Here is a 144,179-nt window from a genome sequence, read left to right as displayed (position 1 = left end):
ATATAAAAGGATTAAGAGTTGTGATTTTTGATACTAATTAAAATCCTCATGGGATCAGGGGACAAAAAAAGGCACATTGGCATCTTCCATTCGGTCACCTTCTCTGAGCTGCAGTACCACATCACAAGAGCACTTCCCAGGCTGGCTTTATGATATTTGAATTCTCCATCCTTGTCCTGAGGAGGTTTTATTTCACAGTCTTCATTATTTCACCAGCCTCATGTTGCTAAAATTCATGGGCTGAATAAAGATGTGAAATATGACAATCTCTCAGACCCCAAGCACCACTTTCTGGAGGTCCCTGGTGGTCACATCTCCAGATTTGATGTGTTGCTTTATGTTACCTTCTCAAAAGCAGGGGAAACTGCCCAAATGCAAACACCTTAAACCAGACAAGATAAAGTCCCCTCAAGGACAGCACTGAGCTAAAAAAAAAGGCTGGATTGTGGGTCTGATCCAACTCCCATGCAGCACATGGAAAGGTTCCCACTGATGTAATCAAAGCTGGATCAGGCCCAAAATGATAGGTGATTAATCATAACTATTTATTTGTTAGCACCAGCAATGGATTTGAAAATTAACAGGATATAAATACAAAACAGATCCTAATCCAAAGAGTTCAGCAGCTGAGTTCTCTGGTTTTACAAGGAGTGGCACTCTGGGAAGCCCACATCAGGTATTCATTTAGCATGATTTTAATCTATCATTCCACACTTCGTGTTGCTGGGACAGGGAAGGCATTTAATGGATGAAGGGTCAGCACTGCTGAGTCTTCTGGAGGAAGCTTAATGTGCAGAAGGGAGTTGGATTAGGTGGGAGGACCTGGAACATGGGGAGCGGGAGATCACTGCATGAACCGCAGAAGAGATGAGAAAAATTCCTGTTCCAAGTCTCCAGGCCAACAAGTCTCAGAGACAGGGAGGATGGTGGGGGTAGCCTTGGATGCGGTGGTGGGGGAGAACTCCATGCAAGGCTGGACCCAAATGTGGAAGAGCAATTATAAGAGAAGAGCAGAAGTGTAAGAAATGAGTTCATTTAAGGATGATGGCTGTTGAGTAGAAGAGTGGTTGAAGATGGTTCTCAGAGCAAAGCTAGGAGAGCACACACATGTTCATGCACATGTAGTCACAGACATAGCCCTCAGTCATTTTCTTGAGGACTCCAAGTCTACTCAGCTCTCTGGCTGACTCATCTTCTCTGCCCAGGACAGCAGCAATATCCCCCAGCAATAGCATACCTGCAATGTTGAAAGTTAATGAAGGTGCAGAAGGAGACAACAGGGAATGCTGGGTCACAAGATGCCCTCAGTACTTGACCTAGATCCAGCACAATGAGATCCAGATCTGAACGTCTGGGAATGGGGACAGCACTCAATCACCCAGAGGTGAAGAGACTTGGCTGCCATCAGATCTGGAGCTGCTGGTAATCAGCATGACTCTGGTGATCTGCTGATTTACACTGAACCTTCATCTGTTTCCATCAGCTGGAGGCTCCTTGGGGGCCCTTTCTTTGTGGGTTAGCAGATCATGTTCCTTTCATACCCAGAGGATCATCAGCTGAACTGTAAACCTACTACAAGGGTTTGCTTCACTAAAGAGGAAAACAATCCACGTGTCCCTAGTTAAAAGCAATTGGTGATTTAGGGTCTCAAGTTTCCCTGCAGTCTCTGACAAAGCTCCTGCTGTCCACAGCATTAGGGCTTCAAATCCACACCTGGGCAATATCAGAGGAATGGATGGATCTTTCAAAAACACAACAAAATAAAACAAAAACCAAAACAAAACATTCCCCTTTCACTCACTTCACAAATCTGCAGTCCCAGGCACTCAGGAGGAGCAGCAGCCAATGCCCACATGCTCTCAAGACTGACTCCTCTTTCATACACTCACTAAACTATGTAACATTTATACAATCCAGAAGGCTCCATCTCATAACTCCAGGCAATTCTGAAAGAAAAGGAGATAGCATCAGTATCATAAACCCAACCTCACATCATCTGCTTTCATGCTTTAGCTATCCTAATATTTATAGATCACATATCCCAACCACTTCAGTTCAGCTTGAGACTGGTTTTCAAGTCTACAGGCTCCAGGAAAAGACATAATGGGCTGTTCAACTGGAATTAAGAAAAATAAAACCCCTTTAGGTTCACTCACATGTATCCATTTTACTTCCCTGGTCATTCTATATTTGTTAAATCTTTTGAGGTTTATCTGAACTATTTTTACATGGAAGTTTTCTCAAAGTTTTACCTTTAATTCTTAAAAACTGCCCTCCAAGTGCACACTAGAAATGTCAAAGGGACATTTAATGTTGTTTGAGGACTGCTAAGGCAGTTTTATGTGATGTATCAGGGGAAAAATTACTGTAGTAATACAGAGCCCTGCAATAATTAAAAAAACAAACTTAAAAACCTCATCAAGTCCATTTGGCATTTTTAAACCCATGCATTTCAGGAGGCAGTCATAAACACACACACTGTGCACCTCTCCAAGGTCAATGCTGTCTCCTTTGGGGCTCGCAGCAATGAGTGAGGGTGTTATGTTTGTCTGGGATGCAGGAGCATGGAAGGACCCAGAGGTTATCCTATAAGCTGCATGCTGCTCCCTCATCTTCCAAGCCAGCACACCTGCTGCTGCAGCAGACTCACACCCCAGGGGCATTTGGATGGCAGAGCAGCACCTAAAGAGGTCAGCATGGTTCATTGAGCCCAACATGCTCCTACCATAAAAGATCTTTGGATTAGATATAAGGAATAATGTTTTTACTGTGAGGGTGGTAAAACACTGGCACAGGCTGCCCAGAGAAGCTGTGGCTGCCCCATCTCTGGGAGTGGCCAAGGCCAGGCTGGATGAGGCTTGGAGCAAGCTGGTCTAGTGGAAGGTGTCCCTGGCCATGGTAGGGGGTGGAATGAGATGACTTTTAAAGGTCCCTTCCAGCCCAAACCATTCTATGTTTCTGTGATGATTAAAATCAACTGCTGATACTGAAAACCATCTCACTTCTGACATTGAAAAGCAGTTCCTGAGATCTGGAACAGACAGGACTCTGCACAGCAGGCACATTCCTCATTGTCTACAGAAGACTTTGAGAGGAACTTGATTCAATGCTAAGTGCCTTAACAAAAGGGTCAAAATTCAATTTGTCTTGATTTACGTGTTGGAACAGAGGTGTGATTTTTTTGTAGAACCTTTTACAAAGAAATTAAAGATTGCCATTTAACACTAAACAAAACTCAGGTAGAGAGTCAAGTTTTTAGGAGTGGCCCTTCTTTTTATATATCTCCAGCTTTGTCCTGTACCTTTTATTTTGTGACAGTAAACTTGGGCAGGATTTGGAGCACTTCTGCAGAGCTTTACACTCTTTCTATTTTTTTTTTTTAACCAGAGATAAAATAAGCCTAGAGTTTTGAGGAATAACTGATTCTCAGTGGTCTCCAATCTGAGCATCTTATTTCCTGAGGGAAATATTTATTCAGGGATAGCTTGTGCTCTACTGCAAAATATCTGGTCTGGTCAATCAGAGCAAAAGTTGTGTTGGATTTCTTAACAATTTCAGTATGAAGCTAAATCTCCTCTCCTCTCCTCAGAAGTTCCCTAAAAAGTCAGTTTTATAGGTGGGAAAACTGAGGCTAGAAATTGAACAGCAAGACCCATGACAGCATCCCAGTTATAGATGAACTACTATCCCAGATGGGTGGGAGAGAGGGGTCAGTAATGAGTCATTCTCAAATCTGGAAGTTTTTTTATCTGTTACATTCCCACCTTGGACAGGAGGATTTCCAGCACACAGATCAGGATGTAAACCCCTTGCCTGCAAGGAACATCTTCTCAGCTCACACGTGGGTGGCTGCTGCCTCTTAGCACAGCAGTTCTGAAAAAAGTGCTGAAAAGGAAACTACCCACTCATTTTTGGTTCTGCTTATTGCATAATTTGCAATAGAATTAGAGAGAAAAATATCTAATTCCTGGTATTTGGCTCTCATTCAACCTCTTCATTTCCTCTGTGTTTCTGCCTTGGTTTGAAAAGACAGGTGTGTGCTAAGGAAGGCAGGAGCCCCCCTGAAAAGGAAAATGTAAACCCCCTCCCTCCGAATTGCTATAAATTTTAAATTAAGGGGGCTCTCAGGCTAAGATATGGGAGCAGGAATAACAATTCTTTATTAGTTAAAAAAAATAAAATAAAATATACAGTAATACAAAACAACACTGACAGAGTCAGAGCACAACCTGACACCCTGTGGGTCAGGGTGTTGGCAGCAGTCTGATTGGAACTGTGGCTGCAGTCCTCCTAGAGTGTCGGGTGTGGTTTTGTTGGAGCAGGGATCCTGTAGAAGGGTGCAGTCTTCGTCTGAAGATCCAGTGGAAGAGGCAGCTGTTCCTCTAGGAATCCAGTGGAAAGGCTGTTCTGGCTATCCCAAAATCTCAGATTATATCCAGTTAGGAATGCTTGGCTCCTCCCTCTGGGTGGAGCTTCTCACAATGGGGTGATGTAATTTTATCAGTCATGCAGTGACATTTGATAGCCCATTAACAGCAGATGTCTCCCTGGAGGGAGGATTGGTTTATGGAAGAGATAAAGAAAACTGCCCAATTAACAGAAGGTAACCCCCACACCTCTAACAGATGGCAAATAGAATACACATTACCTTGCACTCTAGGACGGTTTCCTTTTTATTTTTCTTCAGAGTCCAGAAGAAACAAATGAAAGAGTTTTTTAATATTAAATGCCAAGACCAATTTGCTTTGCAAGGACAGTCTTTTGTTTGGAGATACACCAGTCCATAGCTGAGCAAGCTCTTCAATGCAGGGGCTGTCCTCAGTTTCATTGTAGTGGCAGCCCAACCATTCAAGCAGTGTTTTTTAAAAAGCCAGTGGTAATGCATTAGGAATATCTCTTTTGCTGAATAGGAGCTGAAATGTAGTCAGAGTGTGAATGCCAATCTGTGTGTGCAATAGGGGGGATGGATAAGTGCCCGAATGGATGTTGCTCATTCATACAGAACACAGATCTCTAAATATGGAATGATATCTCACCTCTCTCATGAAGGTGAAAGTTGGTTCCTGTGCTCTGCTCCTGGAGCAGAAGTGAAAAACAGCAAGTGCAGAATGTAAAACAGAAGGTACTAAAGGCATTGTAAATGTGGTAGTTAAAGTATATGAGATATGAAAGGAAGCCTCCAACTTTGCCAAGGAATTTTGTCCTTTCATCACTGTGCAGATGAATGGTTTTTAAACCATTTGCATTGGTTTTGAATGTCTAGAATTCAGAGGTAATCTGAACAGAACCAAATTTCATAGTAGGCACCAGAGAAGGTTTGTTTTCCCATGGCTTTTCCAGGGACCTGTTGCTCTAGCCTGCACAGGATAAAGGGGAGAAAACTCTGGAAGCAGTTCTGTGACCCTCTTGGTCAAATGATGGTGCAGGAAGCTCACAGAGATTGAGTTACATCAAACAGGCAGAGACATGGCTACAAAATCACTGAAAAACAGAATACTTCACATCTTCATTCTGCATGAAATCTGAATAAATCAGGATAAATCCTCCTTGCTCAACAGCTCTGGAAGGATTCAAACCCACCTGGCTGGGGGAGATGAGGTAGGGCAGGATGCTACGACCAAGGCCCAGCTCAGATGGTCTGCAAAGGGAAGAGTGGCTTGAATGGCAGCTGTAAAGATTGGGCAGCTAGACATTGATTGAGATTTGGTGTTACAACAGCATCTTTGCTTCTGTTCAATTCATCTTCCATCCCCATGCTCCCTGAAAATGATTTATGACAACTTTTTACCCCTTCCAGACAGCACAGTGGACCAAACTTTATTGAAGAATTTGGATTTGCTGGCTGCAGTGCAAAGGGGGAGAAATCTCATAATAAAGCAACAGCCTGAGAGGAGAATAAACCACCTTTGGTGTCTTCACGAGAGAGTGAAATGCAGTGCCTCAGTGAGCAGTAGGGATCCCATCAGTGTCTGTGCAATTAAGGCATTTAAAGACTCTCCTGCAAAATTCATCTCAATATTCCTTAGAGAAAGTTGGATGGATTGTACCTGCATTTATACTGATGTCAGCATTTGTTACAGCTTTTGCCCAGGGAGTTTGAGGTTTTTTCTCTCTGATGATGGGAAAGTATCATCTGGGGTCTTTTCTGGTATTTCCCTCCTGAAGAAGGAGTGAGAATCTCATAGCAGAACACATTTTCATAGCCTTAATCTTCATTGTGTTTGCTGAAGACTTCCAAGGGAGGGGAGCAAGCTGGGTCACAGGATTAGGATATTCCTACTATGGTTACCACAAACACACTTTTGGCAACCCTTATCAGGCATGATAATGAGGGAGAGCACTTCAGCTGGTCAGCTTTGGAACCAGGTGATCTTTAAGGCCTCTTCCAATCTAAACCATTTTATGACATTCCTCCAAGAAGCTGGGAAGGTCATTTGGCTGTCCCTCCAATGGTAAGACATGTGCCCTGGGCCATGGTGAGAGGACAGCCTTCAGTCCATCTGAGGTGGCATCAAAATTATGTATATCAAAGACTTTTCTCAACATGCATTTAGAATCTCTTGAATTGTCATATACACATCAAGCAGGTATAAAGGGGGGATTACCTGGACAGTGAGCACACAGAGGAGATGGACTCATAACAAAACCTCACACTGGCTAGTCCCCAGCAAACTCTAGAGCATCCCCCTGCTCTTGGTGCTAATTCTGGAATAGGTCAGGACTCAGAGACATTTTTACTTGTGCCAGTGTTGCCACTAAACCCTTAACTTTGCAGGTCTAAATCACAAGGAACAAAAAAAATCAGTTGATCATATATGAATTTAGCAGTCCAAGGAGGTGATTCTCCTGGTCTTAGTCTCTTTCCCAGAAGATAGACTGCTCACCTGTTAGGCAGGCTGAGCAGGGATGAAAGAACGGGGAAGTTAGATCCACAAACCCTAGGGAAGGGCTGGAAGAGAGGCTTTGATCCACAAACCCTGGGGAAGGGCTGGAGGAGAGGCTTTGATCCACAAACCCTGGGGAAGGTATGGAAGAGAGGCCTCCTCTACAAACCCACAGGGGTTGCTGATGCCAGTGCCCAGCAGTTCTCTCGGAAGAAGCAAACTGAAACAGCAGGACTGAGCAAAAATCCCATGGCATCAGAAGCTCCACAGTTGTAGCTGGAACCACTGAAGGTCTCACCAGGCAGGGGGTGCAGTGAAGTGCAGTGACAGCTTGGAGCAGTGTCCAGGAAGTGAGGGGGGCAGGACAGCGGTGACCCTGCTCCAAGCAGGACAGGGAAAGGCAAGCTCAGGATCCCAGGGTTTTTCCCCTGAGGCACCCAAACATGTGAGAAACAACTGCTCACTTTGAAAATTTAAAAAGGTTTATTAAACCTTGACAAAAATACAACAAAGGACTACATAAGGAAAAGCTGCAGCGCTGGGAACTGCCCCTCGTGGATCCCACATGGCCAGTTCATCTTCAGGATGGATTCTCAATCTTTTATACCCCTGGGGGTTGCATCAGCCAGCCCAGCCCTCCCAGAGTCTGTCACTCAGCTCTTCTTTGCCATTTATCAGTGGAGATTGCTTTCTTGTGACTTGATTGGGGGTCAGGTGTTGCCGCGCTGCACCCCCTGAGCAACCCCCTGAGCTTTTCCATTCCCCACTGCCCCATGCCAGGGACACCTGTGCAGCCTTCTTTGTACCTGTCCTAGACAGCCCAGGCTGTCTGATGGCAGCAACACAGGGGGGAAAGGGAACTGTGGGGAGAACAGAGGACATCTAAACTACAATAACATAACTACAAATCACTAAAGCTTCTCTTAATATTCACACAATAATTGCAAGAGCCAATCATCTCATTATCCATCTATAACAAGCAGATGGTGAAAATGTCCCAGTGCAATGGCTGCTCTTAGAAGCAGAGCTCCACTCACAGTAGAAGAAAGACAACAGGAGATGGAACACCACAGTGGTGACAAATTCTCCCCACAATGACCGCAGCCTTTCCCCCCTCCAAATGCTGAGAGCACACAAGAGCTGGGGGCTGCACCCAACCCCTTTACCCAATCCCAATCTTGTGGTATCTCTGCCCTTCACAGGAAACCCCATGTAAAGAAGGAGAGTAGCCAGCTGCACCCCTCCCCTGAGCTGTGGCACCTTCTTTTCTCTTTCTTAATTATCCTTCTGTCTCCTGGCAACATGTTTATGGGAAAATTCCTAAAGAGGAAAAAACAAAAGGAGAATTCCTAAAACCCCAGCACAAGCTTTCAAGGAAGAGGCAACAAAGATTCCTGCCTGATGGAATATTTCTTCATCTGCAAATTGTCTTCTGGTGCCTTACAGTTGTACCTTGCTGCTATGATCCAAGCACTACCAATCCTCTGACTGAAAGATGGTTCTTATGGACTCTGTCTCCACTACACTCTCCCTAAAATCATGGGTGCACAGGGTGTGACCCTGCTGGCTCACCAAGCAGAGCATTCTGTTCTTGTAACTAAACCTATTTCTTATATGAGCAAGGTCTGTTTTCACAGCCCCTTGATGCCTGTTCCAGGACTTTGCTGATCCAATGCTTAGGAAATTTCTTCTAATTTCCAGACTAAGTTTACTTCAGGCCAATTAAAACCTACTTGTTCTTGTGCCAACTTTTTTTTTTCTTCATTCCAATGTTTCTTTTTGCTTCTGGCTGTTTTAACTTTAATGTGCAACAGTACTCATTTCCCCTCTCAACTGCTTTTGTGCTGAGCTAAAAAAGCCAAGTTCTTCAGCTTCCCCTTGGATGACATGTTCTCAATCTTCCATCCATGACCTGGCACTTCCCTTTACCTGCTTGGTCTGAATGACTCATTCACAGACATGACCCCCCAGGCCTGCAGGAGATAATCTTACAAAACCCTCTCATTTCCCTGAGCATAAATACAAAACCCACAAAATGCTGCTCCTGAAGGTGAATATGAGGTATCACTCCTATATTTCCTCTAGTGCTTCTCTTGACCCAGGAGATTTCTTTCATCCATGCTGGAATCCCCTATGTGCCAGAAAATACAAAAAGCATTTCATGGGCAGTGTTAGCTGTAGATGGTGATTTGTGGCCTCAGGGTACAGCTGGTAAATTGCAGCTATCCATCCCATGCCACAACACATTTCCTTCTGCAAATGTCTCCTGGATTCAGGGCAGGAGGCAAAAGCACACTGGAATTACACTTTGAAGGTCATTATGAATTTTGAAAAGCCAGAAAAGAAAGAAACAAACTCCACAAGATAACAGTTCTAATATGAGAGTACAAGTAACTAGATCCTAAATTACTGCAATTTAGTAATCTCTCCTCTGCCCCCTTCTCCCCTTCCCTCCCCTCTTCTCCTTTCCCCTTCTCTTCCCTTCTTTTCCTTGCTACTCCTTCCCTTTTCCTTGCTTTTCTCCCTTGGAAGTCCATAAGTTCATAAAACCTTCAGACTTTCATAAAGAAGATGATGGATTTGGAAAGTAAAAGTCATGATTGAAATGAAGACACTAGAAGCACAAGTGAGTTATTTTTCATAAAATTAGTAGCTTAATGTCACCATGACATGCCAGTGAGGAATTGCCATCAGCATTCAGAGCTACCCCTCGTTATACTTCTGTTCACTCTGTTTCTTGATGGCAAATAAAAATCCAACCCCACTTTGTGCATATCTCATCTATGGGATGAATTTCACCCACCAATGAAGTAAATAATATATTTTGTTTGTATGACAGTGCCACAGATGGTGAGTCACTGGTCAAGGAATATAAGGCCAGTATTTTTAATTTGGGCCGTGTCATGGTTTGATACTGGGCAAACACCAGATACCCACAAAAGTTGTTTGCTCACCTCTTCTGTTACAGCTGGGCAGAGGAGAGGGAAAGAAAAGGTTAATGAAGGGCTCGTGAGCTAAGGACGAAAAAAAATGCTCTAAGGGCAAAACAGGTTCAAATTTAAAGATATAAAGTAAAATTATTATTAAGAGAGTCAGAGGAGGATAGTGAGAAGTAAAATAAAATAAGCCTTTAAAACACCTTTTTTCCCCCCCAGCCCCTCCCTCCTTCCCACCAACAGTGCAGAGAGACAAGGCATGGGGATTTTGGTCAGTTCACCACTCAAGATCTTCTTCTGTTCACTCAGGGAGAGGAGTCTTTTTTTCCTGTGCTGTGGGGCCCATCCCATGGGCAAACTACTGTGCCAAAACTGTTGTGGCGTGGGTCATTTGTCTGTGGGGTGTTTTAAGGATAGGCTCCTCTAGTTTGGCAGCAAGGGCTCTCTCTCTCTGTTTGGGTCTCCCACTGGATCACAGCTTTCCTCGGCATCCACCTGCTCCAGCATGAGCACTTTTCCCATGGGCTCCAAGTGAATCTCTGCACCCCCTGTGGACTTCATGCATTACAGGGGGACAGTTTGTTTCACCATAATCCTCACAACGGCCTGCAGAGGAATTTGGGCTCTGATGCTTGGAGCACCTCCTCCCCCCCTTTCTTTTCCACTGACCTTGGTGCCACCATACTGTTTTCTCTTACACGTCCTCGCTTCCTCCTCTTACTAGAAGAAAAACTGCAGCTTGTAGGTACCATTGTCAACAAGTTCCACTAATTTAAATATTCTTGCAAGATTCCACAGCGCTGACAAGTTTATCTCACTTAGGTTTTGTGTTGGGGAATTGCTCACCATGTTTTCACCGCTGGCCGTGCGGCCCCGCCACCATCGTGTGGGCAGTGGTGGTTGCCGTGGTGCTGGCGCTATTTAACGCCTCTCCTCATGTGGGGTGCTGGGAAGGGGACACTGCCACTGCCATCCCTGTCCTTCTGCCCACAGTGGCTGGCCTGGGGTGGCCAGGCAGGCAAGGCTCGCTGCAGATCGTGCTGGCACCGCGGTGCCTCCCCACCCCTGGGGAAATCTGCACACGCACTGTTACTGTATTTGCGTTGCCCCCAGACGAGGGAAGGAATGATGGATCTGACTCCATGTTCTCAGAAGGATAATTTATTATTTTATGATGCTATATTATATTAAAGAATGCTATACTAAACTATACTAAAGAATACAGAAAGGATACTTCCAGAAGGCTAAAAAGATAAGAATGGAAACTCGTGACTCTCCAGAGTCCCAACAGCAGCTTGGCATTGACTGGCCAATGAGACAAAACAACTCACACCAGAAACCCAATGAAACGATCACCTGTAGTAAACAATCTCCAAACACATTCCACACAAGCAAAACAGAGATAATTATTGTTTTCAGAAGCAAATTAGATAATTATTGTTTTCATTTTTATCTGAGGCTTCTCAGCCTCCCAGGGGAAAAATCTGGGTGAAGAGGTTTTTCAGAAAATGTGAATGTGACATGCTGTTTTGATTTTCTTCTTAAATATGTCATCACAGAGGCGTTATCAAACTCTCTAATTGGGCCAGCACCATGTCCACCTTCAGAGCCATCAGAGATCATCTCTGTTGGACACAGTGGAAGCTTCTAGCACCTTCTCACAGAACCCATCCCTATGCTGTGGGGTGGCCCTCCCCCACTACTAAAAATCAGACTGTGCCAAATCCACACAGCCTGAATTTAAACTGCTTGGGTTTTCACAGGTGACAAGTGTCAGCACCGTCTCCTAGATACACCACTGCAAGCTTGAAAATCATCTTTTCTATGGCTGTAAATGCTCAAATAATAAATACTTTCTCTGGATTTCATCCTTCAAAATAATGATGAAATAATTATTTTCATCTATTAAAAAAATACGATAATATGTTATTAGGTCCTGCCAGGGAACACAGTCAGAGAAATGCAATACTAAAGTGCTTCCAATTCTTATCATTTTAACTGGACCTTTATCACGTTCTAAAATCCCCAGACTTCAGATCAGGGGATTAGATATGTATTACAGGTTCCTCATCTTTGCTTTCCCTTATAATACAGGAAAGAAAGTCTAAAAAGTTTTTTAAGTCTATTCTATTGATTCAAAAACAAATGAAAAACTGGTTAGCAAAGAAAAGGAATTTTAAAATTTAAATGAAAATTGGAAACTGGTAAAGAATACTTTACTATAAGTATTTAAAGAAACAAAGGCCCACAGCTGAAAGAGAAGAGTAAACTAGTTTTTTTTTTTAAAAACTCCTCTACAAGGTGTCCTAGTTTGGAAAGATAAGTGTGTGCTAAGGAAGGCAGGAGCCTCCCCTGAAATGAAAAATGTAAACTCCCTCCCTCCATATTGATATAATTTTTTAATTAAGGGGACTCTCAAGCAAAGAGATGGGAGCAGGAATAACAGTTCTTTATTAGGCAAGTAAAATAAAATTTGAAAAATAAATAAAATTAAAAATAAAATTAAAAAATCAAAAATAAAATAAATAAAATAAAAAATAAAATAAAATTAAAATAAAATTACATTAAAATTAAAATTAAACCAAAATAAAATAAATAAAATAAATAAATAAAATACAATAAAATAAATAAAATACAATAAAATATGCAGTAATACAAAGCAACACTGACAGAGTCAGAATACGACCGGACAGACTGTGGGTCAGGGTGTTGGTAGCAGTCTGATTCAATGGTGGCTGCAGTGCTCCTGCAGTGTCAGGTGTGGTTCTGTTGGAGCAGGGATCCTGTAGAAGGGTGCAGTCTTCCTCTGAAGGTCCAGGGGTGGTGTAGATGGGCCTGGTCTTCCTCTGGGAATCCAGTGGAGAAATCAGCTGCTCCTCTGGGAATCCAGTGAAAAATGCTGGCTGTAGTCTACTAGGTCTCTAATTATATCCAGGTAGGAATGCTTGGCTCCTCCCCTGGGTGGAGCATCTCACAATGGGATGCTGTAATTTTATCAGCCATGCAGTGACACTCAATGGCCCATTAACAGCAGATGTCTCACCAGAGGGAGGAATGGTTGTGAAAAAGATAAAGAAAAACTGCCCAATTAACAGAAGATAATAGCCCCATCAGGTAGGAATAGAATACACACATCCATTTCCAATCTGAGACACAAGGGCAGTGAATGCACCTATGAAAAAATCATAAAACTCCAGTATGCAATACCCAAGGGAGTTTAAAAGCAAAAATTAAAATCTACAAATTGTAGCTATTTTTGGGTGGAGAAAGGGAGAAAGGAAAGCTGGCACAATAAGTAGGACATCTTAATAAATCAAAATCAGAATGAATCCTAAGTGTAATATTGGCTCATGGACAGACAGATGAATATAGAAAGAACAGACTTAATAACATCATTCAGAAGCAATGACTGTCTTCAGAAAACAATTTTATTCCAGTTTGGAGGGAAATATATTTATATTACATCGTGATGATTAAATACTTTACATTAGAAGAGGAAAACACATGAAAAAATAGCTAATGATATCAGATACACAGATATTAGCTATCTGTGTAACTGGCAGCCCAGATTTACAGAAAAACTAACCAAGGACCAACATGTGCTGTTGAGTTTGAGGAGTAACTTGCATCCTGAGAATGGAAAGAGTCCTTCTGGGACAGAGAAACAAAATAACCTCAGTAAATTTGGGCTATCAGCCTAACTCCAGTCATGGAAAAAATTAATGGAGTTAATTACATCACTGAGAAAAATAACACTGATCCACACAGAAAACAAATCACATCAAGCCAATCTCACAAAAGTTTTGACAGGCAAAAATGACAGTATAGATGTAGCATATTTACACAGGAATACTCTAAATTACACCAGAACATTTCTCCTATGAAGTTGGAACCACCAGATAATGTACATTTGAAGGGATAAAAGTGTCAGATATGTCTGAAATGAGGGTTTAAATGCTTATGCACATCTTTGTCCTAATACATTTCATAGCTGTACTTCAGGTGGATTTGTCTGTAGACTTTTATTATATAAAATTTTTGTCAAAGGCTAAGAAGAAGCACAAAAATTGTAATGGATAAATAATGCAGCAGATGACTCTGGGAATGGCAAGAGCAATAAAAACCAAGACAGGTTGCTAACAGGAGGCAATTCACTGTAGCTGATATGCAAGCTCTAATAAACTAGTGGTACTTTCACATGACCAAATGTAAAACAGCATGCTTAAAAATTATACACAGGGTCATGATTTACAGGGCTGGGGTAAGGGACACAATCTGACACTCTGGAAGTCAGCAATTCCAGCAGGGATGTGCAGGTCCTGGAAGGTAATGGTTGAACCTGAGCAGTCCTGTGAACCTCAAGTTACAAACGGGGGAAGTAGACACAAAGAGTTGTGGGAGTCAAAGCTGAGAGGCTGCAAATTTGGCAAGGGTTAATAGCAGGGGGGGAGAAGGAATTACTGTAGAAAAGGGAAAATGCAGTCTCTGCATCAAGGACAATTCACAGCAGTTTTATTTTGAACACAGATGTGAATTAGAGTCAGTCTTGTTGTTCTGGCCCAGGGAAAAGGCTCACCACCTTAGTGATGGCTCCTGGAATCCAGAAATGGGGGTGCTTAAGTTTCACATGAGCCAGCTCCAAATACCTGAAGTGTCCGAAAAGGCCTGGTCCCCAAGAAGTTTGGGGTGATCCTAAGGGAGGACTGGGTCCCTCACTGCCCAGTCCATAGCACCCTGTCTCAACCAGCTGCTGAGATGGTGATGGGGTGGTTTCCTTCAGCAGACAACTCTCAGGGAGGATTATTTCTCTACCACCCCTACTACATGCTCATGTAGCTTTATATATGCTTTTCTTGCAGTCCTGATGTCAATATATAGACTTCTTCTTTCACACAGACTTTTCCTAGAAGGAATACAAATTTCAGGTAGTAAACCACCCCCTCTCCCAGGGGACTTGGTTTCTAGAGAGAGCACCTGCCTGGACTCCCTGTGGCAGCTTCAGAAGAATCTTCTGAGGCTCTTGTTTCACCTGAAGTTATGTTGTCCTTTTCCCTTTTCATGGTCCAGGTCCTGACTAGCATCTGACACCTTTGGAAGGTTAGAAAAATAAATACTTGAAAGGATCTGAGCAGAGCTGAAAATCTGAACCAGGTCTGGCTTCAATTAGTCTGTGGAAGAGTGAAGTCAGGGTAGGGCTAGAGAGTGGGAAATTCAGGGAGTGCTGGAAAGAGGATGCTGAACCCTTGGGTGTCTTATGGGCTGGTGACATCCATCCTGTGCAGCCTGGGTGCTCTGAGACAGCACAGTGAGGACCAGAGGATAACAGCCAGAGGACAGAACGGGCAAAAGAGGTAAAAAGAAAAGGGTCATGGTTGCAAACAGAATTACAGAACAATTTAGGCTGGAATAGCCTGGATTGGGTCCCTCCAAACAGGTGCTAAGTGTTTATTGATCGTTTTTCCTTTCTACTAGTCCCAGTCACTGTTCCTGTGCATCCCTGTGTAGTTCTTAAACCAGCCCTCCAGGAGATGCCTGTGTACCAACATGCCACCAGAGATAGAGCAATAGTGGGAAGGAGCAGAGGAAAGAACTGGACATGAACAGAAACCCCTGAAAACATCAGCAAGTGCTGCAAGGTGGGGGAGGAAAGAGTAGGCAAGAGGCCAAGTCAATGGCTTTCAAGTGCTATTCCTTTCTCCTACCTTTCACTTGACTATCCTGGTATAAGTCCTTGTGGGAAGGATTTGTCTTTGGTCCAATGATACCACTCTTCACACTCCTTTGTGCCCCAGCTGAAAGTGTAATAGACCTCCTTAGTGATAAAAATTAGGTCGGGGGATTTGTAAAATACACGGCACTGGGGATTTGAAACTGCAGAATACCTGCCTCTCAGCTTGGCAGCCCTTCTGCACCTCTGTTTTCCATCTGCATGGAAAATAAAGGCTCCAGGGAAAATAAAAGCTCTGCTCACACACTAAAGCAGCACGGCTTACTGGAGTGAAAGGACTCACAGGAAGAAGTGGCGAAATTCTCATTGCCTTCAGAGAGGCCAGGACTTTGTCTGACACTTTTCTTTGAAGTTTTCTGTATGGTTCCCACTGCTTTCCAAGTGGGACCTAGATCTTTTGGGGTGAAAGAGCTTGTCAGTGATCCTGCAGCAAAAAGAGAAGGAATGAAATTCAGTACAGGGAGTGTGATGGAGCTTGCTCAAATTCCTCTGAGGGAAGGAAAAGGTTTTATCCTGTTCCTGGTCATATGGCAGCAGAGCAGAGCCCTTTCTGCTTGCTGTATCACACGGCTAATAAAACTCCTGTGCTCCACACACAGCAGATGGTTTTGTGGCTGATGAATGAACCAGAATGGGATCCTGTTCCCTTTCCTGCAGCTTTCCTGCAGTGCTAGAAAGAGCAAAGGTCACCTGTGAGTTGCTGTATGTGTCGATAATGTAGCAGAGCAGGGCTGTTAAACCCTGACAGCTTGAAGGAGGGATCATCAAGGAGGCGGGGAAGAGAAGAGAGATGAGTGAGATTTCAAATGCTGTGTTTAGAGACACTGCAGAATCTTTCATCAGAAAGGAGAAGGTATTTTAAAAGCTGCCTCTGCTGAGTGAGCTTTTGCAGGACTGCAGTGACATAGCAGACTCCAAGGCCAACCTTCCTCAAATGGCCTTATCCCTGCACCAAAAATATTCCCAGATTGAGCAGGGGTTTGAACAGATTGAACAGATTCCCCATGCAGAAAATTACATCTCTCATAAAGAGTGATTCACAACTGAATTTTCTCACTTTCCTTGCAGTGGCCTTGTGGCACCAAAAGAGATCCTCCACTGGATGGGCTGAAATTCCTGGAGTCTTACTGGCTTTGCCAACCACTTTTACTCCCTATAGTTTGATCAAAAGCCATAATCAGCCCCATAAATGTGTCTGGAGAACTTTACATGGAGTTATATATGGGGCAAAAGAAAGGTTTTTATGGCAGCTTGAACCAGGACTGTGTGTGCAGAAATACACTAGAAATTGTTGTCTCTTGGGGCATAAATCTGCTCTGTCTCCATTTGCCATACAGGAGAGAGGTCAGGACGATGTAATGTCTGAAGGAACAAACTGGAGCCTTTATTTATAATAAAAGATAAACATGAAAACACAAAGGGTATAAACAGTGTAGTGATGATTTCTGAGTCTGCAGTTTGAGGGTTGAGCAGTACCAGCTCACACAGTGCTGGCTTCATGGGGTGCTCTTCAGGACTTTACTCTTCAGCTGTGACATCTGTGTGGGGCAGGAAATTATAAATATTCAATAAAGCCCTGCAGAAAACCTGTGGAAAAGGAGAAGGAAGAACTCTCCACATTGCTGAAGCCCTTCCTGCTGCTTCCCTCCTCACTACTCCTCTGTGGACTCCAATAAATAGCAAACAGCTGCTGGGGCTCATTCCTTGCTGTTATATAACAGCAAGAAGTGCCCAAATTGAGCTTAAAAAAATCTTCTAATAACAGCATACCTCCCTTAAACTGCTTCCAGCACAACCATTCCACAGAAATCATCCCATAAACACTTCTGAAGATCCCAGTAAAGCATGAATGGCCTCCACCAGAATTATTAGAGGACTCCTTGGAGTAAACTGAGAGCAGGCAGCCACTGCTGGTGCCAGCATCTCGCTTGCTCCATCCTCTCTTTTTCTCCTACTCCCCCAGGGTTTTTCATGGTCTCAGTTAGTAAAATGTGTCCTGTGATGCTGAGACTATCATTGTGTTCATCTGCTGTCCTGCTCTGCCTGTGAAACACTCCAGCCTCCCTGCCAGGCTGGGACAGCCCTTGCAAGCCCCCAGCCCTGGCTCTGCCGGATAATTCTTCCCTGTGTTTCAGCAGGCATCACTCTGCTGGCCTGGGGCAGCTGTGGGGGCAAGAGAAGACCCCACAGACAGATGCAGGTAAATGCTGCCCTCCCTCTTCCACTGGAACTTACAAAGACAGCCCTGTGGAGTCCCCCCACTGCTGACCCTTGTAAATGAGAGACTGAACTGCCATGGACTGCCATGAGCGCAGGTGAGATACTACTGGGAGGGGTGCCTGGGCATGAAATTAAAGAGCAAGTGTCTCCAAAAAAGAGAAGAAAGACCAGCTTTCAAACCCAGCAGCTGCCTTGAAGCAGCTGAGCAGGGAGGACAGGGGCAAGGCAGCTCCCCTGAACTGGGAAGCATTGGTTTGAGGGAGGCTGAAGGGCAGCAGGGAGGGAAGACAGGACTGGCAGCACGTGCAACCTGGTGCTGCAAATCATCCCCATCACCAAGAACCTGGCCTGGCTCACATCCACTCTTAGGCAACTGCAGATGGACATGATGAAACACATTCCTTGAAACTGCTGCCCTGACAAAAGGAGCTGCTGCCTGAGCTGCAGAACCCATGCTTGGAAGCTGGGGCTATTGCATGTGTCATAAATCTCAAGCTCTGGCTGAGAGTTTTCCCATCATCAGTGTATCCAAAATAACTTTTTAAATGGGGATTATCTGCTGCTTAGTGACACAGTAACTTTGCTGCAGGAAATGGTGGATTCTCTCCCTTCCATCAGATTTTGCAGAATTTTCAAACTTCCTCTCTCTGACTCCTTTTTTGCTCTGCCAGAGTTGGAACAAATTGGATTTCAGGATTTCAAAGCCCTGCAGAGGGATACAAGTACACTCACACATTATATGATCAATAAACATAGTTTCCTTTGGAAATGCTGACCATACACATTACTGCTGCACTCCATTTTCCTTCTTTTGCAGCACATTTCTGAAAATACCACTTTCTAATAAAGTCTGTCTATCTAATCTGGTTAAAATAGTCCATGAGGAAGCTGAGCCTGAAGCTGAATTATTTTTATATCAGTGTAAGCTTCATCATGAGAAATAAAATTATAAAAGAAGGATTTTTTTTATACTGGCATTTCCCAGGTCTTCATTTTACATCTGTACAGTTCTTGGATGTAGTGTTACTTGCAACAAACACTGATGAGAATAAGAATGCAGGAATGACCTTTCTGGGACAGATCGAAGGGGCCATCTGTCCTGGTAACTCACTTCTGACATTGGCCCCTGTTGAGGAAAAGGGTATTAGAAATCAGGGACCCTCCCCCCAGCTTTCCTTCAGACTTTCTCAGCTTGAGATTGTACCTAGACCCATGGACCAGCTCTCCATGTGGTCTTCTGTCCCCTTTGCACAGGCACAGTCAAAACCTGGGCCTTATTTGAAATCCCAAACTCAGATGCAGTTGGTTCAAAATGCATTAAATCACTGAAATTAGACAGCTAGTGTTGAGATTACAAATTATCCAAGTCAAGCTTGTAAGGTTTTACCTCTTTCTCTGCTTTCAGGTTTCAAAAGGATGTTTTCCTTCATCCTACAACAGAGACGTAAACTCAGAGTTTTATTGGAAAAGGCTTGGAGTAAATCTCTTTATTATTAAGGAGAGAGTGGCATTCAGGGTTTTGGATAGGGGAGATTTAATTCAGTTCCCCCTACCTCTGGGACACACCTGCAGTTGCAGCAGGAGATAGAGCAGTTTTGTCTCCCATTTCTTTCTGACAAATGGCAAATTGCTCCAAGAGATGTTCATAGCCCAGGCAAAGGTCAGCAATGCCATCCTGACCCAACATGGGTGTCACAGCCAGGAGCCTGCCTTTGAGTAGGTCCAGCACAAGCATTTTCATGGGAAGAGGCAAGAAAACATGGAATAACCTGCCCAGAATGTCTTTATAAACATTAGTTTATTTCTAGCTTTTAATATCAAAATATTAGTGAAAGAGGAAAAAAATACTATTTCTAGCCACACATCTGGGGATCAGCTATGACTATTAAATGCTTCCAGAAAAAATGGCCCAGGCTGCAAAGCCAGCCCTAAAAAATGAGGAAATGTCATCTCTGTCCAGTTTCTCTCTCCTGGAACATCAACAGCAGGAAGTTCCAAGCACCAAGGGAGTGCTGGCCCAGCAAACCACCATGGTCCCTTCTCAGAAACCTTTTCACAGCCGTCTGTTTGCCCTTCATACCTCAAAGGTACCCACCAGCCAGCTGATCCAGCCTTGGGTTTTCGGGCAGAAGCAAGTCCTACAGCTCCAGCTCTGCCACAGATTTCGTACATGAGCTTTAGCAAGACATTGAACTCAGGAGACACAAACTGTATTTGTTTGTACAGTAGTAAATGGGTTATATCTGCTCTTCCTGAGGCTTAATGTCGTACAAATAATATAAATAATTCCACTTTTTTCAATGGTTTATAACATGAAGAGTGATGCACTGATGAATTATTTAAAAACTAGGCACATTTTTTTGTTTTTTTCCTTTTCAAAAGTCTAACAGGCCTTGGTAGACATGAAATCCCAGCACATAAAGGGGAGCCCATTTGCCTAAACATTGGGTCTGCTTTACATTCATCATAAACAGACACTGAGCAAGTGCAGTAAGAAGATATGTACATTAAACTGGTTCAATTCTATATGTACATTAAACTGGTTCAATTCTATCACACACCTATGACTTGTCCCTGGAAAAAACATTTTGAAAATCTTTGATTCAGATCTACAAAGTGAGCCCTTGATCTGCATGAATCCTTACTGCATGACTGCATTTTCCTCGCTCTGAGGTGAGATGTAAAGTCACTTGGGAACAACCCAATTTTCAGAGAGTCTAAATAAAAGTCAGAGACTTAATTTGCAGAGTCCTCCATCAGCCTGAAAGGTTTATACAAATAGAGCAACAGTTTGGACAAGTCTCAATCCCAGCCATAAATCATCAAGACATTAAAGCTCCACAGAGGCTTTTAGATCTTGCAGCAGGTTGAATGACATCTGAGAGCTGGCAGACTCCTTCAGGGAAGAGCAGCTGATCAAATAGGAGATACTGAACATTGCCAAAGGATGCTGTCATTCAACTCAACCAGTTCTTAGAAAATAAGACTGGCTAGGCTCCCAAGAAGCCTTCAGAACTCAAGAGATTTAACATAGAGAAATGTAAAGTTTCATGTTGGCTGGGGTCAGCTGAATAAACCCAAGGGTCCCAGTGGACTCTGAGGCGCCCACATGCCAGCACTGTGCCTATGCAGCACAGGATGATCACATCCACTGAGCAACCAGCAGGCTGATGAATCTAACTCTTCCTTCTACTGAGGAGATCTATTCTGGGTACAGCACACAGTTATGAAAGACAAAGGAATGGGTATTTTGAAAAAGAGGTGTCAAAGAAAGCTTGTCGTCCTTTGGTGGTCTCAGCCTGACGAAAAGTTGAGACCACCAAACAGGATACAGGTGGTCTCTTGTCTAAACAGCACCAAAAGGGAGGATATTTATTTAACAGATAGGTGTGCTGGGTTGTTTTTGTTTTTGTTTTTGTTTTTGTGGGGGTTTTTGTTGTTGTTGTTGTTTTTGGAGGTTTTTGTATTAGAGGGCTTTATGGCAGTGACAGTTGTAGACAGGCAATGACTCGTGTCATTAAATTACAGGCAATGACTTGTGTAATTAAATTAAATTACAAAGGGGTCAAGTAAAATCCTACACCTGAAGCTGCAAGTGCCTCCAGCCCTGGTTCAACAGAAGCACTCCTTGCCTCCCACCTACAGCTGGCATCTTTCAGCAGAACCCATCTCCTGCACATACAGACAGGGACAACATTGCCCAACTCCACTGATGGCTCCTAGGTCCAGCAAATGTCTGAAGCTGCTGTGTTCTGGACAAGATGACCAGAGTTACCTCCTTGGCTTTGTCCTGTGACTTTCCTAGTGTTCATGAAAAAATTAAATGCTACCCTAGATGAGAAACACAGAATATATTCCAGCATAAAGGAAAAGATCAGAACCACACAGAGATAGTAACTCTTCCTATATGAAAGAAATTAGTAACTCCAGAAATTATATACAGCTTCTTAATGCAACAGATCTTTTCTTTGGATAAATGTAGGTTTGGGAATGGTTTTGACCCTTAAAAACTGTTTTTCCTTTAATCACTAATCCCTGCTCTCTCCTCCACCTCTACTCTCACTTTCTTTTCTTGACTTGTCAGGACATGGACCATTTATACTTTTTAAGTATTTTGCTGTAGTTTTGTATCACATTTTGAGTCATACCAGAGATGAGATTTCCAAACTGAAAGAAACTCACATATTTTAGTACATTTTTCATATCAGCTGCCTGATACAAAGAGCTTCTTACCTGGTGATTCCTGGGACAGTATTTCCAAACAAGGCAGGTAAAACCCCTTTCCCAAAGCTGAATTTTGTTTCTCTAAGAGCAGCTGTCCCCCCCAGGCAGCTCTAAGGTGACATCAGAGCCCAGCATTCAGCTCCCACTGAACAGCAGTGCTTGCTGAAGCCAGGTGAGTAGCGGAAGAAAAAAAAAAAGGGACATGGAGCAAATCCGGGAGGCCACAAAGATGTTCCAAGAACTGGAGCCCCTCTGCTCTGCAGACAGGCTGGGGGAGATGGGGGTGTTCATTCTGGAGAAGAGAAGGCTCCAGGCAGACCTTAGAGCCCCTGCCAGGGCCTAACAGAGAGGGCTGGAGAGGGACTCTGGACAATGGCCAGGAGTGACAGGACAAGGGGGAATGGCTTCACACTGCCAGAAGCAGGGTTAGATGGGATATTGGGAAGAAATTCTTGGCTGCAAGAGGGATGATGCCCTGGCACAGGTTGTCCAGAGAAGCTGTGGCTGTCCCATCCTTGGAAGTGTTCAAGGCCAGGCTGGACAGAGCTTGGAGCAACCTGGTGTAGCAGAAGATGTTCCTGCCATGGCAGAGGGGCTGGAATGAGATGCTCTTGTCAATCACTCCCACACAAGCCATTCTGTGACTCTATTCCAGGATTCCATTAGTCATCCTTGGCTGCTGCCATGCTCCCATCACAAGCACTGGCAAGGCTCCAGCCAGCACCCAGCCCCTTGAAAACCAGCTCCATGTTGAGCCACTGCAGTCAGCCTCTGATCTGCTCCAACTTACTCAACCACCCCCCTATCTAACAGACATGCTTGTATTCTGTTGTCCATCTAGCTGCCAATCTCCAGCCTGATCCAAAGCCCTCAAGTCAACAGAAGTCTCTCCTTGACAAAATCTCTTTTAATCCCCCAGTGCTGCTTAAAGAGTTTTCTTTCTCTCAAAAAAAATCCTGAAATTTATTATTTTATTTTCATTATTGCAAAAATGAATTATGATTTCCAATACATTTTGGAGAAACTCTGTAATACATATGAAGTCACCAACTGAGATATAAATTATGTGTCCTTTGTTGCTGCTTTCAAAGATTTTATCTGTGCACATTTTAGCTCCTTCCAGGCTAAACTGTTTTTGCTGTGCTTACTCATGTGAGTGATTGTAGAGCAGTCCAGCTTTTTTTGGAGCAGCTCTTTTCAGTGTAAACCAGCAATTTCCAATTTGGCCTTAATTAGTAAAGCATTTCCTCCAGGAATTTATTATTTATTTAACCTGTTAACCAGAGAAGTAAAATGTGCTCTTCCAAACCCTGTCTTTTTCTTCAAGACCTGCTCTGAAAAGCAAAATGTAGAGGCATGAGGGTCATTTATGTCTGGTTTTCAACCAGCTTGGACAGTGTCATGTTGGTTAGATGTAGCCTCCCCTTTTCCAGCACTGCTCTGCTGCTCCACAGATAGCAATCCAGAGCAAGGATCTGCTCAGACACTGCTGGGCTGTGCCTTCCAAGCACCCATAACCTCCACTGCTTTTTCCTTTCTCCCCCCAGCCATAAGTGAGGAGAGGATTTGCCTAGCATCTGTCCTACAAGCAACAGGCTAAGACCACCAATCAGCAAAGAGATTTGACTGCTAGTTAAGAAATCTCAACATCTGTTACAGGCAGAATGGCTCTGACCTGTTCTTGTTTGTTTTCAAGACAACTGCACATGAAATTAATTTGACACAGTCACCTGCACTTATTTATTTTTTTAAATCAGTTTTGCTTCTGTGTTTCCACTGCAGTCATGGCTCTGACATTGCCTCCAAGCCTCTGATGCAAGGGAAAGTCCATATTTTCTCCTGAATTTTACAAACCTGCTCACAAAGAGCAGTTTCTACGTTCCTAGTGAGATGTGAAAAATGATAAGGTTTATCTCCAGCCTCACATATGTATGAACACATATGCATGTCTGGAGATTATCCATTTCCTCAAACTTCTGTTACTTCATGTCAGACCCACATCTGCACATCATGGTGCACTCAACCCATTTCAATGTTGGTTATAATAAATATATAATATATAATATATTAAATATAGGTGCATACGTGCCTACCTACACAATCCAAACCTGTGACTGCAAGGAGATCTTGTGGCATAAGAATCAAGTGCTTAAGTTCCAGCCCCTTTGCTAAAAATAATGGTGACCTCTGTGGCCATCCTCAGAGTTATAAAGATAATTCTCATTATTTGCCACTCAATTAAGCCTTTTTCAAGTGTTGAGTATTGATGGATTAACATTTAGAAAGGTCTTATGTAAGTGTTGAGAATCTGGTTTATAAATGCACACCTATTATATAGTTCCTTAAATATTAAGCTGTACCGAGGCTACAGGAAATTGCTAAGGCAACTGTTACAGATAAGGTAATTATTATTATTTCCTCTGGGGGTGATGCCTGGAGGCAGTCAGCATTTGCATTAGATACAGATCATAAAGAACTGTGAACAGTAACTTATATTGTTTAGTATTGCAACTCAGGTATTCCCTGAGCTTTGTCTTGCACAGAATGCACCACTGTCCCATCAAGGTGCCTGATGAACTGCAGCACCACAGAGCCAATGCTGATGGAAAGGATGTCACTGCTTGCCAGGCTCCCTGGACCAGAAACTCCTCCCTGGACCAGCTCAGATTGATTCCACAACCATTTATACCCAGTGTCCTCTCTCTCACACACTGATTCAGGCTGTACTTGAGGGGGGATGCAAGACAGGGGCACATCTTGTCTGGCCATTTAAGAAATCAGCTTTTCCCCTCTGTGATGCTGCCTGCTCGTGCTTCGCTTTCTTGAAGGGAAGGATAAACCTGGGGCTTAAACAGCTGCTTATTACTGACCTGGGAAGGTGGAGGTAGGCAAAAGAGATTTTAATTATCTTTCCAGCTGTTGCTAAACCCAGAGGTAGTGTAAAGTTAGGGGGAAAGCAGGTGCTGTTGCAGAGGTTGCCAGAAGAAGCAGGGAAACAGCAGAAGTTGCTGCAGACTGAACAAAGGCATCAGCAAAGAGCAGAAGACCCCTCCTGCCTGCCTTGCACGGGGAGATGGGATTTGCTGTAGCATGGGTGAGGGGACAGAATGCAGCCTACTGCTTAGAATTCCAGACCCATTGCTGGCAGGTGAAGCCAGCAAGTCAAGCTTTGTCTTTGGTATCATTCTCAATGTGGATTCATTTCCATGTGGGTAAGCTGTCATTTTTCTACCCTAAAAGCATTTCATCAGCATGGTCATTATACTACACAACCCCAGCCATGGGACAGACTCTTCCAGGAGGTGTGATGGTGGAAGAATGTGCTCTTCCAGATCAAACACAGCTGGTCTTCCTGCAGCCATCTGGGTCTCTCAGTAAACCAGCTTATCTGGATGACGACTGACTTTTTTCCTACTCAATGCCTGCAGGTTTGCCACCCAAACACCTAGCACAGACACAGTCTCTGGAATGGAGGTCTTTGTGAATCTCTTACCTGCAGATTTTGGTGCTCAGGTCCAACACCCAGGGCCTGGGACAGAGAAAAGCAATTCACCTTTCATTCTGCAGGATGTGGGAACTCCTGCACTCCTCCTCCTCTCATGACACACCAGTCATACATTGAAGATCACATTCAAAGCATGAACAGTGGAATTAATCTAGGGAAGTCTCCCCAGATATGAGGTTGTTTCGTCACCCCAAGACCACCAGGAAAGGAAGACCCAGGGAGCTCAGCGATAGCAGAGGGAAGCAGCTTTCCCCATAACCATTAACTGATTTGCCCTTTGGAAAGGATAACTGGTAATGTATTAAACCTTGACAAAAATACAACAAAGGACTACATAAGGAAAAAGCTGCAGTGCTGGGAACTGCCCCTCGTGGATACCACATGGCCAGTTCATCTTCAGGTTGGATGCTCAGTCTTTTATACCCCTGGAGGTTGCATCAACCAGCCCAGTCCTCCCAGAGTCTCTCACTCAGCTCTTCTTTGCCATTTATCAGTGGAGATTGCTCTCTTGTGACTTGATTGGGGGTCAGGTGTTGCCGCGCTGCACCCCCTGAGCAACCCCCTGAGCTTTTCCATTCCCCACTGCCCCATGCCAGGGACACATGTGCAGCCTTCTTTGTACCTGTCCTAGACAGCCCAGGCTGTCTGATGGCAGCAATACAGGGGGGAAAGGGAACTGTGGGGAGAACAGAGGACATCTAAACTACAATAACATAAATATACTTCACTAAAGCTTCTCTTAATATTCACACAATAGTTATCTTTTAATTGTGAGAGTCAATCATCTCAATATCCATCTATAACACCTGGAGAGTGAGGCTTTGAGAAAAGCCCATGGCTCTCCATCCCCCCCACCCCCCTGAAAGATACAGCACTAATTTTTGGGCATAAAGCAGGCAATCAGTGAAGAGACTTATCATCATTAATCACCCCAAGACAATTTTCAATTCAGAACCCTCATCTCATGGTAGGATTTATCTTTTCCAGCCTGCCCCTCAGCACAATACATTTTGGTATTTGGCTGGCACCACATCAAATACTTCCAGCACCTGATCTGAAGTAAAACTTTACAAAGATGGCCAGGCTTGAAACACCACCAGCATTATTATAGCAGAAACACTCTCTGATGACATTAACAAGCTCTTTCAAGGAGGCTACCAGTAGGATAATCCACCCATCCCCTGCAGACAGTGAGCCAGGTGAAGGAAGAAGATGCTTCAGCTTTTCCTAAGGAACTACTGCAAAGTGAGGGTCTATCTGCTGACTAAATGTGACAATGGCCAAGGGGGATGGTGTGCCTGGGAGCGGGGGGAGCCCTCATGTGATGTTTCACATTTCCTCAGGCAACAGTAACTACACAGCACATTCTTGTTCTTGCTGGCATTCAAGAGCCTCCAGAAGAGGGGATTACCCCGCTGGAATAAGGCTTGCCTGCTTGTCTGATAAAGCCTAGCTGGAGATAAGGGCTCCTTTTATGCCTGGCCCTTTTAAAACTGACCCTATCATCCTTTGCTTCTCTTGGTTCAGAGCCAACCGGTGATACCTAGGTGTTAAAAACGGGACCAGACTCCTGGTACTAAAGTGATTTCAGCATTTATTATAATAAAAGAAAGGCCTAAAGCAAGGGGGCCCACGGGCCGAGCAGGAGCGTTCCCGTCGAGGATGCTGCAGCGCCGATGCTGGATCTTCAGCAGCGATGTCCCCGATGTCCCAGGTGGAGCAGCACAGATTCAGTGGGTCAGATGCCTCTTTTTATCCTGTTTTCTGTCCCTCTGGATGGGTTTCTTTTTGGATCCTTCATTTACATGAAGGTTTAAGGTGCTTTATTGGCCCATTACAGTTCTGTCCAGGCTGGCTCGTTTCACCTGGGGGATGGTTTACTTAGGTGTAATATGGTACATTGAGTACTGTATTTCTTATAACAACCCTTTTAACCCCTTTTACAATATAATAACCAAACTAACAGTACATGCTTAACAATCATCAACTATTTTACAACAGTTTCTATTTTTAACAATTAGGTAAGCAAAAAAATAATGGGTAAGAGCTAAGAAATTTGCTGGTAGGGGTTGAGAATTCACCTCAGCCTTTCTACTCCAGCCATGAAATGAGTCCCCAAGGCTTGAAGTATATTGAGATGCCATGCTTTTCCACTTGAACAGCCATCAGAGTCAGAAAATTGTCTTCCCAGCACAGATGCCAGGCACTTGGGACTCTAGACCTACCTCTTCCACACACAACGCCAATTTTTTGGAAAGATAAAGAAGCCTTGCAGAATACGCACAAAAGAGTTGGATGGATGGGATCCTACCCAGCCAGCTGCTCATCTGCCCCAGAATCTGGTTATCTGTGCTTCAAGACTTCCCTACATTATTACATTATTTAGTTTTATTTAGATTATGATTAAGCATCCCTTGCCAGGGCTTGTGCTATGATATGTGAAAGGATATGTCCAGCCCTGGAGCACTTAGAGGCTTCTTCCAATGAGGCATTATTTCCATTCAGAGGTAGAGATTAAACTGAGCTTCTCTGTCCATGCCTCAAGAATTGCCATTGATTTATTCACCCTTGCCTCAAGTGCCATGAAAGGAACCCTAATGTATCCTTCCCAGAAAAAGTCATCTCACCGTCCTGGCCAGCTTCAGAGACAGAAAGGTTCATCCCACCATCTCAGTCCTCACTCTTGTAATACTCAGAGATATTGCACCACTCCTGAGCACTATTGCATTGAAACAGGGAAGATGGTGAGCTGCTGCAAACCTGTACAGCCCTAGTGACAGAAAACCCCGATTTACACCTAGGTGACACCTGTCACCTGCTTTAATGTGTGGCTTTGAGAACAGAGCTCTGTCTCCTCTTCATGGCTTGCTTTTACCTTGCATTTTTTGCCACCAGTGGGTAGGGGAGAGGGAGAAGGGAGAAGAGGGAAGAAAAGAGGGAGAAGGAAAGGGAAAGGGAGAGAGGGAAGAAGGAGAAAGGAGAAAGGAGAAAGGAGAGAGGAGAAGGAGAAGGAGAAGGAGAAGGAGAAGGAGAAGGAGAAGGAGAAGGAGAAGGAGAAGGAGAAGGAGAAGGAGAAGGAGAAAGGAGAAAGGAGAAAGGAAAAACAAGCACTCAAGGTTAGTAAAGGTATAATAAAGCTGAGAGGTAGTAATACCTTATTTGGCTCAGTTTGGAGAAGTCAGCAAGGACCCTGCTGTATATAAATCCCACCATGCCTGCCTCCTCATTCTTTGATCATCATGTATGATTGCTAAAACATGCAAGCCACAAACACCTACTCCTGGCTATTTCATATACCCCATTAACCAGGCCCCAAAACTCAGATAATCCCTCAGTTGGAAGCAAAATAAATGGAGGAAAACATTTAAATATCAGAAGGTGCCAGGAAAGCCCCACAGGACACACCACCCCAGGCTCACCATGTGGTGGTGTCTCCCCAGCACAGAATTGGAGAGGTGATGGAGCACAGAGCAGGTGGGGCAGCAAAGAGGATCTGGGTGACCCAGACTGTGAAAGGTGATGGGGTAGAAATTTTGAAATTTCTACAGAAATCACTAATATGCAAGAGACCCTGATCAGGCTGATGTGTCACCCCAACCAGCTGTTATGCGCCACTGGTGGGGCACCAACCACATATTTGAACAGTCTGACACATTCATGGTGCAGGGGGTCATTTGGTACATCCTGTGCATGTACCTGCACACTGGGGCTTAGAAAGCCATGGCTGCTCCAGTGGGATGCACTCCTGGCTCCATCAGCTCGGGCCCAGGCTCAGCTGGATCTACAGGAGCAAAATTTTGTGGCTTCCAAAATTTTCATTGCCCTGTTTTTGATTTCATCAGGACCCTGCTGTGGCCCCTGGGAGCAGCCAAGGCTTCAGCTTTGAATCACATCAACAGGGCAGCAGTTAGTGATGGAGTGGAGATCCCAAAACTGAGTGTACCCATGTGCTATGCATTCAATCACCAGCATAACTGTTTGCTGTTCCTGCAGGAAGGGCTTTATCCCCAGGTCTTCTGCCCCCAAAATATCTTTTCAGACGCACTCACGAAATTTCAGCAGAAACTGGATCTGAAGAAACATAAAAAAGCAGTCATATATCCACATGAGTAGAGGACACACAAAGTAATACATTCACAAGAGCAGCAGAAACTCATTGATCTGGAATTACACTTTCGTTTATAACTTTCCCATGCAAGCCTTTGAAAGAAAACCAGATTGCAAAGAATTGTGTCATGCCTTTCAAGAGCTGACAAGTACCTAAAAATACGTCTGCCTCTCCAAATGATCCATCCAACTTAGTTGAAAAAGAAAATTAAAAATCAGGATATTTTAGGAACAGTTATGCCACAATTTTCCACCACTATTTTGGCACAAACTCAAAGCTTGTCTTCTGATGGTTTCAAAACTTTCATTTTAACCTTTGAAAAGCAGCTCCAATGCAGACTGCCAGCTCACGTGGCCCTTAGAAAAGTCAGCCTCAGACTGGTCCTTCAGAGTATTTCCAGGGGGAGAAACATTTAGCTTCTTCCCATTCTTGCTGTCCATTTCTTTATTTCTTATTTTGGTCTCCTCTCTAGATCTGCTTTGCTGTGCTGTGTACAACAGAAAGTTGCCTTTGACTGATGACCAAAGTGACATTTGTGCATGAGAGGAAACCCCTTTGGGTTGTTTTGCAGTCAAGGAGGCTACAGGAGGCCAAAGCTAGCTATTGATTAATATGATGGAGCCAAACCCAGAGTCCTTTCAAATCCCCCTGGTTTTCCATTGCATTCCTTAATGAACCCACATGATGGTCATTTTTTCCCTGTCCTGTTTTCATTTGCAGACCTCCTACAACAATTTGGGAAGTGGGGGGAGGAGGAGGGAAGTTGTTTGTTTGGGAGTGTTTTTGTTTGTTTAGGGTTTGGGGTTTTTTGATTGGCATCCCCATATGTTTTTTTTCAGTCAATGTGAACCACCACAAATCTCAGTCCTCCACCCCAACACAACCTGCATCCAACTTCTGGAGTCTAATGCAGCAATTACAACAAGGACTGAAGGCTGAAATCCCTACTGCCCAAAGTCAACACAGCCTGGCATAGATTTTGCCATGAATGCCATAGATCTGCAGTGCAAATTTTCATGCAGAGAAGAAAAGAAGGCTTCTTTGCTCACTGACTGCAGAGCCTTTCCATGGTCACCACTGCATCCACTCAGAAAGGTTAGCAGTGCTGAGTGGAACCATGTTCATGGCCACATTTGTCTTTATAATGCTTAAAAACCAATAAAGTCTGTCTTTCCTTCTGCAGCCTGGACCTTGGAGCACTCAATGCCAAGCTGTAACAGGAAGAAACAGGAGACATGGGACAGTTGGACCATGCACAAAAACAATTAAAGAAAATTACTAGTTTCAAACCCAGCACGGATATGGGGAGGCAATGGGATTTGGTCTCTGAAAGGATCATTCATGGTGGGTCCAATTTCATGTTTCCATACATAAGGAGCTTGATTGGTTTCCCAGTCATTGCCTTTACCTGTGTTCATCTGTTTCAAAAGCTTTGACAAGACAAGCTGTAAAGAATCCCCCAAAAGCACCTTGGGGAACAACCCCTTGGTTTTAAAATAAGACCAACAGAAAATACACTGTGAGTAGAAATTCTGCCTCAGCAAGACAAATGGATCAAAATTCTCCCAGGTCTTTTCCAGCTCTCACTCCTGAGGGATTTGAGCCTAGACCCAGATGCTTTATAGCTCCCAATGCCTCCCATGCCATGGAGTCACAGACATTTACCCTGGCTGAAGGTTTGGACCTTGTGTTGAAGTTGACTGAGAAGAATGTCCTTTAAAGCACTTCACAACTCACTGGTGTCACCACAGGTGAGTGGGTCACAGCAATCCCTTGCTTTTTTGGGATGGTGAGGTCTCCCCCATTTTATAGTCCTCATTAAAATCTTTCTGCATCTTTCTCAGTCTTATTTTTTTCCTGGGGTAAGTGTTGGTGGTGCATATATGAGGCCCACAACAGCAGCAGGAAGGGTACACACCTCATGCATTGACTTGTAGTGGGAATTTCCTTAGCTATGCCCAAAGCTGAAGAGACAGGAAAGCCAAATGTGAAAAACAATATGTGGGGAGACAATATTGACAATCAGATCACCCCTAATTCTACAATGTGAGTTGCAAAAATCTATTGCATAAATAAATGCTTCAATCCTCTTTTTTATAAGGAAATTGAACAAAGTGAAGCTTTTGAGACACCAACTAAAAACCCTGCCTGACGTGCAGCAAATATGGCGTGGGTTTCTTTCTCTTCCTGCCTGTGCTCCTGATTCATTCTGTGCCAGACATTGCCCCACTAAGCATTTCCTCAATCCTCTGAGTGTGACTCTGCTGTAGAACCAGGTGTGCACTGCCAGCCCATCACATCCCAGTGTCAGTCATCCCATGTGCAAACCCTAAATGTAATCCCCAGGAGCAGCCATTGAAGCCAGACGTGCTTTAAGACAATGAAGGAGGTTCCATGTTGCCCTGATTTTTTAAGATTTTCTAAGCCTTCTGATGTTGACATTCTTGTAGGGAACTTTCTCACACACTTTCTGTAAATAACTCATTGTTTTGCATTCCTTTATGGCGGAGGAGAAAGTTGATAGACTGTTGGTCTGTCCAGTGTCATTGGAGAGGTGGCACTGTCACCCTCCAATCCACTGTCACTTTTGGAAATCTATAAATGTTGGAGTCAGAAATTAAAAAACTCTCTTTTCACCTTGAAAGAGCAGCGTGTCTGCTTTGTGTTATTTTGTGTCCTATAGTGACAGTTCCAGATAATTTACCAAATTGGACATACTCCAAAGGTGCAACTTTTCTTAACACACATCTTTGTTTATACTTCCCCTAATTTCTGTCTCAGCCCAGTACCTTTGCCAATAGGGCTTATCCTCCTTCTTTGAAATCTCAAAGAGGACAAGTCTTGCTTTACATGGGTTATGCTGAGAGACACCATAAAGATCATTTGATTATTCTGAAATATTGCAGAGCCTCACAGCCTAAATCAGTCAAAGATTTACAGTGGTTGTACCAAAGAGGGCACCTGGCTGGATTTGGATGACACTGAGTTGTACTGAATGCAGCCAGGGAGAGAAGAGCGACTCATCATGTGCTTACACTGATATATGCTCCCAACTTGAGGAGCTCCCTGATTTCTGTGCTACACTCACCTGCCTCTACTCATGCCAGATCAAGCTGTTTTGTACCAAGATCCCCAAATCTCTAGGTCACCAGGTTAAACTGTGTATTTCACTACCACAGGGCATGGGGATGCTTGAAGATAAAGAGGAAATAAAGGTGTTTTAATGTGTGTCAATCCATATTCACACATTTCTTGCAAACACAGGAAGGAGCTGCATCCCACACCTAAGCACGGTCCAATGAGCTCACAAACTCTGGTATGTAAACTGGTCATACATGTAAGACATATTATTTCCTCACAGATAAATTAATTTTGACTTTCTGTGAACTGCTGAATGCTTGTTTTATGAGAAAGAGTTAGGACTTTATTTTATCCAGATGAAGAGTATTAAACAAAGGCATAGGTGGTGGATATTTTCCTCAAAAGACTTTCTAGGCAGATGTCTCAAGCCTGTCCTCTGCACAGGGATCAGCAAAATTCTTCTTTCCAACTCTTATAGTTGTACTTGTGTTTGTGTTCTGGAGTCTCTAAGCACCAACAGGATGGAAGAGAATGACGCCAAAAGATGTGGAAGTTTAAAGAAATAATCCATGGATGAAGGTGTTAAAAATGTTGAACTCCCTCCTGGCAAGTGTTTATAAATTATTGCCTTGCCATGAGGTTTGTGGGCCTGGGAGGATGCAGATGGGCCATTCAGTGCCCAGTCCAGCCTTCAGGTCCAGCCAGGTGCTTTGAAGTGGGTGCAACACTTTACCCTCCACCCAAGAGCTGTGTGGGCTGAGCTCTGCTCTCAGCTGGGCACATCCAGAGCCCTCCTCCACATTTTAATCCTTCCCCAGAGCAGGACCCTGCTTTGACCTCCTGACTGTGCCATGGAAACTGAGCTGAAGTGAGAGGGGCTGCCAGGAATGGATCAGAGCCTTCAGCAATCCCATGTCCTGTCTCAGACGCTGACAAAGAACAAATGTGTTGGGAAAACTGCAAAAAACCCAGAATAATCAAATGTGGATCAATAGCAGGAATCTCTTTCTAACTTCCACCAAATATTGACTTAAACTCCCAGAGCAGACATGGACAAATATTGTCTCATCAGACCTTTTGGAGGGATTAAAATGTCTTTTCAATGGAAAAATCTACTCTTCTTTATTTGTTTCTATTCAACTGTTCTGAGTTTTTCACTTCTGAAAGAAAAGCTCAAGTATTTTAATTTTTGGTCTCTCTGTTCAGAAATCCTTCCACCTCCCTCAGAGAAAAAACATGACACATTAAAAAGAAAAAAGTAAAAAAGGCAATTGGAGTTTTACATCATATTTGTACCGGAGACTGAAGATTTACCTCCTTTCAGAACCTCTGTTTTTCTTTGTTTTGTAAAAGATAATTATTTTATTTCCTGATGCTCTTGTTATCTGCATAAACATGCACTGCCATGGTGAGAACGTGCCAGGGTCATGGCATATTATTACACTGTGCTGATTTTTTTCCTGAGGCTGAAAATCTCCTGAATAGTCAGTCTTGACATTTGAACAGGGACATATTTGTGACAAGAAACAGAGAAAACGTATCCGTAACTGAAGCTGGCTGAATAAACAGAGCAAGGCAAAATAAATTCTTGAAGTACAACAAAAAAAGGCTGAAATAGAGAGGGGAGTTTAGTGGGATTAACCAATAACTTTTACATCTGTGACAACCACATATATCACCAGAATGTTCAACTGCAGAAGAGTTAACAGTACAAACCTGTGGCTGGCAAAGCCATCCTCTTATGGATATTCAGTTCTCCTATCCCTCAGCTACTGCTAGGAAATGAGTTTTGCCTCTTGTTTACCTTCCCTGCACCCACCCTTGCCTGAGAATGCCAGGCAGCTGTCATCTTCTGCCCCATCCCTTGCTCCACATCACACTTCAAATAAATTGCCATCTGCAGGATGCTGTGATGTGTGTTTCACTCCTATGGCTCAAACTAAAGATTATCAACCTGTATATCTGTATCCAAAAATGGCCACGGGATCACAGTGTTGTTTGGTGGGAAATGAATCTCCAATCCACTTTCTGGTAGGTGAGAAAATCACTGTCACCAGCAGCCTTCCCTTACCCCTGTAGAGACACTGGGATGACACTAAAACACTGGGAGAGCTGGGGCTGCTCTGCCTGAAGAAGAGAAGGCTCCAGGCAGACTTTAGAGCTCCTGTCAGTGTCCAAAGGGGCTCCATGACAACTGGAGAGGGACTTTGGACAAATGTCTGGAGTGACAGAAGGAGGGAGAATGGCTTCCCATTGACAGAGGGCAAGATTAGGTGGGATATTGGGAAGAAATTCCTGGCTGTGAGGGTGGTGAGGCTCTGGCACAGGTTTCCCAGAGAAGCTGTGACTGCCCCATGCATGGAAGTGTTCAAGGCCAGGTTGGATGTGGCTTGGAGAAACCTAGGAGACTGAAAGGTGTCCCTGCCCATGGCAGGGGAGTTAGAACAAGAGCAAAGATGCTCTTGAAGATCTCTTTGTAGCCAAAGCATTTGCTGATTCCATGGAAACAGCATTGCTACTTTTCCCTGCAGCACATCCCTGGTGGTTGTCCCCAGGACCAGTCAGGGGATTACTGATGGGTGGATGGAGGTACTGGTGAATGATGATCCTGGGTGAATGCACAGAAGAAGGCACATGTCTTCTTTCAAACCATGCAGTTCTCCTGGAGAGGATGTGTTGGAACCCAGGACATTGCTCTGGCTGCCCTGGAGGACACAAGACCCTGGCAAAGGGCTCAGAGATCCTGGCATGGAGTCAAAAACAGCTGTGCCTTTGATTTAACCTATGGAAACAATTACCAGCCTTGTGCAAAGAGTTACAAACCACAAGGGTTTGAGTAGAATGATAGTGAATTTATCACAGGGTGAAAAAGTAGAATTTTGGGGATTTAGAATGGGGATTCAAGAGGCAAGATGGAGGAATCTGGGCGTGTCCTATCCTTCTTCTTGTCCTCCATCTTCTGCTGTGATGGTGACACTTTTAGATTGGTTTAGAGTAGAGACAGACTGTCTAACATAGGTGATAGGTATTGGGAAGTAATTGTAAATAAAGTACATGTAGTTTTTAGTATAAAAAGACAACACCGCCCCAAGGGTGGTCAGTGTGCCACAAACCAACCTGCCAGACAGACCTCAGCAGGTCAGAGAAAGAATGTCATAGATAAGAGAAAATAAACAACCTTGAAAAGCAGAACCAAAGAATTTCGACTTCTTCTTTGGTCAAGGGGCTGGGAAAATACCTTGGGAGCCATTTCAGCAACAAAAAACCCGAGTAGGATGGACAGGGTGATGGAGCAGAGACCATACACATGACACCCAGACATGAGTCAAATAACCTTGCAGGTGCATCTCTGTGGTGATGAGCCACAGAGGTTCTCCACATGTGCTGCCATTTGAGGCACAAAGCAGGACAGAAATCTTCACACCCAGCCCTGCTGTAAGGGCAGCTCCCGACAGGCTAGGTTTGTGGAGGGGATAACTTTCCTTACACACTAATCTACTACTGATTAGCAGGTAAGATTTCCATCACACCAGGTCTTCTGCATGTTTGGAACAGGAGCAACAAAATTATCTGGTGGTTATACCCTGCTAGGAAATACTCAGATTTGAATGAAGTGTTGATTATCTCAAAGAAAAAAAAGAGTTAATTGCAAATACAGTGTTAAAATAGTTACCAGACCTTTATGGGGGGGATTAAAAACATATTTTCAAAGGAAAAAGAAAATCTACTCTTTTTTGTTTGCTTCTATTCAACCATTCTTTCTCTTCTAATTTCCTAAGGGGAAAAAAAAAGAGAGTTTATCACTGGTGGGAAATGGAAAGCATGATAGCTTTCTGGAGAAGGAAAGAGGTGTTGTTCCTCTGGCTCTTTTATTTCTTAATGAAAAAAACATTGTGAAGAAGAGAGAGCAGAAAGAGAAACTCATCATATGCCTTCTGACCTCCCGGACTTGAGTCATACTCTGGGTTTCCCCTATGGAATAAGCCTGCCAACCAATCCCAAACTGTCACAGAACAAAACAACCAAAACACAGAAACTCTAATGCATTTAAATTGTGGTTTAGATTACCTTTGAGCATTGCTATCTTGATTGTGTGTCTTCTGACATTTTCCAGGCTAGTTACTTATTTAAATTATTGTAGTTATATGGAGGATTTTTTCCAACACTATTTGAAGACCCTCTCACAAGATTCCCAAGTAGCTGCCAAGGGTCTGGGGGAGAAATGACACCCACCTGCTGCCTCTCTATGTCTTTATTTATGGTACACTTTGAGGAGCTGGGCTGAAACCAAGCACCAGGCTGATACCTGACACCATCACTGTGGAGACTCTGGCTGATTTACACTGGGGAACAAAGCCAAAAATACAACTGTATGAGAAGAAGGAGTTGGCACTGCAGAAGATGGATGTATGCAATCAGCCAGTACGTGAATGGAGGCAGTCCACTTCAGAACAATAATTTCACTCCTCCTGTACCTTTTTTATTTTCCATGTTAACGGAAAAATCTCCACTAGCTGCTACCTGCTGTTAAAAACTTCACATTTCTCAAGATCATTGACACACAGAATGTGAAAGATGTGCCCCTAAGCTTGGATCTTGATTACCCTACTGCAAACCTTAGGTGATGACATGTGCCTTGCAGCTGATAATGCAGTACTTTATCAGAACTTAGCACAGTTCTGAAAGAGTCTTCAAATGTTGTTGGCACAAGGGACTTGCTTTGGTTTGTGTTGCAGGGTGGTGGAGGTGGGGAGTTGGTTTCAGGCAGCTGATGTTCCTGCCATGGAAGCATCTTAGCCTGGGACAAGAAAGGCCAAAACGCTGCTTTTGTTGCATCCAAAATTCCCCATGAATCCCCCAGCAAGGGATGGAGCTTGATCTTTTATGAAAAGCCCCAAAGATGAGCAGAAGGAGAACTGAAGTGGCTTTACTGTAGCTTTTTCCTTTCACAAGCTCCAGGATAAGAAATAACAAGTCACCGGCTTTGGTGTCACCAAGACACCAGCTGGGTCATCTACATGCATCCATTCCTTTGAAGGAACCATGCAAAAAGAAAGAACAGATTTGCTACTGGTGTTGGCCAAGTGTCGTATCTGATCTTAAGAGTTTAATATCTGATATGCCCTTGATGAGAGGATTTTATATTAAACAGACTTTGGGGCATGGGAGCTGGACCTGGAGCTTGGTGTCTCTGCTTCATGCATTGCCCCAGCATTGCAGTGACTCTGGGAATGGTGCACTGATAGGTCTGAGCTGCACCATGAGAGAGGTGGGTCACAAGGTCAAAGATGGTGAATCTTTCTCTTTGCTCTGCCCTCATGAGACTCTACCTGGAGTTCTGCATCCAGCTCTGGGCTCTCCAACATAAGAATGACATGGACATGTTAGAGCAGATCCAGAGTAGGGACACAGGGAAGCTACAAGAGCTGGAGCCCCTCTGCTCTGGAGATAGGCTGGGAGAGCTGGGGGTGTTCAGCCTGAGAAGAGAAGGCTCCAGGGAGAGCTTAGAGATTCCAGTGACCAAAGGGGGCTTTCAATAGAGGGAGAACAGCTTTCTTGTATGAGCATATAGTCATAGAAAAAGGGGAAATGGTTTTAAACTAAAAAAGAGTAAATTTGGATTAAATGTTAGGAAGAATTTCTTCCCTGGTGGTGAGAACCTGGCACAGGTTGCCCAGGGAAGCTGTGGCTGCCCCATCCCTGTAAGTGTTGAAGGCCAGGTTGGACAGGGCTTGGAGAAGCCTGGTTCTAGTGGAACACATCCCTGCCTATGGAAGGGGGGTTGGAATCATGTGGACTCTAAAGTCCCTTCCAACCCACAGCATTCTGTGACCCCAAGGAATGCACATGCATGGCAAATACAGAAAACACCTTTAGCTGCTCCCTGACAAGCTGGTGCTGGATTCTTTGCGCTTGGGCAGCAGCTAAAGCCAACCAGACAACAGGAAGAAAGCTGGCAGGAACTGCAGACCTCACTTACAAAAGGCTTTCTGAGGTTCCACAAGGAGTTGTCCTGGTCACAGCAGGCTGTACTGGGTCCTGCATTATCCATCAGCACTGCAGGAGGTCTGGGTTCTTGGTGTGTTGGCATGAAAGGTCAGGCTGCATTCAGAATGAGATGGCCCAAAGCATGGCACTGCAGCATTGTCAGGATCATGAGGTGTATTAATTGGATCTCCAGATTAATTAATGTGCTGTGAAATGCCTGGTGGCAGTGCTGAATGCTGATCCTCCGCAGAGGCAATTCGATATTCAGTAGTTGAGAACACAGATTTCAGCCTGGCTGAGATTTGCCATGCACAGTCCCAAATTTGTCCTTCACAATACAAAAGCAAATAGCAAGGAGAAAAAACCCAGACCACTTGCCCAGCACTCCTGCAGCCCCCTCTGCAGTCACTTTTGCTCATCTCAGAGGGAGGTCATTCAAGCCTGTCTTACATTATAAAAAGTATTAATCTCCATCCTTGTGAAGAACAAAGGGACCTACAGTGGGCTTTGTATCAGGGAAGGAAAACCGAGAAAAGAAAAAAGAGTAAAATTTCATTTTATACATCGTCAGTCACGGGCTACTAGTTTTTGGTAGAAGAGCTGACAGTAGCTGTGCCAGACCCAGAAGGGACTTGCTGTGGACACAGCTTGTTAGAAATGACCAGGGAGCTGTGAAAACTCACCTCCTTTGAAATCAGTATGAAACAGTTTGATTTTTTTGCACCATTTAATATGGGCTCAGCAGGAGCTGGAGATGGGTGCCAAAGTGAAGCCAAGCAAAAACCACTCAGACCAGCCTTCCCAATGCCTCTGCTGCTCACTAGTGCATTTGGTCACAGAAGCATGAATTCCTTGTTCTTGTGCCAAACATAGTGCTGTGGGATGAGTAATTGTGCCAGGCATCACTGGAGTTAGGCAGATACTAACACAGTTCTCCCAGTCCTTCCCACTCTGGTATCTCTGTAGTGGTCTTGTTAATAATATTGCTCAAAGCAATTTAATTTTAAACACTGCCCAGAATTTAAAAAGAAAATAAAATTCCCAAAATAATATTTTCGGAGCTGGGGAGGTGATCTTTCCTAAGACAAGCTCTTTGCTCTGATGCAGATAAATGTATTTTTGCAGATTTAAAAACTGGTGCTTGAAGAAAATTGATTGAAGTGCTCAAGTTTCCCATGAAGAGAAACTGGTTGAATAAAAACAGGTTCATTTTCTGGAACTTGAAAAATTAGTAAAATAAGTAGGAGGGTTTTTTTCCTGTGATATTAAAGCCACGTATAATAATAAGCAGCATGACTGAAGAACAATTCTGTCAGCATCTCTGTTGTATCATATCAGATCTTTTTTAATATTTATCATTTCCATCTTACTTTACATCTCAGGAAGAAAAAAGATGCCAAGTCCTAATTTCCACTTTTAAATCTGTTCTGCTTAAATCAAATTAGGCTGATTCATAACAACTCAGTACCACACATTTCTTTTGTCGATGCAGAAATCCAAATCCCTTTCTGCTTGCCTTTCTAAAAAGAGCTCATATTATTTTCTGAGGAAAATCAATCCAGAAATACACTTTTGTAATGGAGGAGATTGTATCCCTTCCTTTTCATTTGAGCAAATATGAACAAAAAATTATAAATAAAATATTAATATTGTAAGTGGCTTCAATGATCAAAGAACTGGGGAAAGAAGAAGGACAAGTGAAGATTTCAATCATAGCTTTGTGGGAACATCACCCACTGCTTTTCCCCTGCACAAGGATTTTCATTAGAATATGTCTTTGTACTAATTGTCTGTAATAGGACTTTTCTCTCATCTATCTCATGAAAATATTATTGAGAGGAGTGGCAGATTTGTCTTTACAAACAAGCTGTGGGTCTGCTGGTAGATAAAACTAGCACTGGGAGATAAAAGAAACAATGGGAAGGATTCCACTGACTGATGAATGGAAAAAGATATTTGCTTTTACAAATAAACTTTAGGTTTACTGATAAATGAAATTAGACATTGAGAGATGAAAGAAACAATGGGGAAAATCCCTAAATTCTGTAAGAATTAAAAATTAAAAGGGAGGGTTATACATTAGAGGGAAATCTTCAGGATCAAGCATATTGGGAAGTCTGTACCTCTCCAGTACCTCAGCCAATGGGGAAAGACAGAAGGGAAATGTGCCCAGGAAATTAGGATACAAAGGAGGCTGTGTCCTCCAAAAATTTGGGACACTCCAGGGGCAAGCGCCCTGGCCTCCCCCTTTATTCAAATAAAGTTACAGGACTCCTCTGTCTCCTTTTGGGACATAAACCTCTGGTGTTTGTGGAGTAATTTTCCTAACATTATGATTGCCATTTCAAAGGCAGACAGCATTTTGGCAAAAAACAACTTGGCAACAGGGGGAGACTAAAGACCACTTGCTGTTATATAATAGTGATGTGAATTTGAATGCAACAGGATGCCACAGAGATGGAACTGTCCATATATTGCCCTCCATATACATAAAGGACACAATTTTCTCCTAAGAAAGAAATTCAGGTAATATACTAGAATTTGCCACATCTAACTATGTGCCTTTTTTGTAGCTAATATCACATCTGAAAGAAAGATGACTGTGTGCCACTGCTGGGAAAAGCTCTAAGAACAACCAGACAAAACAGGCTACAGCAAATGGGTCCCCATGCATTTGGACCAAACTGCAGAGAAATGTAACAGGTTGTAAGGCAAAAAAAAAAAACAAAAAAAAACAAGCCAAACCAAACCAAACAAAAAAAAAAAAACCAACCAAAAAACAAACACATTTGGGTTATATAAAGAATGAATTGTCCCCAAAGATTTGTGTTCATTTCTTTAGCAAGATGCTTACTCTGATCAACCCAGAGATCTATGTCTCAATGGAATGTCCATCTGTTCCCTGATGATTCAGGACTTCACGCTGCTCCCAGTGGTAAAGCATTCCTCACTCTGTCTATATTCCAAGTTAAATCTTAAATGCTGTCATTTTTGGATACAGCACATTTCCGGCTAAGACTCATTTCCACTATAATTTGTAGTGCCATTTCTACAGCAGATTGAAGGTTTTTTGGATTGCAATTGAAAAAATGCTGTTTATCTTGCTCATTTGGAAGTCCAGTGGTCATCTGCCTGAGACATGGTGAGCTCACCTATCCAGGAGAATGCCCTCATTAGCATAGGAGTTGTACACAAACCACTTGTGATACTCCTTGCTGATGGATGGTAATTTTCACACAAGAGACATCATACCTCCTACCTGGAGGCTGCTCCACCAGAAGTCAGGGGAAAAGGTGCTGAGATCAGATTTCACAGGGATATCTGGGAGATGTCTGCAGCCTTCACATGTCTCACTCTGTCTGCAACAGAATTTGATTTATTTTCTAGCCCAAGCCTGAAAAAACATCACAAAGCACTTGAATGAAGTACCGTGCTGGCTCTGATACTGCTGTGTGTTAGGCTTCTTGGGGAATTTCTTCATTGTCTCCCATTGTCATCAGGGAGACAGTGGAAAGGGGGAAGGGAGTGGCTTTCTAGATTAATATACAGTGCATGAAACAAAAGCTGCCGCCATGGTCATAATTAGACCAAGGGGAAACACTGTTTAGCGAGTGGGAAACTTTCTGTTTGTGTTTTGTTGTTTGCTCTGTTCAGATATCTATATGTTTTATATTAAAGATCTGTTACTCCTTTTGCTACATTTTTGCCTGAAAGCCCTATAATTTTTGGAGTTATAATAATTTGGAAGAAGGAGTCTTCCATTCCAGGAAGGCTCCTGCCTTCCTTGGCAGACATCTGTCTTTTGAACCAAGACAATAATTGGCACCCAATGTAAGGCTTTGAGAGGAAAGGATGAAAAAAGAATAACAGTTCTTTGGTGACCCATTTGTGTATTGGATATAGAAACCCTATTAGACATCACCATGTGGTCCAGCTTACCTAGGTTCAGGTTTTTTTCCATTTGCAGGTCATTATCTAAACATAGGCCCTACAGCTAAGGCCATTGAGACTGTTACCAAGTTTCTAGAATGAGTCAGTTAGGTGAGGAATTAAGTTCTTGTAAACCTCTTTTCGAATGTGTGCACATGGCTGTCCAACTACCACAGCCTAAGCTGGGGTTTCACTAATGACGGTACCTATTGTGGGGGAGGAATGCAGAGGGGTGTTTTCTGCCAGCACTTCTTCAGGCCTACCACAACAGCTTTTGAAGGGTTTAAATTCCCTCTACATGCTAAAGATACCATATTCTTGCTGATGTTTTGCTAAGTTTATTCAATATAGTCCGTTCAGCATTTAAAGACAGCGTGAGGCTGCTTCAAAATCTGCCTCAGGGACTAGGAATGCTGCCCAGAAACCTGCTACAGAGGCTGTAGGCACTGCCCAGCAGTACCACTTTTCCCACTGAGGGACAGGTGGATAGCACAGCCACAGAACCAACAGATATTACAACCATCCAGGTTCCAGCTACACCACAAGGGCAGCCACAGCCAGCAGCAGTCGCCCCTGGGCAGAGGAGGAAGCATGAAACCCATCAGGTACAAGGGCCCTCACGAGCAGCAGAGGAGCCCAAGATCATCACTGAGTCCCTGTCATTTGACAGCCTCTGCAGTGTCTGAAAAGATGTGACACCACGGGTGGGCAAGGCTGCCCTCACCTGATTGACTCAGGTTTGGGACCTCATGGGTGCAGGTGTACAACTCGATGGTACCAAAGCAAGGTTTTTGGGGTCCTTGCCCTGGAGGTGGGTATCAAGCAGGCATTTGTGAGAGAGCCAGGACCCTTTCTCTCCAGCAGTGGCTTCTAACAAATGTAAGAGAGAGGTTTAGACAGATACACATTTGAACTTACATGGAAAAGTCTAAATTTTAATTTTATTTATGCCTGTAATAACATTTATGTTTATACTAATAAATGCAACACATAAATGGTAATCCCATACAGTGTGGTTATCCACTCTGAGCTGAAAATAGCCCAGCTAACCCCAGATAAAAACCTGGGCACAGAGACTGACAGCAGCATCTTCTGTTATTTGTTTTCATCCAAAACACTAACAAAAGTGTCCAAGGAAAGGAAAAAGAGGTCTCTTGTACAAGACCTTTTAGAGTACATTGAATAGAGCAACAAACACCCTTTGAGACTGGATTTCCCTCCGAATGCCCACGAGATCTGTGTGTCCACCACTGCTTATGTATCTGTCACCTCAGATTAGCAAAACTTCTGTATTATTCTTTAAAATTTTTTGTGTAATTTATCATTTTACCCTAGGACATGGTCTTCTAGTGCTGCAGTCCGTGTGTGCAGATGAAACGCAGCCCTGATTGCTAACACATCCCACTGCTAGTCCAAGTGCTGTATCCTCAGCAAGGGACTCACTAGTGCTCCTGTTCCTCCACGGCATCATCACTGAGGCAAATTCAGGTGTAAGAAAAACTGCAAGAGGGCATATCCGAGAAACCTGGAGAGGGGAGGACTCTAGTCACATCTCTATGGGGTTTCCCTTCTTTCCTCTAAAGAAAAATAGATTTCACAAAAAATCCTGTCATTTTCCCAAAAGGGCTTTCAGAAATTGAAATCTATTTTTTGATGCTTTTTCCATTTAATCAGTGGCTCAGAGCTAGTAGTCAGGAAATGTGGTTTTAATTCCCAATCCCATTAGAGGCTCCCAGTATAGCTGGGAACACACAAAATGGCATGGCAATACCAGGTGTGTGGATGTGTCTTGAGCTGAAGTGGGCTGGATGCTGCATAAATGTCTTTCTGTGTGGTTCTTCTGGGTGAAGTGCCCAAATATTTCTCATTTCCACATGACCCTTATTTTTCAAAATTTTTCAAAATGTGGCAAATCAAGCTCCCACAGTGGGGTTACCAAGATATTCATGCTGCTTAAATGCAAAAAGACACTTCATGGAACTATCAAAAGTACCAAGACACCTAAATCCCACCAGTTTAAGAGATTGGAGCGTACTCTATTTGGAAGATTTTATAAATCCCAGCAATGCCACTCTGAATTTCTAAGCTTGCACTGCTTTTTCCTGGTTTCTGCTACATTTTCTGATGGTTTGGGCTTACTTACCATTGCCGGAAGATTACCCTGGTAGTTAGACTTTCCTTTCTAGGCTAAGGAGGAGATTGTTTTACACAATGCCTTTCATGTCCTCTAATATGTGCCATATTATCCTCTTGATTTCTTCCATCTGGGCAAATCTTTTGTTGACCTCACCTGAAATCTAAAACCTTTCAAAATAATCTCTTCCACTTTTGCTCTCTGATCTAGGAATGGTGGATGTGACTGGAAGGTCAGAAGTCTGCGATTAGCCCTGACCTCACTCTTGGGCTTCACACTGGCAGTAGGTTAGGAGCTTTGAACTTGGCATCCTGAGAAGTTGTTATTGCTACCTAACAAAAATCAGCTCACCCTCGTGTCTGGGGAGGGTGGGGGGCAAAAGATACGGGAGATCGATTCCTTCAAAGAGTGAAGCTTTTCCACACAGCATGACACGGAGACAGGAAGGGTTTAAAGCAAGGTAAAATCCTGACAGACACTAACTCCTAAAATACAGCCCAGAAATGCTCTTAATTGAATCCTAACTGGGTTACATGAGGTGGACAATGAATTCCACTTTAGCTTTTATTTCAAGGGGGTGAGCTGCCAACCTCTCATGAAAACTGAGTAGAGACCAGATTTCTGCACTGATTGGCTCTCGTATTTTACAAAGCCAAGAATAAATAAAGTCATGCTAACATGAATATTTAGTATATAACCCTAACAGACAAGATCTTCAGGGTCATCTGATTGCTATCAGAGGCAACTGCTTTGACAAAGAATGTATTCAAACATATCAGCCTCCATCTGAAGAGAAAGTGTTAACTTTTACCATTCTCTGGTTTAAGACTGGAGGAAGGAAGCCACTGCAAACTTCTCTCTGTCAGACTGTGAGAATGTGTGTGCTCATGTCTGTCCACTCCCACTCTAACAACATCTGACTCTGTTGGCCAAGTTCAACCACTCTTGCAGGAGATCAGAGGCCAAAAAGATTTTTTGTCTGGTATCCTCCTGAGAGCAAAGGCTTTCTAGTCAGTCAAGCAGAGAGGCAGACCCATAACCACATTTGAAGCCAGACAAACACAACCCGAAAATAGAGTCTGCTTTTTTAAAAGCACAGCTATAAAATGAGAAAGCCTTCAGTCGGATTTTGTGTCTTCTTAGGCAGCAGAGTTAGCCAGCCTCAAAATACAAATCCAGAGGAAACCTGGCTCCTTTTGATCCAGAACTACCTATTTCTTAGATTTTAAAGTCATAGTGGGCCATAAGATCATCTAGTCTGAGCTCCATATAATATGGACTATAAAATTGCATACTCCAATAAGGAACGCAATAACTTGTGCTTGGCTGAAACCTGTGTTCCAGCAGGCATCTGCTCACAATTTGAAAGTATCTGAGGAGGAACACTCTACTACTTTCATTGGTATTTTGTTTCAACACCTAATCATTCCCACTGTTAACGCTCTTTTTGAAATGAAATGTGTCTGCTTTTGGGCTCCAGCCTTGGACCTCTGATAGACTACAAGGCTCTGTTGCCTCTGGCTCTTTTTCTCCTGAGGACAAACTTCCCTTTCTGAGCCTCCTCTTGCCCTTTCCTTGGTAAGTGAAGCAGGTGAGGATCTACCATGAGATTTGTTTTTTTCCAAGCTTTTGAAACTTTTTGTGACTTTTTACCTTTTTGAAGGGCCTTTCAGAATATGTTGACGTAATAATAGCTTGGACAAATTACAAAGTAGACTTTTATTGATGCAGACAATGCACATGAGGGAAAAGGGTGAGGGGTGAAGAGACAAGAATGGAAACAACCTAGGAGTTTAATTCCTCTGTCTGGTGGGGACATTTGACAGTGTTAAAGTGTTCATGTGTTTTGATAAGCATATCTCCTCTCCTAAAATTATTAAGTCAGAAATTTGTTTTCAAAGGGAGACAGAGGAAGAAGCTCATTCAAGGCTCACAAGAGGCTTCCAATAACGATGGAGAAGGGTTGAGGGCACAGACATGATTATGTGATATTCTCATGGCTTGCTGAGCATGTCCCAGCAATGGTGGCTCACACTGGAAGTTTCACTTCTGGAGCTCTTCTGGCACAGCCTGGCCAGATCTCCTGCTCTAAAGGATGTCCAAATTCAGCTGCAGTAGAAAAGAGTGCACAGAGGCTATGCACAATCAATCTGATGGAGTTCATGGAAGGTGAAAAACAGAAGTGGATTATTTGTGGAGACTAAATTCATCTCTTCAGGCCCTCACTTCCTGGCCCAGTGTTAATACAGACTGTAAATCACTCCTTGCATAGTTTTAATTTTTAAGTTCTGCTTTAAAACAGAAAACCTACATCTGGTGGAAGAATAAGCCAAATATAACAATGGCTCTTAGGGTGTGGTGGTAAAGCAGCAAAATGTCTCATTGTGGATGAGGAACCACGTATTGGAGCCTTCCTCTAGATCAGGACACTGACCACCCACAACAGCTTCCTCCATCACAGTCACCAGCAGATGGATCATGGGACACACAGATCAGTACTGGTGCCTTTTGCCCAGCTCTGGCTCTCAGTATCTGACCCATCCACAGCCCAGCCCTGTGGATGGGAATACAGCAGCTAATGTCAGAGAGACCATTCCCAGGAGCTTCTTCATCACAATCACCACCAGAAAACAAGCTGAGCCCTAAAAGGGAAAACTATTAGTCAGAGAGGGAAATCAGCTCAAATAGGTCAGGGGAAGTCTAGACTGCAAAGATGCAGCATATCCTTCACTTAACAGTAGTTTTGTCTCCATGGTTTGGGAGGTTTTTTGGAGCACTGGAGGGGAGCAAACAATGTTGCTGACCTGCAACAGGTCAGCCACAAACAAATGCATGTGTTGTGATTCTTGGGTGTCTTGTTCAGGGCCTCAATGACTCAGTGATCCTTGTGGGGTCCTTCCAACTGAGGATAGTCTATGATTGTATGATTTTATATCTATCTTCCCAAGTATTCTGTTGAGTGAGCAACATATCTTTGCATGGGCAAAGAAAACAGGGACCTATCCAGCATGTTGTGACAGCCTGATGGTATTGTCTCTCTGGAATACACCAGAGAAGTGTCCTTATGCTGTCCTGCAGGTTCTTTTTCTTTTACTCCTTCTCCACTTTCTGTTTTTGGGTCTGCTGAGATGAGATTGCCACACATTTCCCTGATTTAAAGCATGGCAGATCCAAAATGAAGAGAAATTTGGATTTTATGGGACTATGGCCAAGAAACTCTTCCAAGTGCTGTGGCACTGATCTATCTGAAGTGTGTGAAACAGCACTAATAAGGAGAGGAAGAGGCTCTAACCTTTGTTACAGAATCCATAAATCATCACTGAGAGAGTGAAAATTGAGTAACAATTCTATGGCTGTAAAATCCACACACTGCGCTAGGCTGACAAAACAGCAACATTGGAAATAGTAGATTTTCAGAGCCCAAAAGAAACTCAATGGCTTTCTAAAGGTTTTAAAGTGTCTGCAAGGCATCCTTGGCAACTTTAGTGAGCTTCCTTTCACACCTCAGGGAAAGAAAGAGGCAAGTTTTCCCCATTGTGTCCCCCCATTCCTGTCAGCTCAGAGGAAGGCAGAGGCTTCTGCCCAGCTCCTCCTCATGAAGTAAAGGTGACAGTTCATGAGGACATAAATTTGCTGCCAATGTCCAGGCCACCATTATCAGTGCAAATAAATTTCTCTCCTGAGCTCTTAGTCAGAGTCACACTATCATCTTGGGCATCCCTAGCTCTGCTGCATTTATTGTTGTTGTTGGAGGTTAGGGTTTTTCCTTTTGTTTTTCTTTTCTCTTAGGAGATTTACCCCCATTTTTGTTGCTAAGGAACAATAACTCCCGGGTACCCAAGGGAAAGAAAAGGTGTTGCCAACGGTCTCTGGGTTTCAGTGGTCAAGATGACCCCGAGGTGTTAGAGAGTCTCTTTCTCCCAGCCCTGAGATTGAAGGAGGAGTCAGGATTCTTCAGCTGTGGTTTTCAAGGTTGTTTATTCTCTGTTATCTATAACATGTCTTTTCTGACCTGCTGAGGTCTGTCTAGCAAGTTGGTCCGGGGCACACTGACTGCCCCCAGGGTTATGTTATCTTTTTATATTAAAAACTACATGCACATTATTTAGAATAATTTTTCAATACCTATCACCTGTGTTAGACAGTGTGTTTCTACTCTAAACCAATCCAAAAGTGCCACCATCACCCAGAAGAAGAAAGAAGGACAAGGCACGCCCAAATCCCTACATCTTGGCTTCTGAACCCCCATTCTAAAAACCCTAAAATTCTATTTTTCTACCTTGTGACAAACTATCGTTCTACTTAAAATCTCATGGTTTATTAATCCTCATATAGAGTTGGTAATTTTTTCCATGGGTTAAAATCAAAGGCACAGGTGTCTTTGGCCACGTGCCAAGGTCTCTGAGCCCCCAGCCCAGGGCTCGAGCCATCCAGGGCAGCCAGAGGGATGTCCTGGCTTCCGACAGGACGGGACAGGATTCTCAAACATTTCAGGAACAGTGTGACTGGATGACAAGAAAGACTTCATGAATCCTCAGAAGCTTGTGAGGACCATGCTGGAGCAGAAAAGGCAAGGAAGGAAGGGCTGCCAGTGAGATAGGGAGGGCGAACAGGTATAAAAACCTATAAAAATGCATCCCATACTGGGGCACAGGCTTCATGGCTTTCTCTGTCTATGGCAGGTCGCTGTTTAGTTGACTGGTGTTATTAGGGTTGTTCCCTGAGATGTGGATATGGTAATGCAATGGTTTATAAATCTTTCACTTCTGAGTCACTGTGTTATGGAGCTTTCAAAAGACACAAAGGCCTTCAGCTGTTCCTAGATGTATGCTGAAACATCCAAACTGAGTGAAAAAGAAGCACAGTGTTACTGGGAGACAAAAGTATTTAACCATTTATGATTTACGCCAAAATATAATGGCATAAAGTGGGACCATCCCATTTTAAGCTGCTGCACTTAGCAAGCCATTTCCCTGCCAGCAGATGACATTGAACCGTGGCTCTCTCCCATGCAAGCTGTTTTGTGAGCCTGCCCACTGTGACACCAAAGTCTGTCTCAGTTTCAAGCTCTGGTGTGAACATTGTGTCAAACACCAGCTCCAGCCCAGCTCATGTTCGTGTGTTTCCAGCAAAGCATGCTGGCACTTCACCACATATTTCATGGTTTGCTTTTATTAGTCCGGGTACGTGCATACCTTCTGCTTTGGTTTTTTGGGGTTTTTTTTTAACTGCATGTCATACATGCATTTGAACATGAAAGGCAGGGATTTCTTAGCTTTACAGGTTTGGATTTCATCCTCTGGTTTTAGGGTTGTATCTCTTAATAAAAACAAAATGCTGGAATCCAATCTGTCAAATTAAAGCAAAGACTTACCACAGGGAAATATGCTTACAAAGTAAATATAGATTAATTTAATTGGTTCCTATTATCACTTCTTTTTGAGCCTGCAACTATAATCTGGTGCTGATGTAATTAATTATGTGTGAGGCAGCTACTGTGCCAAAACTGACTTGTAGGAAGTGAAACTCCCAGACTTCTTGGCCTGACTGTTACCCTGTTACCTGAAGCATCTTGGCTTTGTTATTTTGTAGAAGGGAATGAACTGAGTGCCAAGCTCTGCAATCAAATGCTCAGACAAATACCTCATTTTGTGTTTTTGTGACAGGGTGGTTACAACTACAGGCGTTTTCCCACCCAGGTGGGGTCAAGATTGCTTTTGGATGGGAAGTCAGCAGATGGGTTTAGCACTGCTGGGATTGCAGGCACTGATTTTTGTGTTTTTCTCTGCCTTAATATAGTCTCAGCTTTAATTGCTCTGTTTTTCCCCCTGCCTGCTCTGGCTCTGCAATAAAGGAGCTTTGTGTGGTTGTTTGTGGAGGGGATGGAGAGCAGTGGTGGGGGGAGGATGCAGTGTTGGTACAGGTCTCAGCAGCAGCAGCATGGAGAGAGCCACCACTCATGGTCTTTCACTTAATTTTGCCAGAACAGTCACTCCTGGAAGCTGGGAATTAGCTCAGGCAGCCCATATGGATTAAACTAACCCCAGAAGTGCTGCATGGCCATCGCAGGGGCCAGGATGTACTTAAGGTGCAGGAGCTAAAATCAGCTCCAAGCACATGTTCTGCCCCCTCCCCTGCACCTCGTGTTTGTAGGGTCTCATGTGCAGCTTGTGGCCCCGTGGCTTTTGGGGACTGCTTCAAGACACACACAAAAATTTTAGAGCAATGAGATGACACCAAAAATACAAGGACTTTGGGATGATTGCTGCCCATGCAAATTCCTGATCAAGATTAGAAACAGACTTTGATAGGTACAAGCCTTTACAGGCCAGGACACCAGCTCTGTTTCCTGGAGTCTGCAGCAAAATCAACCAAGACAAAAGAAGTGCTGTATTTCAGCAAGGGCCAGCATCTTCTGTATGAGTCTGCTTTTTTTTTCTCTATTCCTAGCTCTGCCAAGGCCTCCTCTGTACATCCTTGAGACTCTCCACAATTTCCTTATACCTACATATTTGGCAATCTCACATCACTGGCGGGACAGAGAATTAAAGTCATTATTGTTCACAAGCCACGTTAATTCTCCTGAATGCTCAGCACCAAGGCAGTCCCGTGGGATTACAGCATCCCAGATCACAGAATAAATTGAGTTGGATGGGAGTGACAAGGATCATCAAGTCCAACTCCCAGCCCTGCATAGCACCGTCCCAAAGAGTCACACCATGTGCCCGGGAGCATTGTCCAAATGCAAACCCGTGACCACAGTGCCCTGTTGTATTTTAGGGAGAAAGTCCCAGGTCACTCAGGATGGTGTAGATGCACCCCAATGCAAAGGCACCCCAGAAACATGGGTTTGGTCCCCATCCAAACTGCCCAGACCTTCCAAAGTGACGGTGAGTATTTTCCAAGGGCAGCACCTCCTTCCAAAGCCCTGATGGACAGCAAAGGAGGAAACCACACAGACAGTTCCAGGTAATGTCACCATGAGACCAGGAATGATTGCAACTCATGGGCCAGCCCAGGCTGGAGAACCACATAAATCATGTGGAAATGCAGAGTTATGAGTTTCCTCAGACAGAGACCACCTATTGCAGTCTGCTCTCGTTGCTGGTGGGAGGCCATGCAATCCCTGGCAAGCCTGGAGGGGAGAGGAGGTCCTGGATGGGCTGATGCAGTTTCTGAGGAGTGCAGATGGACTAACACCCCTCCTGAGGTGCAGGGCTGGAGCACAGCTCAGATGAACATCATTCCCTGCCAGTGCTGTCCCAGAGTGAGCAACCTCAGCATGCAAAGCCTTAGCTCTGAAAATTGTCTGAATGTGCCCGATTTTACTCCTGTGAAGACTGGCACTTCTGAGCAAAGAAAAAAGCAGCTTAAACTGGTAGGAAAGGCAGGGTGTGAGAGCAGCATCAATGGGAGCTCTGTCTGCAAAGAGTCATTACTTGGTGGTGCAAATGCTCCAGGGCTGGGACTGTGCAGTAAAGCAATCCTTGTAATCACTCCACTCAGCCTGAGCTGAGTGACTCAGAGAAAAAATAATTAAATATGTTAATAATTATCAGGGCTCCCTTTGATTAAAACAAATAAAGCTTATGATGTGTAAGCAAGGAGGAATGTGTAAGTTTGCAGGGCTCATCTCACAACCAGGAGCTGACAGCAAAAGCAGACGTGGTGCCTGAGTCAGGCACCAAGGGTGCTGGGGGCAGGCTGAGTGCACCCCAGCAGTGACACCCAGTGTCAAGGGTGGTCAGGTTCCTGCTGTAGCAGCTGCCCCCATCCTTGATCCCAAGGCACTGTCTCAAGGCCAGAGATGAAGCAGGGGAGTGGAGGTGTGATATCTCCACATCTCAGCACACCCAAGTGGGAGACTTGCTAGGTTTTGGCTAACTGGTCCTGGAACCAGCATCATATGAATTGCTGAGGGAAGGTGGGAAGCAATTTTGGAAGGGGAAGAAAACGTTAAATATTAAATGTTAAAACAATTAACTGCACCTTGAAGCATGTTCTTTCAGGAGCTCTGGGCACCTGATCAGTAGAGGAAGGCACCTCTGAAGGGAGATTTAGGTCTCACATGGATTTAGTTGGACTTCTGAGATGCCCAGAGGAATGCTAGGTTCATAGCTTAGATGGTGGCTTCAGTGCAGTGATTGTCAGGTGAAGCAGCGTCATGAAAGGACCCTTCTGGTTTAACCCTTGCCAAAAATCTGGTGCTGCTTGAGATGACCATCATCATTGCTGCTTGAGATGACCATCATCATTGTCATGATGACCATTGTACTGATCTTGGAAGGCAACTGCAAAGAACTTCAACAGAGACAGATCTGGCCAGACAAACAGTCCCTGTGGTCCTTGCTCCACATGGGGCACTTGGAGCCAAAGGCAGCATCTGCACCCATTGGTTGTTATGGACAGCAGAGGTCTGTGTCACATTCTGGAGATCTGTACCCGTGGCCAAGAGAGGAGATGGTGTTGGTGTGGTGCTTTCAGAGAGTGTGGAGCTCCTCTCCTGTGCTGGAATGTGGCCAGACCAGGCAGGCTGCAGGGCAGAGTCTGGAGGTGCTTTTCAAGGCTGTTTTGATCTCTCAAGTGTACAGGGTGATAAGAATCAGCATCCCACAATACTGGAAGGGCCTTTATAGACAAAGCAAAACATGCCTGTGAGGTAGGAGCGTGAGTTCAAGTCATATCACACCTGAGATCTGTGATGCTCTTGGGAAGGAATACCACAGCTTCCTGGTAGGGTGTGTTTTGCACATAGAGCTTGCATGGCACCACAGAGCACCTGTGCATGTAACACCATGGCCATGCTGACTGCCAGCAGCAGGAGAGGATCCATCTGCCTCAGCTTCACCACAGGAAGGCAAACTCTAGGTTGAGTGGAGCTGCAGCCACTGCATGAGCAAATATGGCATCCCAGGGTAAAATGCTTTTTGTATCCCAAAGTATTTTTAATCTCAGGATAGAGCTCATGTGAAACACAAGACCCAAGCTGTCCTCTCTGCATGGGCAGTGTCCCTGCTCGTGAGCAGATGCAGATTTTCCACTGGAATGCACCCCCTCTGTGGCAGTCAGTGAGAACACAGCAAAGCGCTGCAATCACTGAGGAGAAGAAGCAATAAAAAAACAAAACCAGCTCCACTTCAAACCAAGGAGGAACCTGAGGATATTCAGTGCATTCCACCTCCCTGGAAGTCAGCCAGGGTCCTGGACCTATCACACCTTTGCAAGCCCAAAAGAGACCCAAAGACAGAGAGCAAAGAATGCTATTCACAAACAGCAGACAGCTCTCCAACCTTTTCTTCCCACTAGTGGAGATGGGGCATGCAGGGGGAGGCCAGCCACCACCACCATCTTCTGCCACATGGTCTGTATCTGTTAGCTTGCATCCTGCTGCCTCACTAATAAAACAACCAATATCCTTGAAGTGCTTTCCTGGGGGATGAGGCATAAAATGCATTTGGAGTTAGTTTATTTTTTTAAGTCCTGTTTAAGAAAAGGAGAGGAAAGGGATCCCTGCAAGAGGCATGGTTGCTAATATGAGAGCACAACATGCTTGACTGCATTTTCTTCTCCCATGGTATCCCACTGACCCCCTGGAAGGCAAAACATAAAGGTGATGCAGCTAAATCGTGTATGAAGCATCAGCTCCTTAACATGTGGTTGTAGTTATGCAGCTGGGGAGTGGACACATATTTTGGGAGGATATGTAGCCAGTGTGTAGCTAGCTGTGAGCTGACATCCAGGGTAACTGCGCCACCCCATGGATCCCACAGTCAGTCCAAAGCTGGGTGTTCATGGTGTGACTCATGTTTGCTGAGAAGCATCTTCACAGCCACCTCTGTGTAGCAGCTTTATTCACTGTAGTGAATAAACACTCATTTCAGACTGGTTTTCTCCTAAATTTGTCTTTGAACAAGACACCAACCTGGCCTTGAACACTTCCAGGGTTGGGACAGCCACAGCTTCTGTGGAAAACTTATGCCAGAGCCTCACCACCTTTTCAGTCAGGGATTTCTTCACAATATCCCACCTAATCTTCACAAAATCCCACCTAATGGCTCCCTCTGGCAGTGGGAAGCCATTCCCTCTCATCCTGTCCCTGCAGGTCCTTGTCCAAAGTCCCTCTCCAGCTCTTCTGGAGCCCCTTTAGGCTCTGGTGGGGGCTCTGAGGTCTCCCTGGAGCCTTCTCTACTCCAGGCTGAACACCCCCAGCTCTCCCAGCCTGTCTCCAGCCCCTGGAGCATCTTCATAGCTTCCTCTGCACTTGCTCCTGCAGCTCCCCATCTGTCTGATGTTGGGGGCTCTCTTTTTCTCCTGGTACTTACCAGGCTCAACAAGCACTACTGTTCAGTGGGAGCTGAATGCTGAGCTCTGATGTCATGTTAGAGCTGCCTGAGGGGGACAGCTGCTCTTACAGAAGCAAAATTCAGCTTTGGGAGAGAGATTTTACCTGCTTTATTTGGAAATCCTGTCCCAGGAATCACCAGGTAAGTTCTTCGGATCAAGTCAATTTATCAAAAGAGTGGGTTACTTGCAGTTTGGAAATCTCATCTCTGGTTTGACCCAAATACAATACAGAAAATGTGAACAGAACACTTCCAAAGCATAAATGTAGCTGTCCCTGTGTACAAACTCTTCAGAAGGCAAAGGAGGAACTGGTTGGTGAAATACCACCAAAGGAACCTATTTCAGGATATTTGAGAAGCCATTTGTAAACTTTACTCAAAATCTTTTCTGCATCCTTGCCTTTACCATCCACCATGGATACAATCTCCCACTTTGAATTCCGTGGTTCCTCCTAGAATGATGAACTAGGGACAGTTGTAAAGCAGAGAGGAGTGACTGACTGCTCACCTGCTGCCAAACTCCTTGACTTCATGCTTTGAGCAAAGTCATGATATGCAAGGTGTCCTTGGAAAGTTGGGAACATCAAGTAAAAGTGATCCAATAAATACTGTTCTGCTTTTTCTTCACTCCTCCCTTGGCAGCTTTAGGATTAAGTTCCTAAACACACTTAATATGCATGAAGCGAGAGAACTGAACTGTCCTGGATTGTCAAGCAAATTGTATTCTATTTGCCATCATTATGGCAGTTGTCTTCTGTTCATTGGGCAGTTTTCCTTAACTCTCCCACACCCAATCCTTCTTCTGGAGACACACCTGCTGATAACAGGCTATTGAATGTCACTGCATGACTGATAAGAACTATAGCATCCCATTGTGAGATGCTCTGCCCAGAAGGAGGAGGCAAGCATTCCTACCCAGATATAATCTGAGATTCTGGAACACCAGCAAGGCTTCTCCACTGGATTTCCTAGAGGAACAGCTGCCTCTTCCACTGGATCTTCAGAGGAAGAATACACCCTTCTACAGGATCCCTGCTCCAGCAGAACCACACCTGACACTCCAGGAGGGCTGCAGCCACAATCCCAGCTGGACTGCTACCAACACCCTGACCAACAGGCTGTCAGGTTGGGTTCTGACTCTGTCAGTGTTGTTTTAACTTACTGCATTATTTATTTTATTCTTTTTGTTTTCTTCCCTAGTAAAGAACTGTTATTCCTGCTTCCATATTTTTACCTGAGAGCCCCCCTTAATTTCAATTTTATAACAATTTGGAGGGAGGGGGTTTACATTTTCCATTTCAGGGGAGGCTCCTGCCTTCCTTAGCAGACACCTGTCTTTCCAAATTAAGACATGAACACATAAAAACTGTGACCTCTGCAGCTCATCTTAGCAGAACATCTTCTAAGGCAGGCATTTAAGCATCACAATTGTCCAGCAAAAATAGACATTGCTAAGGTCTGCCCCCTAGTCTGATGGTCAGATGAAATGCACGGTTCTATACCTTTATTATTAATCTCTGTTTCTTTACAGAACAGGTTGGTCATGTCCATTCTCATCACCAGGAAGGCTGTTTGGCCTGTGCAACTACAGGACTGTTTGGGACTGTCCAAAGCTGCTCCAGAGACCTTGCATAAAATGTAACTGTACAGTCAGCTGCAACCTGTGCTGGTTATTAGTATGGATGTAGCCAGGGAGTTTTATTTACTTGAAAGAACAATGGTGCCACAGCCTCATCAGTGAACACTTGTCAGATCTTACTACAGGAATGAGGGTCAAGGGGTCAGACTGAGCTCAAGATATTGCCTAGAAGCAAAGAGAGACAAAGAGAGAAATGAAAACCTAATTGGTATTATTATTTATGAGGAGAAGAATGAAGATGTTTTTTAAAAAATCCTCAGTTTTGTGTCTTTTTATATTGTGCTTATGGCCTTCTCTGTCAATATAGCAGGCATTCAAATATCCTGCACAATGCCTATCAGCATCTGTCTGGAATCAGCTTCAGAATGGATGAGCTGACAGGGACTAGAAAAGTATGTCACATTCCCATTTGAGTTCCAGCTCTTTGCTCTAATTTAATGAAGCAATGAGCCAATTCAGTGTCTTCATGCCTATGGCTGTAACATCCTGCCTCTATCCATGATCAAAGGAGTCCAGGCACCACAGGCTTTGGAGCATGTTGTAAGAACCACTAAATGAAAGTCAATGAGCTGGACAATGAATTAGATCAAATTAGATAATTAAGCTAGACTCAACCAGACTTCAAATAAAGGAAAAATCCCCATGTAACTCCTCTTAAGTGCTAAGGGCATTATCAGTTTTCTAGGAAAAAGCACAGATAAAGCCATTTAATTCTGCGGATAAAATCAGAGGTTTAAGGGTTTTATGTGGTGTTTGACTATTTGATTCCTGAAAATACTCTCAATGCTGCAGCATGATTTGCACATAAAACCTTACTAGTTTTTTACTTGGTGTGCCACAGGAGCTCATGCTTCGCAGTGTCATCTCTGTCCCCTGGGACTTGTCAAGCGTTTCAATGCCACAAACTCTTTGGGTCACTATTGCTATTCTCTGCTTTAAGACGGTGAAACTGAGGAGTGGAAATGTTCAGTTTATGTTTCAATTACTTTACCTGCAGAGTGGGAATGTTTTCAATGTTTTTGTTTCAATTACCTCACCTGCAGAGTGGGAAAGTATTCCTTTGCAATTCAGAACAGTACCCAGTCCTATGTCAAGTTTTGCCACTGACCCAAGTCATAATAAAGAAGGCAAGGAGAATAACTGTGAAAGGCAGAAAAAGGATTTGCACTCAAATACACATCAGTTTTAGGCACAGCTTTTCCCTTAGTGGGAGCACGTAAAGAGAGGAGACATCCACACATCCTCCCATTCTCAGCTCTGTTATTTGGGATGCCATATCAGGCTTGGGGAGCAGCCCAAGCTCTGGATCCCATCTTCTAGTCCAGCAGCTACTGGTATTACCCTTAGGCTGAGTGTGCTGTCATATTTGTTCAGAAGATATGTTGACCATTTTTGTCAGTCCTAGAATTTATATCACACAGTTGTTTGTCAAAGCCCCACCTATCCTGCACAGCACTTCCTTTCTGATAATTGCTACTGAGATACAGAGCTGTTTAATGGAAAGGGGAGAAAACTCTCACCATTGTCTTGAGGAAAGTCTGTTACAACATGAACTCTGGTATTTTCTCCCAAGCTCCTCCCTTGCAATAGGCTACTGAGCATCCCTGGAATTTCCTTGCATTTGGACACTGTCCCGAACTGTAGTGGGAAACATACTGAGATTGGGAAGGTGCCATTTGGTGTTGAAAGATTCTCAGTTTTGTTGAGAATGAATGGAAACAAAGAGTGGTGAGCTGCTCTTAGTCTTCATCACCCATGCATATGAGATACAAGGAAAACAAATTCCCTGGAAACGAGCAAAGAGACCACCAGGGAGGTGGGCTATGGAAGATAATTAAAATATTAAAGTAGAAAACAAGTGCTCCAAAATAGGATCAGTGATGGATGACAGCAAGACTCTTATTCCCACTGTGACACTGGAAAAAAAAGGAGGCAGATGAGAAGGTTCTCAGTGACTCTTTGTGTTAAGACGTATTATTAAGCAAAAACAATCCCTAAGGAGTTAAAAGTTACAAGCAGGTTTTGTCACAGCTTGATTTCTACCTTGGTCTCTGCTGTTCACCAGGGAAAGCAGCTCATCCCCTACTCTGTGAGGTCAGCAGGACATCTAGTGGCAGAATAACATTGAAATACACAGGAGAAAATACTGGACTCTGAAGGTTTGCTTCATTTTCTGGACAGCTCAATTATCACCTTCTATCTACCACAAATAACAAGGACTGGTTGAGAGCTCAATTATATATTTTGAACTGATCAGTTGAAAAAATGTGTTGAAATTATGCTTTCCTGTATCTACCAAACTCCAGCTTTACGGAGATGAAACACCACTATAACTACTGTGCTTCCTGCCTTCCTCAGCCTACCAAGCCACTGTTCACCCTGACTCTCCTTTTTGAGGAGCTGGACATATCACTATTGTGCCTGGTTCTGCTTATGTTTTTTGCCCACCTGTGAAGGCTTCTAGATGCCATTGCTGCCGGGCTGATTGATGTGATCCTGTTATACAACTCATAAGATTTTTTTTCCATCTGTTCTTTCCAAAAAAAAATTTTAAGAGCTTTTTGTATATTGGCTTTGATGGCACTGGATTTTGCTTAAAGACTCACATTACCTATTATGTTGAACATCTTTTTGCAGCTGTTCCATTTGGTCCAAGTTTGTTCTTCACTGGACACAAACCAGTCACTATTCAGCTCTGGCAGCTGCTTTAAAAAAAAAAAAAAAAAAAAAAAAAACCACGAAACCAAAACCCCCCAGTCTTTGCAATGGCAAAATTAAATTTCTTAGTGGAGCAGGAAATACTGCCATTTTACCTGTGGTGAATCATAGAAAGGTTTGGAAGAGACCTTAAAGCTCATCTTTTTCTCCCCCCTACCACAAATAGGGACACCTTTCACCAGACTAGTTTTCTCCAAGCCCTGGCCAGGCACACTTCCAGGGATGGGGCAGCCACAGCTTCTCTGGGCAACCTGTGCCAGGGCCTCACCACCCTCACAGCCAAGCATTTCTTCCTAATCTCAATCTACCCTCCTCCAGTTTAAAGTAATTTCCTCTTGTCCTATCAGGTTTATAATTTAACTTACCTTCATTAAAATCTGTAGTGCTTAGTCTGCATTTATTCTACAGTCACAGACAGTGGTAAATCCATTGAATGCTGCAAATGAAAGATGTGAACACTGCCTAGGACTAGGTAGTCTAACTCTAGGTAGGAATTCTCACTTTTATGACTTTGCATGGTTCCCAAAAGACCTTTAGGGCAATAATGGGAGATTGTTGCTGCAATAGCAGGACAGTTGCTCAAACAAGAGTGAGATGTGGCCCAAATTATAATGAGTATTTAACAATGCTCAGTACTGCTATGCCTAAAGTAAGCGAATCTCTACTCATCACCTCTGGGTCTGTGGTACCCAACTACATCCATGGTCCCCCCCAACTCATTTGCAACTGAAAACCAGTAAACTGCTGGCTCAGTTTGGAAAAATCAAATTTAAGCTTTGAAGTCAATTAGGCATCACAAAGTAAAACACTGAAACACTTAATCACCTGCTGGTTGGGCTAAAGAGACAGCCAGGGATCTTCAAAACATTTGGAATCAGATATTTAATGTGATTCCATGTCAGTTGGGGAGCATTAAAAAGTTTAGAGGAACCAATAGAAAAAGAAATATGAAGGGGCTTTTAAATTACCCTTTCAACTTAAGTAATGACTTTTTAGCAATGATTTTTTGTGGTAGTCATGTTTTCTGGAGGAGTAATTCCAACATTTTAAGTTGCAAAGAGAAAGACCACTTTTACTAGTAGTGTCCACATCAAATCCATTAAGCAAACCAACGAAGACCACTTTTAAATTGTCTGCAACCTTTCAGCTGTGCACATAGATACTCTGCTGAATACCTTGGTCCTCTCACTATCATTCCTCTTCCTCTCATTTTGACTTGTCACATCCAGTAGAGAAAGTCTCCTCCACCTCCAACCACAACTGCAGACAAGGAGACACAGAGAGTCTGCCAAACATCAGCTGTGCTAGCAAAAGAGAACCACCTCTCACAGGGAAAAGGGGGTATCACCTAGAAGAATCTGGGGAGGATATTCACCTTAGAAGGGGCTGCTGTTGTTCCCTCTCCTGATCTCCTGTGCAAGACAGACTGCAAATCCTGCAGAGAGCAGCAAACAGCACCCACTCTCCCCAGGCCTGCAGGGACCTCAAGGCAGGACACTGCTGGAGTGAGCTCCAGCCTCCCATCCCCATCCACTAATGCCTCTGCACCCAGATGGAGTACTACTGTGCTATAGAAAAATATCTAATTTCACTCTGGAGCCTTCACATGATAAAGAATCCATCTTACTTCTAATGACCTGCTCTAGTGCTAATTAATCACCCTGTTGACAGCAACCATCTTCCACCCTGAACATTCCTGCCTTCCCTGTCAAATCCTTGTCTCCAAGCCTGTTAACTCCTGGAGTCCTTCTGTCAGAGCCTGAAATGTTATGATTTATGGCTGTGATAGATGAGTAATGCAATGATTGACTCTCACAATTAACAGACAAATATCATGTATATAGGTTAAGAAAAGTTTTATAGATTTATAGTTATGTTGTACCCCCTAGCGTGGTTATCAAGGGACAGCTGGGGTTGGGACATCCGGGAGGGCTGGCTTGTCACTATGGTGACATCTGACCTCCAGTCAGGGTCTGAGGAAGAGATCTCCACCACTGGACAGTGAAGAAGAGGTCGATGGACAGAACCTTGGGAGGGGTTAAAGGGTTAAAAGGGAAAACCGCCATTGTGTGGGCGAGCACATGGCGGGGAAAGTCTTTTGCTCCCAGTGTCATAACCTTTTTTCTTTATTCAGTCTTCTGTTGTATTTTTGATAAGGTTTAATAAACCTTCCTAAACTATGAAAAGTGAGTAGCTATTTCTCACATGGCTTAAACATTTTTATGAAAGACTTTTGACTATTATAGCAAAGCTGTATAACAAAAGCTGCATGGAAGACCACCACACTCTGAGTCTGCCTTCTGACTGAGGCTCTGGACTGCAAGTTTGATGGAGATAAGATAAAATTACTCAGGTCTGGGCTGTGGGAGATCACAGGAAGACCAAGCCTAGCATTTTGGGGTGGAGATGACAGCCACAGGCTTATCTGCTGCCCAGTTTGCACAGACCCTCACCAAAGGTTTTGCACAGACCAAAGCGGGGAGGAAGAGAGGTTTTAGGTGTGTGGGGAAAAAGCATCTTGTCCAAGGTAGTGAATCCCCATCCTCCACTGTGCAGAGCAGCTCAGCTGTGGGGGCCACCACTCTGGGAAAGCCTCATCCACAGGAGAGCAGAGGGGTGTCATGGCCCATCAAACCCATCAAAGCCACATCTACAGGAGAGCAGAGGGGGTGTCATGGCCCATCAAACCCATCAAAGCCACATCTACAGGAGAGCAGAGGGGGTGTCATGGCCCATCAAAGCCCCCCAAACAAAGGGGTTCCCAGACCCTGCACCAGAGCACTGCATGTAATGCAAAATGATGCAACAGATCCAGACTCTTGCAAGGGACAGTTTCAGGCCTAGCCCCCTCAGGGGAGGCACCTGGATGTTCCCACCTGCCCAAACATGTATGAATCCATGGGATTCTATACTCTTTGGTGTGGGGGACCCTCACCACCAAGAAGACCAGATGGAGGGAAGTGACAATGCTGGAAATTATACAAAGTTGAAAAAATTTTATGTAACTTTATTCACTTTTATTCCCTTTTGCCCTGGGAGAAGGGAATTGAAGTTTCTTTTCAGGAGACTATTCTGCTGGGTGAAATCTAATGAGCTTAACATCCCAACAGACTGGGAGTAGTACGGAAGATACACAAAAGATAACAACCATTATTGACCACTAACATCAACTCCAAACATCTCCCCTGGCATGGTTGGAGACACCTAGTCTGGGAAAATAAAGATAGGAATGAGAACCTAATTGGCATCAGAGGTGAAGAAATCCATATCAAATAGGAAACCAAATACTAAGAACTGCACAACTTGGGACCAATGACCAATGAACCAATGAATTTCTACAGGATTTGACTGTGTGAAATATGTGAAAAATCTGATAAAATCCATGTGTGATGAAATGATTTTCTCTGCACTACCCGAGCACTGTGTAGATTAAATTATTTCTGTTGCACATCCTGGCCAGAATGAAGTAATGCCTTGATTCTCTAACACTGAAAATGTTTTTGGAGAGTTGCTTGGTTTTCCCACAGTTTCCTTGACAATGAGACATCGCTGGGACATTCGGATTAACACAAAGAAGGTGGCTGTTATTTAAATGCAGGTGGCTCTCTGCAGATAACTCCACAGGGCCATCCTGAAGGCTGCCAAGCAGCAATTTTGTGTTGTCTCTGTTTGCACAGAAGGACCTCAGTGACCTGGAAAGCACAGAAGGAGGAAATGTTTTCTCCCTGACATACTATGGGCTGTGTACATTCAGCATCCTTCCTCAGCAGCTGCTCTTGATAAATGTCATCAGCAGCCTGAGGGTCCTTTAGGGCTGCCAGTGTCAAGAATGACTCTAAAGTAATCATGCAGGGACAAAACCCCTGCACCAGAATCACACTGGTCACACTCCAATGAGTCCTTACATGACTGGGCTGCAAGACTGAATTCTTCAGAATAAAATCAATTTCAGCTGCTTATTGGGAATCAGCAAGTCTAGTGATCTAGCCTTCAGTAAGGTATTTAGTCCTAGCATATGCAACATATTTAAAAGCCAAAATAATCCTAATAGGAAACAAAAGTAAATTAATTACACTGCTTGTCTGCTAGAATATTAAATTTCCAGAGAGAAATGAATAGAATACAAAATTTCCAGACAGAAATGGTGACAACAGTGCATGCTCTTACATATACTGTTCTCCAACTTTATATTTTCAGCCCAGCTTCTAAAAGGAAAACAATTTTTTAAACCCTGTAAATGTCTTGGGCTATTTGTGTGAACTTATCAAGCTTCCACTAGAATCTTTGAACCAACTGGCCAGCTTCATACAAAAATGGGGAGGAAAGATGGGTCCTGCAGAGCCACCAGAGACAGAGACTCTGAAGTTCACCTTGCTAGAGCACACAGCTGGATATGGGCTTACCCTTTATCAGACAGAGACACAACACAGGTGAGCTCCCCTTGGAAACACAAATAAAGATGAAATGAAGCTGCTTTGGCTCTGCTAATCCCAAAGCAACATAATTCTTCTGTCACACCAGCAGTCCCCACCTCTTCTACCACTTCCTACCTCAATCCTGTGCGATCACAGTGACAAAGGGGCATTTTGCAAAAAAATTATGAGAACCACCAGTAATTTTTCATCCATAATGGGATACAGGCACAGTTTATTCCTAAAAGTAAAAGTAAATAAACTCAGGAAATAGCCAGAGGTGACTTTATGATGCTGAATTGTATCCCCACTTGTCAGAAGCAATGACTGATCAACATGTGAACTGAAACTGAGAAGCAAAGGTTACTTTGTAGACAAATAAAATGGAGAACTGTTGGCCTGAATTTGGGAAGGGGAAATGAAAAGGTGTAAAGTAGGAAAAAATATAGCACATGTAATATCTAATAGCTGAAATGTAGTACAGTCTGATTTTTCTATTCTCCAGTCCACCATTAAAATGAGTGGATTATCAAAAAGGCAAATTTTGAAATTGTTTGGAAAGATTAAAGTTTCCCAGTATCTACAGAAAGCCACCAGGGGAATGAAATTAAACACCAAGGTAGCTAAACAAGGATAGCCCCAGTGCTCTATTCAGATGCTGAAGTTTGTTCCTGAGATGGAGATTTTCATCCTCCTGTGCTTTTTCCTGCCTTTGACTGTACATTGCAGTCAAGCTCCTTTTTTCCAGCTTGCACTTTTCAAGCTCCTTTCAAGCTCCAGAGAGTGGTAGTGCTAAACAATTTCCAAAACCCACAGCCTTTCAATAGGTCTCCAAAATGGGAAATGTAAAACACAGGCAGCTGAGAACACTGACATTCAAAACACATGACCTCAGAGGGCAGCAAGTTGGGCACAAAACTATGGGGCATGCAGGCACAGAAAACTAGCACCTAGATGTGAAAAAGACCTGTCCTCCTTGCAGCTCTCTGCTTATCAGTCAGCTGTGGAAGAAAAGATCAGTGAGACTTGAAGGACCACACCAGCAAGGTGTTCAGGAGCTTAGGCATACCTTGGAGAAGCAAATAAGAGAGAAAATGGCTGTGTCTGCATTTTCAGCACTTTTTTTTTTCCTTAAAGTTTCTCAAGAGGAATGTTGCACTCTCAGATGGAAAACTGCATCCACGTTCTACTGTCTTGTCCTGCCTGAAGGGTGCAAAGCATCAGGACTGACACCATGGCAGGTGGAGATGGAGAAGAGCAGGACTCCATTTTTGTTCTGGTACAGAATTTACACCAGTTTCCAGCATCACACTACCAATGAAATGGTGCCCTTGACCTCTCTCACGTATCTCCCCATCCCTCTCCCAATTCCTTAATGACCCAAACCCATTTTCAGCAGTTCTCCACTATCTTTCCTTCACCAAGATAGCAAGTGCTTACTGTACAGAAGTGTCTCTGTACAGTAGGAGCTTCCAGGAAATGCTTAACTAGGAACAGCTATGAAGACTGAAGTGGTGTTCCAGGAGTAAGACAGAACAAAAAAAATCCAAGGTCCTGGTGAGTTCTTTTCCTCAATCTCTGTGTCCTGGTGAGAACAGATTCTGCAGACTCCTGGCTGCCAGAATCTGCTTGCTAAGAAATCACCCTGAGGTTTGAGGGTCATGTAAAAGGTATTCTCTTGCTGATCTGTAGGTTCTTCCAGGGGCAAAGAAAGACCCTCCTTTGCCAAGATCCTCAGACGTTTGCTGGCTGAAGAGGTGACAAGCTGAATTTCACTCTTAACAGTGGTGTGTGTGGTCCCAGCAGTCTACAGCTCCAAATGTAGCCTGCCACAGATGATGAGAGACTCACTGAGGTGGTCCCCTCTCAGTGAAAAAGATGCCATGAGACACCTGAAACTATTGGCAGATGTGCTGAGCTGCCTCCAGCACGGGCTTTCACAGGGATCTCCATTTTTAAATGTAAATCAGTGTTTCTTAGCACCTTTTAATAAAGCTGAAGCTGCCACAGGCCCCTCTCTTGGGTGCTCTAAGGGAAGCCTGGGCTCCAGCTGGGACTCCATGTGCCAGGCTCAGAGCATGGTATCATAGCAAGAACCCAAGTAGGCACCTATATAAAAAAACTATCTTAAAAAACATCCTTTTATTATAGTGTTGCTCTTTGGAGCCTGTGGCCATGAGGGTTTGAGGAAGGTCTGTAGCTTGCTTGGGTGGCCTTGGGGGACAGTAACAACCATCATCTACTCTGCACCTCAAATTCTACAACTAGAAAACAAATTTCTTCCTAGGATATTTATGTCAACTAACATGCATGGGAGGGCAGGGGGCATTGGGAGCAACACAAGAGTATTCTTTACTCTTAAGAACACATGAGCAGTCACATGGCCAGTTTACTCACTGATATATTTAACTTTGGGACACCACAAAACAGAGGAATAGGGCATTACAGGGACATCTGCTCTGTCACTGCTGCTTCTCAATCTCCCTGAACAAACTGCACTAGTACTCACATTGACTGCAAGGACACTTTCAGGGATAACTCTTGCCAGCTTAAACAGAAGACCCACAGGCATGGTTTTTAGAAAAAAAGCAAGTTTGCTGCAGGAAAATAAATAATTAGAAACACTGCACAATGTCAAATGAACAATTACTGTGTCGCAGAACATGCACATTGAATTCTATTTGATTAACAGTGTTATTTTTCAAAGTAAAGAAAGATTATAAAGAGCATGCACATGTTTTGAAACTGCTGCAGATGCAGATGTGTTTAAAACTTCTAAAACTTCCAACCCCCTTTTTTTTTTTCTTTTTTTTTTTTTGGCTGATGTCTCAGTAATCACATTTAGGCAAAATGTTGGGGAGATTCCTATTCCTTGTTGGAACTGTTTTCCATAGGGAAAGGAGAGAGCACTACAGGTCTGGAGATGACGGAATGCTAAGCTTCTTTGTGATAACAACTATTTTTATTCTAGGTTAGTGGCTGTTTCTTGAAACATACATTAAAGAGATTTATTTTCCTCTGCTTAAGAGTAATTGGGATGTTTCTGGCCACTCTGAGATGTTGCAGTGTTGCACAGAAAGTGACTGTGGAAGACAGAATAGTTGCATCTAGAATCCTTAAGTGGTTCTGCTCCTCCACTTCTTTACAGCACAACCTTGGCACCTGAACAAGTGGATATAGGATTTCTGAAGACAATGACAGAAATAACACTACAGGAGACAAAATGATACATGCTCTTTTTCCAAGTATCAATACTAGTTTCTAGCAGGAATTCTGTGCATGGGAAAAGGAAATACATTTTGTGTACTAAAACAAGCATTGCTTTTGCAGACTGCGATAGGCTGAGCAGCTATGGAAGTCTACTTTCACTAAAAATTATATCTGAGCAGCAATACTTACACTAATTGTAAGAGACCAATCACTTCATTACATAGAATGTGCCAAAATACCAGGTCAAACTAAGGTAAATACCTCACATACACCTTGGAAATATATGCTGCCCTGAATTGACAGACTATTTAAAAACTGTAATTCCCTTTCTCCAGAATCTGTTCAACAAAACAGAATCCAAGTTTATCTTCAGTGATTGTCTGTCTCAGACCTGCTGTAGCAAAACTGTGTAACTGGATTACACTGCAGTTGCATTCTTTCTGTGCACCCCTAAAATCAGATGGGAAACACTGCAGTTTCAGTAAATTGTTTTCCTCCACAGAAACCTCTCCTTTGAAGAGGCACCTATCATTGCAACCTGCTATGCCTTTGCTCCTCCACATCACAGACCAATCATAGAATCCCAGAATTACCTGGGTAGGAAAGGACCTTACAGACCATCTCAATCCACCCCCCTGCCATGGGCAGGGACACTTTCCATTAGACCAGGTTGGTCCAAGCCATGTCCAACCTGGCCTTGAACACTTCCAGGGATGGGGCAGCCACAGCTTCTCTGGGCAACCTGTGCCAGTGCCTCACCACCCTCAGAGACAAGAATTTTCCCCAACATGTAATCTTAATCACCCTTCTTTTAACTTTCAGCATCCTACCAAATCATCACCATTCAGATTAACTCCTATAGGTATCAAAAAATCAAGAGATTCCTCACCAACAGGACAAATCAAATTGTAATAAATCAGGAGCTCCCAATTTATAACAGACAAGCTAAATATCTCTGTGAAAGGCAGTTCAAAATCAAAAGATTGAGCCAGTTAATTTGCAACACTTATCACAAGCATGTACCTTCAGCTGAGCTCCAGTAGACACTTAGTAACTTAAGCAGAGTTTTACTGCACTTCCCCTCTTCAATTCGTCTCAGTGCACTGGTTAGAAAGGCCTCATTTACCCAGTCAGAAAGCAGTCTTCAGCTCTTTTGGCCAATTCTATGGTACTGGATTTCAATTTTCCTTCTCTGATTGCACCTGTAAGCCCAGGCTCATTCAACCTGACTTTACTGACACAAGGCTCATGACTTCTGATGTCATGAACACCATGTTGCTCTGTTTAGCAGGGGAACTCACAACTCCAAGATGGGAAATATTTTTAAATTTATTTTATTTAAATTGTAATTGAGATCATTGTTAAAAAAGAGCCAATTTTCCATATGACTTTTAATTTTAAAATGTTTTTTAATAGCATTAACCAAGATTTGGGAGCTATTTTCACATACGAGAGGAACAGAGAAAGCTATTAGCTAAAACACTTACTATTAAGACAAGAACTGTAATAACATGAAAGTATGTCAGAAAGCATATACAAATACTACTGGAAAGAAGAGATAATGTTTAGAAAAGGTGGGGTTTTTCCAAATTTGATCTTATTGTTTTTACTACACCAGAGCTGTATGAGCTCACATTCTTTGGAATCGTTCAATTTGCTGTTGCTGGGGGTCTTTCTCACTGCAACTGCAAGGTGCATAAAAGTACTGCAATTTCCCACCTACCCCCAACATAAGAAGGACATGAACTTGGTAATGGGACTGGAGCATCTCCCATATGGAGATAGGACAAGAAAGTCAGGGCTGTTCAGCCTGGAGAAGAGAAGGTTGTGTGGAGACCTCACAGAGCCTTCCAGTATTTGATGGGGCTACAGGGAAGCTGGAGAAGGACTCTGCATCCAGAACTGTAGTGACAGGACAAGGGGGAATGGCTTTCAGCTAAAAGAGAGGAAATTTACATTAGATAGCAGAGGAAATCCTTGACTGGGAGGGCAGTGAGGCCCTGGCACAGGTTGCCCACTTCCACTGCCCCATGCCTGGAAGTGTGGCTTAATTGGAGGGAGCTTGGAGCAACCTGGTCTAGTGAAAGGTGTCCCTGCCCATGGCAGGGGTTTGGAAATGGATGAGCTTTAAAGTTCCTTTCAACCTAAGCCATTTGATTTTTAATGTTTGATTCAATAAATAAGTTATAAACCCGTCATGCATCAGGATAGCTCCAAAACTTTACTTTTGAACCATTTCAAATTTCATGTCTTTCTGCCTGATTGTCAGAACTTCTATCAGTAAAAGCACTGTAGTTAGTGCTATCTCAAAATACTTTAAAAAACCTTGCAGAACATGCAGATCAGTGGTACTATCACACAGTTTCCTCTGTCTTCAGAAAATGCCACTCATTAGAATTGCAAAAACAATGAAGAAAAAATTGCTAAAATAAAAAGGCACCTTTACAGAACATATTTCCAGAGGCACAGCTTTACTAGGAAATCCAATGCTATGTAAAAAGCAATTCACATTTTATTTTAAATTTCCATAAACTGTACAAAAAAGTTTCATTCTCACCAAAAATAACAGCAATATTTCCAATCTTACTTCTAGACAAACAACAAACTCTTATTTTAATCTTTCCAGAGTGAGTTTACAAATAAACGTACTGTAAGATGGATGGTGTTTGCATCAGAGATGGGGCAGAGCAAACAGATTTAAACTTTTGTGAAATAAAAGTTAAGTTTTTAGTGTCTTTTAAGAACTTAAATACTCCTGCCATGCCTGTTAAGCCTAAAGAAAAAAGTTTTGTGTCTGACACAAAGGAATGTAAACAGTCATCAAGAGATTAAAGAGGTTGACTCTTCCAACAAAACCGTAAGTGTATCCCTATATCACTGACATTCACTTTACACCGAGACCTGTCCACAGCATGGGGATCGTGCAATAGCTGAATCCATTCTCCAAAATGCCACTTAAATATACATCAAAGACTTTCTTGAAAGTTTGGGTTTTTAAAAAAAATCCTAAGTAACAGAACTGAAATAGATTATACTCTTTTTAATAGTTTGAATTTCTTTCTTATCCTAATTACTCAGTGAATATGTAACAGCCCCATCAGATCTACAATCATAATGTACTTTTTCCACGATGCAATAAAGAGCACCTAGTTAAGCCAATCAGATGTAGAAAGCACCTCCGCCAAGAGCATGGGCTTGTGTCAGGCTTGATTTTGTTTGCCAAACACATTTAGTATGGACTAACACCACATAATTTAGGTCTTTGACCACAGCTTGTTCAGCCCAGGGCTTAAAATGAAAACACAATTGCAGTGATTTTTAAAGATTTCACCGGTTTTTCTCCCCAGCTTTGAAACTTAATTAAGAAGAAGCTGTTTACAGATTGGTTAGATCTTAAAAAGTTAGGCATTATCTGTTACTTCAGAATTGTTTGAAGGAATACAGTCTTGAAATTCCACTTTATCTGGGTAGAGTTTAATGTAAGTGTCCACCATCAAATCTAAGTCATATTTTATGTCAATGTTTATGTTGAGCAAAGCAAGGTTGCTTGACCTTTGCCCTGTCAAGGTGTTTTTCAGGTATGCCTTTAAGCGCTTTCGTCCTAGTCCGTATTTTTCATTCTCCACCTTCATCACTGGAAGTAAGCACAAGACTTTAAGCAATGCATAAACATTAGGGAAAAACTTTATATCAGGCAAGTGAAGTGCTTCATAAATAGTAGCTGGAAGTTCAATATCTTTTCCTCTGTGCTTCCACTTGATTCTCCAACAGTGAAGCTCAGCAGAAAGTGTGTCTGGATTGGGCAAGTCATTTTTGAACATGTCAGCGTGATGCTCCTCAGATGTATTGAATTTGAGCTGTCCCATGACTGAGGGCACTAATGATAAACATTTAAGAGCTTTTAAATGTTGTTCTGAGAAAATATCTTTTAGTTCTTGAATAATATGCTCTACTGTTGGGACACTTAGGATTTCTTTGTAGTAATTCTCTGATGTCATATCAGGGTCAAAGTTCCCCTGTTGTGCCCTGAGAAATTTTCCTGGGAGTTTAATTTGTACATCCAGTTTTGTAGCCAAGTTTGTGGCTTCCTCAAACCAAAATTCATGGTAAACTTCAATATTCTCCATCACTTCATTCAGAGAGTGCAATACTGCTGTTAAGCTGCCAGCTGCAAAGAACACATCTGATGTTTGTCCCTGGAGATTTTTTCCAAATGCTCTTGTAAAAGACAGAACATTTTTCATAATTACAATAGTGACAATGAAATCAAAATCTGTTAATGCACTTGAAAGTACAAATGCTCGACCGACAATGAAGTTGTTCCACCTGACAGAAAAGTCACTGCTCACAGCATCCAGGCACAGCACCAGTGCTTGCAGGAGGTCCACTAATACCTCAAAAGTATCATGCCTGCCTGTCCACTGAGAACGGCAGATCTTCTTCAACTCATTACCTTTTTCATTATTGTCCTGAAAAAGAGCAGAAATTGTGTTGTCCAGTTCTACTAGTAATTGTGGAGACTGATTAAAAAGACAGCAAACTTCTTCAATTGTTCCTAATGCAATGGAAACACCCACAACAGGAACAGATTTTGCCAGCCAAACATTTAAGGCACATGAGGAACACAGCGTATACACAGCTTGTGGATACTTTTCCAAGAGTCTTGTAGCCACAACTTTCATTTTAGAAGCAAATCCACTGGAGACAATGTAGGCTTGACCCCGACAGTACTCCATGTTTAGACCCCACTTTTCAGTAATAGTTGCGTGGAACTTAACAGCTAAAATTTCAGGATCAGCCTCATATGGTAAAAACCCTATGAATTCTTCTCTTAGATTGTGAGACTCATCAACGAACCTCACCAGTACCGGCAAATGTTCCTCTCCTGCTATGTCCACTACTTCATCGGTGACAATAGAAAAGAAGTGAGAGTCTCTTACTTCCCTCAGTGTCTCCTCTCTAACACAGTTTTCACAGATCTCAAGCATTTGTTTCTGCTGAGTTTTTGAACAATACTCGAGGTTCACTGCAGTCATCTCAAATCGCTTCCTCAGAACTTCATCGCCACCATTTATTCTGTATTCCAGTAGAGCCTGAAAGTTGTCTGAAGTAAAAATGCCTTCTGGAAGTTCATCAATATTATGGCCATCCAATGGAATATTTTGTTTACCCATTAAGATCAAAATTTCAAATAATGATTTAAGGTAATCTTTGTTTTCTCTTTCTTCCAGTGTTAAGGGGACGGTTTTTTCCTCTTGTTCTTCCCCTCCTTCCTCTGAGACAGTGTTTTGCTCATTGTTTTCATTTGATTCTTGAGTTGCCTGTTTCCGTTCAAAAGCATCATCAACTACAAAATGAAAATACTGTAAGTGTCAAGAATAAAATATAACATTTACTTGCCCATTACCTTTAAGTTACCAGTCCAGAGAAGAATGTTTCCAGTTTAAAAGTGAATGAGTATTTTGGAAACAATTTAGACTGGCTGGCTGAATCAAGAAGGAACTCAATTATCCTCCTTTTAAACTAATATAAACTAATAGTTATATATAAACTAATAGTTATGAGTCCTGCATTACCTCATCAGCCTTAGGAAATAAAGTTATTACCTCAATTATTTTTATCACTTACTCTTTTGCTGCTTCAATGTTCTTATTTCATCTTCACTCTTAAAAAAACAAACAAAAAGAACTTATATTGATGACAATGTCTAACATGTGACCTTAAAATATGAACATATCAAGATGAGATACAAATACTGTAGATGAGACCAGTTAACATTTGCCAAAAAGTGCTAGCAATTCTAACACCAGGAGGTTTCTTGAGGTAGTTTATTACAGCCATGACATGTAGCCACCAACTACTATGAACAGTTGTATTAGGAGGTTCTTCAACATGTATAATTATTAGTAAATAGATTCTATTGCAATTTGATAATGTGCTGCCAGTAGACAGAACTATCTTTAACTCCATTTTCAGTCAACAGATGCAACCAAACTCACAAAGAAATTGTCTGAAATTTCAAGTATAAACAGAGATTAGGAGTGGAGTTCCTCTTAATTGTCAGTATACTTATAACCATGGGGACACTTTCTCTCCTAAATGACACACAAGACACAATCCCACAAAAAAAATTCTCAATCTCGGTTTTATCCATGGATCCTTTTTTCACAACAACAAGCTAAAACAAGCACGTCTAAATTGATTCAGATTTCAGAAGTTAAATGGGTGAACCAAAGATCACAATCAACATGCAGCAAGAATTTTGGGATATCAAGCTTCAGTTGTGTTCAGTTGGCACTAGAGTAACAAGGAAAACTATACATTTGATTTGGATGAAAGAATCAGCTCTGGACCAACACATTTAATTTTCCAGATCATTTCTTCAAGATTTCCTTAGATAAAATTTTTATCATGCATTTAACTCATAATCAACAAAAAAGATACAGGAATAGGCAGCATAGAAAATACAAACACTCAAGTGGCTAAATATTTTTATAATTTTAAACATTTTTGTGTAAAAGTTTCACATTAACTTACTTGTCATGTTTTCTTTTAGTAATAAACCAATAATTTTACATTAAAAACTTACCAGCTCTTTTATCCTTTTCCTATGTCTGCTGTGGGGATTGTTCAGGTGACTTGTAAGGTCAAATATAGTTGGCACAGCATTATCCCGTAAAACCGTTCTGTATGGGCTCTGTAAGAAAACAGACATCTCCACTAAGGAATTCTTTGAGAAATTTCACACATTGTGCCCTTTTTTTTCCCCTCCTTCTTTTCTTGTTTATGTTATTATTCTAAAGTACTTTGACTTTTTGATGTTACCAAAGAGAAAGCTAAGCTATGCAATTTACATTTCAGGGATTATCAAGAGATATCACTGAAAATAGGAAGACATACTACAGAAAACTCCAATCCAAACTAGAAATCCTTTTTTTTTTTGGTCCCCATTATCTTTATATCAAAGACCCAGGATGCAATAATTTTAATTTACTGCAATATTATGATTTTTTTTTTAATAAACATTTTGGATAAAAAGACATTTATGCATCAGAAAGGAAACATTTTGTTACTATTGTGTTTTGGTTTTAATCACTTATTTCACAATTCTAGAAACATTTCATTGCAAAAATGTTCAATTGCTTCTTTTTGTAGAACTATGAAGTCCACCAAGCACTACTGTGAAAGATCATATTGAGGGAAAATTTATCTGTGAATAAAAAAAAAGAAGAAAGAAAAGACTTCTAGATGATCATGTAAGTGCTCCCAGTAAAAAAAAAAAACATTTAAAGTAAAATGCTATATTTGGATATACTGTGTTGCCTATACTGGCTAATTTCTACTGAGTACAAAATTGTAACTGATGTCATCTTGTCATTAGATTGAAATACATTTCAAACAAACCCAGTTTCATAGTGTTTCCTTTCAGAGTCATAATTACTTCCAATTTTCACCTGTTTCAGGGATGCTGGCTAATTGGAGACCTCATCACATGTAATACCACTAGGACTTCAGAGTTTGACGTGCATATTTTAAATATCCTTCATAACTAAAAGATCTGTTTTGCTTATGTACCAGAGTGAAATTCAGCCTAGAAATGAAAACTTCATACAAATTCCCACCCTTTCCTACTCTTAGGCAAGCTGTTAAAATCATATTGTTGACAAAAAGAACTGAAAGCTATTACTTCATTAACAGAAAACAGTGCCTTGACTTTAGCTGGATGAAAATGTAACAGGAAATTATAGCTTGACAGATGTAAAGAGTGTTTAAATCTTGTGGTCACAACAGAGTGTAATTTAACTAAATCACACCATGTACACACTTCAGGAACAGAACATTAATAAGTTTAAATAATTAGAGATATGCAAAATTACACCAAATAAACTTATGTAACACTGTAATCTCTAGTGAAACAAGGAAAGCACTGCAGTGAGGGACAGTGTTCAACAAACACATTAAACTGCCAGGAGCAGCACTTTTCTCTCTCCTCTGACTGCTCATCTTCGTTACCATTCTCAATGGCTGAGAGCCTGTGTGGAGCCCCAGACAATGGCAGTGATCCCAATTAAGACTGAGAAATTAATTTTCCTAGGGACGAATTACCCAGGAGCTGAAAGATTAAAAGGCAGCATTCTGGTGAAAAATGTCAGTCACATTTTGCAAGAGGCAGTAAAAAAATGCTGGCTTTTACTTACACTTCTGCATATCATAGAAGTCTCAAAATGTTTAGCACACAATCTGTAATGCTTGTTGAGTTGATCTGGAGTTTTATCTTCTAAATCTGCCCTTCGGCAGTTCTCTACCCATCTCTGACATCTGCATGTAAGGAGAAGAATTAGATAATCTTAGGATAAAACAAAATCCCTTACAATTTCAAACCATACTCAAAACTGGCACACAAGTGAGTGCAAGTGGCCTTGATACGAGGCTCGGGAAAGTTCTTTATAACTTCCTTTGGAACATCCCATCAAATTTTTGCAAAATCACTTTTTCTGCTTTTGCTCACCACTCAACATCACCCCATCAAATTCAGGAGTCTTTTCCCTTAATTTATATATTCTTGCCTTTGTCATGCACACACACACACACAGAGAGAAGACTGTAGCACAGTTGCTCATGAAACTTAACTATTTAATTCTAAAGAATTTGCTCTTAAAAAAGAAAAATTAAAAACCAAAGAGATGTGCTTGTAGTCTGAAGTCATTACGTTTTCTAGGCAGTTTTTAAGATAGCTGTCTTTTCCACCTCCCTCCAAAATACAGTATTCTGCTTATTTACTGTGCTCACTGGGGGAGTTTAGAGTAGATTTATGAAAGTGAAATAATAACAATAGAAAAGCAACCATTCCACAGACAGTGCTTCCATGCCCAAAGAAAGTTCTCCTTAGATTTCTATTTTTACATGTATTTACTTTTCCTTTGGATTAGTTCTCCAAGATATACCACAAGAATAAAGAAATATTTCCTTTACTGACAGAACTCCATTTAGGTATGCAAGAGACAGTCTCTTCTGGTGAGTAAACCACTTGCAGTAATTGATGCAAATGCAGTAGTCAGCTTCAATTTCCCCTAATGGGGTACACACCATCACTCTCTGAGCAACAAAGTAACTTCTTCTGTTGCTAGAAGTTAGAATAAAGCAATTTTACTTTTGACTGCAAACATGAAATCATGGTTTGTAGCTGTAAGGAGGAAGAAAAACAACTAGTGATTACTCAACAATATAAGAATAAAGGCTGTCTTGTCAGATGTTTTGGTGGGCAGCCCAGATGAGGAAATCACAGGTCTGAGTGGATTCACCTCTACTTTAGCTCAGTAAAGGGCAATTGTGCAGATGAAAGAGGGGAATCTTTGATTCTGATCTCTGCTGGCTGAACCATTTGCAAATCTCAATTTTTTGCTCATGCAAAATATTAAAATAACAGTGATGGCAAATGCCATAAATCAAAATAATTTCTAATATCGCTCTTGGAGATCCATACAGAGTATGCTTAGTAACAACTTAAAATAAGGAAAGAAAACAATGTATTAAAAAATCTGATTTTTTAGCACAACAGATCTTGCACTTTTGCTTTGGCAGTGCAATCACCCCAAAAAGAGAACAGGGGAGCTTTCTTCACTTAATCAAATGATATAAACACTCTTTTAAAGTGGGAGACCTGTAGCATGTAAATTATATTGACTCTGGCTTTCAGACTTTCTCAGTGGGTGTTGACTACTAAACAACTCATTAAAGGTGATCACAGAGGCTGATCAGCCTCCTCTATAGTTAGTGGGGTGGGTTTCAGTCCACAGAAAGGGCCTGACCCCATGGTCTTACCTGCTTCTCTCAGTGATTCAGGGAAGCTGACAAACACTGAGAGAGAGCAAAGCCAGAGTTCCTCACATCATGTTAACTCCCCTGAATCACCTCCTGGCAATCACAGGGACACAAACTGGTGGTAAGAATGGTGCATTCAGAACTGGCACACAGTTGTCAAGAGCAAGCAAACATCAGCCTGAATTCTTTGGCCAACCAAAGAACCTCAGTAGGTACTTAGTAAGTACTACTTAGTAATAGTCAAGGATCAGATCAGTAAGTGACAGCAAGAGATACCACCAGCTCTTCAGAGGGGGCCTACTCAAAAATTATCTCACGCAGATTTCATTAACCACCCAATACTCCTTTCCTGATGCTGTAAGTTTTAGCTTTCATATTATGCAGATTCTGTACTGCATTAGTATATACTGAACTTCATATAAAGTGTTAGCAAGTTCTCCTCACAGTTTAGTTAGACAAAACAATCCTTTTCCAGCCGAGAACCAAGGACACCATTGCAGCTTCAGGCCCAAAAAGTATAAACAACAGCAAAATGAGGAGAGCAATCTGGGAGGATGGGACTTCATAACCCGAAGCTGTAATGCGACAATTAACACTAATATGTAAATGGGCCAAAACTTACAAAAGTGTGAAAACATGTGACCTCTTGTCCAACACGGGTGTAGCCTCAGCCAGGCTCTTGTACTGCCCAAGGTGTATCCTTTGAAGGCCTTTTTAATAAATACCTACTTTATTCCTTTAACACTGTCTAACCTCTGTTCTAGGTAGCCTCTCAAGGCATCATTTCCTTACAAAGTTCTTCAACAGTTGCACAAAAACTGTCTGTGGCTGCTGCCTTTTGTGCTGAAGTAAACACTACCTGTGATGCCAAATTATTTTTGCCTGTTATCTTTTATATAATCTCTGTATTCTTACACATATATTTGTAACTTTGTAGCCTATTGTTCTATTTGCAGCTAGTTTTCCCAGTACTTTACACTACCTTTTCCCTAGGCAGAAAAAGCCCCACATTCCAAGGCCTCCTATCCTATCTTGGCTCTGTCTGGGAACCAAGGCAAAAAACAGCTCTTCAAGACACATTTTCACAAACAACGTTTAGTTCCCATCTAAGGAAGATGGGGGGAGGGCATGGGCAGGATTCAGAGAGGGTTTTACTGAGGGAAATGGCATCACCTCTTAAATCTCTAGTTGGTGATTTTTTTCAATTATACTGATTTGCTAAACTTTTAAGACTGTATTCACCCCATGGGGGGAAGGCACTTTGTGGACATTTTTCCACATCTGCCCCTGGAGGCCTCCAATGAAGACCGGCCTTTGTGTTACCTCCTATACTAATTTTATCTCAGGGTTATGTTGTTTTATTTCTGGGTTCTTTGAGACATCACCTGAGCATATGATAAAAAGAAGCCCTTGCTATTCAGAGCCCTCGTCTGAGGATCATAACTACACAATCCTAGAGGTTTGGGTTGGAAAGGACCTTACAGCCCATCTTGTTCCAGGCTCTGCCATAGGCAGGGACACCTTCCACTAGAGCTGGCTGCTCCAAGCCCCATCCAGCCTGGCCTTGAACACTCCCAGGGATGGGACAGCCACAGCTTCTCTGGGCAACCTGTGCCAGGACCTCACCACCCTCACAGGGAGGAATTTCTTCCTAATACCTAATCTAAACTTCCCCTCTTTCATAACATGGATCAGACATGGGCACCAAGCTTCTCAACCCACTGGAGCAGTATATCAGCAACCAGAGTTCTAGAAATTTAGGAAGCTCTAATGGCAAAGGCTGAAAGGTTGACATTCTCTCAGGTAGCTACAGGACTAAAAGGAGATGACAGGTTATATGACTGAACTCAAACATGAAAACTCCATCTGAGTCTGAATTCAGCCCTTCAGTCTCACTGTGAGTTTGGTTCCAAATACAACACACTCTCTGAGGAATGGAATAACAAAGCAAAAGGAAGTCAGACCCCTGAGATCACCCACTATAGCTCTGCATGGTATTATCCAAGAAGCAACTAGAAAGATCTTAGAATAAAATTATGTATTAACTTTTATAAAATCTTTCAGTATTCAACTATTTCTGCATGAGAAAACAGGCTTATGGAGCTTGTCAAGTCCTTATGCAAAACCTACATCCACAAGACTGCCCTGAGTCAACGGGATGCTGTAGCAGCAGGGAATAATTCCTATGTTAAAAGCAATAGCAGCAACAGCAATTACCACGAAAAGGAGCAAACTTGGGTCCAAGTCACTCAACAACCATGTATACATGAAATGAACCTGATTCTTAAGCATGCTTCACAAGCATCATCCCCTCAAAGAGCATATAGTTGTGAATAAATTGTTTTAAATACACATATTAGTTTGAGATTTTTTTTAATCCATTACTTTATTTCCCATTCCCTTCAACAGTGAGCTGCATCATGATGTGCTCAGGTAGTGTTTCACTTCAGCCACCAACGGGGAAATATGCATGATCAGTCTCTAGAGAACTTGGACCTAATCCCATTCTCCAATGGATCCTCATACATGAATGGCAAATGACACACAGGCTACACAGGAATGAGAAACTTGCAGTGCATAAAGCAGAACCTCTACAACCCTTCGTGAATGCCCAAGAGGCTGAATTAACTTGCATTAGGAAGAGAGATGTAATTGGTGGAGATGTAATTAATGAGTGACTATACTAATTCTAAATAAGCTTTTGGAGAGTATAATACATCTACACTACTGAAGGAACCACAGTTCTTTACTACAGCAGAAAAGAATGTATCTAATGGAATTGAAATACAAGTGCTGCTGGAAGCTACAAGAGAAATCACTTTAGTATACTGTCCAGCTCATACCAAAGGCTCCTGTGAAACAAAGAAATAATAAAACTGCTCAAACTTGTAGTCAGGTAGATTTGAAAAGGCCTGGAGTTTAGGAGCAGTATTATGGGATAGCAAGATATTGGAAATAACTCTCACCAACCTCTAGAGTGGTCATCAACAGGAATAGTCTTTGGCAGAGAATTATATCCAGGACCAGCCTCTTAGAAAATAAATGGTTGGAGACAACTTCACACAAAACAATAAAAAATAAATAAAACAAAATACAGCTACATGACATACAATCTGGAGAAGAAGGATTAACTAAGGTATTTTCAGTAAAATCCAAATTGGAAGTTAAATAAGAAGGACCATATACTGCCATTTACTATTTGCTGTAAGTTTTAGGTAAGGAAACTGGATACACCATACTCACATCAAACAAGTAGTGGATGATCAACCAGTTGATTGTGATTTATTGGTAATCATTTAAGTATTTGTGCACAGGAATCTCTAATGTTATACTCTACCTTATGGTAATCCTGTTAGTTTTGTTACATTTGTACTTGGAATAATGCTGTACATAAGGGCAGCACTCACAGACTGGGTGCAGAGTCTGTAGGGATATGAAAGCCCAGGGATTTCTTGGTTCAGGGTCAATCCCCAGAGTCATCAGCTCAAGCTGTTACCACGTTATGATTAAAGTGCTGAAAGGAACCAGACATCTGAGACTGCTCCAGAAAACCCAGAACCCAGGGTGGAGGCTGAAAGGGAAACTTGTCTGCCACCATGAGACATGTCCAGGGCACTCTGTTTCACCGGAGCCACCTGCCCTGGAGGGGCTTTGCTCATAGCAATTAAAGTGCAAAGGGACTCCCAGTGTGGCTCCTGAATGGTCAGGCAGGAAAGTTTCCTTCATACCTCTTAGGCATTGCTCATTAGCTTTTAAGAAGGTTTTCTTCAGTCACAAACTTGACATTTTTAGAGATCTGCTGACATCTCATGGAAGCTGAAATGGCATTTTACTGAGTTGCTGCTAGAGTATACATTACCTCACTACTGGTCAACTGCAGCAGAACAGCATCTCTTTGCTTAAGAAGTATTTTGTTCTAAACAAACACTCATACCTCAACTGAAACTTGAGCCACCATGATGAGCAGAGCCACAATCACAGATGAGAGTTAAACAAACATATCTTACTGTGAGGATCACTGCCTAGACTGCATAAAACTGTAAACCTTATGGAGGTAGCAGAGGCTACTTACACTAGTTTGATATGAAAAGACAATATACCACCCATTAAATACTGGTGGTTCTTCTCCAAAGGCTAATCTCTGAACCCTTTATCTTCTCAAGAAGCCAAAATGAAAGAAGGTAGTCTTAACAGGTTAGCTCTCACTGACTTCCTAACACCTGAAAGATCAGACTTGGAATGTCTAACTGGAACTGCTTAGCACTGAACTGAGAAAACATTAAAGGAAATCACCCAGCTATTATGGAAACACTGAAAACAGTAAGGTAGTAGAAACAATTTACCCAGACTATGCATTTTCCATCAATGATTTTTTTAAATTAAAATTTATTTTAAGATGTATTCTAACAACTTTATTTTCAGCTTTCCCACTGTAAGCTGCCAAGTGCAAATAACATTTTGAGACAATGCACTTTGCTCACCATCCCAATCTGACCTACAAAAGTGAGAGCAAGCAGTACAAGGAACATATTTTCATTTCCATCTGTAGACCAACCCACAGAATAAAACACCCTCAAGTTTGTAAAACCAAAAGGATGCACAAATTTATCAGTCTCTAAATGCTCTTGGTAAAATAGAATACATGATCAAATTTGGACAGAAAGTTGTAAAATATTAAGAGGGAAACTTATAGAGAACTTAGAACATCATCTTTGTCACTGACTGCTTTTAAGAGTACAAAGGTGCTGTAAACAGTTTATGTATAGTTTCTCCTTCTCCTGCCCATCTTGTGAGACCCCATCTGAAATACTGTGTATAGTCTGCCCCAATATAAAGGCAGACATGGAGATGTTGGACCACGTCCACAAAGATGGCAAGAGGACTGGAGCATCTCCCATATGGAGACAGGATGAGGAAGTAGTTGGTGGCTGTTCAGCCTGGTTGTGTGGAGACCTCACAGCGCCTTCCAGTGTCTGAAGGGGCCTTACAGAGGAGAGGAACTCTGCATCAGGAACTGTAGTGACAGGACATGGAGAAATGCCTTCAAACTGTTAGAGGGGAAATTTAGGTTAGATACACGAAGGAATTTTTTTTACAGTGAGGGTTTGGAGGCTCTGGCATGGGTTGCCAAGAGAAGCTGAGGTTGCCCCATTCCTGGAAGTGTTTCAAGGGTTGGTTGGGAGAAAGGTGATGTAGTGGAAGGTGTACCTGCCCATGGCTTGGAATGAGATGAGCCTTAAGGTTCCTTCCAACCCAAACTATCCTAGAGTTTATAAAATAGTTTAAAAAAAATTAATATTTAAAATGTAATCATTTAGTCGCACACCTTTAACTACCTCTCTGCACTGCTACCACAGAAAACACTCATTCAAAATGTCCTTCCATAAAAAAAAAAATTATAAACTGCAGAGGGTATTTTCTTCATACAGCAAACTACTGAGGAATTCTGTACAGCTTGATGTGGCTCACATTTTACAGCATGGACCTCTTATAAATTAAGACTGAAGCTCAGACATTGCCAATTTTCTTCAATTCCACACAAACTGCAGACATTTCTTTGTGTGAGATCTTAAGGGTCTCACAGGACAGATGGCAGAAAGAGACAACAGTAAGAACAAATCATGTAAATGAAAGAATAAGAGTAGGTAAACAAGCACTTTTATTTCAGTTCTTATTAAAGCAAAAGTATATAGAATATGGATTGTATTACAATATCTTGCATGTACTAGACATCAAGAGGTCTGGATAGCCTTTACAGCAAGGCCTTGCATTCATCCAGGAGAACTTCATAACATATCCAAAATCACAACTTTAGAGAGCAGCTTCTACCAATATAAGCTTTTTGCATCTTCATTTGTAATTGCTTGGAGGGTCTGTTTCCTTAGAAAATACTACATCTGCATAATTCCCATGGGGTTTTGATATTTCCAAAAATCAGGTAAAGCAGCTTCAAGGAAGGAAGGAAGTAAATATCATGTATAAATCATGAAAAGCCCAGCCTTAACTATCGACTGTTAGAAAAGAGGTAACTGGTATTGCCCTATGCCTATGCCCCCTTCAATATTGTGAGCATCATGTTAAATCAAGTGATTTTAAGAGTGTCGTCTCAATTTAAGGGTGAACCTTTACATGGGGGTTTCTATGTCTGTGTACACTATTTATTTTTCATGGTATTTTCCACTGTCTCTCACTCACACACTTTTTACTCTACCAGTACACCAGCCCTGCTTTTCACCCACTGGGAATTTCTCCCATCACCTCTGCGGTCGGTCATGACGCTTTGCCACCATCCCAGTAATCCCGTGACAGTTCCTCCCGTCGCAGGAGTGCCCCATTTGCCACGCACACACCACATCGCCTAATACACACAGCAGGACAGCAGGACTGACAGCAGGACTGATAGCAGGACTGATGGACCTTCACTGCCTGAGCCAGCGCTGAGCCTGCGCGGGCCCCCACAGTGCAGGGCTCCCTACCTGAGCCCACGGCTCCGGCACCCCTCCAGTTCCCCACATCTCTCACAGCCGTACATGCCATGGCACCACCCCACACACGGCCCCACCCCGCTCTCGGCCAGGTGCCCTCTTCCCTCCGCATCGCGGAGCGGCGCCGCCGCCGTCCCCACCACTCCCCCGAGGGGCGGCAGCCGCAGCCGCCGCCGCCCCGGCGCAGGCGCAGCCGCCCGCCCGCCTCCCGCCGCCACCGCCCGGAGGGTCCCCCGGCCCCGCCCCGCCGCAGCGAGCGCGGCCTCCGCAGGCACCATCGGAGGTCCGGGCGCCCGCCGGCCCCGCGGGTAAGGAGGCAGGCGCGGTGAGGGAGGCGCGGGGGAGGCAGAGCGGGCAGGGGGAAGGGAGCCGGCTCTCCGCACGATGTCTCCTCAGACAGGCAGCGCTGTGCGCCGGCGGGGCCTGAGGGGGAGAGCCGGGCGCGCCTCCCCCAGCCCGCCCCTCCCGCGGTGGTCTCACCTGGCCGGATCGCGGGGGAAGCGGAAGAAGGCCAGGTCGGACTGGGTGCTCTTGCGGGTGCAGTTGGGCGCCGCGCAGAAGTTCGGCATGGTTCCCCCGGCCGGCGCCGCTGCCCCTTTAAATCGGCGGGCCGGCGGGAGGGGGGCGGGGGGGGGAGGGTGCGTGTGTGGGGTGGAGGAGGAGGAGGAGGTGGCGGCGGCCGGAGGGGAGGCAGGGCGGGAAGCGGCTCCACAGTGCTGTGAGCGGCCGGGAGGATTCAGCGCCGCGCTCCGCCGGGCCGGGGCCACCTCCTTCCCACACTGCACCGCGCGCGCCCGCGGCGGGCACGGCCCTGCGCGTGCGCGCGAGGAGCGGGCACGGCGGGGGCGCGCATGCGCGAGGTGTCGGGGTCTGCGTGTGAATTGCACCGTGCGTGTGTTCAACCAAGTGTGTGTCTGTCACACACCGTGCGTGTGTCCATCACACCGTGCGTGTGTTAAACCAGGTGTGTCTGTCACACACCGTGCGTGTGTCCATCACACCGTGCGTGTGTTAAACCAAGTGTGTGTCTGTCACACACCGTGCGTGTGTTAAACCAAGTGTGTGTCTGTCACACACCGTGCGTATGTCCATCACACCGCGAGTGTGTTAAACCAAGTGTGTATCTGTCACACACCGTGCGTATGTCCATCACACCGTGCGTGTGTTAAACCAAGTGTGTGTCTGTCAGACACCGTGCGTGTGTCCATCACACCGTGCGTGTGTTAAACCAGGTGTGTCTGTCACACACCGTGCGTGTGTCCATCACACCTTGCGTGTGTTAAACCAAGTGCATGTCTGTCACACTCCGCGCGTGTGTTAAACCAAGTGTGTGTCTGTCACACACCGTGCGTATGTCCATCACACCGCGAGTGTGTTAAACCAGGTGTGTGTCTGTCACACACCGTGTGTGTGTCCATCACACTGTGAGTGTGTTAAACCAAGTGCATGTCTGTCACACACCATGCGTGTCCGTCACACCGTGAGTGTGTTAACCGCGCGTCTGTCACACACCTTGAGCGTGTCCATCACACTGTGAGTGTGTTAAACCAAGTGTGTGTCTGTCGCACACCATGAGTGTGTCCATCACACCGTAAGTGTGTTAAAGCAAGTGTGCATCTGTCACACACCGTGTGTGTGTCCGTCTCACCATGTTTGTGTTAAACCAAGTGTGTCTGTCACACACCGTGCGTGTGTCCATCACACCGTGTGTGTGTCCGTCACACCGTGCGTGTGTTAACAACGTGTTTCTGTCACACCACGCGTGACCATCACACCATGTGTGTCACCATCACTCTGTGCATGTGTTAACTGCATGTGTCTATCACACCGTGCGTGTCCATCACACCATGTGTGTGTTAACTGTGTGTGGCTGTCACACACCATGCATGTGTCCATCACACCGTGCCTGGGTCCATCACACCATGCGTGTGTGTTTACAGTGTCTGCATATTTGTCACACCGTGCGTGCCATCCCATGTGTGTGGCTGTGTGACACCGCTAGGCATTACGCCGTGTGTGTGTGTGTGTTACAGCGTGTGCATACTTTTTACACCATGCATGTAACACCACGTGCATGTGTTGCACCGTACATGTGATGCCACATGCTCGTGTGTGACACCAAGTGTGCGTGCACATGTTAGAGCATGTATGTTACACTTTGTGTGTGTGTTACACCGGGTGCATAATGCCACGTGTGTTACAGCACATGCATGTGTTGCACTGTACATGTGATGCCATGTGCTTGTGTGTGATGCCAAGTGTGCGTGCACATGCTACAGCGTGTGTGTGTCGCACCGTGACCACTCCAAACCCAGTGTAGGAGGGGGGATCATAATTTTTTGTACAGACAAGCACTTTTTTTGTACATTTTTTGTACAGACAAGCACTTTTCTCTCCTCCACAGCTTTTTCTTCTCCAGTCCAGCTTATTCATGCCAGCCTGGTCTCCCTGCTCTCCGCATTATCCCTTTTTCTTCATTCATGTATTTGCAGCCCTACATAGTTTTCTCATCTAACCCTCACTCTCCAAGCACACTACCTCCCATTCCCCCATTAACTCCACGACTGGTTTCTCCCCTCTCTTTGCTCACAGCTCCTGGTCACTAGCCACAGGTCTCCAGCCCTCCAGCCAACCTCATTGTTACAGTTCTGATCATTTGGGGCTAAGTTTCCCTTAGTTTCCCTCCCTGAGGAAACTCAGAGAGGGGTGAATGGAGCAGGGCAGGGCTGGTGTGCCTTTGCCTAGGGTTGGTGTGCCTTTGCCTAGGACTGATTCCTATCTGTATATGAGCTACACTGTGTCTGCTTTAACACCAGGCATAGGGTGGACATCGAGGTGGTAATGGTGTTCTTTTGTCTTATTTTCTTTTGTTTGCTTCTAGGAGGATGTTGTCGCGCTGCAGCCTGATGGATGATCCCACACAGAACCAGTGAATCAATTAGGTTGGAAAAGACTTCTGCAATCACTGAGTCCAGCCCATGATGGATCATAACCTTGTCAACTAGACCAGAGCATATCCAGGCTTTCCTTAAATATCTCCAGGGATGGTGACTCTACCACCTCCCTTGGCAGGCCCTTCCAATATCTAATCACCCTTTCTGTGAAAAAAAATTCCTCCTGATGTACAACCTAAACCTTCCCTGGCACAGCTTAGGACCCTGTCTTCTCATCCTGTCGCTGGTTGCCTGGGAGAAGAGGCTAATCCCCACCTGGCTAAACCTCCTTTCACGTAGTTGAAGAAGTAATGGTGAAAGCCACAAGCTTTTCAAGTAAGGAAATAATTAATAGAGGTTGTACTGGTCAGAAGACGTTATTAGGTAAAAATAAAATAAAGCTTAGAAAAAAAACAGGATACAGAAAACTGGATGGTAGGAAGTGGGTAAGGGCTCCCTCACCAAATATGTCCTGTTTAAAAGTAGGTAGAGCACCTGTGAAATTAAAAATGCTGATGGCAAGTGATGATTGTTTCAGGTGTAATACTGCTGTAGTTTTAAGAATTCAGCTGTGATACACCCTTTATGTATCTTCACATAAAAAGTCCTACTGTCCTGGAGATGTGCTGGGTGTATAAGTTTTCAAAAAAGTGCATAAAGGAAAAATAACAAAAAACCCCTACTTATTTGATTCCTTTTGAGCTTCAAATATTTTAAGCTTTCTTTGTTTAGTATGAGCAGGATTAAAGCTGTCTTTTACATGAGGAAGTCTTGTCATCAAGTAGTCCTGACCAATCATAATAACATCTGCTTGAATTGTTTGCCTGAATTCTACCTTGGATATGTAGCTGAAGTAGTTTTGAGTAGTCATTTAAGCTAATACTAAAGAAAACTGCTGCACCTCGTTGGTTTGACTTTACTTGGCAGTCACCAACATTCATGGACACTGAACTGTATAAATGTGTTAATCAGATAAGTAATCTTTTTTAAAATAAACTCAGGTTAGATTTAGTCCAGATAACTGCCATATGATCTGTGGTGCACGTTGCATAAATGTTCGTGCTGATACAAGGAAACACAATAAAGAAGAGAGCAGGATCATTTTCAATTGTAGCAATAGTACAGGAACATGATTGCATAATGTTAGAGTGAATTTTAAAACACTGAAAATTTGTTTCAGTAGGAAAAAATTACTTCTCACATAACTAATAAGAAAATTGTATGTTCTGCCCAATATTGAAAGACCTTTTCACCTCCAAATTGCTTCACAAAACAGAAGTACTGGCATGCTAAACTCCTTTCTGGGGCTCTGAGCAAGCCAGACCAGAATGGCAGTATTAAAATTAAATTAGCCATTGCATATATTTCTGAGCTCCCACTTCTGACCAAAGTCTCCATTGATATTGGTTGTATCATTTGAAGGACTATACAAGTATGTTATGGCTGTTACCTTCTAGATATGTGTATATTTGCATAGGAGCTATCGAAATGAAATGAAATTAAATTAAGTTAAATTAAATTAAATTAAATGAAGGCAAGGACTTGTTTATAAAGTGGACTTACTGAGGTCTGCTGGATGGTGATTTTTATGAGGACATCATTCTTAAGTGCTTTCTACATAATGGAAAGAAAATAGACTTAATAGTTTTCAAAACCCAGTAGTGATACTAGAAGCACTTTCTTTAAAAATAAAATTTAGTTTATATTACTACTTATTTAGAAATTTCAAAAATTATCTTCTGTTGTACAGTGCAGAAATCGTGAAATTGTTCTTCTTGCACAGTAGCCTCTGAAGTGTACATATATATTTTAAATAATCCTCTTGATTATTCAAGTCTTATTCACAGTATGTTTCCAAGTGTGTCTATAGAACATTTAACAGGGATTATATACTGCATTAGTGTTGAACATATAAGCTGTATTCTAATAAACTATTCTTAAAGGAATTTTGTGTGTTAGTGTTGCTTTTCTCTGTGTTTTCAAAGGTTAGTTGTATCTTAAATACAGGATTCCCTTTCACATAATAGTGGGTATAAAATAACTTTTTCTGTTTGCTTCTGGAAATGGACTGTATTTCTTTCCCAAGGTGAAAGTTCATATGCCTTAATTTTCTGAGAGTACTGTTAGTGTGACAGAGTACTCCTGCAGGTTTCCTGCTATGAAAAATTTATTTGCAAGAGAATATTTAGAGTCTGAAATGCTTCCATGATTCTTTGTACTGCTACATTTCTTTTCCAAGCCTTACAGCCCTATTGAGATAACCCGGGTGTAAGACCTAAATGGACATCAGGTTAATCCCACAGAGCCAGTTTTGTAGATTTGTATCCAGAAGTGTTTATTCACAATAACTCTGTGAACCCCAAGATAACTCTGTCCACAGGGTTCACAGAATCACAGAACCAGGAGGTTGGAAGAGACCTTCAAGATTGAGTCCAACCCAGCCCTAACACCTCAACTGAACCATGGCACCGAGTGCCACATCCAGTCTTTTTTTAAACCCATCCAGGGATGGTGACTCCACCACCTCCCCAGGCAGACCATTCCAGTACTTTATCACTCTTCCTGTAAAAAACTTTTTCCTAATATCTAATCCATATTTCCCTTGGCGCAGTTTAAGATTGTGTCCTCTCATTCTGTCAGTTGCTGCCTGGAGACAGAGACCAACCCTCACCTGGCTGCAGCCACCCTTCAGGAAGTTGTAGAGAGTGATAAGGTCACCTCTGAATCTCCTTTTCTCCAGGCTAAACAGCCCCAGCTCCCTCAATCATTCCACAGAGGGCTTGTGTTCCAAGCCCCTCACCAGCAAGTAATTTGTTGGTGAGTTGATTTGAACTTTAAAGCAATAGATGATCCGTGGATGGGTTCAAAGTGCAACTTGAAAAAGAAAATGCAAGCTTCCCTAGAATACAGGGCAAATTGGCTCCCAGTGTGACTGAATTCTGCTAATTGCTGGTCTGGGATATATATCTGGAATACATATATATATATTCTTTGAATGGCAGAAGCTTGTTAGAGATACCCAGTGTTTGTATAACACATATGTCGCCATAGATAAGGACTCAAGTGGCTCAGTGGAGCAATAACTTCAATACTTTGCTTCATTCCTTAATTTCCTGTTCTGAGCAGGCAAATTTATATGTTCTTTGCCAATACAGCAAGCCACAAAGAGGACTGAGGTTTTTATCTGCCTCCCAAGATTGCAGAGGGTACCAGGTTTAATTCCTGCTTTGATATGTCGCAAAATGTCACAAGTGATTTTTTCATTAGCTGAGGTTCCGTTGTTGAGTTTGCCTCAGTGTAGCAAACTGTTTAAATAGATGCTTAACTCGATACACAGTGGCATTTTGATGCATTTTTTAATGTTTGCTGAATTAAGATACTTACAGCTCAGAAGCTCTTAGGATTTTTAAAACAAAAAGCATCTGATTAATAGAATATGCTTACAATAGGGGGGGAAATATCTATTGATTGGCAACACAAAGATATCTTTCGTAAAAGTAGTTGAAATATCTTTGTGATTTTAAATACAAATAGTCCTGGCTGACAATCTGTCTGACAAGGCTGTGTATAAAAAGCTCCTCTGTAAGCTGCCAGCACCGAGGTATTGTTGTGGCTTCTGCTTTTCTCTTAGCCAGGAGGAAAAATGTGATGGGAAAATGTTTGAGGAGGAGGAGAAATTACCAGTGGTCTGAGGGAAGAAGAATGCCATTTAAACAGAGATGATCATCTTAGGAAAATGTATTGAGTCACTGAATAACCTATTAGGATAAGTGGAAACTCCATTGATTAAGCCACTGGGAAACAAAGGCCAATTTAACTCATATTAGAATCTAGTCTATTTCTCTCTTATGCAAGACATGGAAGATACTTTAAACTATCCTCAAATTCCCTAATATATGAAATTATCTATCGTGTTACGTTCATCTTAGTATCAAAAGCATAGTGGATTTTTTCTACTTCTTTCTCAATTGCTGGCATACTGAAACAAATACAGTTTTTCCTTTGATTTTCCAATTATACTTTTAAAATTACTAGCGTAAGTCTCTTGGAAGCTGGAAATTCACTGTTTACCTGATAAAAGCAGCAGCTGTCACAGCTGTGCCTGGTTCCCATACAGTACCAAGCTGAAGCACCTCTCTTCAATCCATGAAAAGCTGTTCTGAAGAAAAGGGATTATTGCAGAGCCTGTATCAATCAGGTTGCAGTGATGCAGGGGAGATGCAGTTAATAACCCAGTGAGAACTACGGAGAGGCTGCTCCACTCATTTCCTATGAGCCCCTAAAGAGCTGAGAAACACAGCTTTGTCCCGGTGACCTGAGCTGCATACAAATCACCTCTCTGGGAAAATCAGAGCTCTTCCTTGGGCCATCTCACAGCTGAGGCTTCCAAGCTTGCTTCTCTTCCATTGTCTTTGAGGACAAAAATAAGTGTGGTGAGACAGAATATTCTGTTAGCATCCAAAAAGTGTGATTAATTAGACCAGTTACTTATGAGATTCATATTGCTTAAGCCAATGGGGAATCTGAAATTTTTGAGTTGTAGAGAACATAATAAAAAGAAGTAGAGATTTCTTTCCCTTTCTGAAAGGAGGAACAGATTTTGTTTATATAATTGAGCAAATTCTTAAAAAGAATACCCAGCAGCATGCTTTTATAAAATTAATCATGGAATCCTGGAGTGGTTTTGATTGGAAGGGGCCTGAAAGATGTCCTGGTTACAGCCCCCTACCATGGGCAGGGACACCTTCCACTAGACCAGGTTGCTCCAAGCCCCATCAACCTGGCCTTGAACACTTCCAGGGATGGGGCATCCACAGCTTCCCTGGGCAACCTGTGCCAGGGCCTCAGCACCCTGCACATAATGCCTAGCTGTTATATATCATTGTCTGTTGTTAGTTTTTAAAGTGCATTATAAAAATGGGAAATGAAGGCACAAGAGAGATCACAACAACTTGAAGAGTGTTGCTCATCAGGTCACCATAATATTTGATCATCTGAGTTATAAAAAATTTGATCATTTGGTTATAAAAATAGCAATATAATTAGAGTAATAAAATTTTGGACAATTTGGATTAGGATAATATGAGACAATAAAAACAAAGAGTTACGGACATCCAGGTACCTTTTTCTGGGCAAAATAAGCCCGAAAAAGGACACCCATTAACAGAGGATTAACCCTTAAAAGCAACAGCCTGTTGCATATTCATACACCTCATACATGATGCATAAATTCCGTTCAAACACAAGATTCTGTATGGTCAGTGTCAATTCCTTCCTATGAATCCTGACGGCGTCTCCTATCCTGAGCGAGGCGGGAAGTTTGTTTCTCCTGATAATGGGGCAATAAATTCTCTTTCTCTGAAAGATTTAGGTGTGCTGTGGCTGCTATCTCGTTGCAAGTCCTTTCTTTTAAAAAAGTATCTTACATAGCATAGTTTCTATTTTAACATTTTTATAACCTATGTTTAAGACACTACTTAAGAAATTAATACAGCATAACTTTCTAACATAACGCATATAATATTCATTTTAATATTTGCGAAAGCCAATCATAAAATACGCATTTTTCACAGGTGGTTGCTCTTCTTGGGGGAACAGAAACACCCGGAGCGGCTGTGACGGGGCTGTAGGTGCGGAATTTATTCCCTTATTGGTCCCTACAAGCGCTTCGCTGCAACCCCGCGCGCCACCTGCATCCGTTTCAAGTTAGAAAACTGCAGATAGCCCAATGGCGTTGGGGTGATGTTCTTCCCTGCCATATTTCGTTCCAGGAGTGGTGGCCAGCTGTTATTTCCTAGACTTCTGCGGTACGCGGCTGCGTTCGAACCGCCCTAGCGCGCCCCAGCCCGGCAGAGAACGCGCAACGTGTTTTGTCCCTTCCGGCTGCCCGTACCCGCCCGCCGAGCCACGGCGGGACGGTGGGCGCTGCTTCCTACGCATTAACACCGAGAGAACTATCGTTCCCAGCATGCTCCTCGTCAATGCGCATGCTCATTGTTCATTCGAGCGTCCATCTTGGCACCCGTTTCCTCCAGCTCCTCACGGCAGAGGGGCGGCAGAGACTACAATTCCTAGCGTACCTCGGGGCGCCCGCGCATGCGTAGCGCTCCCGTCCGCCATCTTGGCCCGAGTAAACGCCGTCGCCGCCGCCACTAAACAAACCCGAGCCCGGCAGTGGCGAGCGGCGGGGGGGAGGGGTGCGGCTGCTGCGGAGCCTTCGATGTGCTGGGCACGGCCGGGCAGGTGGGTCCTGCTCCCCGCCACACCTGGGGCGGTCCGCCTCAGGGAGAGGGGCAGCTCCGTTTCCGGGACGGCGGGGACCCGCCGCCCCCTTACGGGCCCAGGGCAGCGCCCCGGCCGATGCCGGGAAGCAGCGCCAGCCGCCGCCCGCTCCCTCTCTCTCTTTCCCCGATCCCGGCGGGAACGCAGCGCCACTGGCTCCGGCCAGTCCCCAGGGCCCAGGGCCGGGCAGGGCGGGCGGGGATGCCCGGGTGGCGGCTGCCTTCGGGCGTCCTTGTAGGAGACCCTCCCCCCTTCCGAGCCCACGCTGGAAGCTGCGACGGCGTCGGGGCTTTTGTTCCCGGTGCCCAGCCCTCCCCACCCCCGCTCCTTGCCCGGCCCAAGCCCCGCTTGCCCAACTCGCCTCCGGCTGCTCTTTTCCCTTTATTATCCTCGTCGCATCGCGGAGATGCGCCCTCTCTCCCCGCCACCCACGAAATCTCGCTTCGTTGGGATCCAGGGGTTCCCGTGTTTGGCTGATTTTTTGGGGGAGGGGGCTGGTGTTGGTATGTGGAGAGCAAATTTTCACACATCATGTTTTTGCTATCCTGTCATATAATATATGCTGGCGCAAAACGCGTTCTCCGGGGGGAAGGGGAGCGTGCGGTTCGCTGGAAGAATTCTTTTAATAGGTACTCTGCATAAAGAGAGGGAGGAGACTTAAACATCATTTCGGAGAGCGTTTCAGCCTGAAAAAAATAGGCTTCAGAAGGAGATAGGACACTGTAAAAAGGCTTGTGTGATGCATTTGAGCTAGAGAGCATAGGAAGTGCATGCTCTTGTGAAACTGCCGAATTCCTTCATGCCACTACAAAGATTGTGGCGGGGATGGGAGCGAATGTGTCGGTGGAGTTGTGAGCAGGCTAAGGAGTTCACATTAATCGGCTTGGGAAATCAATAAATGATGGGCTTGAGCGTTTATATTCCTTTTGCAGCGAGGCTGAGCTCTGTGGGAGCACAGACACAAGGGAAGGATGCCTGTGGTGTGGCCTACTCTTCTGGACCTCAGTAGGGATGAGTGCAAGAGGATCCTTCGCAAACTGGGTACAGTAAGATACAATTTGTGGGTCTGTATTTTGCCCTTTTAAGATTTGCCTTCATGCTGCTTGCATGAAATATTTTAATATGTCTACAGGCAACTTGCAAGTAATCTCCTGTGTTTTCCATGTGTCATTGGTTTGACAGCCCTGGCTTAAAGTTATGTTTGGCTGACACTCTCAGCCCTGGCAAAATGAGTAGAGAAGAATTGTTTTGATGTGGTTGAATCTCTCCTGGATGTCCTAGATGCTGTGTTGCAGGGCTGTGATTTTCTGTCACTATTAACATGCAGCAAAATTTTCAAAGAGAACCTTTGGGGTTGGTTTTTTTTCCCCCAGTTCTGTATTAGACACCTTTTTGTACCCCCAGAAAGCATAGTGGAATCCTGGTTTAATTGTCCCTGTAGGGATGACTCAAGTATTGAAGTTATTATTGTGAAGACATAAAACAGGATTTAAAAAAATGCTATTTGTGATTTGCAGTTACACAGGTTGTCAGGGAAGTGGGAAAATGATGTCCTCACTCAACAGCCATAACCACAGGAATCTTTTTCATTGTTTCAAATGTAGCTCAGTATTTGAGGCCCCTCCCCAAGACACTGGAAGATATTTTTGTGCTCTGTCCTTGTAGATCTAAGTGTATGAGAGAGATGCTTCTGTGTTTTGGAAAGTACTAAAACATTTGCTCTTTCCTCACTTAGCTGCTTTTGGCTACTGCAGGGGAGAGAATCCTTTGTTAGACCTTTGCTCTGATCCAGCATAGTTGGTTTTGAGTTCTTACGGCTGAATTTGTGTAATTAAGGGTTTGGAGTTTCGCCAGTTAAATGATACTGGATGAGAAAAGAAAAAAGCCTTATATTTTTCAGTTTCTTCTGAGGACCATAATCTAGGAGATGATGTCAAGAAGAAAGTTGAGGCTCCCTCTAACTTCCTGTGACTGTCAAGTGACAGCTTTTTGTGTTCTCATTTTGTTTGACTGCTAAGAGATGGTGTGCTGTATTTCTTAACTGTACCAAGGTTCTCATACATGGTGGAGCCATCCACTTTATTTTTTGAGAGTTGAGAATTTATTTTCCCTCCCTTTGCCCTTTTTATTTAATTTGTTGGCAATGTGGGGTATGCATGCTGTTGGAACAGTGATACATGTTGCACGCAAGGTTGCAACAAGCTGTAGTGTCTGTTAAAGTGACAACCCTAAGTCTTAAACAAGGCTCAAGAAGTACAGAAACTAGGAGAAAGCTCAGAGTGCCAAAAGCTTTTGACCAGATTTGTGCTACTAAGTTTCATTAACGTAGCTGTGCTGGCTGGAAGCCTGGAAAAAAAACTTTCACCCGAGCTAACAGTGGTGTGCTGGCAGAACCTTGCTGGTGCAGCTGAGCCAAGCAGAACTGCAGCTACACATCCTTCCATGACATAACCTACGCTGAAAGAAAGGGAAAAATAATTCAAAAATAATAATTTTTGTTTTGCTGGCATGAGCTGTGTCCCCACAAGGGGGCCCTGCCTCTGTGGGCTGAGAGGAGGCACACCGCGGGACTGGGGGTGAAGGAGCACAGGCAGTGGCAGCAGTAGCTGTGTGACAGTCACATGCAGCAATAGCCATCTACTTTAGAGGGTCCTGCTTTTCCAGCTCACAGCCCAACATCTAATTTGGCTAATGGCACAGCAGTAGTGGGAATGCTCTGTAAAGAGTGAAGCAGGGATGTAGGTGAGGCTGAAATGCATCTTGAGGAATGCAGGACCTGGTGTTGGTTGTGGTTTATTACTGAACGAGGTGATGATTGTAGCACCTAACACTAGCAATAATGATATTTACTTGCCAAACCCATTTTAGCTAGTTCATGTGTTTTGTGTTGCTGCATAAACACAAAAGGGAGGAAGTTACAGCTGTTCTGTAATCCTTGCTAGCTTCCAAAAGACCAGAATGTGCATTTTTACAGCTATAGTGTAGAGGCTCTTTATTTATAATGCAAAAAGAAAAAAAAGTCTGCCCTCGATAAATAATTATATGGTTGCATCTGAGAATTACTTTGAGTTGTTAACAGAGGAAAATAATAAGTATCATGAATATTGTACCATGGTTGTCTAAATAAATATTGATATTAGTAATAACCATTGCATTAATTAGTGAATGTTTTATAACTGAAGCTGTAAATGCTTCTGTAGGTCACTCAGCATCCCTGTGCAGGCTGCATAGTTAACAAAAATTACTCTGCTTTTTTGTTTTATCTGCTTAATTGGGACAGGAGAGCAGAACTTCTTTTCAGCACAATTCCTTGATTTCATTTGGAAATTAGCTCTTTGGAATCCTAAACAGAAACTTTTCAGAAAAGCGTCAGTCTTTTTTTTTTGGCAGCAAATTTCAGCAATGTTAGGTTTTGGCCTGCACCTTTTATTCTTGGTTTTGGGTAACTGGGATCTGTCGTGGGGTTGTTTGGGTTGGCTGCTGAAATGGAAGTGTCAAATGAAAGGCACCTGTGTAAGGATCAAGAGAATTTTTGTTTCGGGTTTCCCTAAAGAGTCTGAAGCTGAGAATAGCGAGTCATTCTTTGCCAAATTAGCAGGATTCATTGTTTGCATTAGATGTATCCTCACCCTGGCTAGTAGGAAAAATTTCAAAAATATCAGTAGCCTTTTACGTTTTGATTTTTTTAAAGTGCTGTTGACATGACATCTCAGTCACCTAGAATTACACATTTCTGGTAAATCAGCGCTGTATTTTTGTGAGTTAGTCTTTGTGGTAGTTCTATGTTTAAGAATAGCTGGATTGTTTACTTTGTGTTGAGCAGGTTTAATTCATTGTGTTGAGTTTCTTTCAGATTCAAGCAGTTGTACCATATCAAGTAAATAGGCAAAAAAGATTATGATGATCGTATTTAACAAACTAGAGCTGATGTTCTCCATGCTGATTAGGGAAAGGCATTCCAAGAAAACCAGTTGCTCTTTTGATAGTGTATTTTTATCTCAAGCCAAGCTTTTCCATAGAACTCATAATAATGATACGTGTGAAGAGAATTCTGAACTACTCTCCAAACAATTTCTTCAAGCTTTTTTGCCTGAATTGTCAGGTCAGAGAGAGCTTGACACATTCATTTGGGTTTGTAAACTGGATAATCCTCTGTGATGAGACAGTTGTTTCATAGAAATGTTTTATGCTGCAGAGTAATTGACTGAGAGTTCCAAATCATCAATCTCTTTTGAAATAGCACTAAATAATTGAAAGACATGTTACACTTAATGATTTTGAAAATTATTAGAATGCTGTCAGTAATATGAAAAACAATATTTTTTCCCCTTTGCTGTGAGCATTAAATGGAAATATTATTCACTCTAATTCTTCAGAGCTGGAGGCCTATGCAGGTGTCATCAGTGCCTTACGTGCACAGGGAGACCTTACAAAAGAGAAGAAGGATCTTCTTGGAGAACTCTCTAAAGTGCTTAGGTAAACCTGATCTTTTCAAACTAAGAACTATGACCTGTTTTCTTTTAAGGTGTTACATGCTTTTTCTTTCACTGGGATCACAACGTAAATCCAAATTTGGAGAAGTAATTCTCCATGTTGCCAAGGTTTCATTCCTGTTCTCCTTGGAGTTTTTAATTAGGAAAACAACCATCCTTCAGTGGTAGAAGCCTTACTGGTTCGTTGGTACTTTTTGGGATACTGAGTGTTAAAAGGGTTACAGCCAGGTTGTGAATGTACACTGGCTTGGGGTTTTGTCTAGGTAGAACTCCTAGGTCTTTGAACCCAAGGTACCTCAAGAAAGAATGCTGTGTGTCCTATGTGAACTTTTCTGCCTTATCCTTTAAATGTATTGATCTCATTAGGAGGTTGGATTCTAGCTGTTTTTCAAGGATACCCTTTGAACAGTAATGTTCTTTTCATTCTTCAGTAATATTTTTGAGCAATAATACGATAATCTCTCTGTGACAGCAAGGGTTAAGTGACAGTCTCTTAAGTGTAAGTGCTGTCCCCTTTCTTCTCTTAGATAAATTATTCATAAGTTTAATTTTAGCTGGAATTTTTAGATGAATGCTAATATTCTCCTCTGATTAAAATACACTTGTTTTTTTAATAGTATTTCAACAGAGCGACATCGTGCCGAAGTTCGGAGAGCAGTAAATGATGAACGATTAACAACAATTGCACACAAGTAAGTTCCAAGTAACTTTGTCACTGATTTGCAAAAGTACCTTTTGGGAAATCCATTATGCCTTAACTGAATGGTAGAATTTTGAGGATTGATGGTGGTTTAAAGAACCAGTAGTTAAAACACTGTATGGATGAAGATATACAAGGACCTAAACAGTTATTTACTTTTACATTGTACCATTACATTTTGGATCCAAGGCTATCCCATTCACTGTGCAAGTGCAATGTAAGAAACAGTTTTTTGGCATGGAGACCATTCTGTAAGATAGACCAGAATAAACAGAGAATGGAGAAAATACAGATACTCCTAAGTAGGATGAACATATTTGCTTTTGTTTGTTTCTTTGTTTTGCTTTTAGTTTTATTTTAATCAGTTTGGAAAGGCTGTATTAAGAAGAAAGAGAAAACTACATAAGAAAGACAAAGAGAGGAAGAGAGGTGGCAGATTAGTGTAAAACAGAGTATCAGCATAGAAAGGAAAAAATGATCAGAGTAGAAAAAGCTGCAGCAAGCTGATGACATCAGTGTCCACCACTCTCAGCGATGCAGCTGCTGTGCTGGCATCAGCTGGGCTGGTTCCTCCTTGCATTTGCTTTCACAAGCTCCCCATGATTTTGAGAGGTGGAGGAGCAGTAGGCCAGGTAGCTTTGTATTTTTGGTAATTACTTAATAGTCTTACTGTTAAGGACTGTCTTTAAACAGAGCTGCATTGTGTCTGTATATTTTTCTTATTCTGTGTTACAGCTGTTGAATTTTTTATGTTTGACTGTTGTAGCTTTGGTGTTGTGAAGAGGAAAGAAAGGAAATAATATGAATAGCAGGACACTTGGAGTTAGCAATTGTTTGATCCAAGTCTAGTCAAAATCAGCAAACTGGTTTAGTGCTGTGGAAAGACTTTAAGTTTTAATTTTCAAGTTTAAAGATTTAGAAGTATGCTGTTCACCAAACAAAACCCACCAACGTCCTTACACCCCTTTAAATAAATGGGGGGGAATAGTGAAAAGCATGTAGTTATCAAATAAGGATTCTTTTCCTGAATCAAGTTTTCCTTTTAGGTAGTACTTCTAGTCTTAGCATTTTGCAAAGCATGAATAGTTTGTCCTGAGGTCTTGCACTTCAATGAAATATTATCATCCAGACAAGGTGCAGTTTTGAAGTGCTGATTTTCTTTATTTTTCCTATGGTGATTCCTTATGAGTGATGGTTGGTAATATAGTATTTGACTTACATAATTCTCTTAACTCATTAGGAAAGCTACTTTGCTACCTTTTGTACCCTTTATTTTTTGTTTTTAAAATGTATCTTTTCCTTAGCTTATGTAGCTCTCTTTATACAATATGCATATGTATGAGACATGCTGAAGCATACCAAGATTTAATAACAGAGCAGATACTCTGCATTTTACAAACTACTTTGTAGTAGCTCTTGCTGCAATTTGCTTGAAATATTTCATGTGAGAAGTTATCTTTTAGAATATATTAATACATTAAATGGGTTGATTTGCTTAAAAACATCACAGCATTGAAAAATAATTTGCCATTTTGGTTTTGCTGATTTGACAAATGACTCATGTAAAACAGTCAAAAATATTTCTCCATCTAGATAAGAATGGTGTTTTTATGAAACATTCTAGTGTGGGTGTAAGTACTGAGATTAAGAGCAAACTAGAGCAGAAGACAGCTTTCTGTTCAGAAAGATGCTGAGGGTGCATTTAAATCATCTCATGTTGAGGGTGCATTTAAATCATCTCATGTTCTGTCACCTTGTTTGGGACTACTTTTACAAGCATCAGAAACTCTTCTGTTCAGGTAAAACAAAATTTGCCTTAGAAACTGAGAGTTTTTTCCCTGTAACATAATCCATTTCAATAGTATTTTATGATATCTGTTTGGTTTCTTGGTATTTTCATAAGCCAGAAGTAGAGAGTACAGCAACTGAATAGTAGCTAACCTAATGTAGGAGGTTTGAGTATGGCATTCACACACCTCTGGCCCTTGAACAGCTCTGTAAAGCAAAACAACAAAAGAAGAGTCAACTCTTCAATTTAAAACGGGAAGGGTATTATATCAAGTGACAAAAATGGAAGGGCTTTCATGAAATAAAGAAAGTTGAGTATTAGTGCTCTAGTATGTCTTAAACTGCCTTTTACACTTGCACTATTGAAAAGAAATGTACTCGAAAGCCAAAATACTTAGAGAGTATGCATTTCTGTTTAGTATGTCCGGACCAAACAGCTCTTCTGAGTGGTCCATAGAAGGTCGTCGGCTGGTGCCGCTGATGCCACGGCTCGTGCCACAAACAGCTTTCACTGTCACCGCCAACGCTGTTGCCAACGCAGCCATCCAGCACAATGCGTCTCTGCCAGTTCCTGCAGAAACTGGAAACAAGGAAGGTGAGAGAAAGATGGAGCTCTGCTTCAATCTATGGGAATGTAAAAACAACGTCACAATAGAAACTGGTGTCTTAGATTTTAAGTGTTAAATATTAAAGATATTTTTTTGAGGCTGGTTGGACGGGACTTGGAGCAACTCAGTCTAGTGGAAGGTGTCCCTGCTGATGGCAGGGGGTTGGAACTAGGTAGCTTCAAAGTTCCTTCCAACCCAAACCATTCTATGAACCTATTAAAAAAAATCCAAATCTTTCTTACCAAACATTATTCACAGAAATATAAAATATCTCTTTTTTTAAAGATACCTTTGTGGTATCTGCAGCATTAATCTGACTGCTTTGTATTATTGACACTAGCAACTGAAATATAAAGAGTCCAGTTTGTCAGGAAATGACATTCACTGATTAACTTCTTCAGCTCTGTAAACTTTAAAAACTTGGACTAATGGCTAGATTTTGTAAAGCTCTGTAAGTGATGAAAGCTGTTTCAGAATGTTTTGTTTTAAGAGTGCAAGTAGGTTTTGGTTAAAATCAAGAAAATACAACTTGGGGTTTTTTCCTTCAGATTAAATGTACTATGGGAACAAGTAAAAAGGTTGCTTTCTGCTTTTCCTGTGCTTTCTAAATAATGGTAGTACACATTCCAACTAGCTTGGCTCAGCAGGCTTGAATTAGGCTTCATACAACTGGGGAATGTGTAGCACTTCTTGAAACAAGCTGTTTTACCCTGGTATTGTGAGAAGTACTGCATCATTGTGTTATTACTTAAAAGCAGTGGTTTAAAAAAGCTTATTAGCACAATCAGTTCTTCACTACTGAACGAATATTTTGGTTTTTTCAACTGATGTACTGTTGAGACAATAACACTTTTCTGTCAGTTACTTGTCTAGATGTGATCACTTATAGAAAAGCAAAAAGATCAACATATTGAATTAGTGCTAAAAGTAAAAATAACAAATTATAAAGTAAAGCAAAGATCAATACAAAATTTTCACGTTGGCAGCACAGATTTTTGGGGATGGGAGGACAGGAGTTTAGATTTTTGTGTTGTCTTTGAAGACCATTAATCTCATGGCCATGCTTAGCTCAAACTGGGCAATATTCCACAGTAACAGGAATGCAGAGGCAAAACCACAGATAGTAAACCCAGTAAGTCTTTGGCTTCCATTTCAGTTGTAAAAATAGTGATAGAATAATGGGATTCTGCACTTCAGTTATATGGAAGGTGTCTTTTCTCCTCTTCAGTGGTGGTTTGCTATTCCTACACAAGTACCACTTCAACCCCAACATCTACCCCTGTTCCAAGTGGCAGTGTAGCGACAGTGAAGTCCCCCAGACCTGCCAGTCCAGCCTCCAATGTAGTCGTCTTGCCAAGTGGAAGTACTGTTTACGTCAAAAGTAAGTGATACTAGCACCTGATTAACAAAAGGGAAAGAAAGGGAGAACATGGCTGAGGCATAGACCAAATTAAACACTCCAGCATTGGGCAAGTCATTTCAGGCCTTTGTGCCTTCGTTTAGTCTAGAGAGTGAATTTATTGCTTCCCTTTTTCAGATAAATAGTGTTCAGGATAAATCCACTCACTGCAAAATGCTGCAAGGACGACAAGTGAAAAATAGTTTGAAAATTAAATATAGACATTTCTGTATATCAGTGAATTTCTGATCCATCTTTTTGAGAACTATGCATAGTAGTCACTTAGTTGAATTAGAAAAGGTCCCTCTTTTCCACTTTCACAGTTGACATAGAATTTTTTTATTTTTGGATGTGGTTTGGCAGGGGTTTATGCTTACATACAGTGTCTGCCATTTTGTGATTTACCTGGAAGTCAGTCTTAGTGAAGCTTGTGTTCCTTGGCAGCTGCAAAAACTTCTTACAAATTCTTACCAGAGACCCATCTTCATATAATTAAATCTGGAAATTCAGGACATAGAATCTAGAAACAGTCTTTTTTCTTCAGAGGGTGTATGTGTCCCCATCTTTGTTTGGCTAGCAAGTCAGCTAGTTCTAAAAGCAGATTATGTTCTCATATATATGCCCTCATCATGGGTAGTTTTATTTTACTATTAAAATGTTTCCTTCAGTTCTTACTTGATTCTATCAAAACAACAAGTAAAGATTAATAGTAGATAAATGCTATTTTTATGCTTGCTCTGTATACCTTTAATATTTAAAAATATTTAATTATTAAAAATTATTATCTTTATGCTATATCTGTACATCTGTATAAGCTTCTAGCTAATCAGAAATGCCACTTAGTACATAAATTTAATGTTACTTGCAAAAAAACCCTTGTTAATGGCTCTGTCAACGCATGAAACCCTTTCCATTGAGTTTTCATTTTTCTGATCTATGCACTAATCACTTGGGTTTAGTTTGAAGATTCAGGGGAAAACATTCTTAACATCTTAAAATTTTAATGTAGGCTTTATTGAATTACTACATGATAATGAATATCAAATAAGTCTAGGCACATGATACAGGGATGATAATTTTCATTGTCTGTCCCTAGATTTAATTTTTTTCGCCCTACTTCATGTGCTTTGTTCTGTTGTTATTGTTTTTATTCTTTTTTTTTTAAGGAATTGTCTGTCTTTCAGAGTATGTGACACCAGTCGCATTGATTTTAACAAACCTGCTTAGGAGCAAATTTGGGAGATCTGAGTTACAGTCAGGACTTTGCCACTGGTCTGTGGTGTAACCTCTTCCAAGTCACACTCTGATTGAGCCATTAACCTTTCCATGACTCTTCCTTACTTATCAAGTGTGAGTTACAGTCAAAGCTGTATTACCTTTTAGCTAAATGTCAGTGGAAAACCTTGTATAGCAATTTCTAACATGAAATGATAAGAATAATATTCTTGCAAAACCCCAGGAGTGAAAATAGGAGGTGAAATGAGCTGTACTTAACATAAAATAATGCTCTGCTAGTTTAATGTTAATTTCTGATGTCTTGATGGATTGGTTGATGGGGTTTTTTGTGGATGAGGACCACAAACAAAGTTTTCTCTATTTCTTGGTGCCCCACCAAAATAACAACTGTGTCCTAACATGCTAGCTGCATGTGGATTTTGGATTTAAATGGATTCTGAGATTTTTAAATGACTGTGCACATTCAATATGATTAATGCAGTCATAGTTACAAGTTTCTATAGTGCACTCACAGTAATACTTAGAAGCTTGTCCATAATAAACCTTAAAGTTATGTAATCAAACCTCTGCTTTATAGAAGGAGATCACCACTAGGCTTATTCAGGGGCGTAGGGTAAATTATTGATTAGAATATTTTGATTGATTGAGAATAGGATATAATATATTGATTTGAAATCTGGTTTTATAGATCCACACTTCACTTGTACTGCTACAGCCAACTAAAGCTACATTTTTGAAGTTTGCTTCTCTTCCCTAGTTCATTTTGCTGTCTCTGTAGATACAGTTGTCAGCCTTTGGACAGGTACCTGCAAATGAGCTGCTACTCCTGCTGAGAGAGAATACCATTTTTCTACAATTGCCTGTTGTGGTGCTGGGCAGTTTCTTGTCCATGTTAGGTCTTGGATCTTCACATTTTGAATGCCAGAATATTAATTCTAATTAGAGATTGGCCATAATTAGATCTTGGCCCTTACTAGAGATTGACGGCCAACCAAGTTTGCTTTGATCACCAGCAAGACTGCTTTTTGCTGTGGTGGTGTTCTTGTCTTTAAGCTCCATGCACATGGAACAAGATTTTCAATCATCTTTTGCATAGGCAAGATTGTATCTGTTCAGCTTCTCCTTGATTGTTTTTCTTTTTAAACGGTTTGACACAGGTTAGCATGGTAAACATAAATAACAGGATTGCAGATTTGTCAAGATTGGAAGGGACCTTTAAGATCATCTAGTCCAAGCATCAGCCCAGCACCATCATAGTCACCCCTAAACTACATCCCCAAGTGTCTCATTCAGATACCTCCTGAACACTTCCAGACTGTTGTCTCCCCAGGCAACTTATTCCAATGCCTGACTACTCTTCCAGTGAGGTTTTTGGTTTTTTTCTAATACCTACTCTGGACCTCCCCTGGCACAATTTAATGCTATTTCCTCTTGTCCTCTCACTTGTTACCTGGGAGAAGAGCCCAACCCCCATCTGGCTACATCCTCCTGTCAGGGAGTTGTTGAGAGCAAGAATGTCCTCCCATAACCTCCTTTTCTCCAGTCTGAGTCCCCCAGCTTCCTCAGGTGCTCCTGCTGCTCCAGACCCTTCCCCAGCTCTGTTCCCTTCTCTGGAAGCGCTCCAGCACCTCAGTGTCTCTCTTGTCAGGCAGTGCCCAGAAGTGACCCCAGGACTGGAGGTACTTCAGCAGTTCCCAGCATAGGGAATGGTCACTGCCCTGGTCCTGCTGCCACACCAGTGCTGATACAGCCCAGGTGCCATTGTCCTTGCCCACCTGGGCACAGCTGGCTCATATCCAGACAGCTTTGGCCAGCATTCCCACGTCCCTTCCTGCCTTGCCACCCTTAAGCCACTGTGCCCCCAGCCTGTAGCTCTGCATGAGATGGCTGTGGTCCAAGGGCAGGACCTGGCACTTGGCCTTGCTGAACCTCAGCCCATGGATTCAGATTGTTCAGATCCCTTCTGTAGAGCCTTCCTGCCTTCAATGCTACCGAGTAGCTGTGAGAGGTTTGCAAAGTCACTGACCTGTGTGTGCTGGTGTTCACAGGGGTCCCAGGACGAGAGAAGAGACAAGAATCTTGACTCCATCTTTCAGAAGGCTGATTTATTATTTTATGATAAGATATTATATTTAAACTATACTAAAAGAATAGAAGAGAGGATTTCATCAGAAGGCTAGCAAGGAATAGAAAAGAATGGGATGATAATAAAATCTTGTGACTGACCAGAGAGTCCGAGACAGCTGGACTGTGATTGGCCATTAATTAAAAACAATCACATGAGACCAATCAAAGATGCACCTGTTGCATTCCACAGCAGAAGATAATTATTGTTTTTCTTTTCCTCTGAGGCTTCTCAGGAGAAAAGATCCTAGCAAAACGATTTTTCATAAAATGTCTGTGACACCTGTGCCTTTCCGTAATTTATGAATCTGTTGCCTACTTTGGCAAGTTTCATTTGGATTTAAGATCCATTAATCACACTGTTATCCTTTCCTGAGCTAAATATTGCAGCAGATTTTTTTTTCTATGTGTGTAGTATATGATTGTGAGGAAGAAAGAACTCTTTTTGAACCTGGACTTCTTTTGTTTTTCATTATTGTGTGCTAGGTGCCGTTTTATATCTGTTGCACAAAATGCACCAAAGAAGGCAAAAGCTGATGAAGTGAGGCTCGACCTTCATAGTTAAACTATATAATGAAAGAAAGAATTATATCTCAAGATGCTGTATTAAGGTGAAAGGCAGAAGGGTACTGTAAGGGTAAATAAGACACGAAAGTAGGTGCAAAGCTGAAGTCTAAGGAAGCTATAGGAGGATAAACTTCGATAGTCCAGTTGCTGTAAACAAAATCACCACCAAAAAAAAACCCCTGAAGTAGTGTAAAAGTTTAAACTAAAATGTGTGTGGCATGATCCCAATCCCCTTGTGTGTGTAGCTTCTAGTCAAACTTCTGTAGACAGAATGAAAGCCTTGTATGGGCTCTTATGTTCTTTTAATCTCTCAGACTGAATGAAGTAACCCAGTAACTGAGTCGCTTGGGATTTTGGGTGATTTGTCCCCGATTCATGGCACTGAGTGTGGCCCATATCAAGGACTAAGAGCATCTGAGGTGTGATACAACTTAGTTGTGACCATAAGATGTAATTTATCCTTTATTTCTTTTTATCTTACTTGAAAGAGGGTGTAAGACTCAAAGAGGATGTAGTGTTTCAGAAGGCACTGAGATCTGCAGACAGGGGAAACACAATTTAGAGAGAGTGTTTCTTTTCCAGGTGTCAGCTGCTCAGATGATGATGAAAAGCCCCGCAAAAGACGGCGAACGAATTCTTCTAGTTCTTCCCCTGTTCTCCTGAAAGAAGTTCCGAAGGCAGTGACTCCTGTCACTAAAACTATCACAGTGCCTGTAAGTGGGAGCCCCAAAATGAGTAATATAATGCAGAGCATTGCCAACTCCTTACCACCACACATGTCGCCTGTGAAAATAACCTTCACTAAGCCCTCAACACAGACAACAAACACCACAACACAGAAGGTATGTGGGGGAAGCTGCCAAATGTTCCTTTATTCTGGTTTTATCAATGAATAAGATGTGATGTTTGACTCTTCCTTTCTGTGATCTGACTAGCTGTTTTTTAAGGATTGCGCTTGGGATAAGGTAATCCCTCTTTAAAACAAGCAAAGGGAAAACCAAACTCTTGTATGAATTTAGTTCACCTGTGTGTGAAAGGACCTGGATTGACAGCCGTGGAGACTGAAGCCCTCTTTTTATCCACAGAACAGGTACAGCACAGGCAGCGGGAGTGCAAGCTTCCCCCAGACTGCCCCACCAATGTGCCTCAACCCTGACCTGAAGGGACCACTTCTAGGGATGAGAGGGGATTCAGTCTCCATGCTCATTCAATTCTTGGCCTGTCTGGTGAGACTGCCAACAAGGTTACCAGTTAGTACCATTTGTGGTGTTGGGTTTTGTGATATGGACACTAGTCCACTGAGAACTGGATCACATAGGCCACTGAACAGCCTTCAGATGGTAACAACTGTTGGTCAAAGGTAATCTTTCTTATTTCTATTTTCCTTATTTATAATTACTCTTTGCAGTAGTAGAATTCCAGGAGAGGTGGCATGGGCTTTCCCTTGCCAAGTCTTTTATCTAGAGACTAGTGTTTTGGGATCTATAATGCTTATTCTTGGAGCTGGTCAAAGTCCAGGGGTTTTATTTTCCTTTCAGTACTAGTGTGCCATTTCTCATTCTACATTAACAGTGTTACAGTGGTCAAAATCAGTTGCATTATTTCAGCTGAGTGTGCTTAGCTTTCACCACAATGCGAAGTGCAGAAAAGGTTTTCCTTGTTTAAATTTTGTACTGGACTTAGATTAAGTGCCTAATGTATGGCATGACTATATTACCACTTCAGTTGTGTCTATTTTTCTATTTTTAAGATTAAAAAAAAGGAATGTTTCAGACCAAGTTCATTCTTGGTGCAGTTAAGTACAGCAGACTTTAGGGAGACATAGGGTCTCTGTGGAATTAATTTTGCCTCAATACCAACAGACTTATGCTAGGCTGGCCACTAACAAGCTTTTTTTTTCCAACAGTGAGAGTCTGACTATTAAGCTCAAACATTTGCATTTGTCCTACTAGTCTTCTCAATTGCTTTATGACTCTCTTCGGATCACCAGAGTTCCCGTGTCTTGATTTTTGGAAACTTTAAAACCAAGTAATGTGCAATAAAGATATTAGCTTTCTGACCTCTTCCCACTCCAGGGAAGATGCTTTCATTTGATTCACTCTTCTTTAACAGTGTCCTTAATCAAATTTCATCCCTGAATACATGAGTGTATTAGAGAAATCCATGTGTGAGCATAAACCATCAAATTAAATTCAGTGCAGCAAGTCCACAGCTACTGCAGGGCTTCACCTATCCATCCTGTTGCATATTAGGGTTATAATTAGTGCAGGAATAATTTTCTGCCTTAAACATCTGTAGGGTTGTATTAAGTATGGGTGTGTTATATCATGGAAGTTAAAGATGAAGTGTACCAAGTCTCCAGAAGAGTGGACTGTTGATAGGACCTTTCCTGCAGTTATGCCTCTCCACTTGTTCTGACATGGAAATTTGAGAGGTCACTTTGCATTCTTGTTATTTGACTGTCTTACTAATCTGCAGCGACAGGAAAATCAGTGCTTGTTTTGTTAGCTAGAGTAGTGTTTGTATCTGAACTTGTCACAGTGCCCTCTTTTGTTGGATTTAGATATGCCAAAAAATATAACTGGATGATTTTGCTGGGAGAAATCCCCTTTAGTAGTTTTAAATTAAAAGTCAGTTTTGTTCTTTCATATCGAACAGGACATTTCCAATTTGAGTGTAATTTGTTAGAAGTGAATGAAATTCTTTATTTCTGCATGCCACCTCTTTGAATTGTTTCGACATTTTAGTAGGTTGGAGGAAGAGCTGTCATAACAACTAAAATGTCACAGCTCCAGTTTCTGGGTTCTCTTGTAATAAAGTCACCTGTGTAGGACATGGAAGGAATCTAGCTAGTGAAGTTTCTGGCAGTTATAATAACCTTATTTTTTCAGGGAGTAAGTTTTGACATCTCTCAAAATAGAGCTGACAGGACTAAATTCAGTACATGTTGGGAATTAGATTTTACTGTAACAACTAGAACCATTAACAACAAAATTACCACCTTGATTTGTTTGTGTGTGTGTGTGTGTGTACGTTTAAAGTCAGGCAGTTTCTCTGCTGTAAAACATGGGATGCAGTTTTGGTACCCATGATGAGATTATTTGGATCATTTCAACATATATGAAGAATAGTATTTCAGAAATACAGTGGTTGTGATTTGAACTTTAAAACTTACCTTTTTACCTGGATTTTATGTTTTCTGGATATACTTCATGCATGTGAAAATAACCTTCACTAAGCCCTCAACATAGACAACAAACACCACAACACAGAAGGTACTGAACTTTGCTCTGCTCTGTTAATTTTGAAAGATGAGATAGAATAGACAGACACAAACCTGCTTAGTCACAGTATAGCAGTCACTGTTGAACTGTAATGCTTTAAAGGCTTTATTCCTTCCTTGATTAAATAAAGTATTTTTAAATGATAATCATGGACTTAAGGAAATGCAGTTGTCTACAGGAGTTGTGATTATGCCCAGTTTCATTGTACATATCTGTATTAGTTTTGATGCTGAACTTGCCCTGTTTAGTATAGTTCATATTCACTCTAACCTATAATTTGCCTTTTTAATCTGCAAGTTGTCCTTTGACTGTGTTCCTAAACTAGTTAGTCTGGGTGGAATGGAGCTGACCCTAAACTTCAGACAGTTGGAAGTATTCCTAGTGTAAAACTGACAGTTTAAGAAACAGGATGAAAGTCCAGAGGCATATCATAGAATCCTTTCACTTCCAATTCTCACACTAGAACAAGCTGTGTCATGTTTAGCTCATCTGCATGGTTGTAGCCTAAGAGCAATTTGAGAAAGGTGTTTTAATTAAATCAAAATCAGGCAGAATGCAACAATAGGACTGATGCAGAGAAAATGTTCTCACTGGAGAATGCAACCAAGTAGAAAAGCAGCAGAATGTGGAAACCTTGTCCTTCAGACACGGATTAGTTGTGGTCAACCTGCTATAGCTTGTAGGGTAGTAAGGTTTTGATTTTCCTCAGATCAAGATATTAAAGATTTATCTGAGCAGCAGAGACCATCAAACTAAGAGCTTGGGCAAAAGGAGAGGCCAAATCAGCCATATTGGTGAAATTTGCTGCTTTTATTCCATCCATGTGGCTATTTCCCTTTTATTTATTTTTTCTTTTCTTATTTTTCTTTAAGCAAGTTATAAACTTGTAATCTCTTGATGCTTGATTTGTTGCTTAAATCTGTTTCTGGTGCCATTATCGTATTATTTCTTTATCAGGCAAGGTTTCAGTAGTGCTTGGCTAGCAACATAACACTTTGTGTGAGCTGACACAGGTTTTCTTTGCCCCTTTTGTGCCTTCTTTTTCTATTGGATTTTGTTACATTGAATCATTAATAAGTTTAAATTTTCAAGGTTTTAATAACAAATATTTCTTGGGACAACAGCATTATTAAAGTAATTTCTCAATATTCTTGCATGATAAGTTGAAAATGTTGTATTTTTGTGCTTCTTTTTCTATTTTAACTATGTAAGTACAAGGAGGGACATATAAGTTGAACAAAAAGGATTTTTTAATGTAAACAGTACCCATATTCAATACTTAATAAATGTTTAGTTTCCTAGGTGAGTTGCACAAGGACAGACTTCTTCCAATGCTGTCATGAATTCTGTGTTTTTCTATGTCAGATCAGATTCATGGAGTTGTAGTTGTAACTTTGCACTGGGGTGGTGTTTATTCTCTTCAGACAAATCTGAAATAATTTCTTGCTATTGAGAGCACTAAGTAAAGCAGAAATTGCTTCAAACCTACAGCATTTTTCTTTCACTGATGAAATATTATTTACAGCCTTGTGGATCAAAAGCATTTCTCATTACTGACTCAGCAAGTGCTTGTTAATTGTTAAAGAAAAAAAAAATCTATTTTCTCTCGTTGCTGTTTCTTGATATTTTTGCAAGGTTTGGAAGAGTAACACTTAAAACTTGCTGGAAATCCATTCAATTTCTCTTAAAATGGGTTTCAAGCTTCCTGGCCCAGTTTAATGAAGTCAAGTTCATTCCTGTCTGTTTGCCTTCAGACATGAGATAATTTTACTTTATTCAATAGTAATTGTTTTGCTTAAAAATCCTAATTTTAAGGAACTGTTTATCACCACTTCTTCAAAATAGTTGAAACTTTTCTTGTGAGCAAATGTGATTGACAGTTTTAAAAGCTCTCAATAAACATGTATCCCTAAAACTAAATAGACAGACATGTTACTGAAATATAGACACAAGGAACAAATGAATTTCTTCTTGTTTTTTTTTTTTTTTTCTTTTTTTAGGTCATAATAGTAACCACCTCTCCAAGCTCAACTTTTGTACCCAACATCCTTTCCAAGTCCCACAACTATGCAGCAGTTACAAAACTTGTCCCAACATCAGTCATTGCCTCAACTACTCAAAAGCAGCCCGTGGTTATCACTGCTTCCCAGTCCTCTGTGGGCAGCAGCAGCAGCAGCTGCTCCACTCCCTCCTGCACTGCAAATACCATTGCTGTGACTGCTGTAGTGTCATCCACACCGTCAGTGGTTATGTCAACAGTAGCACAAGGTATGGCAATTCTCTTATCAAGGCTCTTTCACAGAGGAATTGGACTTTGCTTTGAGAATAGCATTGGGGAGATGCACTTTTTGTTTACATATGAGTAAAGCACAGGCCATGTGAAAGAAATCTGCTGAGGAAACTGATCCAAGAGGCTTCACAAAAGTTCTTGTTGAACTGTTTTCCTCTGTACTTCAATAGTTAATGCGCAGATCCTCTTTTTAAAGAGGATGTGATGCAGTGGTGTGACCTAGCTCTAAAACAATATGACCTCAAAATGACTGGCTTCAAGAACTTTGTCTGGTGCATAGAAAAATGTACATTTTCAAGGTGATTGCATCTTTAAAAGCTCAATTTACAAAAACATGTGAAGTTAACGTCAAGTAAATACAACTTATTAACATGCCCAGATGACAATTCTGAAAGGTAGAAGTGTTTACACCTTTTTATCAGTATCTTTTATCAGCATGCCAGTTTTAAAGTTCTTTATAATTAAGACCTGAGTGGGCCTGATTAAAATTCTTAGGTTTCTGATTTCAAATTCCAACTGTGTATGCTAGCTTGACTGTTTCAGCTTCACAGCCACCAGCTAGCATTTAAAAGGGAAGCTGTGAATGAATGAATGAATGAATGAATGAATGAATGAATGAATGAATGAATGAGTCTTAGTGAGCAGCACTTGAAAGAAAAACTGCCTGACAATTACAAGTGTCACATCACAATTTTTCCTGGTCTGTATTTTCCATTCTTGCTCCATTCCACAAAACATTGGATTGCCATATCAAGGCTGAGGAGGTATTTTCCTTCCCTATTGCTTATATTGATATAATCAGATGTTAATCTGTAGAGCAGAAGGGCTCACAGCAGGCTTTCATATTGTTTGAACTGTTGATTCTTAGTTGGGTTTGATCATGGAGGAGGCTTTAATTCTAAAGTACATTAGGTGGAGTATCTCTCCACCAGTTTTTTTTCCAAGACTGTCAGTGGCATTGCAGAAGATGCTGGTGAAAAGTTGTGTGACATGAACTGGTAATATCTTCAAATGTAAAGTTAAACTCATGAATGAAAAGAGCTGCCCAAGGAACTAGTGTAGTCACCTTAAATGATGCAGTGAGAAAAGGGTTGCTTATTTAGATTGCCAAAATTGTATCTTTACTATGATTTCAGTCATTATCACTGCCATCTGTTTCTGTTTTCCACTGCAACTGGGATTTAGTTAAAAAATTACTTCATAAGATATGGACTTATTGTCTGTTTTGGTGTTTATGGATGTGGAGTTTACAATTATATACAAAGTCAGATTTTGCTGTAAATGCTGTGACAGCTATGTAAGGGAATGACAGAAATCAGTAATAAGATTTATTTGGGAACTTTGTCTTTCCATCGTACTGCAGACTTCTTTTAATTACTTTTGCTTATAAGATCACCTAACCTAACAGCCCAAAACAGGTTGCCCACAGTTTTATAATTTACATACAATCACTTGATTTTTTTTTTAATTCCAAACAACTCTTTAGCTAGCACATACTCCCTTCCAATGAGGATGGGTTTGATATTTGACATTGTCCTAATGCCAACTTCTTGCAATTGTGATTTTAGAATCATTGAATCACAGAATATTTTGGGTTGAAAGGGACCTTAAAGATCTAGTTCCAGCCCCTCTGCCAGGGGCTAAAACACCTTCCACTAAACTAGATTGTTATAAATATTTATAAATACAAATATATCTATATCTATATTTAAAATACTTTCTCTATAGGTATTTTGCTATCTTGAAGCTTAAAGATGAGACTTTGAAAATATTATTGAATTATGGGTATTACAAAAGGTGCAGAAATAAACTGGGTTTGTGGTCTTTCCATTAGCTGCTGTTCTGCTGCCACATTGAAAATCTGTATGAAGCTCCATTGCCTCCTAACAGAGCACTTCTGCTACATGGGAGCTTTATTTCCTTACATATATCAATGTATTTTTCAGTAGTAAAGATAATTGAAATGTAAGATTATTTTAGAAATTATAGTATTTTTCTTTCTCATTGCACTGGTGAATCTTAAACCCTTTACTCTTTCACAGGTGTATCTACATCAGCAGTTAAAGTTGCCTCTACCAGACTACCTTCCCCGAAAGGTCTGGTTGGGAATCCGACTCAGATCTTAGCACAGTTTCCCAAACAGCATCAGCAGTCTCCCAAACAGCAGCTGCACCAAGTCCAGCAGGCCCAACAGCAGCAGCAGCAATCGCAGCAATCGCAGCAGCAGCTGGTGCCGTGTTCTGCAGCCCAGCAGCAGCCACAGCAGTCTCAGCTGCCAGCTGGCATCAAGCCCACCATTCAGATCAAACAGGAATCAGGTAGTTGGAGTTGATCTTGGGTCACGTTGATGAGGTCTGGCTGCAACTCAGGAAAGCAGGGCAGAATTCTGCCCCAAGATGTTTATGGGGGAGTGGTCATGAAGGCATGATCTCTTGAGTAGAGGATTTGGCTTCAAACATGAATATAAGTAGATAGTGAAGGATGTTTTAATGTTTTCAAATAAGAGTAATTAAAGAATTTGGTTCTTTCACTCTTCTTGTTTGGTTCAGGTATTACAGACTATGCTTTAGGTATATATGTTTTTATCTTAGAGGTTGAGAGGTATGTAAATAACTTCAAAAATAATGTGATGGGCAACCTAAAACACACCAGTTTTCTGAAGATCCAAGAGTTGTTCAACTATATCACCTGGAAAAAGAAGTTACTCCATGTTTTAATTATTTTCTTTGGTCCAGAAATCAAAACGTACTTTTGAGGTACTTGTCAAAACAAATAATTAGATCTGGAAGTTAGACTGGATTCTTTTTGTGATATTGATTCATTCAGCTGACTTTGGGCAAGTCATATTATCTTTCTTTCTTGGCTTCTCTCTGCTGTAGCACACAGTTTTTATCTCAGCAAGAAGTAGTAAGAAATAAAGTTTGCAAAGTTAACCAGTTGTCAAATAAGTGCTATAAAAGTGCAAAGTATTTTTATGTATATTAATATAAAATCAGTATTTTATTTTAATCCAGTCAGTAAAAATCTTACTTTATATCATACTATTTAGATCAAACAATGAAAATAGACCATGGAATGAAAAAATAAACAGCCCTACTCCTTTGATAAAACTACCTACTCCTGTCCTTTGATAAAACTACCTACTCCTGTCCTTTGATAAAACTACCTTTTGGATTATAGGACCATGCTAAGAAAAGTAATAGCTACTAATTAAGACATAAAAAAGGCTTCCAGCCACTGAACAATATCAATGTGAGCTTCATTTCCTCATCTTCTACAATGAATTTCAGCTCATTGTGCTTTTTAGTTAAAAGTTTCTTTGGAAATAGCATCTGATACCAATTCTTTCTGGAAGATGTGAATCAGTTTTCATGGAGACTTTACTTTTTATCCAGTTTGGATGATACAGAGACTTCAATTTCTCTTTCAGTTTGGAGCTTACTTGCTCTGTACTGCTTTTATAGTCAGTGTAGAGAGAAGAAAACCTCTCTGGAGGATGTTCCACATCTCAAGTGGACAAGACTTTTCACCTAGGAATACTTGTGTACAAACCTAAGTGCTTCATCTAGATGGGATTCATTCAGGCTGTATGTTCCATGGCATTTGGCCACCACAATGCCATGCATTTACCTCATCATGGAACAGATCATAAGATGCACATCTCCTGGATGTACTTTTGAACAGATGTTGTGAATCCACTGGTTTGCAACTGAGAAGTGAATCTGAGAAGTGAATCTCACAGAGGTACCATTCCCCAACATAAAATGAAGAGAAAGGGAGCAGAATCCTGGAGGTACTAAGGTGCCCTCATCCTTCATTCTTACTGATCTACTCATAGCTTAAGCCAAATTTCTTTGTGGCTTTAAGATGACCAGTAAATCAAGGGGAAAGTGAGCAGTTTACTTAAGTAACCTTCCCTAGCCAGTGTCACAGTTGCTTCCTTATAGTCACTAATACTCCTTGTACAGAAATGTTTTATAATTTATTCAGGATGGTAAAGTTTGTTTGGGCTTATGACACATTAGGATTTATAGACTGAATTGATGAAGAATTACTTTGCTTCTAGATGGTTCATAGTATATGAACCTATTCAGTCTTGGTTGTAACCTGTTGGCTCCTGGGAAAGTTCTGGTTTTTTGTATCATGTACCAGGAAAAATAAAAAATAACATCAACAAATCAGTGATGGAACGGACAGTGAAAGTAGCTAAGAACTGAAACAGGCACATGAAAGGCAAAGATGATGACTTTCTTGGTATTGCAAAACAAACAAAACCCAACTAAAACTAAGCAAAAAAAAACCCCAAAAAACCAAACTCAAAAAGTAAATAATTTTTTTCATTATCAAGAATATATGGGCTCAGAATTGAAGCCTTGTGGGGCTACTTGCCCACTAGGCCTTGGTCTGAGAAAGCATTTCAGAAAGTAACTTATCGTGCCTGTATTTTAACAGTGACCTTTCTCCTTTCCTAGGTGTTAAAATAATCACTCAACAGGTGCAGCCCAGTAAAATCCTTCCCAAACCAGTTACAGCGACCTTGCCCAGCAGTAGCAATTCACCCATTATGGTGGTTAGCAGTAATGGGACTATCATGACAACTAAACTGGTCACTACTCCCACTGGTAAGTTATGGCTCTGAGAAGGGAAGGGAGGGTAAATCCAGACATACAGGTGATCAAGCATGGTTTCCTAGGGTTAAAAAAAAAGGCACTTACCTCTTCTGAACAGTGGGCACAACAGCACATTCACAATCCTGTTGTTTTTTATTCTAGTTCAGGATTTTTTCACTGAGTGCTCTTTTATTCCACTGTTGGAATTGGTACACAAAAATACCAATGTTCCTTCCCCACTGGGTTTATTTTTAAGGAAGTTTTTATGCAATCTATACAGATACTTTGCACTTCTGTAGTACCTTATATTACATGATTTATACTGATTTAACTCAAGCAGACAGGTCAGCACCATTCCTGTTTTGCATAGATGGACTTCAAAAGAAATGTGACTTGCTCATAGTCCTGCAGTGAATTTATAAAAAGACCAGTAAATTAAAATTTAAGCTCCCAGTGTTTTTCTGAGCATCTGGTTGTATTTGTGTTTCTAATAGATAATAATGCAGACTGTTCTGATGGTAAACTTGCATGAGGAAAACTTAAAAGGTAGCTTTATCCTGGTTTTCAGAAAACTCTTCATTTCCTTATTTTTTTAGCATGGGCTGGGAATATTAGAACCATGAAATTGTTATGGTTGGAAAAGCCCTCTAAAATCATCAAGTCTGACCATTAACCCAGCACCACCGTGTTCACCACTAAAAACCTTGTCCCAAGTGCCACATCCACATGGCTTTTTGAATGCTTCCAGGGATGTTGATTCTACCACTTTCCTGGGCAGCTTGTTCCAATGTCTGACCACCCTACCCGTGAGCAATTTTTTCATAATATCCTACCTGAACCTCTCCTGGTGCAACTTGAGGCCATCTCCTCATGTCCTTAGCATAAACTAATGGTTAATACTCTGTTTATAACTTTTAAAGTAGCCCACAGGTACATTTTTGAGTGCATTAGAAAAAACAAATGTTTTGCAGTTTCATTTCATTGGTAAGATCTGTATTGTACTCTCTTGTGAACACATCTTTCTGGATGAAAAAACTGCTTTCCTCTTTGATCTGTAGCAATTAAGGGCACTGTCTCCAGCATTACAAGCAAAATGGAATTTCAGTGTTTGTGTAGCTGTTGTTATTTTTTAACAAGTTTCTTTTGTGGACTCAGTTCTCTTTGCATTTCAGAAAAGGACTAGTTCTAAAAACCAGCATTTATACTGTGTTGAGAGGTTTCTTTTGTGCTGCTGTATGCTAAGTCCATAAAATAACATCATTGTTGCAAATATTTTTTCTAAGGGTGTTACTTAAACTAAATATTGGTAGTTCTCTTTTTAAGCAATCTATCATATAGGAGAAGTGTCGTTCCTGAGAGGAAGGGATGAGTTCTGTTTGTGTCATCAGATGCCTGACTCCTGGGCATCTAAGGGAGCAAGAGGCAAACCTACAGGCAGAATCTGCACATCTATTAAAAATTACAGTCTTGCACACAAGGACATGAATTAAAATAAGGCAGTCATGGAACATTTGTTAAAATACTCAGAAGACTGTTATGTTCAATTTAAATTTAGTATATACTTGAATATTGCTCTGTGGATTTAAAAATTACTAGAAGAATTAAGAATTTAAAGGGTGGTAGTAGATTGCAGGCTGGGATATCTTCAAATAAATCTGACACTTTTCTCCTAAACTAACATATTTTTTCCACAAACATTAGTAGAGGATTGTGTTGTAAGAGTGAACTCTTTTTTTCTCTCTCTTTAAAACAGGAACTCAAGCAACTTATACACGGCCAACAGTAAGCCCCTCTCTGGGAGCTCGGATGGCTGGAACTCCAGGGGCTGCTACTTATGTGAAAACGACAAGTGGTAGCATCATTACTGTAGTACCAAAATCCCTGGCTACTCTAGGAGGAAAGATCATCAGCAGTAATATTGTTTCTGGTAGGCATATGAGTACTGTTGTTACTGGTAAGACTTTTATTTCAAAAGTAACTTTGGGCTTGCTTTAATTGTTCAGGGCTTTTCTGTGGGTTACATGCTCGAATAGTTATTAGTACCTTTATTGGAGAATTCAGAAGGAAAATAGCTTGAACGTGAAGAAGAAGGTAATAGGTAGAAGTTGGAAGGTGGAGTGTTCTTAAGGATTGTGGTAGTTCTTATGTTTAAGAAGGAAACAGCAAATGTGAAGGAAAACTGGGAGGAAAGAGAAATGTGGGGTGGGGTATGTTGTACAGAGGACAGAAAGATCAGAAAACACTATTGGCCCAAATTCAAAACATTTTATAATCTCAGTGCTGCCCTTCTCTGTTCCACTGCATATCCAAAGAACCGGAATAAAAATGTACTGTGTATGTTAAACTCAGCCATGCAGTCTCCACCTTATTTTGGTATTTTACCAGTGGCAGCCTGTCTTTCCTTTAGGCCATGTTTCCTTTAAGCTTTCCCTCCCAGCTTTGTGCAGACTGTGCTGGTTACCTTTGTTAGACTGCTGATTAGCCATTGGTCTCCCTGCTGGTTATGTGCTGGTAGAGGTTTCCCAGAAAAGCTGTGGCTGCCCCAACCCTGGAAGTGTTCAAGGCCAGGTTGGATGGGGCCTGGAGCACTGGTGTAGTGGAAGATGTCCCTGCCCTTGACAAGGGTGGAACTGGATGAGCTTCTAGGTCCCTTCCAACACAAATCATTTGGTGGTTCTATCATCTCTGAAGATAGGGTTTCTTTGGGACCAGGACCAAGCACACTGATAACGGTGACAATTTCTTGTATAATTTAGGACTTTGTTGAGCAAAGACCCAACATGGCACCAGCCAGCTCCAGTCACTGCAAGGTGCTGCTCAAGCCGTCCAGTAAATGCACTCTTGGGCTGTAATCTGGTAGAGCAGTTTTACAGGTTTTGATTTCCACAGAATTATATTTACTGATGATACAGCATCTTCTTTGGCAACAAGTAAATTTTTTTTAGCCTGTTGTGGGTATAGTGAATTATTAAGACAATATCTTGTAATATACACTTGTAATAAATTATACACAAGTGGAAGTATTCTCCTGAGCAGCAGCTAATGTGGGGAAACCTGTGAGTGATCCTGATGAGGATAATAGTGGTTGTCCTGAAAGAACACAAGTTTGGAAATCATGCCTGCTTTTTTCTTTTTGTTTGCTTAATTGTTTTTGCTAAGGGAGCAGTCTTTAGATGCCTCTGAAGTCAGTAGGATTAAATAAATCATAATCTTGTCTCAACATGTCTTCCCTTTCCCAGAATTGGTAGAATTGTTAATCTGAAATAGGTTGTGAAGAATTTACAGGCATGACTACTGAGTAGAAGGTAGTAAAGGGAATCCTTGGGTTTGCAGCTCCGTTGTGACTGAATGGTGTTTTCCTCTGGAGAAAGGAGAAATTGTGATAAAAAGCTGTAGCTTTTTATCATTGAGTAGCTACAACATCATCAACAGTATCATCAACATTGAGTAGCTACTGCAATGGTAGTCTGATAGCACTGATGACTGATTCCAGTGTATGGACTTTTGTAGACTCTGGAAGGCTGACCAGAATTACCTGTCAGTGCAGGTAACTAAAAACCTGATAAAGGGAATGGAACTAATTAAATACTAACATAGGAATAGCTATAGCCAGGTCAGCTCTTCAAAAAACAAAGAAACAAACAAAACACAAAAAAAACAAAACAAGACAAAAAAAACCCCCAAAACAACTAACCAAAAAAGAAAAAAAGCCCCCCAAAAATCACAAAAGAAGAAAGAAACACAAACCAGCAAAAAACACAAAACCAACACACTTCTAAACTTAGCTTTTATGGACTGGTTGTGAAACAATAGCTTTTTTTTTTCTTTCTTTCTTTCAATCCACTACTCATCACTTGCATTACAACTGAAAGAGGTGGTGTTTCTCTTGACTGGAGATACTCTTCTACAGATGACCTCTGTAGAAGAATCTATGTACCAAGGATGTATTTGTCTGTGCAAATAGGAGCTTGAGTTGAGTATTAATGATGTCCTTATCCCACCCTAACTCCAGCCTTTGACAAGTTCTACATGTTTACTTGAGAAAGCTGTGTTAGTCTGCTCTGTACCTTGTGAGAAGGGGTTGCCTGTCCTAATGTAGAATACATTACATTCTCCTGGGCACACCAGTTTTTACTGTAGGTGAAAGATTTCTTGAGTTGTCATGTAATCTTTCCATGCTGAGTTGGGTAACATGAATTCAGACTCCAGATGCTGCTGGTTTCTTGATGTGCTGTCAGATTTAAATACAATGATTCTTCTATAGCTCACCAGCTTCTGTGGTGAAGGAAATATACAAAATGTGATAAATTGCACATTATTTTTTTCCCACAAAAATTTAGGAACTACGACCAAAATCACTACAATTCCAATGACATCAAAACCCAATGTGATTGTTGTGCAAAAAACTACTGGAAAAGGAACTACAATTCAAGGGCTTCCAGGCAAAAATGTTGTCACAACACTGTTGAATGCTGGGGTAAGTGTTTCAAGTCTCAAATTAAGAGCCTGGTGACAAGCTGTGTGGTGGCTGCTGCTTGTCCTCCATTCTGCTAAAGGCTCAATTAAAAGCAAACTGTGCATGAGCTCCTTAACAGATCTGGCATGCCTTGATGTCAGGGATCTTTAAAAACTGACTGTGGTTTGCAGAACATGCTTAAAGCAAACTGGGGATGTTTTCAAAGATAAAGGAAAATATAAATTTTAGAACTTCTTTTCCCATGGATAATGATTTTGTATTGCTGAAGCAAATAAGTGGATGAAAATTACTAGAATAATTTAGCCTGTTTGCTAAGTGAGAATGAGATGAAAATTACTAGAATAATTTAGCCTGTTTGCTCCAGTGAGAACCGGGGTCCTGTGTTAATAACTTGCATCTCCAGCTATTTTTCATTTGGGTATAAAGGGCAGAAATAAACTGACCTCACAGTAGGAGAACCACTTTCAGTTAACGTGGTGTGTAACGTTGTGGCATCCTGTGCCCTGGGTAGTGCATAGTGGTGAATTATTTTTTGGGTAATCTGAGGTATACCCAAGAATAAAATTAAGTTTCTGGCATCAACTGAGCTTATCTGTAAGTACTAGTAAATAAAAATGATCAATGTTCCTAGATAAAACTGTGAGATTTAATATCTTATTCCTGTAAAAATTTAAAATGCTGCTTGAGTAGCAGAACTACTGAAAGGGTTTTTTTTAATCTTTTATGGGTTTTTTTTTAAGTTTTGAACTTCCCTAGTTTTAGAATTAAAGGTGTATTTGCAGACAAGTGCAAATATTATGATGTTACACAATAGTAGCTACCAAAATGGGATGGTATTTTTGAAACACGTATGGTGGGATTTCCAGCTATTTCATGAATGTTGGTAGGAACTGGCTACTACTGTGCTACTCACTTGGTTTGTTACTATGCAGAGCTTAAAAAATCATGCTCAATGTCTTTGCTCTTCTTAAGCTATCAGGAGTCTAGTCATATGTAAACACTATTCTGTAGTTGAATGATTCCTGTGAAAGTGCTGTGAATCTGGATTTTTTGATGAAGTGAACTTTTAATTAAAAAAAACTCCATGCAAAATTAATATCTTGGTCCTGAAGACAATGCAAAAAAAATCTATATTTAAATGATGTTTTTTAGAATCTCAATTTAATTTTTTTTAGTATCTCAGTTCAAGTTTTGTAGATGTCTTGCCAAACTTAGTGTTAACAGAAATTGGTGGTCTTAAAAAACATTTGTGAAGGATTTGAAGAAAGTTCCAATTTTAAAAACTTCCATGTCTTTTAGTTACTTCTTTTTATTCACCCCTTCAGAGCTACTTGAAAGATAAGGTAATGAAAAAGTGGATTTTGGTAGCTTTTTCCATTCAAAACCATAGGGGTTTTTTGTTCTTGATTGTGTAATGTATTTTCTATCAAATAAATGTAGTTGTAGCAGCAGATTTATTTCATGGTACACACACTCACATATAACTATATTTTTTTTGGAAAATTGGGTCTCACTTAACAATTCCATTAAGTTAATCTGTAAACTTTGACTTCTCTACAGGGGGAGAAAACTATTCAGGCAGTGCCAGCAGGAGCAAAACCTGCTATCATCACTGCCACAAGACCCATCACAAAAATGATTGTTACACAGCCAAAAGGAATAGGGTCCACGGTCCAGCCAGCCACCAAAATCATCCCAACTAAAATTGTTTATGGTCAACAAGGGAAAACACAGGTACAGTGAGGACCCCTTTCATTTTTTGGAATGTACCCCTAAATTTTAATGGGAAGTAAATAATTTTTCAATGTGTTTCCTCATTTGTTCCAGGTTTAATATATATCTGTGGGGAATGAGAATTAGTGGCGTAATGAGGTGGCCTCGATCCTGATTTCTCAAGCACAGTATCTGCATTTGTTAGCTTTTTGTGAAGGCCTAGAGCAAGCCAAAAAGATTTACTAAGCCTTTTCTGGAGCTGAAACTGTCTGGCCATGACTCCAGATACTTGTTTACATCTTACAGCTGATGGTTAGACCATTAGAAATAAAGATGCAGAATCTGGACATAGGTCATTCATCAAATCTGAGGTTTTATTGAAGTTTATTTTCTGCTTAATACCTGTTCTGGCTGTCCCTGCAACCTTGTGTAGTTGGTGGGGCTGTATACAGAGAATCTGGCTTATTTCTGGATGCTTTCAGTTTCAGCTTTTTCTCTGGCTGCACTTAGTATTTGGAAGAACTAAGCTTTTATGAGATGTAACATTTTGTGTGTTTTGGTTGTTCAAGACTGTATTTATTGTGGAAGTGCTTGTCCTTATCAGTGCAGTGCATGTTCCAGCTCACTTGCATAGCTTTCTCTTACCACACTGGTTTTATCTAGTCCTGAAAAATAACTGTTTAGTGGTTTATTGTGTTGAACACTTCCAATTACTGAGTGAGAAGCACATTCTTGTGCATTGCCATTTACTTGGACTTTTTGGTCTATAATCAAAGTTGCTGAATTTAGAGGTAGACTTTCTAAGTAAAATATTAATAGTATGTAGGTGGTGTACATAGATCTGAATGGCACCCTGTACTCTGATTGCTCAGATCTGTTTTCTTGAGTGCTTTTACTATAAACAAAATTTACCTTTCTAATTAGGTCCTCATAAAACCAAAGCCAGTGACATTTCAAGCAACAGTTGTGAGTGAACAAACCAGACAGCTGGTGACTGAAACGTTACAGCAGGCTTCAAGGGTAGCAGAGACAGGAAACTCATCTCTCCCGGAAGTTAAAGAAGAACCACAAACCTACACTGACAGTAGTTCTTCTTCTACAGAGTCTTCCCAGAGCTCTCAAGGTCTGTGTTGGTGTCACATAATGTATGAGTGGACTGTCTTCCAAGCATGCCAGCTTGCTCCAGAGAGCTCTATGTGTCTCCTTTTAGCACAGGTTTCACCCCACCTGTTTGCCGTGAAGCACCATTGTTCCCGTACTTTTATATTTTTCTTTCTTTTCATCTACTTACTATATGCTTTCATTAATCCTGAAGAGTGGTGATAAAGGTGTCTTGCTGGGCTCCAACTTGCTGTTAGAATGCAATCTGTTCCCTCTTCCTGCAGAGTCTGCCAGAGGTGGGCAGGGTAGCAAGTTATGGAGGTTATTTTGGCAGTCCATGCTCTGCCACTGCCTTTCCAGATTGTATCAAAGCATCTCTCTGCTGCATGTCTGAAAGCTGCCATGGGACCAGCACAGATCTTGGTCCTTTTATAGATGTGTACATGCATCAGGACATATAGCAGACGTACATCCTGATGGGAATTCTGCCCTGGCTTCAAGCCATGATACAGATCCAGCTCTTTGTGTGTAAGAGGAGCAGTAAATAATAGGGCATAAACAAAATCCAACCTGTATTTGGGAGTGACCATGACACTTATCAGTACAGCAAATTAAAGCAAGTGTCTCAGTGAAACCTTTGTACCTTTTCTATATAATTTCGTAACTGTTGGTCTATATGGCCATCTAAGTAAGTTTCAAAAAAGTTCTGAAGATTCAACCAACTTACCAAAATTTAGGTGCTGTTAGTTGAGAATACTGAATACATGTTGATCACCTGAACTGCTAAAACTTTCTGGAAAAAAAGTTTAATCCAAGGCAAATTCAACATACAAACAAACCTGCTTGATTTTTCAAACAAAATCTTCTACAAAAAACTAAGATAGAGAACTTTCGGGTTTTTGCTGGAAACTGTTCATAACATCAACAGTGTTTTACTTCAAGAATCAATTGAAATAGAAACTAAAGTGTTGCAGAATGAGAGTATGCATCCTTGGCAATGTTCAAAACTAATAAGTAATGAGTAATTTGGTATAATTTTGAATTATCACCCTCCTTTAAAGCAAGAAGTTGGATGAGAGCCCTCCAACTCAAAATGGTTGTATGATGACTTGAACTGGCACAGGTTGCCCAGAGAAGCTGTGGCTGCCTCATCCCTGAAAGTGTCCAAGGCCAGGTCAGACATGGCTTGGAGCAACCAGGTCTAGTGAAAGGTGTCCCTGCCCTTGGCAGGGGGTTGGAATGAGATGAGCTTTCAGGTTTCTTCCAACCCAAACCATTCCATGATTTTATGATGTGCCTTTGGTTTTTTTGCAAACAGATTCTCAGCCTGTAGTCCATGTGATTGCCTCAAGAAGTCAAGATTGGTCAGAACATGAAATTCCTGTGGACACAAACCCTACAATAATTTACCAGGATGTATCCAGTGAATCTCAGTCAGCTACTTCCACAATAAAAGCTTTGCTGGAACTTCAGCAGACAACAGGTCTGAAAACCCATAAGATTGTTTAGGATAACTTCAGAGGTTATTTTTTGCTTAAGCAGGCTTTTTGTAATAAGTTTTGTAATTGAAAAGCACTTATCTTGAATCAACTTGATTCCTTCTTTTTTATCCTGTATCAGTTTGTTTGCATCTATAGTGTTCACTATATTTAATTAAACTAGTACATTTATATTGTAGGTTTATTTTATTGTGAAGGTTTATGTATTAGCATTGATTTTATGCTTTGCCTTTCTTCTAAAGCAGTGAAGGAAAAGTTGGAATCAAAGCCAAGGCAGCCTACCATTGACTTGAGCCAAATGGCTGTTCCAATCCAGATGACTCAAGAAAAGAGGCATTCTCCAGAAAGCCCTTCAATTGCTGTTGTAGAGTCAGAACTAGTGGCTGAATATATCACAACTGGTAAGTGTCTAAGGTTAGTGTGAGGGTGGCTTTGCAGTTGAAGTCTGAGGACTTAATTTTAGAGTTTTCTTACAATAGGTTTTACTTTTGTGTTTTTGCTGTAATTTTCTGTAGAGGAAATGAGTATTTTCTTCCACTCCTGAGACCCTGTGCAGGGGACAGAGATTGCATCTGCCTTGCTGGGCCACAGGGGACAATGTTTCTAACTGAAACAGAGTGGTTGCTTCAAGATAGCCCACTTGAGTAGATTTTCCATTCCCTGGACGTAGAAGACAGACTGTCCCAGCACCCTGAAAGGAAAATGTGCAGTAAGAAGAAAGTAGAAAATTAAGCTAGAGGAACCATAGGCTAGATTTTGTACTTACTGAAATGAGTCAGACATTGAGTTTGTTAAAATCCATTTAGTCCCGACTTAAAGCAAGGTGTGCATTTAACAGGGTAATGTAGCCCCAGTTTCTTCATTTTCAAGAAAGCCTTGAACTAATAAATATGCCCTTCTAAAATATATAAGTTACTTAAATTCATCTCTTTAAATTCTTGACTCCTATTTGGACATCCATTTTGTGTAAGTCCTTTCTCTTGTCTCTCTGATGTTCCCTACTACCCCAGAACACTAGCTATGAGACACTTTCCCATACATACATGAAAGGATCAGATTACCTGTTTCCCATTTTCATTTCTTAAACCCATATTGTTGGCCTCTATATTATTTGGAAAATGAAAGCAAAAACAAATTCTACATTGGAAAAGAGAAATAAAACTTAATTGTATTAAACTGTATTACTACATATCTGTAGCTCCATGATTTTAGTGCTAAATGTCTAATCTCATTTTTTCATTTTGTTCTCTACTCTTCCCCTTGCTCCCATCCCTTGAATGGCCTGAATTTAAGTTGTGTGAAATTTGGGCTGGGGGGATGTTATTATTTTTCTTTTGAATAGCACTTACTGTATCTGGCTTCAATTTCAAATATTTGAATCATGCTCCCTTGGATCTCCTTTAGAACAAACTCCAAAGTATAATAAATGGTGTTAAAGTGCTTTCCAATTAGCAGTCAAATATCTTCACTGATGCAGATGTTGTGCATTGGGCTTCTCTTCAAGGTTCCAGTTTTTGATGGGTCTTGCTGTGAAAATTGATGTACAAGAGGGCCTTTTGCAGGGAGGATGGAAAATTACAGTTAGTGTCTTTGTAGACTTCAGTACTTTTTTCTTAGAAACCATACAAAGTGCAATGGCTAAAAATTTCCTGGAGATATGGAGATACTGTTTTAAATATTAGAATTTCTGTAAACATTGATTTGAAATGTGGCAATCTTCCAGAGAAGTGCAGACTCCTATGGGCTGGCAGCAGCAGGTTCTGCTGCAGCACTAAACTGGTTATTTTGCACTTAGGTTTTTGTCCCTTCCCCCAGTTTCTCTGAACATTGCCAAGGAATGCAAGTAACTGAGTTTCTTTTTGGTTTGATTCGTGCTTCTCTGAATTTATCAGTAACCCACATAGCTATATTTTCTGCTAAAAATTCAGTAGTAAGATAGTAAAGAACCTATAGTCTGTTGAGAAGTGTCCTGCATGCGCCTAGACCAAAGGATTTGGGAGCTGGGATTCAGAGTGTGCTTCCTCATGAGATGAAGGGAACAATTCACACATCTTAGTGTCACCGTTTTTTGTCTGTCTGCAGACTCAGGAAGACAACACTGTATTGGTTCACATTCGGAAGAATATCTACACAACCATATAGGTTAGAAACTTTATTTTTAAATTAAGTTTTCAATTGTGTAGGAGTTGTTGGGAGATATCCAGGATAAATCTGGCACAGCATGCAGGCCAGTATTGATGTAAACCAACTTTCTTGGAGTGAGAAAGTAAAATTATTATATTAATTCAAAATTTGACCTTTCTTTAAAAAAGACATTTCGGGAAGGTCACTAGAAACTTTTTAATTTTAAGTTACGTTACAACTGAGTTTAAACTTTGCTTGTTCTCCTTCGGTGATTAAATACTTTGTAACTAAGAAATTAGATTACACAAATATTTGCATGTTAGTATGGACAGACATAAAGAGATTTGGATTCATATCCTGTCAGTGACTGGAATATAGAATTTTTCTGTTTGGTTTTTTTTTTTCCCTCAGCAGCACATGATTTTTCTATCAATCCACTGTTTAATTACAGGCCTATCACTATAGCTCTGTAACTCAAGTTAGATCTGTTCTCAAAAGTGACATAGACCCATAACAAGGTCTACGTTTTTTGATCTATCATTTCTGATCAGCCTCATTTGCTTTAATAAAACCCAAACATTTTCTAATCTATCTTCTTTTGCTAATCTAATCTTGTTAATTTTCCAAATTTAGTTTATGCTCACCTGGTGAGCAAGGCTTGCTGTTCGTAATTGCAGTCAATTGTGGACGTGCTTTTAACAGTGTAAAAACGACATAATAACTTGTGTTCTACAGCAATATTCTAGTGCTGTATAAAGAACCCAGCTGAACATCACATATAAACTCTGCTTGCAAAATTGATGTATTGGGAAAGGGTGGCCAGAGGAGGTTTGGACCAAGTGTCGTTAGGAAACAGACAAAAGCAAAATCTCAGTTTAAGAGGTTTCTCAGAATAGATCATGAGGGCTGACACTAGCACACAGTAAAAAACATTTTCCATGCTTAGATCTTTTTCACTCATGTATGCTTTCAGTTGAAGCTTAACTGCAAAGCAGACAGTTGAAGTTCCTGCAGTTAGTTCTGGAGAAGTGCCACTGACCTCTTTACTTTCAGTCAGTCATCGGTCCCAGCCCCACCAGTCATCTCAGCCCCAGAGGACTCTGGTGCAGCACGTGGCTCAGTCCCAGACAGCAACGCAGACTTCTGTTGTGGTGAAATCTATTCCTGCATCCTCCACTGGCGCCATTACCCATATCATGCAGCAGGTTGGATCCTTTCTTTTCCCAGAAGGCTATAAACACCACTAGGTCATATAAATTGCCTAGGACCAGGGCTTATTCTGAATGGATGTATCATGGTGCTGCCACCAAAAATGTTCAGCATACAGGCAAATAAATGATTTTAATACCACTTCAGTAGCCAAAGGAGAGGAGGTTTAGATTAAATATTAGAAATAAATTCTTTACTGTAGGGGTAGTGAGGCATAGGCATGGGCTGCTTAGGGAAGTTGTGGATACCACATCCCTGGAAGTGTTCAGGGCCAGGTTGGACAGGACTTGGAGCAACCTGGTCTAGTGGAAGATGTCCCTGCCCATGGCAGGGGTGTTGGACTAGGTGGTCATTAAGGTCTTTTCCAAGCCAAACCATTCTGTGGCTGTGTTTTGATGGTGAGGATGGTTGCAGTATTGCAGTGGCCTGACCTCATTAGGTTATATTGGTGATAGTGTAGAGGGAAGACGGCTGAAATGGAAACTGGTCAGTATACAGAGCACGTAGTATCTTTTCCATTTGATGTCTTTAGTTTGTGGATAGGAAAGCTTCTCTGAATCAAAAACTCAGATCATATTTAGATCAGGACTGTGGGGATTCTAAACTATTCAAACAAGAAGTGCAGCTTGTGGTGAAGTCTTGCTGAAACCACTTGAATGACTTTGATCAGGACCTGCTCAACTCTGCAGTGCTTTAACTTGTGGAACTTCAGCTGCAGTCCAGAACAGTACTGCATTAGAGTTAAAAACTCATGTCAGGCAGTATATTTTTACAGGTGTATTAGGCTGTTTGATCTTGCTAACACCATTTTTCAGTGCATTTATACATTTTGGTTTACAAAGCATAGGTTGCTCGTTCCTTCAAAAAGACAAATGTTTGTGTAATGTCCAAGAAAAATTGCAATGCAATTTTGAGAAAGGAAGAAGAAGAGAGGATCTCTGCTAAAATAGGACAGCCTGTAGGGGGGCCCTGCAGAAGAGACCCTAGAGAAGATGATTAGGCTTTCAAGAGGCAGAATAAAAAATTATTCTGCATAGAGACTCTAGCTTGAATGAGGAGCTGCTGACTCAGCCACCTGCTACTCCCTGCTGTTTCATATCCAACTGCCAGGCAACCTTAGGGAGCTTTGAGCCTCAGTCTGAAACAAGCAAGATCCACATAATCCAACAGAGGGTTAGTTGTGAAGCTCATGTTCTCACATAGAGATGTATCACAGTTTAACATTATTATAATAGATCTTGATTGCTTATATATTGTGAAATACCCATGTAAGAGTATCTTTTTATACATGCATTGGAAGTCTGTAATGGTAAAAAAAGTTAAAGTAGTCCATTTGAAACATTAAGATTTATTTCTATAAAAATTATTCTATAACATTTCTATTATTTCTATTTCTGTTCTTATATTTCTCTTTACTAACTTGCTCTAAATTCTTCTTCTTAAGGCCTTAAGCAGTCACACTGCATTTACCAAACACAGTGAACAACTTGGAACTGAGGAGGGAGAAGTGGAAGAGATGGACACCTTAGATCCTCAGACTGGCCTGTTTTACAGATCTGCCCTGACACAATCGCAGGCACAAAAGCAGCAAAAACTGAGTCAGCCACAGCTGGAACAGACTCAACTGCAAGTGAAAACTCTGCAGTGTTTCCAGACTAAGCAGAAGCAGACAATCCACCTGCAGGCTGATCAAATCCAGCACAAACTCCCACAAATGCCCCAACTTTCCATAAGGCATCAAAAGCTAACCCCCCTGCAGCAAGAGCAAGCACAGACCAAACCAGATGCACAGCACCCCCCACATCATATGATGGCCAAAGAAAGGCAACTCCCTACCTTAGTGGCACAGCCACAGCAAACTGTAGTACAGGTGCTTGCAGTAAAAACCACGCAGCAGCTGCCCAAACTGCAACAGGCACCAACGGCACAAAAAATCTACGTGCAACCCCAGCCCCCCCAGAGTCAAATGCAGCTACCTGCCTCTTCAGAGAAACAGCCAGCAAGCCAGGTAACGGAATATTGATAGCATGCAAAATACACGTCGCTGTTCAAGGAAAAAAAAAAAATAAAACACCGACCCTGTCGCTGTTAGCAGTGTTTTGTCCTGGCAAGAGAGAATCCCTCATTCCGCTGGTAGTAATTAGCCCAGCAGAAGGTTGACACTAGGAGAGAGAAGCACATGTTATAGGGGAAAAATCCATAGAGCTCACAAATGTATTTTGTTGGACAGTTTATCTTAATTTCAGCCACCACTGGTGCACGGAATTTGTCCCTAGTTATTTTCTTTTAATTTTTAGATAATGACGCATTCGTAATTTCCGTTCCCGTAGCACTTTTTATTTCTGTAGAAATAAAGGTGAATACACTGCAGTCTCCTAAGGCTCTCCATTGTTCCTCTTCCTTTATGGTTTACATCTTCCTGAAGTTATATGGCTTTCACGTACAGGAGTATTTTGATTTTCCTTGGGAGGGAAAAAGGCAGAGACTGAGGAACATGGGAAAAAATGTAGTTTGACTAACTCCAGAAAAGTACAATTTTTTTGGCCCTTTCAGGAATAGATGTGACAACTAGCAAACATACCAGGGGGCTGTAAATCCCAAAGGAAAATTACGCTGCTGTGGTATTATACTGCTACATCCTTATCTAGCAGCCTAAAAAGCTGCTTTTCCCCAGGCTTCAATTAACTGTTGCCCTATCATTGCTAATTCCTTTGTTAAAACACTGAGTTTCAATTGTCTTCCTACTAGCAAGTATGTTGTTTGTGCCATTCTTTCCTTAGAAATTTTGATGAGGATTTCAATAAAAAATATATTAACTGTAATATGCACAACAAAAATTTGATTTTCAGGTGCAACATCTAACTGTAATGCAAGGATCCACTGTTACAGAGCTAACTTTAGAGGGGCACGAGCCTCCTTTTGTTTCAAAGGTAGCAGGTGGCAGTTCTGTGCCCAAACAGGCATTGCTGGTTACCAGCCTATTTCCCATGCAGGCATCCACGGAGACATCAGTAGCAGATATATTGAGAGTGTCTATGGTGGAAGCTCAGATTGATGCAAACATAGAGCACACGGTAGTGGATCCCCCAAACAAGGCCACGTCCACTAGTACAGCTGCTAGTGAAGCAGAGTCGTCACCTTGTACCCAGGGCCCGAGGGTGGCTGCAGTAGGGATGACGGCACCTTCCATCCCCCAGCAACAGACACATGCAGAATCCAGCTCAAGTCCTCCTGCTGTTGGTCCTACTTTAACAGAGAGGAAACTCGAGGCACGAGGAATACCTACAACAAACCAGTTTATACACATTCAGAATATATCACAAAAGAAAGCTGAAGAGAGCTCTTCAGAAATTGTTGTCCAGGTAAGAGAAGACTGAGCAAATAAGGCAAAGATTGAGCACAGCAAACACGTGTCTGATGCGATGATAGTCACTGAATGATGTTTGAGTACTCCTGGGTTTATTCCCCAGGTTTTGGTTCTGTTTCTACTCTTAGCTTGTAATCAATTGCTACATTGAAGTGTAATTCTTCTTAATAGGGCTCAGGTTTCTCTGGTACTGTGTATCATTTACTATGTCCTCAGTGTCTTCCTTCTTCTAAGAAAACAACCAAACTCATCCCATTTTACAAAGTACTTTCATTTGCAATGCTTAAAACTGCTTCAACACTTAGTATGGAGTTATGTTCTAGAATCCTTTATACTATCTATTAAAGTTGCTTCTGAGTGTAAAATTATTGACATTGTAGGCTTTGCTTACTGGAAAGGTTCAGCAAATAAGGTCTGAAATCAGAAGAAAACTTTTTAACTTCACTTAGGGTAAGAGCACTTCTGAGATAAAATTACTATTGATCTTTAGCCTAAATGCTTTGAATCATTTCCTAACTGCTATGCTTGATATTTTCGTTGATTCTGCTGCCTTAAATATGATGGTTTATGTTGTAATAAGTTGTCACAGTGTCAACTGAGGAGTGTATATAAGTTTTCCAAGTGGTGTAATGTGAATTTTTGTAGACAAGTTGGTATGGCTTATGTTCACACAAATAGTAGTGTGGACTGAAATTGTTTTAATAGGTATCATGCTTGTGTTACAGTGAAAATACTTCTGATGTGGGAAACAATTTGTGTACAAAGATTTCAATTTTTTCATGATACTTTGTGAAGTCTTTACTGGGGCTAACTTCTCTTTTGTAGCAATTACCAGTTCTGTATTCATTTTTAGTCCTCCTTATATAGACAAAGATAGATTTCTGTTTTACTTCAAACCTGTATCTTTTGAGAATTGGTGCTATTTATCATTGTGGCATGCTATGAGCTGTTTAAAAAGTCAATTATTGCCCAGAATTTCAGTTGTATGAAGTCACAGATTTAGCTTTTTAACCTGTGAAAGTACAAGTAAAAATAAACATAACAACAATAATAATAATAATAATAATAATAATAATAATAGAAATAGAAATAAATAGCAATTGTGTTTCCTCAGCCTCTGAGCTGCAGCTCTGAGCAGGGCCAGAGCTTGAACTCTGTTGTACACAAGAAACATAATCCTACTGGAGTGCTTGGACAATGCACTGCCTGGTGGGATTCTTGGGGTTGTCCTGTGCAGGGCCAGGAGTTGGACTCCATGGTCCTTGTGAGTCATTTTAACTCAGGTTATTCTCTTATCACCATGTCTTGTCTAAAAAAGATCAGGCTGAAGAAAATATTATCTCTGCTTTGGGTTTGCAGAATGGTGGATGATGGGCATTGGTTATGCTGTCACAGACCTTTAGGGAAGATCAAAGGCCTGGAGAGCAAGATTATTCAAATTTTACCTTTCAAAACCCAATCCAGTGAAAGGCTGCTTTGAAGCCTCAGCTAGGGAAAATTGTCCTTGGAGACCAAATAATCCCTTTTCCACAAATCTGTGCTTGCACAGATGCCTTTACCTTCAATATTGTTCATTAAACTTAAATATTTTCTTTCTTTCAGACTATCCCTCACTATCCCATCCCTTGTCACTCCAGCTCCAATGTGGTGGTGGAACCCAGCGGGCTCCTGGAGCTCAACAACTTCACCAGTCAGCGCCTCGATGATGAGGAGACAGCAATGGAGCAAGATGTGGACAGCAGCACTGAGGATGGCACTGAGCCCAGCCCCTCTCAAAGTTCTCTTGAACAGTCCTAAGGAATAGAGACACTGGAGTGTACTTTAAAATATCTTGGGATTTTTGAGCATCCAAGATGCCCTTCTATTGTGATGTCTTAGAGCACTTTGCCTATTAGAATTGTTCATTGGACTCTTGAAGCATCAGTAGGTTTTAACAAGGCAGTATTGCAAAAGCTGAATCTTAAAAATGGTTTTGGAAAAAAAAAGAAGAGAAGATGTAGGTACCAAGATTTAGTAAACCTGTGACAGTGGAATGTACTCCTGTTCAGAAACAAATCTGTAATGAATTCTACAGCTTGTGCTATTGAAGCCCTTGCCCAGATACTGAAACAGCTTTACGTGAAAAGGGATCATTATTTTGCTGTGTCTTTTTAGCTGTTGAGCAAAACACCATTAAAAAAAAGAAAACATTCAATATTTTTTTTTATTTTCAAATAGCATGTGAGAGAAAAAATGTCTCTGACAGTGCTGGAAAAGCCCCAGGAATTTTGGAGTTGGTTGGCTTTCTTGCACTCATGCTCACTTAAAAATTTTTTTCAAAAGCTTAGAATATTTTTTTAAATTCTTGTTGGTGAATGTTTGGAAATAAGCAAAACTGCTAACTGGTAGCAAAGTGGATTTGCTAGTGGAGTTTTGTTTTCATGCTTTACAAGATGTAGGGTAATAGTAGATGAGGCATTTCTTTCTGCCATAAGCATACAAAATGCTCATCTACTCTAGTTAACCTTTGATTATTTATTTAAATATGAAATTTAAAGTGAGACAAGTTGTTGAAAAAAGTTCCTGTGAAACAGGCAGTTGTATTAATTCTAGTACAAACCAGGGAGAAGGAGGTGCATTTTGCTATAATCAGTTTTTCAAAATTGGGGATAAATAGTTCAACATCTTTCCAAGTTGAACTTAAGAATTTAGAAGTGAGCTAAGACTTCTAAAAATCTATATTTTACTCTTACATGCTGTTTTTAAAATTGACCATTTGGGGAGTTTAAAAGCTTAAATGGGTGTACAATGGTGGGTTTCCAAAATTAGCCTTATGCCTTGGCTTGTTGAAGCAATACATTGGGGTTTTGTGGTAGTTACAAGTCACAGAGAGCGGTTTGGGTTCAGATGGGACAAGAGAACCAGTTTTAAATAATCGAGACAATACTTTTTTCTTTTCAAAATGTATATAAAACCATGTTTTTAACTGTTTTGTATAGATTTCATTATAAATAACTAAGCATTTTATGACTTTGACATCATTTAATTGTATATAAATGTATAAGCCTAACTGCCCACGTTTTGGTGCTGAAGTACTGTAAGTAGATTTCATCCAAAATCTAATACAGCTTTTTGCGTCAGTCTTTTCTTTTTAAATTGTCATTTTACTATTGATATCGTAGTTAAGGTTGAATTCCCACTGGAGTAACTCAAACTGAAAAATACAAACCCTGAAAACCATTATCTAAGCTGTTCTGAATCCACCTATGTTAGAACTTCCAGTAACCCCTAGAGGGGGCTCTTGGTTTTCTCTAATGTCAGCTGTCTTATAAACTAAGTCACTTCATATACTTCTTTTTCCTTCTGTCTTCTTTTTCCATCAGTGTTAGTTCTAAAATAGTGTAGAATGTAATTGTGGAGAAATGTCCTGACACATTTGACATGGGAATACTGGAATAATGGGTTATGAAACTTACAATTTTTGTGTTACCTTCATATTGAAATAAGTATTGGTTTGGATTCTGATGTCCATACTGCTCAGGACTGAAGAGAATAATATGTTTAAATGAAACATTCCACATTCCTTTCTTTAGTTAAATAATAACCCTGCCAGTATGTCATTGTAGGTAGTTAGGGTTTTGATAACTATTCAGGAGATTTTACTCTTGTTTTAATAAAACCACAGCAATCAACAAAAGTGAAGAAGTTATGCTCTAAGTTGTGAAAGTTCCCCATTGCTACAGGATGACAAAAAGAGCCTTAATACTGATGTCATTGACAGTGGACAGTCTGTTGTGCTTTGCATAAGTCAGCATAAGGAGTGGTCTGTATTTCCATACCCAGTAGTGAAGGGTCCAAAGCAGGTGACACACACAGTTCTTCTGGCTTGGATCAAATTTTCATTGTCACCTGGGTTCTTGAAGTGCTTTGAGCATCCCTGGTATATGTAGGACTGGAAGGCCATGAGAATATAAGAGAGAGCAAGACTTTCTTAAACACTTACAACTAACAACTAAAAACATTGCCCTAAGTTTCAGTTTTAGGTGAAGGCATATACTCTCCCCAGCCAAAAATAGATATCAAGAAATAGTGTAAGGTGAATTGAACACCTAATGGATTCACTCTGTTGTTGAGTTGTGGTCCAATTTATTCTGATGTTTTATGTAAGACTTTTGTTTGCCTCTTTAGTGATGACTGGAGCAAAATCATCACTATAGTCAACTCTAGTGGACTATTTGACAGTTCCTTGAAGACAGCAGGTTGTATAACATCTTAAAGCTTTTCATGTTTCTGTGAGAAGGGATTGATTTAAGGTTGTCAACTTGAAGCACATGGTGGGGATATCTAGGGGTGATGTGAGAAATTTAGAAGGAGGAACTTTGGTAATCAGTGTGTTCATTCTTGACATTCTTCTCTTGCTGCTTTCCCAAATTTCAACTTGTTTTTCTTCAGATTCTTTTATTGAATTTGTGTGTTTCAGCACTTCATCATATGAATACCTTTAGAAATAAGAAATAGACAAGATGAGCTAAAATGTAGGGTAGATACAGTTGGGGTGTTTTTTAACATTATAAGGACAGTAAGGTAAGGTGCTTGGAGCATTTGGCCTTCTCTCCTTTGCGTGAACTCCAGGCCTGTTCTCTTGTCCTGCCTGCCAGATGTGCAGCTTTTTTCCTACCTGCCCTTAGGATACTTCATCCCCCTGCAGCCATGTATCCACTTCTCACAGCCCTATAAATATCATCAAACTGCTAAAAATAAACCATCAGAATGTAAAACAATATTTGCATATCCCATGTCCCTCATAAGCTGCATCTTCATTCCTGAAATTAATTTGATGTCTTTTCTTGGAATGGAAGAAGGAGTAGGTATGGTTGTGATAATTTTTGGTCCTGGGAATTAGTAGGCTTGTATCTTATAGGCTTGTATCTTATCAGAAAAATGTGGATAAATTGTAGAGCAAGTGAAATGGCATTAATGAGTTGCTTGGAATTCAGCAGTTAAATGAATGTGCTCTGGTGCTGCAGCAACACACATGAATTTTCAAAAAAAGGATGCTAAGAAAGTGAACTCAAGTTAGAGGAAGTACTGAAACTAGGGGGAATTTATGTGTCCTTTAAAAATGCAGGGAATCACAGAAGACTGCATCTTTTCTGGAAAAGTTAAACCGTTGTGTAACTGTATTTTCAGTCTCAGTCTTTCTCCGACTTACTTACAAAACAAAGCCCCGAGCTTTTGAAATTTCAGGGAAAAATAGAAAAAAGGCCCTTAGGACCCTTTGAACAGCATAAATGATTAAATCAATGGGATTTAAAAAAAAACAAAACAAAAACAAAAAAACCAAAACCATCTATCTAAAACCTTCTTTAAAAAATCAAAAATTTTGAATAGAGACGATATGCTTTTGTTTTTAATGCAGAAATAGTTCCTGAAGTCTAATGATTTCACAGGTGAAGGTGGTTGTGCATCCCCACAAAGGCAGATGATTTCAGCTTGGCAACATTGAATCCAGAGAAATGGATGGTCATAATATAGAATGGTCATAATATAGAATGGTCATAATATAGAATAATGAACTAGAAAAATACTGCTTTGGGTTTTACTTGTATTGGAAAAAAAAGTATGTTTAGCACCTGTGTGTCTATGGTTGGCTCCTTTCCCTAAGTTTTGAAGTAAACCATGAAGTATGTTTACATGTGCATGGCTTCCGTCCAGACTGTGGGACTGAGTTTTTTCCCCTACTCCAAGTCTGTCCTGAGAATCTTTGAATCTGTTTTCTTCCAGCAGAAAAGAAACACCTTATGATAAATTTAGAGGTTAACATAGCTTATCAAAGAGAAAGTTAGGGAAGAGGTACCTTTAGGTGTATTTGTGGGTTCTCTTGCAAGAAGAAATTGTTATTGGGGCATTTCAGTCTGGTATAGAGGCACAGTATCATCATCAAAATGATTTGGGTTGGAATGGAACTTAAAACTCATCCAGTTCAACACTCCAGCCATGGGCAGGGACACCTTCTACTAGGTTGCTCCAAGTTCTGTCCAGCCTGGCCTTGAACACTTCCAGGGATGGGGCAGCTTCTCTGGGGAAGCTGTGCCAGGACCTTGACACTGACAGGAAAAAAAAATCTTGGAAAAAAAAAAAAACAGTTGTAAGATTGAGGATAGTTAACTGGGGTTGACAAGGGGTATAGTATTTTCTATCATTTGCAGTCTTTTCTCTGCAATCAGCACAGATGCTGCAGTTTGAAATCTACTGGTCTTTTATCTCCAATATTGGCAATTGAGAGTTGCATTAGTATGCTAATGATTCAAACTGAGAAAAAAAAGGAGAACTTGGTAGTACCTTGAGGCGTGTAGAGCTATGACTGGCATGCAGAGATAGTTGATCATCTTGGATAGGTTTGGGGGGTGGTGTTTTCACTGTACTTTGGTAAAAAGTTGCTGAAGTGTTAAAATAGGAAAATCAGTACCTGGAAAATTACTCATTAATGCTAGAGAAAAGGGCTTTTGAATTTACTTGGTACAGAAAAGATATTAAGAAGTTTTCAAGCACTGTGGACTGAAGAGTAATCAAATGGTCTTATATCATTTTTGAAGGCCAGGACTGCCCCCTTAGCAATGGATTGAAACAGGATGATTTATAAGGTCCTTTCCAGCTCAAACCATTCCATGATAACTGTTAGAAATGTCCAATACTCCAGACCTGGTTCTTATTAAAACTTCCTATGATTTTAGTTTTGCTTAATCTTTGGCATCTTCAAAAAAACAAAAAAGCCTGGGAGGTTTTTTTTTGTTTGTTTTGCTTTTGTTTGTGGTTTTTGTTGTTTTTTGTTTGCTTGGGGTTTTTTGGTTGAGGTTTTTTTTTAGGTTTCTCAGTGTTTTCATTAGCTTTCTAGCTCAGTAAGGTTTTTAGCAGTTTTGAAATTTTCTGTGATCCTGTTTCCTGTAGCCATTATTAAATGGATTTAGAAAAGCTACTCTTGTCACCCAACTGGGAGTGGATGATTAGGACCATGGGCTTTTTGGGCTATTAATGAACCCTTCAGAAGTGGTAAGCATATCAACCAGTCTCTTATGGGCTACATATGAGTTTTAGACTCCATAGAATGGTTTGACTTGGATGGAAGGAACCAAGCTTATCTAATTCTGTCACTTGAATGCCCAAACTACCTAGAATCGTTTCTGATGACAGTTTTAGTAAAACTTTGATAATCCTTTCCTGTAAGAGCCTAATGTATTACTCATTAGAGCAAACATTGTTCAGAAATTGTCTTTTATGGTAAAAAAAAAAAAAATCAGCTTGTCACAGCTCTTAAAACTGTCCCAGAAGATTATAGATCTCCAGTACTTTGCGACTTCCTTCATGTCAAGCTCTACCAGAAGCCAGCTAAAGGCTCTGGAAGTCTCTTTGCACAGGTTTTTTTACTGTTCAGGATGCTGCCCAAGCCTGCATACAGCAAAGAGCTGGGAACAGTTCTTTGTGCTCACACATCACTGAGGTTGGCAGGAAGCTCTGGAGATTATCTGGTCCAACCCTCTTGCTCAAAGCAGGGTCAGACTGCTCAGGACCATGTCCCTGTGGGGTTTTTGGAATCTTAGCATGATGGAAACTCAACAACCTTTTCCAGTGACCACCTGTGCATTATTTTTTCTTCTTTCCTGGTATGTGCTGTGTTTTCTGGTCTTTCTCTTGGTTTGTTTTGGATGTGAAATAAAAATACTGTATTAAGAAGAGGTTCACAATGACATAAGAGCAAACCACAGGGAAGAAGCACAAATTTAGTGAGAACAAAGTGTTGTAGCTGCAGTGTTCCCAGAAAGAGGAATATTTGTTTTCCCCTCCAGACTTCAGCTTGTTCAATTCTCCCTGCAGCCACTTCAGGACTGCAGAGACACAGGTTACTAACAAAACACTGTCATCAGATGTCACTTTCTAGTGTCTCTTAATATTAAAAAGGTGTCCAGAGAAAGATTTGAATGCTTGAAAATGTTTTCCATCTGCATCAATTTACAGGTGGATACAATAGCTGTTACTGGGCATTGTGCAGCCTTGGTTTTTGCATGAAAATATATAATATAGATCTCTAGATGACCACAGCACAGTTTTAGCTCTTGATTTACGTCTTTTGTTCAAATATGCCATGTAAATATGACATATTCAAGCCCGCTATTACTAATTTGAGAACTGGAGGGCTGCCTTCCCTGTGAAGCAGGGATATTGGTCAGGGTGGAGCCTTGCTAGAGCCATTCCTTGAAGATGCTCATATTCGTTTGGTTGCAGATTGTGTTCCCCTCTGAGTTTGTCCTGAGGCATGAATGAGTTCTCCTGTAATAAATAGAATTGAGGAGACCAAAATCATAATAAAAATCTGCTAAAGCATCTTAACCCAGGAAGATGCTGCAAAGCAGAGCTTGATAAGTACAGAGAACACAGGATAAAGCTTTACTACAAATAATTGTTATCAAATGGCTGTATTATAAATAATTGCTATGAAGTTTAACTGATAGTAGGGCATGGACTCAGTGAGCAATGGCCTCGTCTGATCAGCCACTGTGAAAGTACTGCAGAGCTTGGGGTTACTTTTGGTTAGGGTTAGCACAGGTCATTTATGGAAACTTATTGCATGGAAATAAAATAAGAACCTCAAGCTGAAAGAAACAGGTTGAGGAACAGGGGTTGCAAACTTCAAACTTGAGGATAAACATAACCTGGATCCTTTGAATTCTTTCAATCAAGGTGCAGATGGCACAAGAACAACTCTGGCCCCAGAGCTTCAGTCCCATTGCAAAAGTTGGGGGGAAGAGTTGATCTGGTAAATTGTTTTATTTGGATGTACATGGTATGTACAGATGGAATGTGGGAAACAATGGTGTACAGATGCCAGCAGGACAACTGGAGGGGAACTACCAAAATCCCCTACAGAGAGCTGCAGCTCCTGTTATGGTGAGACACAAACCATGGTTTGCACCTAGATGGTTGATTTGGTAGTGGTACCCTTGTTTGCAAAACTTAAAAGAACTCAAAAAATTACCAAGTTCCTGACCAAGGTGGGCTATGCCCCCATTGCCTCTTTTCTCCTTACCTTCCACACCTAGAGAAAAAAGTTTAAATTACCCAACTTCATTGTTAAAGCTACTGGAATCACTTTTCCTGTCCAACAGCTTTTTTAGGAGAGTGAGGTTCATTTTCACTACAAATCGCATTCTTGATCTTGGTTCAGGCAGGAAGGGTGTCTGTTGTCATCTTATTGCAAAAGTTCCATACCTTCTCAGTGATTTCTCATGTGCAGCCCCTCACAGACAGCCAACAAACTCCATCTCCCCTCACCCAGCTAACCCACTCTTTTGTAGCACTGTCTTCTTATTGGACACAGCTGTGGCCTATTAAGGGCAGGCCTGTTCCTAATCTTTGGTGATTGGTACAGCTGCAACTCCTCAGGTGTGAGACTACCTTCTGAGATTCTCTTACATTCTATCCCTCCACAAGGTGTCCTTTGTGTGATTTCCAAAGGACTTCATGATTTCCCTTTCTTTCTGTCCTTTCCTTTCTGGACTTTATGGTCATATTGCAATAATCTACAGCCTAGAGATTAGCAGGACAGCAGTAATGTAAGGAATGGAGGTTCTTAGGTCAAACCTAAATTAAGTTCCCCTTGGAAATATCCAAGAAATTCTTTAGTTAGTTAGGATGACTGTAGAAAAGCATGAGACAGCTTCCTCAGCACAGGGCTAGAAGATCTGGATTTCCATGCCATGGAGACTGCCTCACAGAACTGAGCTTTGCTGTGGGATAGGAGACTGGAATAGGCTGCCTACAGAAATGATAGAATCACGATCCCTGGAAGTTTCCAAAAGATGTGAACGTGGCTTGGCGGTGAATACAGCAGTGTTGGGGTAACAATGTGACTCAATAATCTTTTCCAACCCAAACAATTGTGTGGTTTATGGTCTGCGGGAGGGCGTGTGGCACTCTGAATGCATGGCACAGACCAAGGTGCTGATGTTGTGTTACACATGCACTAATTCTTTGGAGAGACACATGAGCTACTGCACAGGTCAGTGGAGTTCACTGGGCCATTGAAAAGCAGGAAGGAAGAAAGAGAATGCCTTCTGTAGCCTGGCGAACACAGCAGGTGAAATGACATATGTGGTGTTTGTGAGGGTCCCCAGGACAAGGTGAGAGATCAGAATTTGACTCCACATTCTCAGAAGGCTGATTTATTATTTTATTATATTATATTAAAAATGCTGTACTAAAACTATACTAAAGAAAGAGAAAGGATGCATCAGAAGCCTTTTCAAGAATGATAATGAAAGCTCATGACTGACTCAGAGAGTCTTACACAGCTGGCTGTGATTGGCCATTAATTAAAAACAAGTCACATGTTTGGATAAACAATCTCTAGACCACATTCCAGAGCAGCAAAATATGGAGAAGCTGAGGCTTCTCATCTTGCCAGGAGAAGAAATCCTGGCAAAGGGATTTTTCAGAAAATATCATGGTGACAGACATAAAAACTTGCAAACTTCAGGTTGTTAACCTGAGAGATGTGGTTGAGAGACATCAACCATGCAATCATTATGACTCTCCCATGAGATTGGTAAAGAGTGCTGGATGTGATGAAATTAAGCAGTAAAAATCAAAGACAGACATTATAATGACCCCCAAGGACCTGTGGAGTCTCCTGTGAGGAAGCTAACCCGTTTTCACCCTTCACCTTTCTTTTTGGCAGGGTGCTACACAGTCCTCCACAAATATATGAGTCCGCACTGCAAAAACTTTCCCCACTGCCAGACATCCCATTTGCTGCTGCATCCTATGACAACTTAAAGCAATGACAGCTCCTGCATTATTTTTTGAGCTCCCTCATGACCCCTGGAGTATAACAGGCAATGGAAACACCAGGATGCACTTGGACAGCTTGGATTTTATTCCAATGGAAAATGGTGATTGTTTCTCTTACAGACTTATGAATCTGTTTGTAACCTATGTTTCAACTTTTTGGCTTGATATTTTATGAAAATTCAAAGTCTTATGATTTGAGTAATATTCCACTCACCCTGCTGATCATAATATTTCTTGTAGAGTCACAAGTTTCCACTAAACCAGTGCAAGAAGCCCAGTGAAACAGAATAGTCTCGCTTCTGAAATTCTGGTGTGTCTTTCTGGTGTGACTTGTCCATCAGACTTGTCTCATGCTTCCCTTGGCTGGATGTGTTTTGTAATAGCAACTTAAAATAACACTCACTATTGCTGCTGTTGAAGTATCACCAAAAATGTTGTTTGGTATTTAATTTCTTGATACCAAAATACTTTTTCCAACTCAGGAGAGCTTAGTGTAGATATCTTCTGGTTTGGCCTGGCAGGAACCCAGCCTACAGAGCATGTTCCATGCTGTGCACAGTGTCTTGGCTACAGCCTTGTTCCTTGTAGTTTGTGGCTGTAATGCCCCTATTTTGCTATTGTGGGGTGTTCAAATTTGTCCTGTTCTTTCACAAACATTTTGAAAAATTTCTTCCTAATGCTAGTGCCTTGTGTTGGTCCATCTTCTCCTCGCCAGAGAGGAGTCACCAGGGGGACTGCTCAACCTCACTCCTGCTTCCTTTCCCTTACAGTCTCGTATTAGCACACAGATTTAGTTTCCTGTTACTATTATTTACTGTGTTATTGCTATTCAGGGAACACCAGTCCCTTCTAACTATGTAGGATACTGTTTGTTTGTGTAATAGAAAAGCAAGGAGTCTCTGCAATTTCTAATGCACTAAGGACAAAGAGTAGCTCAGGGCCATGAGTAGTGTGGATAGGTTAAACAACAAAACTAAAGGCCAATTACACTCTGGATTTCATAGAACCATAGAAAGGCTTGGGCTGGAAGGGAGCTCTGAAATCATCTCATTCCAATCTCCCTGCCATGGAAACACCTTCCACTAGACCAGGTTGCTCCAAGCCCCATCCAGCCTGGTCTTGAACACTTCCAGGGATGGGACAGCCACAGCTTCTCTGGGCAACCTGTGCCAGGGCCTCACCACTCTCTGGGAAATGAGTTTCTAATCTAAAATTCTCCTCTTTTAGTTTAAAACCATTGTCCCTGATCCCCCCTGGATTTCCATGGGTTTCTCTGCTACAGCTTCAATTTCTGCTTGCTTTCAGGTACAGCTACTCAGAATTCATTGTTTCATATGAAAAAAGTAAAGTTTCGTTTTGCCAAAACAATATAACTTGATTATAATGGAAGTGAAGAAAGACTGCGGTTTGGAAAAGACCGATTCTTTTAATTGGATGTTTCATTTTTGAAACATGAGCTCATGATGTTGCATGTTTCTGTTTTTCTTTTATGAATGATGAAGGGTTTCGCTGGCAGGAAAACGTAGGTGAGTTTTAAATTCAACATATGATTTCACTCTGTCCCCCTCAAAAACATACAATAATTGACGTAAAAGACAAATCAAAGGGTCAGGTGCCTTTATTGGATGCCACCTGCATGAAGCTCTCTAGGAATGTAGCCAGGCTTCTCCAGCCACGCTGTAAGCTCTCTCTTGTTTTCCAGGAGTGTAAACAATCCCATGCAGATGTGTCACAGCAAAGCTAAGCCAGAACAGCCCAAACTGCATCATGCTATAAATGGTTTCCTGTGAAGAACAATACCTAATCAGTTTTTATGTTGCAGTTTGAGGGTGGTGGCAGGCTAGTCTTCTTCCTGATCTTTTGACAAAAGAAATAGCTCAAAAAAATCAAGTTAATACCAGAAAATCCCCAAATTACTTAATTTGGTTATGCCATGTACCTTGACACTATAAATATGAATTTTTCACAATGAGAATGAATTCTTCACTATGGGTTTGGAAGTACATGATCTTTAAGGTTCCCTTCCAACCCAAACCAATGTATGATTCTAGGTGTCAAATGCAACAAAAATAATTACTCTTCTGCATTTAATTTCTTATTCAGCTGTTCATGCATCTCCCATATTCTGCTTTTACGGGTGAACTTTTGTCATAGAACTTCTAAGCACAAAAGGCTTGTGCTGAA

General features: G+C 41.6%; 2 protein-coding genes, 1 long non-coding RNA gene and 1 other non-coding gene across 13 annotated transcripts; 3 read left to right on the top strand and 1 right to left on the bottom strand.

Annotated features, from left to right (window-relative positions):
• Positions 1 to 37,749: 37,749 nt before the first annotated feature.
• On the top strand, positions 37,750 to 37,931 carry LOC118693977 (U2 spliceosomal RNA). Its single transcript, XR_004981354.1, has one exon. It is a non-coding gene; the product is annotated as a U2 spliceosomal RNA (small nuclear RNA).
• A 31,623-nt stretch (positions 37,932 to 69,554) lies between these two features.
• THAP12 (THAP domain containing 12) lies at positions 69,555 to 84,099 on the bottom strand. The gene is made up of 5 exons (XM_036385282.2): positions 83,848 to 84,099; positions 75,259 to 75,379; positions 73,650 to 73,757; positions 72,689 to 72,725; positions 69,555 to 72,407 (listed from the first exon to the last, which is right to left on the bottom strand). The coding sequence occupies exons 1-5, from the start codon at positions 83,934 to 83,936 to the stop codon at positions 70,462 to 70,464; spliced, it is 2,301 nt and encodes a 766-aa protein (XP_036241175.1). The 5' UTR covers positions 83,937 to 84,099; the 3' UTR covers positions 69,555 to 70,461.
• LOC118688027 (uncharacterized) lies at positions 83,590 to 88,246 on the top strand. The gene is made up of 2 exons (XR_004980433.1): positions 83,590 to 83,675; positions 86,249 to 88,246. It is a non-coding gene; the product is annotated as an uncharacterized LOC118688027 (long non-coding RNA).
• Positions 88,247 to 92,435: 4,189 nt separating this feature from the next.
• On the top strand, positions 92,436 to 134,500 carry EMSY (EMSY transcriptional repressor, BRCA2 interacting). 10 transcript variants are annotated; one of them, XM_036381581.1, is made up of 21 exons: positions 92,436 to 92,543; positions 93,515 to 93,623; positions 96,959 to 97,058; positions 97,693 to 97,767; positions 99,983 to 100,158; positions 101,400 to 101,552; positions 106,080 to 106,210; positions 110,782 to 111,049; positions 113,114 to 113,389; positions 115,544 to 115,693; positions 117,435 to 117,608; positions 120,022 to 120,158; positions 121,719 to 121,892; positions 122,796 to 122,994; positions 124,291 to 124,455; positions 124,714 to 124,872; positions 126,554 to 126,613; positions 127,649 to 127,800; positions 129,249 to 129,812; positions 130,798 to 131,166; positions 132,774 to 134,500. In XM_036381581.1, exons 2-21 carry the CDS (start codon positions 93,554 to 93,556, stop codon positions 132,966 to 132,968), a joined length of 3,747 nt encoding a protein of 1,248 aa, XP_036237474.1. In that variant the 5' UTR covers positions 92,436 to 92,543; positions 93,515 to 93,553; the 3' UTR covers positions 132,969 to 134,500. The 10 variants fall into 10 exon arrangements, with proteins under 10 accessions (XP_036237474.1, XP_036237449.1, XP_036237439.1 ...); XM_036381556.1 differs by having other exon boundaries at positions 106,080 to 106,339; positions 124,717 to 124,872; XM_036381546.1 differs by having other exon boundaries at positions 106,080 to 106,339.
• Positions 134,501 to 144,179: the final 9,679 nt, after the last annotated feature.

The sequence above is a fragment of the Molothrus ater genome, chromosome 2 (assembly GCF_012460135.2).
Source record: "Molothrus ater isolate BHLD 08-10-18 breed brown headed cowbird chromosome 2, BPBGC_Mater_1.1, whole genome shotgun sequence".
Taxonomy (NCBI): Eukaryota; Metazoa; Chordata; class Aves; order Passeriformes; family Icteridae; genus Molothrus; species Molothrus ater.
This window is presented reverse-complemented; position numbering and strand designations above follow the sequence as displayed.

Excerpts from the sequence above, each read along its gene's own strand:
- THAP12 (XM_036385282.2), bottom strand. The coding sequence starts at position 83,936 with ATGCCGAACTTCTGCGCGGCGCCCAACTGCACCCGCAAGAGCACCCAG. Across the intron at positions 72,726-73,649 it reads GGAAAAGGATAAAAGAGCTG|AGTGAAGATGAAATAAGAAC; the intron begins GTAAGTTTTTAA and ends TGTTTTTTTAAG. Across the intron at positions 72,408-72,688 it reads AACATTGAAGCAGCAAAAGA|TTGATGATGCTTTTGAACGG; the intron begins GTAAGTGATAAA and ends TTCATTTTGTAG.
- EMSY (XM_036381546.1), top strand. The coding sequence starts at position 93,554 with ATGCCTGTGGTGTGGCCTACTCTTCTGGACCTCAGTAGGGATGAGTGC. Across the intron at positions 121,893-122,795 it reads GTCAACAAGGGAAAACACAG|GTCCTCATAAAACCAAAGCC; the intron begins GTACAGTGAGGA and ends CTTTCTAATTAG. Across the intron at positions 129,813-130,797 it reads AGAAACAGCCAGCAAGCCAG|GCATCCACGGAGACATCAGT; the intron begins GTAACGGAATAT and ends TTTCCCATGCAG.